This window comes from Rhamphochromis sp. 'chilingali', assembly GCF_963969265.1.
Source record: "Rhamphochromis sp. 'chilingali' genome assembly, chromosome: 1".
Taxonomy (NCBI): domain Eukaryota; kingdom Metazoa; phylum Chordata; class Actinopteri; order Cichliformes; family Cichlidae; genus Rhamphochromis; species Rhamphochromis sp. 'chilingali'.
Genome location: NC_137929.1, coordinates 71,154,771 through 71,298,949, shown reverse-complemented (window position 1 = coordinate 71,298,949; position 144,179 = coordinate 71,154,771). Strand labels below are relative to the sequence as shown.

Genomic DNA, 144,179 nt, shown 5'->3' with positions numbered 1-144,179 from the left:
CTCTCTGTGAATGGTACTCATGGCCATTGATCAGTGGTCCTTGATCAGTGGGTTTTGGTCAGTGGTTGTTGATCAATGGTCATGAGAATTTACATAATTACGATTAAGGAACTGACCCCCCAGCCCACTGTTCCTTCCTGACTGCACTCCATGAGCATCTGGCAGCATAAATTAACCAGCTGTTAGTTGACGAGAGACACCCAGAATGGCTAACTGTAGGGCGGACAATCCTGAAGGGAACGGTCCCATCCAACTAGGCCAGACAGTCTTGAAGGGATCGGTCCCATCGGTCCCATCCAACTACTGACCAATAACCTGCCTCAGTACCACATGGAAGCTCCTGTCAGGCATCATAGTGGCTAAGATGAACAGACACATGTTCCTGTGCCCCACTCGTTGGCAAGAATACCAGAGGTGCAAAACACCAGCTACTTGTAACAATCAGCCGAGACTGCCTGGATTGATTACAAGAGGGTCTAGGACTTAATGCCCCACAGCTGAATCCTGGAATGCCTAGACCTGTACAAGATCAACAGGACTTTAAGAGCCTTCATCAAGAACTCAATGGGAATGTGGCATACAACACTAGAGGCCAACTTCAAGCCCATAGCACAATCACCATTTACCAAGGAGATGCTCTGTCCCTACGGATACTGACTACGGAATAAAGCAGTTGTCAGCCATCTCCTGTACGTGGATGACATCAAGCTGTATGCCAAGAGTGAACGAGACATCGATTCACTGATCCACACCACCAGGATATACAGCAACGGCATTGGAATATCGTTCGGACTGGAGAAGTGTAGTCGGATGGTAACAAAGAGTCAGAACTGAGGGAATCGAACTACTAGAAGGCAACATTGCAGACATAGAGGACAGCTACAAATACTCCAACAAGCAAATAGGAACCCCAAAGAGGCTGCTGGGAAAGCTGCAACCACCAAGTACCTGCAGAGGGTCAGGCAAATCCTGAGGAGTCAGCTGAATGTTAGAACAGGATCCGGCCTATCAAAACCTACACCCTGCCCGTCATCAGGTACCCTGCTGGAATAATAAGCTGGCAAAAGGAGGAGATAGAAGCCACTGACATCAAGACAAGAAAGTTCCTAACCATGCATGGAGGGTTTCACCCCAAGTCCAGCATGCTAAATGGAAGGAAGGAGGCCAGGGACTGGTGAGTGTCAGCACCACATTCCAAGATGAAACAACGAATATTCACGAGTACGAGGAAGATGGCCCCAACTGACCGCATGCTCAGTGAATACCTCAGGCAGCAGAAACTCAAGAAAGAGGAGGAAGGCGAGGAACCATCATGGAAGGACAGGCCCCTGCACAGTATGTTACCACCGGCAGATAGAGGAAGTAGATGATACCCAGAAATCCTACCAGTGGCTGGAAAAAGCTGGACTGAAAGACAGCACAGAGGCACTAATCATGGCAGCACAAGAACAAGCTCTGAGCACAAGATCCATAGAGGCTGGGGTCTATCACACCAGGCAAGACCCCAGGTGCAGGCTGTGTAAAGATGCTGAGACAATCCAGCACATACCAGCAGGGTGCTAGACTGCTGGTTAAACCTAACTCCATGGCTCAGCAGCTCAAACTCTACTCCTTTTTTTGTTGAATACCTTGATATTCTTTGACTCTACTCACATGTTGGGATGTATTCATTTCCAAGAAGGCAGCAGTAACGTACGCACTGAGAGTCACTTCATCAGATACACCACCCTGTCAACAGAAGACATCATAGACACTTTATCATCAGTGCACCAACATTCAGGGATATGAAGTCATGAAAATGATTTTCAGCTGCATGTGGTTTTAGTATCATCAATGTCTTCATGCATGTTCAAACATCCAGCTAAAGAGATGAACAGGAAGTTGATTTTGTTCATCTGGACATTGTATTTCCAGTGAGATGGATGTTTCTTCACCTCAGGTTTCCCCAACCTTATAAACAGTTTGTGTAGTCATCTACTAATCAGAAGGTTGGTGGTTTGATTCCCCGCTGCTCCAGCCTGCATGCCAAATATTTGTGGGCAATATACTAATCCCAAGTTGGTCTCTAGTGCATACTTTGTATTTAGTATAAATATGTGTGAATGCTACATAGAAAGCAGTGCTGCTGTGAATGGAACAAGATGTATGGAAATTATTTCTTGAATAAAATAATAGAATATACTGGTGTGAGCTATTACAGTATGTAGTACAGTGTTTTCCATGTATGCATGACATTATTAATAAAATTTGTTAAATCCACACTGGAGGCTGTTTCCACAGTCTAACAGCGAAGAACTGCAGGTTACCTTCATTCCGTTGTGGAAGAGTTTCCCAGACTTTTCAAAACAGCCATTTTCTTGTTGTTTATGTTGCAGCCAGGTCTTAGACTCTTCGATCTTTCTGGGATCAATAAAGATGAAAGACTGAGCTTTGGCAAAACTTCTTACCACAAACGCAGTCAGCCTGACAGAAAGAAAACAACACTTACACGTCTTACAACGATGGAAATGTTTGGCTGTGAGGTCACATTAAGAGAAAGAAATACTGATCATTTTGAAAATAAACTTGAAATTTCAAGGTTAAATTTGAAAATGTATTTTGAGACAAAAGCAGAAATGTGGATATCACAGTTATTTCAGGACAAACTGCCACGGTTGCTTTACCCTCTGAATTAGTGAAATCGTACTTCAGACTCAGTTTTAGTAACAAGGAAGGAACTGATGTCACTTGTAGCAATAAAAACAGCGTGGCAGTAAGTATAAGTACACTGAAAAGCAGAAAGTGGTGCAGAAAGCTGCATGTGGTTAGATTTGTATAAAAGGAAATGGCTGCTAATGTACAGATGCAAGGATACCGATGGTTCCACGCTCGTGAAATAAAGAGGATCTATGCTGTATCACAAGACCACTGATTTATTTCACTACATCTACTCAAGGCATTTTATACAGGGTATAGCAGTCGTTTGAAACAACAATCATTTCAACTGTTTTCTTAGATTTGAATTTGACTTTTTTCACAAAACAGTATTAAAACTTTATTATTGAAATAGTATTTAGACTTTTTCTTAAAGTAAAATAACTTTAAGCTTTAAAATTCGACTTTATTCTAATAATGATCAATAACATTTTTATGTGGCTCTAATGCTCCTTCCTACCTACTAAATTACACAGTATTAACCAAAAGGTATTGTTAATGTTGGCTTAGTCAAAGGATTAAATGGAGAATTATTTAAAGTATTAGAGGTAGACATGTTTATGTTATTAATGGGTAGTCAAACTTAAAGAAACGTCTTCTGTTTGGTGGGATATTTAAAAACCAGTGTAACCTCTCTGGTTTGTGACATGTTTGATCAGTGATGTTCTCACCAAGTGTTTCCTGGTCCTGTTCCAAATGTGGTGTAAGCACCGTCAGCACTTTTGTAGTTGAGCTGTCTTTGGTATCCTGTAACAACAGGGACACCATGATCGAGACATTGTTGCTATGGTGATGATTGGACTCCATTTGTTTATGGATCTGCATGTGTACATCGAGATTTGGGAAATTCAATGACTCTTGCTGACAGATGAGGAAAATTACACATTTGACCAAAAGCTGTGGCTAATGTTCTGCCTCCTGTCGGCTTGTTTCTTGAACCGTGTGTGTTGAAGTGATTCAAATGATTTCCTTCTTAGAGGAAACAATAAAAACTTGCCACTGGTGAGGAAGTTAGTAGCTTTTTCCATGATGGCTGCAGTGAGCTGCTGTGTGCCTTTCAGGTAGTGGAGGATGTAGATGTTGGGGGCCAGGAGAGCCATGTTCTGCTCCCCACATCCATACGGCATCTGCAGCAATCCATCCAGGTTCTTCAGAGCCCGGCCGAGGATGTCACCTGATCAAAAACATTGATTCACTAAAACTAACGTAAAACAACTTTGTATTATTGGGCAGAGATAACCTGAATACTTCAATATGCAATTTTAAATGATGATTTCATTTGCTGAGCGAAAAAACATCCAAACTGAAAATCGTAGATTGACTGAGATTAACCAAATATTTCTGGGAAGACTGAGTTTCATTTCACCAACCAGACCCAGGCCTGATTAAGGCCAGACCTGCTGGATCAAGAAATCACTCAAGTACAATCTGTTTGACAAAGGGAAGCAGGCTAAAAGACGTCCAGAAGAAACACGTCGTTGCCATGACCAAAAGAAATTCAAAAATAGGCGAGAAGTCTTGAGATCTATCAGTTTGGACAGGATTAAAAACAATTTCTACAGCTTTGGAGCGCCAGTGCACCATGTTGGAACCCATTATCCACCAACTGAGAAAACTAGAAAAGATGTGGCCGAAATTACTCCATAAGCACATCGACGACTCACCGAAAAAGTCAAGCGAATCCCAACAACACCCAGAACTGAAGGCCTTGCCTTCCTCTGTAAAGGTCAGAGTTTACGATTCAACAATACAAAGGAGACGGGGCAAAAACAGCATTCATGGACAAAACCACTGCTGACCAAAAAGAACACAAAAGCTTATCTCACATTTGCCAAAAAACATCTCCATGCGCCACAAGATATTTGGGAGAATATTTTATGGACTGAAGAGAAAACGTTTTGAGTTTTGTTGCATTTGGCTTAAAAGTGACGCATCATTTCATAGAAAGAACATCATACCAACTGTGTGATGCTCTGGGGCTGTGTGGCGTAGGTTTGCAGTGTTTTGTGTTGTTTCACTTTAAATTTGTTTAAAAGGAAAAAGCTGAAAATGTAAATAGTTAAAAGTTGAAATGTGATTCTGTATTTATTTATTTATTACATTTTATGTGGAGTGAATAAATAAAAGTATATTTATTGTAGCCCCTAGAGACAAAAAAGAGTACAAAGTCCAAAACACTTAAAAACTCAGAAACACGTAAAAACACAACAGAAGGGCTCCAGGATGCTGGGCGCAGTGTTGAGCTTTTGTTACCTACACAAGCCAGCAAGTACCAACAACCGGATTTGGTGTGTGGTAGTAACAGGTAAAAGAACATTTTTTTTAAATTATTTGAATATATATGAGTGCTTGTGTATAAATACACGAACAATACATATATGATTTCAATTGTGTAATTTAAGTGATCTAGGTAGCTCTGTTTTGAAGGTCAGTTAACGCTAGAAATGTGTTTTGGACTTTGTTCATTGTCTCTAGGGGCCACAAAGCACGCAATATATAAACATATAAATAAATCCGTGTTTTTTTTTTTCACATTAGTAATTTCTTTTGTGCATGATTTTATTTTGCTGTTGATAATAAATTAATTAAAGCAACAAAACAACCTGAAGAGCCGGTTGGGAGCTGAAAGTCCCGGCTCTTTTTAATGCGCCGAGCCGAAAGAGCCGGTTCTCCAACAAGAGAAAGAAATCCCATCACTATCTTGTAGCTGTGTCGTCTTAAATTGGTCATGTGATTTTGACGTGTCGGCGCATACGTCGACCCCAGAGGGTTAAGATGGAAAATGATCCAGGACACCAGAAAGTGGTCGAGTTAAAATCTGGACTTAAATCCTACTGACATGATTCTGCATGACCAGAACGATTGCGCTGGAAAACCCTCTGGTGTGACTGGGCCAAAACTCAGCGTTTCAAACAACACTTATGACTAAAGCTAGACTGCAGTTCTTCCTGCACAGAATGGCACAAACAGCCTTTTTGGGGTCCATTTCTGTTTCACACAAGGCCAGGAAGACGTGGGTCTATCTATAAATGAAATCATCTTTTAAAAGCTGAATACGGTTTTTACTTTTACTTGAACATGACGTCTCTTTTATTTTCTGTTGTTTTCGTAATTTGCCTTTTTAACAAAGCTTTAACCTGCCATATTTTTATTTGGCTGAATCAAAATTGAGATGAAATGATGAGGTTTACCCAGGACTGATACAGAAGTGCGGGCAGATCCTTCTATCACATTCTCAGGCAGCTGTATCTCTGCTTCCTCCGTCAGCGGGCTTCCTGTGTACAGACACAACAAACGTCCAATCAGGAAGTCACGACTACAACAGAGTTACTGTCCAAAGTCACCAGGTGGCCTGATCTTCAGCACATATCGTTACATTTTGTGAAAGTAAAAGATGAAAATTTGGCACATTTTATGTACACAGTGCACTCCACTGCTAACTTTGAGCATTTAGGTCATTTCTTTATTTAAACTTTGTAACTGATGGACATCACACTGACCTTTTGGACAAAGAAGCCAGTTGTACGTCTTTGTCGTCTCAGTTCCCTCGGCCTGAAGAAAAGTATCTTTAAAATGAGTAACAATTTAAATTTTATGAGTAAAAATGTTTTTCTCGTCTCGTATTTATGACACTGACCTTCACTATGAGAGATTTGGTGACCACGTCGATGCGACCTCTGTCTGGTACGCTCACAACCTCATTATCGCATGACACATGGGACGCTACGGCCTCAGCAGACACAGTCACATTCACAGCCCCTAAAAGCAGCAGCACAGGTCACCTTCTTCGTCTCTCCATTAAAATAAAGGTTACCGAGGTTATTTTACAGATTTTGTAGAAACTAGAAGGAAATGTGTTGGGACAAAAGGAGGCAGTTAACTGTGATTTAACTAGATCTAAAGCTAGATCTGTGGATTTAATGTTGGTTCTAAATCAAAGATAACGTCTAACTGAAAAATTTACTGCATCAGGTGTGAGAAACATGAGCTAGAAAATAAATAGTCCAAAATAATTTCAGGGTCCTGCTGGAGGCTGAGGTAATGTAAATCATAAAAAGTATCTCGTCAGAGACGATGCTTCTGACACTTTTAGGGCCACATACAATAATGTCAATTTGGCTGAATTTAGAAAACTGCAGGTCATCCTTAACACATGCCTGTAGCTAAATTCAATTTTATTTATACAGCGCTAAATCACAACAACATTCTTCTCGAGGTGCTTTATATTGTATTGTAGGCTGCCGGGGATTCCCATGATGCATTGAGTTTTTCCTTTCCAGTCACCTTTCTCACTCACTATGTATTAACAGACCTCTCTGCTTTGAATCATATCTGTTATTAACCTCTGTCTCTCTTCCACAGCATGTCTTTATCCTGTCTTCCTTCTCTCACCCCAACCGGTCGCAGCAGATGGCCCCGCCCCTCCCTGAGCCTGGTTCTGCCGGAGGTTTCTTCCTGTTAAAAGGGAGTTTTTCCTTCCCACTGTCGCCAAAGTGCTGCTCATAGGGGGTCATATGATTGTTGGGTTTTTCTCTGTATCTATGAAGCGCCTTGAGGCGACTTTTGTTGTGATTTGGCGCTATAGAAATAAAATTGAATTGAATTGAATTGTAAGGTAGACCCTACAATAATACATAATTTGTTGCGTCTGACTTCACTAACTGATTAAGATATAAATAATTTGGATGGCAATGAAACTGCAAGCAGTCTTTTGTATTATATATCATTATATATACTGTCCAAGGGAAGCATACATAATGGAAATAATTGATGAGAATTGAAAGGCAGGTTACAGAATGATTTATAATTAGTTAAGACAGCTGCATTGAGTAAACCATGAGGATGGAGGCAGCTTCTACTCTCAGAGTGGAAGGATAGAAGTGGGAAATCTAGGCCTTGTAGACCCAATAGCTGTGTCCCAATTCAGGGGCCACATCCTCCTGAGGCCACATTTGAAGGCCGATTACATCACAGCTACACGCTGAAGGCTGTCCAAATTCAAAGGCTGCTCCAAATGCGGCGAAAAATGTATCCTTCATTTCCCAAGATTTGAAGGATGGGTGGCCCAAACTATCCCAGAATTCATAGCGCATTCCAGTTTCCAACAATGGCGGCCGCTACTACGTTTTTTTTATATTATTCTTATTACTCTTTTTGGGTCACAAAATAAACTTTTAACATATTTTCAGGAGAGAATGTAGCTATGTAAACTTCAAATATCTGCTGGGTTTATCAAGATATCACATATTTGCAAAAGTGCTTCGATGTTTTCGGACCCACCTGCTCGATAGCTGACCGGGAGGTCAAGCCTCACTAGAGCCTGGTAAGAGATCACCGCTGTCTTTGGCTATAAGTCATTTAGATAACTTAAAACTGTTATTGTTTGGCTTTTTTCAGTGTTTTATTTGTTCCTGAGTAAATCGGTTTGGCTGAGATTAAAGTTACAGTTTTCACACAGCTGAATAAGCGTCAGACAGAAAACTGATTAATCAGAAACGTGAGATGGTCGAGAATTTACTCCAGTGTCCTGTTATATTTTAGATAGCAAGGAGAAGACAGCTGAGTTTATTAAACTCCACCGAGACGGCAGTGATGCGAATCTGAAGGCTAGACCGTCCAATTTCACAACCTGGCACTTCCGGTCTACCCGACCTTCTAAAGACCCGACCCACGTAGACCGCGAAGGCCGGGTCCTCTGAAGGATGCAGCCTAGGAATTGAGACACAGCTAATAATTCTTTCTGCCCCACTCCCAACACAGGGGTTTATAGTCTTGCTTTACCTCGATTTTCAACTGTGCTCGCTGGCACACAAACAGGATGTGTACTCAGCCTGCCACACAGCGGTTTCCTGGCAGTGTGGAGGACCAAAGCCTGATTCTCACCTAAGGCTGTTAGGATCATGGTCCACCTGAGGGTCTTGCGCTCGTTGGCACACAAACAGGATGTGTACAGATCACCAGAGAGAGGCGTGAGGGTGTAATCTGAGGACGGCCCAGGAGTGACAGTAACCTGTACGAGGAACACAGACATGGCTACATTTAAACCTGAGTTCAAATGTGAACACATTTTTAAGCATCTAAACAAATGCACAGGTTTGATGTTATGAACTCATGATCAAAGTAGACCTTCATTTTACTTGGATACTTTAATCACTCCCTTCCTAATCGTTTCCCTCCATCTGTTTTCTTACAGCCTCCACACTAAACTCTGTTCTACAAGGTGCATGAGCGCACAAAGAAAGCTAGAGGAGGGCTGGTAGTGTAAAGACATGTGATTGGGCAATCCTGGTGTCAGTGCTTGCAGGTGAGCTTGCAGGTGTTGGTGAGCAGGGGCCCTTCAAGAACGGCCTGCATCCTGCATGGTTATATTGCCAAAGAAAAGATATTTTCTATTGTATTTTAATAACTATGATATAAATTTTGCTTAGAAAGTCATGTTTTCAGTATGGCTTTCCTTGGCTATGAACAGACATGTATCTAAACACTTTAATCATTCATTACCATGATGCAGCTGGTCAGGTAGTTAAAGACAGTCGCCCTCAGTTCAAAGTGCTCCCCCCGGATGATGGAGTAGGGCATGGTGAGTTCAAGGAAGAAAGGTTGGAAGACTTTCATTTCTTTACGAGGAGCCAAACCAAAACCCTGAGAGGACAAACAGAAAGCCTCCGTCTCCCAGGTGGTGATGGTGTCTGGGACAGTCAGGGACACGCCCCTTTTTCCATCGTCTCTGAAGCAGCAGATACACACAAACATATTCTGTAACATAATCAAACATGTTTTTATGTCTGTAAATTACTTGTATAACAGTGTAGTTACATCCTGCAGTGTGAATGACTTGTATATGTTGCATTGACAAAGTAAAAGAGCTCCACGTTGCTGATGACAGTGAAATAATATATCCCACAAAACTTTAAATATGACAAAACATCAGCCTGAAGCATCAAAACATGCTCAAGAAAAAACTCACAATTATTCTATTTTCATCTTTTTCATGTGTGCAAAGACACAGCAGAAAGTTCACATGGGTTTCTAAATGTGATCGTATAAACTTTTTAAAATGGAATATGCACCAGATCTCTTCACAACAGATACTTACCCAACTTCCACCAGATCCCAGATCCACGTCTCAGGGAAGAAAGAGCGAGCTGTCTCTATTGGAGCAGCTTCAGGAGGAAGCTGCCCAGCAGATCCCACAACAGGACTACTTAGTTGAATAGAATATTGTCTAGACAGGGGAACCATACCTAAATAAAAAGAGAAAAATAATTACCAGTTTACTTTTTGGTGAATAAAAAGAAAATTTGTATCAAAAACACAACACAAACAAGTGAATGATTCACCGGAGGAGACAAGATAGCTATCACGGTAGACTTTTCCTTTGAACTTGAGGCATGAAGGCAATCGAAAAAGCAAGTTTGTCGCCATCTTCAGTCCGACTTTCTAGATATTTCAGCAGCACACAAAGATCAGCAAAAACTGGTGCAACAACAGAAACTATTGTATTTACGTTATGTTTGACGGACTCACAGGTATACATGTATGTTACCTGGAAAACTGCATAGGCGTCATTTTGCTCTTGACTGGGGTACGGCAAAACATATCTTTTTGGTCTCACATTAAGGCATTCTGTAGCATCATCAACCTCATACGGGATACCTGAGGATTTCTTGAGTGGGAGCAAGTCAAATATCTGAAAAGAAAAGTGCAGATCAGCAAAACCTCCAAACATTTATTGCCTGCCTGCCTGGTCACATTTGATCCACATGTGTTTTTTAACTCTTACATGTAAATATGAGTACAGATTAGGTTCAAATGAATTGCTAGATTATCTAAGAAGAATTCTGAAAAAAAAAAGATTAAGTCAGCAGTAAGTGTCCGCAGATATGAGGTGTTATAGTTGAAGTATCTGTTTACCAAATCTTACAGAAGTTCTACAATTTTACTATAAACACCACATCGTTCTTAGTGACTTATATGGTAAGTGTTCTCCATTTGAAGCTGTCTCTGTAGCTCCTTAAACTCACTAAGTCTCACTTTTTCCAGGTTTTGCTGTATGTTTAACATCAACAAATACTCGTGTATTTGAGCAGTTTTGATGCAAAGTTAAATTCTTCTCAAGTAAAGCAGACAGTGACTGGCAGGTGATACACTTGTTTGCATGGTTGAATTATTTGCTAAAAAAAAGTCATGATCCTGGATTTATCTCCATGCTGAAATATTAATTTGCTCAAAAGGAATTAATTTTATAAGATTAAAATATTGTTGTCTGCAACCACATGAGCAACAAGCATGGTACTTACTTCAAGGTTCAAGGTTCAAGGTTCTTTATTTGTCACATGCATAGTTATACAAGTATAACACACAGTGAAATGTGGCCTGACACGCTCCTCGACATGTGCAAAAAAATTTGGGGGGGGGGGGGTATAGAGGAAGAACATTATAAATATATATATATAGTACCGTAATTGTCGGGCTATAAGCCGCTACTTTTTGCACAAGCTTTGAACCCTGCGGCTTTTAGTCAGGTGCGGCTTTTCTATGGATTTTCCATGATTTTTGTCATATCATAAGACGATTTGTTTTGTTTGTTCCGCTGTTGTACGGCACTACGTTGCCTGGCGGAAGGATCGGGGTTCAAGAGTGGTATGTTAGTCACATGTCCGTCCGCCAGGCAACGTAGTGCCGTACGAAGTAGCGCGAAAAACAATCTTCAAAGTAGCGCTACGCATTCAGCGGGAGTCGTGGATGACGAGCGGCGATAAACTTGCGAAAAGCAAGTTATGCTCAACTCCACCGGTGGATTCTGACAGCGTGGAAAAGTGCGAAAACATCCACGATCACCAACGGATTTTGAAGGGCTGGACTGCTGCATGATGGAGAGGAGGACACCGCCACGGCCCTTCTGAGGGTGTTCGACTCCGACACTGACAACGAGGATTTCTTTGGTTTTGAAAGTGACAACGAAGGAGAGAAGCGGAGAGTGGATGACGAAGCCATCCTGAGCCTGTTCGTTTCCGACATTGGAGAAGAGGACTTTGGTGGTTTTAGAGCGCAGGAAGAAGAGAAAGATGGTGAATGACTGACTTTTCTTCTTGTTAAAGCCGTGTCACTGCACCTGAGCCTAAAAGGTAGGCCGAATCTATTTTCTGGTGTGCTGTAGGCTACTGTTATGTACTACATGTGCAAATATGTACCCATAACTTGTTTTTCAAAATATTAATAAAAGGGGTGTGTCTCCAAACAGCCATCTCTTTCCTGACAATTCCCTTTGTGCATATTCTCTTACATATGATAAGTCAACATTGAAACACCTGCGGCTTTTAGTCAGGTGCGGCTAATGTATGTACAAAACAGGATTTTCCCCTGATTTTAGCTTGTGCGGCTAATATTCAGGTGCGCTTTGTAGTCCGGGAAATACGGTATATACACTGGGTGAATGTGCAGTAGTAGCAGCAAGCAGGTGAATTCTGTACATTAATATGAATAGACATCTGACTATTTTACAGGATAGACAATATAAACATATTTAAAATTAAAGGAATTTGGAATGTACATTGTGCCTTGGTTTAGTGTCTGGAAGAGTCCTGTCTCAGTCAATTATAGATGATGTGAGAGGGCGGGTGTGTGTGTTTAAGGCACGGATGGCTTGGGGATAGAAGCTCCTCTTGAGTCTCTCTATCCTTGCCCGGAAGATGCGGAACCTTCTACCAGATTGCAGAAGTTGGAACAGTTTGTTGCCAGGATGGGACGGGTCCTTCAGTATCTGCGCTGCTCTAGTCCGGCATCTCCTGGTGTAGGTGTCCTGAAGCGGGGGGAGAGCAATCCTGCAGCAGCGTTCTGCTGTATGGATCACTCTCTGGAGAGCTTTTTGGTTCTTCACACAGCTGTTCCCAAACCACGATGTCATGTTCTGTGTGAGGATGCTCTCCACAGCGCCTCTATAGAAAATCCTGAGGATCTTTGGAGAGACCCTGAACTTCCTCAGTTGTCGAAGGTGATACAGGCGCTGCCTAGCCTTTTTGGTCTGGACCTGAATGTGGGCAGCCCATGTCAGGTCTGAGGAGATGTGGACACCAAGATACTTGAAGGACTGCACCCTCTCCACTGGAGCTCCATTGATGATAATGGGCTTGTAGTCTCTGTGCTGACTCCTTCTGAAGTCCACCACCAGCTCCTTGGTCTTGCTGACGTTCAGCTGGAGGTGGTTGTCCTGGCACCACGATGCCAGATTCTTCACTTCATCCATGTAGGCCGCCTCATCGTTGTTGGAGATGGCACCCAACACCACTGTGTCGTCAGCAAACTTCACAATGGTGTTGGAGCCATGGGTGGCCACACAGTCTGAAGTGTAGAGGGAGTAGAGCAGTGGCGAGAGGACACATCCCTGAGGTGCTCCTGTGTTGATGGTGATGCTGTTGGAGAAGCACCTGCCCACCCTCACCACCTGAGTTCTGCCAGTGAGGAAGTCCAACACCCATGCACACAGACTGCTGTTAAGTCCCAGATCCCTGAGCTTTGTGAACAGTCTGCAGGGCACTATTGTGTTAAACGCTGAACTGTAATCAACAAACAGCATTCGCACATAGTTACCCTGTTTCTTGTCCACGTGGCTGAGAGTGGTGTGTAGGACGTGGGCGATGGCATCCTCTGTGGATCTGTTGGATCTGTAGGCAAACTGCAGCGGATCTGTGGTGTCTGGGATGGAGGAGGAGATGATGTTCTTCAGCAGCCTCTCAAACACCTTCATTACTACTGAGGTCAGTGCAACTGGCCGGTAATCGTTCAGGGATGAGGGTTTGCTGTTCTTGGGCACAGGGATGATGGTGGATCTTTTGAAGCATGTGGGGACCACAGACTTCGCCAGGGACTCGTTGAAGATGTAAGTGAACACACCTGCTAGCTGGTCAGCACAGCAGCGCAGCAGACGGCCGGTGATGCCATCTGGCCCCGCCGCTTTCCTTGTGTTTACTCTCCTCAGTGCCGCTCGGACGTCATGCTCCGCGATGCTGGTCACCGGTCTCTCGCTGATGACGTCACTGTCCTCGGTAGCCAGGCGGTAGATAGCATTAGCCGCCTGGTTAACCTCGAAACGGGCGTAGAACCGATTCAGCTCGTTGGTGAATGCAGAGTCGGCGTTGATCGGCGCAGTGTCCCTGGCTTTGTAGTCCGTAATGGTGCGTAGTCCGTGCCACATACTCCGTGTGTCGCCCTGGTGGAAGCGGGACTCCACACGTTCCCGGTACCTGCGTTTGGCATCTCTCACCGCGCGCCGCACGCCGTATGAGGCCGCTTTGTAGGCGCTCATATCGCCAGTGGCGAGACCCGCGTTGTAGGAGGCGGTCCTGGCGTTTACTGCAGTGCGGATCGATCTGTCCATCCACGGTTACTTACTCGCTAGAAAGACTGTCATCACAGACACATGCATATGTAACCTTGTATTTTTTATACCAGTTTGCTTTAAGACAAACTCAGCATTTGACTGTTTAAAACAGTTCAATGTACGACTGCCCAAAGAATACTTATCAGGACACAAGTACCGGAGCGAAGGCCTGAGCTGCTGGTAACTCACGGCACTACGGGCTCTGGAAATAAGGGATGTGTCCACCTCACTGGTGTTAATATCAGCAGTTACCTTATCTGCATCCAGAGTCTTCCCAGGCTCCTTGATGAGAACGCTCTTGTCGATGGCGCTCACACCACACAGAGAACGTGGCAGGGCCGTCACCTGCATGTTGGTCTCTTCACCTGGGACGGCTGAAGACGGTGAAAACTCCACTGACACCTGACACACACAAAACACCCGTAGAAGTTTAGTGACTGTGATAACTCCCCACGCACTGCTGGCTAAATGAGCTGCTTCACTGTGGTGAGTGACAAATCATGAGTCCCATGTGATGGCTGTAGCCCACGTTGGACACTGTATGAACACTGTGTCAGTGTTAGATAGGTAGGACTTGCATCATCATTGAAAAAGTGCTTGTATAAATGGGAGTGAGCGGGTCATGAGGTCATATAAAGAAGCAATTTGAGTCCTCAGGTAGAGTAGAAACAGCTGTGCAACAACCAGTCCATTTACTGATGCTAGAAATCCTCAGGTGATTTAGCCAACTGGAGATGACTTTGATTTGAACGACATGGCATGACTGCAGACACCAAACACACAGCACACCTCTAGAATTACACTCACCTTGTTGCTGAAGCATTTGTCAGTAGAGAAGTCAGCACTGTGGGCAATTACATCCTCACTTGGCAGGACGGCATAAGCCACAACCTGGAACTCTGGAGCCATCTCAGGAGACACTCTGACTTTAAAGGACACCTGGCCCTCATTCACTGAAACACAGGTCCAAACATGCATCCACAGATCAACAAAACAGACCAACGTCAATGCTTGGCTGTGGCATTTGTGAAAATATGGAAATTTTACCTGATCTATCTTGCACTTCAACCTGTCTTTGTCCTTGCATGGTGACTGCTCCTCTGGACAACACCTGGAAGACAGAAATCATTTAAAAACAAGAATGAACTAGCACTGATATCTGTGGACATCACTACCAGTGAAAGGTTTTGACACACCTTCTCATTCAGTGTTTTTTTTTTTATTGTAATGCTTTCTACATTGTAGATGCACACTGAAGCAAAGAAAAATATATAAATAACTCTAAATATGTTTTATGTTTTAGAGTCATGAAAATATGGAAAAACCATAAAATAAGTATGTGTCCAAACTTTTGAACGTAAATTGGTGCAGTTTTGTGGCTGAAATTCTGATATCTTATGAATTTTAAAAGTTGCTTGTAGAAAATTGTCTTCAGACCTTAAAAGCATCGGAGCACCTTAAAAGCAAAGGAGTGAAATAACAGCTCTTAGTAATTAAACTGTTTAAAGATAAGTTACAGACCCAATTTTTATAGCTGTTCGAAGGGTTTCGAAAAGTATTTTTGTATTTTGGTATTTTGTCTTTACTCTGATTACAATGCTAAGTTAGCTTACTCCACCCATCTCCTAATAATACAGTTAAATTACAATTCAAAATACCCAAAAGGTCTTTTCTTAACATGCAGTTTGTCTCATATGTTTTTAAAAGATCCTGCGGGTGCCCACAACTTACACCAACATTATTATTTTTTTCTACTTTTTTAATTTTTAATTTCCTGTGATTATATGCTAAAAATCTGAACAATTTTATGTTGAGTCCTGGAAAAATGTTATTATAAAATGGTACATATCATTGCTTCTTTCTGCATGGTTATTTATTGAACATGCCAATCTTGTTTATTATCTTGACAAACTTGGGTGTGACCACTATCTGGTAATTGAACATTTGGAATTCTACACTGAAAAAAATGTTTTTTTGGCCCTGTAATTATTATTTCAATTAGCTATATAAATTTTACAAAAAATTACAAATTCAGTGCTATTACTTTAAAATAGCAGTTTTTCTTGTAGTGCATTACTTGAGGATTGTTTGTAATTATGTGTCCTCAGTTTTGTATGTAAATTGAATCATTCGATCCAAGTAATATTCACTAAACCAATTCATTGGCTTAATTAGTTGATATTTCCAAGTAAAATGTAATGGAGTGACATCAGTGAATATGGCCACCTTCTCTGCATTCGGAGCATGACGTCAAAGCCCCTCCCCACATTTGAGCGGTCTTTCTTCAGACATACCATGGTCCACATTTCGACGGTTGGCAGACTTGACGGAAACGGGAAGAAGTAGAACCATGAATGTAAGTTTTAAGCGGAACAAACTTTGTACGTTCCTGTTGGCTCACCTACTTAAGTCAGTTTCTCCGCACTGAAAGAAGCTGCGCTAGCAAATAGTGTATTTTCCTGCTAGACTTGCTGACTAACTTTCCTGGCAGGAGGTATGTCCAGAATTTCCCACAGCACTTTACAGCTTAGATGGCCACCTAAACAACACACGCCTGCTGCCTTAACTAACGTCTTTGTGAATAAAACGACCACGGTCCAGTTTAAAATAATTGCTGCACAGCTGCCATGAGGTGTATTTTGAAAAATAACAAAACAAAAAACGATATACGCACTCGATTTCACTCAAGTCTTCATATTGACCTGTTTTAAATTTGCCACCGAACTAACATATGTAAAAAAAATAATAATAATATCAGTGTGCATCCTTGAGTTAGTAGAAATTAGTTGAAAAGCATATAGATAACCTTTTTTCTTTTTTTTTTTCTTTTTTCTTTTTTTTTTTTTACAGAACATAGGACCTTCTGACTGCTAATTTGAACTCCACAAGGTAAGATCAAATTAGTAATGATTAGGTTTAACTTGTCACATAATTTGTCTGTTTAAGGTGCCACAACATGAGATGGATGTGTAAGATATGTAGCTTTGAGTCAGAGAAGAGGTTGGGATTGTTAAAACACTACAGACTAAAGCATGGAAATGGTGGTCGCAGCCAGTCAGTCCCTTGTCTTCACACTGATTGCCCTTGCTCGTTTAAAACATTTAATGCCCTTAAGACCCATTTGTCTCGACACCATGTGAAGCTGGTCACACAAAGTGGACCTCTTTCATTTACTTGTCTACTTTGCTGCTCTGTTTTTTTTAATTCAGAGAAGCAGTATTTTGAGCATCTTAACAACCACTTAAGGAAGTTTGAAGTAGTTGCATGTGTCTTCAAAGACTGCAACTTCAGTACAAATATTTATTCCACCTTTGCTACACATAGACACAGAAAACACCAGTCACACACCCTTGAGGATTTTAAAACTGAAGTATTAAAAAGCAAACCTAATGAACCCATGTTTGCTCAGGATGAGACCTATGTGGAAGAGAGCTTAGAGCTTTGGGATGGGGAACCACAGGAGTTGTCTCAAGATATAAAAGAGAAATTTGGCCATCTATTTTTAAAGTTAGAAAGCATGTTCAATGTCCCAAACAGATGCATTGATGAAATAGTAGATGAGCTTCAGTTTATATCCACCTCTGCATCTGGTCCACTTTTAAGAGATGTGGTGGTGTCCACCTTGAAAAGCCATAACTGTGATCTGGATCCAGCCATTATCTCAGATTTAGTGAAAAATCTTTGTGAAACACACCCTATAAGTACTGCCTTGGGGACAGGTGGCCCTTTCACAACTTATTACAAGAGAAGAGAATTTATGAAGAAGCATTTTTCAGTTGTTGAACCAGAAGAACACATACTTGATAAAAAAAAGGGCAAAACCTTCCAGTATGTCCCAATATTGCCCTCCTTGGTGCAGGTCCTAAGTAAGTCTTTTCAAGAAAACACATTTGAAGGTGAAAAAAAAACTGAAAATGACTTTAAGTACCAGACATTTCGTGATGGATCTCACTATCAAAACAACAAGTTTTTCTCTGTAGAGGAGAACAGAGTGAGTCTCATCCTGTACATTGATGACTTTGAGGTATGTAATCCTCTTGGGACATCTCGAAAAAAGCACAAAGTCACAGCTGTCTATTGGGTGTTGGGAAACATTCCGTTGCAATTACGTTCCACATTGACATCAATCTACCTTGCAATTCTGTGTAAGGCTGAAGACACCAAGCAGTTTGGATTCCAGCGAGTTTTAGAGCCACTGTTAACAGATATCCAAAGCTTGGAGAAAGATGGTCTTTTTGTTCCAGCGTTAGGGAAAGCCATTAAAGGGACTGTGGTCAGTGTGGTGGCAGATAATTTGGGGGCGCACTCTGTGGCAGGATTTGTCGAAAGCTTTGCAGGGTCATACATCTGCCGGTTTTGTGTTGGGGAGCGATCCAAGTTTCAGTCCAATGAAGTGAGATCTGGGTCTTTTCATCAAAGAACCAAAGATCAACATACACTGCATGTACAGACAGCTGTGTCTAGTCCAGATCACCCTCATTGTTATGGTGTAAAAAAACAGTGTGCATTGTCAGAAAAACTTGAGCATTTTCATGTTACATCTGGTTACCCTCCAGATGTTTTACATGATCTGCTGGAGGGTATTGTTCCAGTGGAACTGGCTTTGGCATTTGATAACTTGATCAAGAAAAAATATTTTTCTCTCATGGAACTGAATGATGCCATTTCCAATTTCCCATACAAGTGGAGTGATAAAACAAATCGCCCTCATCTCATTCCTGCTAACTTTTCGACTCGAAAATCAGTAGGGGGCAACGCACATGAAAATTGGTGCTTATTACGTCTTTTGCCTCTGATTATAGGTTTAAAAGTACCCCAACAAGAGCCTGTATGGCAGATGCTGATGACACTGAAAGACATTGTGGACCTTGTCATGTCTCGAGCCCATACTGAAGAAAGCATTTGCTATCTTGACAGCATCATTTCAGAACACCGAAGCAGATTCCTTGATGTTTTCCCCCAACATAAGCTCATTCCCAAGCACCATTTCCTTGAGCACTATCCTCAGCTCATTCGGGAATTTGGCCCCCTAGCTGCCCTCTGGACAATGAGATTCGAGGCCAAACACAGCTTTTTCAAGAAGGTGGTAAGACACACTGGTTGTTTCAGGAATATTTTGCTGTCTCTTGCAAATAAGCACCAGCTCATGGTTGCATATCATCAATCACATTCTGTCAAACCATCACTTGCGGTCACAAAAACAACAGAGGTCTCTTTAGATGTGCTTAAGGATGATCTAAAAGACCTGGTGAAATGCAGATTCCCTGCTGTTACAGCTGTGCATGTTGCCAATAATGTGTGCAGTTTAGGCACCAACTATGCAGTGGGAATGTTGTTGTGTTGTGGTTCCACTGCAGGACTGCCTGACTTTTCTGAAGTGTTACAGATAATGGTGATTTGTAACAAACTGACTTTTTTCGTGAGACAACAAAATACATGGTACAATGAACACCTGAGGAGTTATGAGCTGGAGAACACAGGGAGTGTGCAGTTACTTGAGCAAAGAGAGCTTAAAGATTTTTATCCTTTGGCTTCATACACCCTTGCAGGAAGACGCCTGACAACTTTAAAGCACCACATTTGCCTATCTTTTTGAAATGTGAGGAGAGAAGCTTGTGAATAAATGTCTGTATTTCTCTTCTGTTGTTGCAGCTTCTTCCTGTTGATATGGCACCCTCAGCGAAACTGCGGATAATTTTTGGGGAGGATGATGTCCACAAACTACTTTTACCTGCAGGCATCCCAAGCACACTTCAGGACCTCAATGATGTTCTTCGAGAGACATTTGATATTACAGGACCATTCACTGTTATGTACCAGGACATGGATTTCGATGGTCAGTTCTTCACTTTGACCTCGATTGAGGAAGTACAAGATAAAGCTAACCTCAAAGTAGTAAAAACTGAACCAGTAATCTTAAGTCTCACTACTGTGGACATGTCAGAAGTCGAATCTCCAGTTCCACTATCTACAGAAGCAAGCTCCTCCTCATCTGTATGCGACACAATCCTGTTGTCCTCCCCAGATGAGAGTGGACCATCCTACAGGTCTAAGCCATGGCCATTTAAGTTTGAAATACCAGACTTCTCTTATGATATAGACCTTGCACTGGAAGCAGGAAAGCAAGCTTATGAAAATGATGGCACACTTTTGAACAACCCAAGCGTAACTAGTAGCATTCTTGAGAAGCTTGCAGAGACTATATTTGGCTTCACAGCATATCCAACTGGTGTCCAGATTTTAGCTGTTGCTGAAGCCTTGGTAGCAAAATACCCATGCCTCAAAGAGCCAGGTTCTTTTAATGGCCTATATGGTTGGCAACAGAGGATAAAGTATAAAATGGGCAACTACAGGGCAAAGTTAAGAGGTCGCCAATTAGCCATTCCAGAGCTCGAGGTGAACACACTGAAGAGACGATGCTCCAGTGAAGAGGGTTCACTTAAAGGCTTTAAAAGGGCCAAAAAAGCTGAAGTCAACTATCTGCCACCACTGCCATTCGGTGAGACTGAGGAAACCTTAGAGATGGATAGACTAGATTTGCTGAAGGAAATGAAGAAGAAGAACAATGAGAGGGCAATTAATGAGAAAATGGAGAAGTCTTTCGCTATGAGAAGAAAAGAGGTTGTCAAGGATTGCCCCGCAATCCAAGACCTCTTAGAGAGGTGGCCTTCTCTGTTCTGTGAAAATCAGGTAAATCCAGTTCTTGTTCATGCAGCAACTAAGTGTATGTGAGATCTCATGAGTCATCTTTGACATGATTTTGTGTTTTATCTCTCATTTCAGATCAAAGAGGAGTTTAAGCGAATAACCACAATTCATCTGGAGCGAACGTTTTTGTCCAGATTGGACAGGTACACCACCAAACTCCTGGAGATATTTCGAAGGAAGGGCGGGACTGCAGGGACCAAAATAAAACCAATGTTGGACTCACTCAATAAGGTAAAATTTTAAATTATTTTAATTACATAATCTAATGGAAAAGATGAGGTCATACACACTGAGAATGTATCACTCTTATTTAAAGGACAAGTTGACAAGTTTGTTATTTTAAACTTAAAGCTTTGTTTTCAGATTGTTTATGATGAAATCGAACGATTTTGATTGAAATTTGGACACATGCTGCTGGCCGGAGCTTTTTTGGTTTCTGTGGTAGCACACCCCCACCTCCACAATGGCTTCATACAAAGACGTGAAACTCACCGAGTGGTCAGGGGTGTTCACTGATATGTTCACACACAAATCGTTGCAAAAATGCTTTCCAACAGGTGTTTTACCATTTGTTGTAAAACTGGACCTATTTTTTCAAACGCCTTACACCTGTACATTCTTCCGCCGAGAGCTTGAATAATAGAATGGAATAGTGGCGGACTAATACCGTACATCACAGCACATCTAATACAAGTCAATGGAGTTGGACAAAAACTACAATAAAAACCAGTTGGAAAGTATCTTTTGCAGCGATTTTTGTGTGAACATATCAGTGAACACTCCTGACCACTCGGTGAGTTTCACGTCTTTGTAAACGACAGTTTTATGCATTTTAGGAAGGATTGTTCCAGTGCACCTATGAAGCCATTGTGGAGGTGGGGATGTGCTACCACAGAAACCAAAAAAGCTCGGGCCAGCAGCATGTGTCCAAATTTCAATCAAAATCGTTCGATTTCATCATAAACTGAAAACAGGGCTTTAAGTGTAAAATACTGAACTTGTCCTTTATTCTGATCAGTGTCTGTGTTGGCTGAAACTGTTCTCCTGATCCTGACACTGTGGCCACAATTAACAATTTATGCACATGATTGTCTCTACAAGTGTATACAAACCTGTCATCTCTCCCTTAATATGCGCTCAAAAGCAGAGAAATTTACAGAATTTTCAAAGTGACCCTCTGAGTGCAGCGAGATCCCTTCCTGCTGCCCATAGACTCCAATACAATTATTTCCCAAAATATTACTCTTGTGTGTGGGAATTCCTGTCCTTGACTGGTTAATATTGTGATAGGAGGTACTGATATGTTGCAAAAAATTCATTTGCATGTCCAGTGATGAGGCAGAAAACTTTCCTCACTGGGCAGAGACAGTTTCTGGACCCACAGATTATGACATGCACTGGACTCTTGTCTTAACACACATCGTTGAGAAATTCATGTTAAGTTGTACACTTCACAACGTTAGAATGTAGCTGCAGGCTTACATTCTCCATGGGTAACTTTCTGTTTACATCTGTATGTGCTGTTATGTATGTATGTTACATATGTTATGTTGTGTATTTTCTGCAATAAATTTTCTTTTTGGGTTTAATAGCATCATGTCGATGGCAGAAGGGACATTATCATTCGTTGCTTAGTTGAGTATCTTGGAGAGAGTGGAGAGGAGCTGATCAAAGACCATCAGGTATCTGATGATCATAATGACTGTATTAAAATTGTCTAACCTTATAATCTGGTCTTCACTTGTGATGATATATTGAAGGTCAAAGATTCTCTACACTCGTGATGTTTTTTAAAAAAGACTCAAGATTAATATTTTCAATCAGGCTTTTAACTAATTTCTTAAATCTTTATGCTCTTACCCTTTATTTTTTAAATCATATTTAATCTTTATCTTATCTGCCTTAAACTTTAACTTGCCTTTTGTCTGGTTTTTTTCTGACTATTTAACGATCACTTATTAACTTTATTTTATGAGCAAAAGAGTATTTAATTTGATTATACCTTTATAACCTATTTTAATGATTTAATGGTTCTGGTCTACCAACACGCGTGCCGTCCCATGGACAGCTCCAGGCTGGATGGCCCCCAAAAGTGATTTTCTTTGTCTCAGGGTCAGCCTCTGTGAAGCACGTTCTGTAACTTTACGTATGAAAAGTGCCATATGAATATTGTTTGATTTGGGTATACTAAATTGGTTATACCTCTTTTTTATTTTTACATTTTTTTTTCTCTTAACCTTTTCTTTTACTTGGAATCTATTCTAGTTATTTCTAATTGTGGTTTGTTTGTTTTCACAGGAGGACGTCAGCCAAGAAGCATTGAAAGAGGACTGCAGTAATCACATGATGAAGATCATCGTAATCCATCCCAATGTGGCACAGGAAAACCAAGATCCTGTGAACGTGTCGGTCATCATTGAGGGGACAGAAATTCTGGAGGACTGCGGAAGTGTGACAAACGCTTGCCTCCTGCTCATGGGTGTCATCTATGCTGTCAACTTAAGTTACCCACTGAAACTGAAATATACGTTTGAGGTATTTCAGAAGCTGTTTCTTGAGCTTGACATCCTTAAAATGTCACCAAAGGTCCAGTCTCTCCACAAGAAACTTTTAGTGTGAGTGTTCCAGTGTTATTTGTGCTTTTGTCCAGCACAATTAATTTGTTTGCATTTTGTCTGTTTTCTGACAGTAATTTCAAATGTTGCTCAGTTTTATACAAGTTCTTTCTGTCCTGAACGTTCTGAGAATGTCTGCAAAGGTAGTGATTGCAACTGTTAATGGACAGAGTTGATGTATGTGTTCTGAAAGTTGATTAGAAGAAAGGGGACAGTGCACACTGAGTTTTTGAATAGCATGTTGTTGTTTTTTTGTATATGTGTATATGCTCTGTTTTGAAATTTGCGATCAAGAAGTTCTATGGCCATGTTTTTTTTGGTTATAATGTTATGTAGATATTTTAAATATATCTATGCCATTTCAACTGTGAAATAAAAGTGTCTCTTAAGCTGCAAATATTTGTTTTAGAAAATATTGATTTATTATTTAATAGAATAATAAGAATATTTATTCAATTCGATTAATATTAACTAGTACATTCATAATAAATATTACTTAATAATTACATAGAATATAACAAAGAAAAGATGAGTAAGAAACACAAAGAAATATCAGCAATGTTCACTTGGGTTTTGTAATTGGATGCAATGGTATTCTGAGTAAAAGTTACAACCTGTAGATGAGTATTGCCAGTGCAATTTACTTGTGTATTTCACATAAAAAATAGATGGTTCTAGTAAGTAAATATTACTTAGAAATAGCCCGAGTAAAGATTACAAGCACTTTCTGTGTGGAAAAAGTTGCCTAGCTTTTTTTAAGTAAATGTCACTCCAATTTTTTTTCAGTGTACCAACGCGGGAGACCACGTCCTATTGTGGCCACATTCGGCCACTTTAAACAAAAGCAGGGAATTAAAAGGAACGGACTTCAGCGTGAACGACCAGTTCCCCAAAGAGATCCTGGAACGACGCAGGGTCCTTTTCCCAATCCGACGCGGCTTCATCCAGAAGGGCTCCCGCGCTGTCATCGCTGTGGACCGGCTGTACGTGGATGGACAGCTCCACCGCGACCCCAACATCACTCCGTGGCTGTATTAACCTCACACCAGATAAGAATCCACTACACCCTTTCCCTATCCACTCACACTAACTTGCATTAACTTAACATTAACATCTGTTTAACTTACCAGTATCAAATTGCATCTTAAGTGTGATATGATAGCAGAATTAACACCGTCACTCTCCGTCAACGGTTTGATTGGAATGTTTTCGGGGTTTGTTTTTTTTTTCTTCTCTCTTTTTCCCCCTCTTGTTTTTATGCTGCTCACCCTTGTCCTTGGTTTCTTTCTTTATTTCTTTCACTGCTTCGATTACCTGCTTCCACACTAGGGCTGGGTATCGTCACTGATTTCTAGAATCGATTCAATTCCGATTCACAAGGTCCCGAATCGATTTGATCCACGATTCGATTTAATTCGATTCTATTCAATTTGAATCTGGGAAATTTTGACAGAAATATTATAATTCAGATCAGTACATTTACATATTTTTGTATCTATAAAAAGGAAGCTGACACACGCAAGACTTTATCACAGGTGTGAGCGTCACAGCAGATGCCTTTGTGTCAAAGTAGCTGAGGATAAAACATAGAAAAACATGAAGGTGATTTTCCTGTTCTGGGATTTTATAAAAATATTCTGCAGTACATCAAAAACGAAAGAAAACCATTAATCAACATATGAACATCACCTCTGATGTTACAGCGGTTTTATTAGAGACACGGTTAAGCGTTTTGCATTTTGAATAATTTTAAAAAGTTTAAATTTGTTCAGTATTGAACAGCAGAAATTAGGTTTTCTTTTCGGAAGTATATAAAACGAAAAGAAAAAAAAACAGCGGCCGACAGCGCTGTAAACAACGGTAGTCTTGTGCGTAACAAGTAAGTGAATAATGAAGATGGGAAACTGTTCTTGAAGTACAGAGAGAGAGAGAGAGAGCTGTGCATCTTGGACGAAGCAAAACAGTAAAAGTCAGAGTGAATTCATGACGATGTTTATGTGAAGCATAGTTTGGATCTTCTTTTGCTGCTGGTTCGGTCAATATTGTTTGGAGAGACATCAAGCTAACAGCTTTAGAATCAGCGCATAAAGGGCATGAACACAAAGCGCCGACCCGCCGACAGATCAGAATCAGCGAGCTGTCGGCTTTCAGCCCCGACCGTGAGAAAGGCGACATCTAACTGATTCTGATCCGCAGGTCGTGCTGTGTGTTTAAGTCTTTGTGCAGAATCCCTGTACCTGCTCTCATTTACTGTCTTAGCTGTTTGGTGGTTGTTGAAATTTTGTGAGGTTTCACCAGAGATTCTGGCATTTCGGGCAAAATAAATTTATATTAAAAAATCGATTCAGGATTTTAATGAATCGATTTTACGTTATCCAAGCCAGAATCGATTTTAATCGATGAAGCGATTATAAAAACCCACCCCTATTCCACACTCATCCACAAACAACATCCTTTATTTCCACACATACGCACCATGCGCTCAACGGCAGCACATTCACTTCAGTCAGACAGCGCACACAGTCGTTTAGGATACACACACTTAAGCCAAGCCTACATATTAGTAAATATGCAAACACAAGTCAGACTCAGGGAGCATCTCGCCACACATTTTTTCTCTCTCTCCTTCGTGTGTGTTTAGTTAGTTTGTTTGTTTGCTTGTTTTAATCAATTTTAAATCATGCTTTTTATTTGTTTTTGTTTCTAATGTCTCTGTAAAGCACTTTGAATCACCTTGTTGTTGAATTATGCTATACAAATAAATTTGCCTTGCCTTTATTTATGAACAAGTGACATATTCTCTCCACCTGTCTAAGCGACGCACACAGCATACACCCCTAGTTATACACAGACATCTATGGGTACACTGAGGTTCATTACATGGAATATAAATGGAGCTGGCTCCAGAGAAAAGAGATTAAAAATATTTAACCAACTCAAAAAACTACAGGCGGATGTTGTCCTATTACAAGAGACCCACAGACCTCTTAGAGGTTCGAATGGACTTAAAACACCTGAGTTTCCTAATGTGTTCTCAGCTTGTTATAATTCTAGACAAAGGGGAGCAGCAATTTTAATACATAAAAATATTAATTTCACAGTACTCGATACAGTTATAGATCCAGAGGGTAGATTCTTAATCATTAAACTATCTATACGTGATAAAAAGCTATGTATTGCAAGTGTATATGGTCCAGATGTTGATGATCCCTCATTCTTTCACGGTTTTTTCAGTGCACTCTCTGAACACTTAGATGGCACACTTGTTCTTGGAGGCGACCTCAACCTTGGACTAAATGAAGACATGGATAGGCTCAATACAGCGGGAACTCAGCGTAATTGGCAGTCCACAAATATAATCAAACAGTATATGAGCGACTTTGGTCTTTGCGATGCATGGCGCTCCCTTCACCCCACCAGTAAGGCATATTCTTTTTTCTCACATGTCCATCACTCCTACTCTCGTCTGGATTATTTTTTGGTCAGCAGCTCACTGCTGAACGACATTTCAGACACTGAGATTCACCCTATAGCTGTCAGCGATCATGGTCCTGTATCTTTAACACTAATGCACAAGAATAATACTACGCCAAGAAAAAACTGGAGATTTAATATATCACTACTTAAAGATGAAGACTTTATTAAATATTTTAAAAAAGAGTGGACTTCATATTTGGACTATAATGACACTCCCGAAACATCAGCTTCTGTTCTATGGGAAGCAGGGAAAGCTGTGATGAGAGGTAAAATAATTTCTTTCTCATCACATAAAAAGAAAAAAGAAAACAAAAATACTCAGGAATTAGAAAAAACATCAAATCCATAGAAGAAGCCTACGCGTCCCACCAAGATCAGGAAACATTGAAGAAAATACGCAAAACAAAACTAGAATTACACTCAACAAAAATATAAGCGCAACACCTTTGTTACTGCTCCCATTCCCCATGGGATGGACGTAGAGACCTAAAATTCATTCCAGATACACAATATAACCATCCCTCCCAAACAGTGGTCACAAATCAGTCCAAATGTGTGGTAGTGGGCACATCTGCCATATTGAGATAATCCATCCCACCTCACAGGTGTGCCACATCAGGATGCTGATCTGACATCATGAGTAGTGCACAGGTGTACCTCAGACTGCCCACAACAAAAGGCCACCCTGGAATGTGCAGTTTTGTCTCACAGCAAAATGCCACAGATGCCACAAGCAATGAGGGAGCGTGCAATTGGCATGCTGACAGCAGGAATGTCAACCAGATCTGTCGCCCGTGCATTGAATGTTCATTTCTCAACCATAAGCCGTCTCCACAGGCGTTTCAGAGAATATGGCAGCACATCCAACCGGCCTCACAACCGCAGACCTCGTGTAACCAAACCAGCCCAGGACCTCCACATCCAGCAGGTTCACCTCCAAGATCGTCTGAGACCAGCCACCCAGACAGCTGCTGGAACAATTGGTTTGCACAACCAAACAATTTCTGCACAAACTGTCAGAAACCGTCTCAGGGACGCTCAACTGCATGCCCGTCGTCCTCATCGGGGTCTTGACCTGACTCCAGCTCGTCGCCGTAACAGACTTGTGTGGGCAAATGCTCACATTCGATGGCGTCTGGCACGTTGGAGAGGTGTGCGCTTCACGGATGAATCATGGTTCACATTGTTCAGGGCAGATGGCAGCTGAGAATGTCCCAGTTCTTGCATGGCCAGCATACTCACCGGACATGTCACCCATTGAGCAGGTTCGGGATGTGCTTGACCGGCGTATACGACAGCGTGTACCAGTTCCCACGAATATCCAACAACCTCGCACAGCCATTGAAGTGGAGTGGACCAACATTCCACAGGCCACAATTGACAATCTGATAGACTCCATGCGACGATGTGTTGCACTGCATGAGGCAAATGGTGGTCACACCAGATACTGACCGGTTCTGGGTCCCCAGACCCCCAATAGCGCAAAAAACTGCACATTCCAGGGTGGCCTTTTGTTGTGGGCAGTCTGAGGTACACCTGTGCACTACTCATGATGTCAGATCAGCATCCTGATGTGGCACACCTGTGAGGTGGGATGGATTATCTCAATATGGCAGATGTGCCCACTACCACACATTTGGACTGATTTGTGACCACTGTTTTGGAGGGATGGTTATATTGTGTATCTGGAATGAGTTTTAGGTCTCTACGTCCATTCCATGGGGAATGGGAGCAGTAACAAAGGTGTTGCGTTTATATTTTTGTTGAGTGTAAATGAGATATTTGGTAAAAAAACAAAATTCTTAGTACAAAGACTACGCTTACAAAATTATGAACATGGTAATAAATCCAGTCAATTTCTAGCAAACCAGCTAAAAATAAATAAAGAAAAAACAACTATATGTGCTGCTAAAGATTTATCTGGGAACACAATATATGAACCGATACAAATAAACAACATTTTCAGGTATTTCTATAAAACGTTGTATTCACCACAAATAAACCCATCTAAAAAAGAAATTGATCAGTTTTTGGACAACATAACTCTTCCAAAATTATTAGACACTCAAGCAATGGCACTGGATTCACCACTGACACCAGGTGAACTCCAGGAAGCCCTGATAAGTATGCCCAATAATAAGGCTCCAGGTCCAGATGGCTTTCCTGCAGAATTCTACAAAGAATTAGACCTTAAAAATAATCTGCAAAGCTCTCTCAAAGAGACTAAAGAAAATAACCCCCTTCTTAATTCCTCCTGACCAAACTGGTTTCATAAAAGGTAGGCACTCATCAACAAATACACGTAGATTACTTAATTTGATAGACTACTCATACAGTAAAAACACCGAAACTACAATATTTTCTTTAGATGCAGAAAAAGCATTTGACAGAGTTAACTGGAAATTTCTATTTGCAACTTTACTTTTTGGATCCTCTTTCATAAACTGGTTAAAAATATTATATAATTCCCCAACAGCTTGTGTCAGAACAAATGACCAGACATCCTCCAGCTTCTGTCTCTTGAGGGGCACCAGGTAGGGATGCCCACTCTCCCCTTCACTGTTTGCAATTTTTATTGAACCACTAGCAGCAGCAATCAGACAGAATTCAGTAATTAAGGGCATAAAATGCAAGAACGTGGAACATAAAATCAGCCTTTTTGCGGATGATGTCTTACTCTTTCTCCAAAATTCACAAACCAATATCTCTGGGGTGATTGAATTGATAAACTCTTTTGCAAGAATATCAGATTACTCAATTAACTGGTCTAAATCTACAGTCCTACCGATTAATTGCTCCCTCCATAATTCCTCTTCTACACCATTGCAATCGAGAAATATAAAATATTTAGGTATTAATGTTTCTCCCAAGCTTGCAGATCTAACTAAATTAAACCATATCCCACTTTTAAAGAAGGTAGAAGGTGATCTGGCTAGGTGGAAATGTCTACCCATATCACTCATGGGAAGGGTTGCCGCTATAAAAATGATAGTCTTACCAAAAATAAATTATTTATTCTCAATGATCCCAACTAAACCGCCACAAGATTGGTTCAGATCTCTAGATTCATGTATGTCCAAATTCCTTTGGAAAAATAAACCCCCACGTATAAGCTTAAAAACACTACAAAAGACCAAGGATAAAGGAGGATTAGAACTGCCTAACTTTCAGCACTACTTCTTAGCCAACAGGCTTCAGTTTATCTCAGGATGGCTAAAACATACCCTCTTAGATGAACCTTGGCTAGATGTAGAACAAGCACTTTGCAATAATCTAGAGATCTCAGACCTACCATTTATCAGCTCAAACATCCAACGACATGAATGCTTCAAAAGCGTCAGCATCAGCTCTTCTCTGACAGCATGGTGGGAGTTTCTAAAATTGACGGAGTCTTCATTAATCCCATGCAAACGTACACCTATCTGGAACAACCCTGACATATTGCAAAACAATAATATGATAAACTTTCCAGATTGGAGTGGTAAAGGAATCAAATATTTAGAACATATATTAGCAGGAACAGAATTTATTTCATTTGACAGACTAGTTACACAATATGGGATCAACAAGAAAAGATTTTTAGAATATCAACAAATTAAATTCATAGTAAAAAAGAAATTTAAACCGGGTCAAGTTGAACTACAAACACCACCAAATGTGGTTCAATTTCTTACTCTTAAAACCCCCAAATTACTATCCAAAATATACAGAATGCTTTCTAAAACAGATGAATCAATATAACTTCCTATTGCAAAATGGGAAGCGGATTTATCAGTTAACTTAGACCTAAACTTCTGGTCTCAGATTTGCTTAAAAAACTTTCATTTAATTAGAAATCCCAGTCTTCAATTAATTCAATACAAAATATTACATAGAGTGCACTATACAGGTCATCGGATGTTCAAGATGGGCTTTACGTCTACCAACAACTGCTCACACTGCCAAACCAATTCACCGGACAATTATATCCACGATCTTTGGTTCTGTCCACCAGTTCAGAAGTTTTGGCGCGAGATATGTGAAGACTTATCAAAGTGTCTGAAATGTAACATTCCAACTTCCCCCTTAGTGTGTTTGTTGGGCAGCTTAGATAATGTCACTTCAGAAAAGAATATAGCCCATATGGTTTTCACTGCCCTATGCATAGCCAAGAAAACAGTCCTCATGAACTGGAAAAATAAAAATTATCTTAATTCTAACCAATATAGAAATTATCTATTAGATTACATTAGTCATGATACAGCCTCTGCCACCACATCAGATCAATTGCTCTGGGCTCCTTTTATCAGCTCCATCACCTAGTGGGGGGGTCATAGTTTGGTCCCACCTTCGCTGTTTTTATTGGTTGTGGTTGTGATTGGTGTGGGGGTAGGGACAGGCTTAGGGCGTCGGGGGGTTCCCCGGGAGCATCTTCCTTGAGGGGCTCAACCCGGGGTAGCGGTCATGTCCGGTTAGGGGCTCTGTTGGCTCTCAGGTGACTGTTTCCTCATGGCTGCGTGCAGCGGGGCTAGGGGAGGGTCTGTGCTGATGGACGTGGGTTACTGACCTAGTAGCCTGGCTGCCCCTGGGTGGGTTCGGGACAGGCGTGAGGTTCTGGGGGCGCTCCGTCTCTGGGCTGGGGCCCTGGCTGGGCCTTGGGGGCTTGGGTCCTGGTTGGTATGTTGCTGGGGTTGTGGGCGGGTGGGTGTATGGGGGCCCGGCCCTGGAGCAGGGTGCCGCCAGTGCATCGAGCCACCTGGGGGGTCTTCAACTGGTGGGGGAGGTTGATAGACCTTGCAGGAGCTCTCCTCTCTTCAGGAACTCACTCTGCAGGAGGGGGAGATACAGGAGGGGTGGAGGAAGATCTCAGCCTGGGCGTCTATTGTCTTGTGTAGTCTGGAAGATGAGTGGATGACGGGGTGGGTGCAGTTTTCTCTGTGGTGGGGTCGGGTGGGCTGTCCCGGGCGGTGCTGCTGTTCTGAGCCCCAGTCCGGATGGGCCTAGGCCCCCTTTCCCTGGCGGGTTGAGGAGTATGGGGGTGCCTACTGGGGTCAGCGGGGGAGCTGGCCCCAGGGAGGGGTCACTTGCCCCTCCCTTCCTTCCCTCCCCATCTCCAGCTGCCTCCCTCTTCCCGCTCCACCACAACCACCCACACGTGCAGGGCCTTGGAGTAGGGGTATGTCACCAGGGTGCAGGGGGGGCTACCCCCCCTCTGTCCCCTTCTGGCTGCCTCTGCCTCAATTTTATCTCACAACTTAGACATTCACATTACTCACACTCTCATTACACATACATATAGGATCTTGGGGGTGGGCACGCTACATGGAATCCAAATTACCATCAGGGTGTACACCTCACCCCTGGCGTCGTTGCCCACCTCTCAATTTTAAATACACGTAGACATTGAGGGCTAGCAGGAGGGACTATGCGCTTACCTGCTGCTCTCTGGCAGGTAGCTCCATGCCCTCCTGGGTTTTAAAGGCACCTTAGAACACACATGCATCAACACTACAATGAGCGGGTGGAGGGAGGTTTGGAGTCTTCTCACACCCCCGTTCTCTGCGACCTGCTGGAGCGGGGGGCGTTGGTGGTTCTTTGTGTCCGGGGATGGGCGCCCAGGTACACACCGGCTCACTCCTTGGCGGCCGCTTATCGGGGCCTGGAGCCTGGGGCTCGCTCGGGCCACTTCGGGGGTGGGGTGCCCTCGGTTTCTCAGTCTGGGGCTCGGTCACTCTGGCACAGCTGGCTGCCGGCGGAGCTCACGGGCGCGTCACTGCAACCCCCCTGGCTTCTGCTCCGCGGCTGCTGAGTGAGCCCTCATCTGGGACTCTCCTCAGCTCTTTCTGGGACAGTGGCGCGGCTGCCCCTCTGTTGGTCTTCCTTGGTCTCTTGTGTTCTGAGGGCCTCTGGATGTCTGGAGTTTTGATCTCCTCCATACCTGCTTCATGCCCTGGAGGACGGGGCTGTGGCCCCCCCACACCCTCTAGCAGATCATTACATGAAGGAACCTTTTAAAAAAACAAGCGCATCCATGCTCACAGGTGTACACACGGGTGATCACACCCACAAACTACACCCTTTTTGGCTCCTACCTCAAAGCACACTGTGTTCTGTTGATCTTATGTGCTGCACAATAATGTTTAATATTTAGTATTTACTGTCATATTCCCATAGATCATTGTGATGTTGTTTATTCTATTACTCTTGTTCTCTTCTGCTTGTTTTCTTTTTTCTTTCTCAACAGGTGATCCAGGTGATTGATATATGCATTTTCTTTTTTTTGTCTGCTTTCTTAGTTGGTTTTTGTTTTTTGCCCTTTATCCCCGTCCCTCTTCTCTGCTGTTTTTCTTTCCCTCTTCCTTTCTCCCTTTTCTTTTCCTCATTCAAGTCTGTCCCGTATCTAGCAAGTGAAAATAAAAAATAAATAAAATAAACAATAAAAGGTGAATCAAATGGACCATTATGGCAAGGCCGGGATGGTCAATTTGGTAAAGTAAATCCGTTGGGCATCTTTCTTCGCCTTTAGACAATAATTCTGATGCAAAAGAGCCAAACGGGACAGGCAAAAAATAAATTGAAAAAAAAAAAAAAAAGGAATTTTACCAACGACAGAAGAATGTACTATAAATCTGTTCTTCCATGTTGTATTATTGCCGCCTACTGGAGGAGCTGAGTATTGTGCTTTGGACGGATGTTCAATTAAGGCGCACATGTATGGGCTCAAATTTTGGTCATTATTTTGTACTTGTAAATCAGTTTTGTAAGTGTAAAAAGAATTTGTATGTCTGTAAAAAAGATTTGTATATGTGTAAATTTCACACGTATTTATAACCAAAAAATACGTGTGAAACTCTGCACTCAAGTTTCAAGGTCCAAGAACGAATTTTGAACCAATTTTTCTTCCTTTCAGCCGATTGGTCAATGTCATGTCAATCACAAATTTAAATATCTATATCCAAATATACAATACACAGAACAGAGAGAAAACACCTGTGGAACACTAACTAAATGTGGAGTCACTAAAAGACAAGACTTGAAAAGTGCAGGGGAAACACAGGGAAAGCATGATTAACTAGAGCAGAACCCAGATGACTAAATCTACGAAGGCCTAAGAATATAAATACTTAACAGAGAGAGAAAACTAAGGATATCATGAACAAAGGACTAAACACTGAGGCTAATTACTAAGCTGACAGAAAATGATGAGGGACAAAACAGAGGAACCAGACATGAAGTCTGTGATTCACGAGACAGACGCCCTCCCTAGTTTTAAGTTTAGGCTTTTTCCTTTTTTCTAAAGCATATAGTTTGGGCTGGATCAGTATTTAGGCTGAAATAGATCGAAGCTGCTGGATTCTCATGATGGACTGAAAGTTTCTTCTTCAGTCATGATGGGCATTACAACAGTACTTTTTTAGCAAACACACAAAAGGTCTGGCCATGGTAAACTTTGTAGTAAACCCAGAGATAACTCACCAGATAAATGACATCCACAGACCCCGGAGACTCTCCCACTATAGTGTAGTTGACTGATACGTCTTCTTCTGCATCACAGGGAAGTGATTTATCCTTCTTCTGTACCTCTAGAGAGCTGATTGTTTTAATATCAGGAGAAGACGGCTGGGACATGGATAATGTGTGAAATCCCCTGTCATAGTATGCAGTTTTGTATTGTTGGTTGCCCACTGTTGGTGTCAGGCTTGCCTAGTTGGGGATAGGAAACAAAAATTTAAAAACTTGATCTACAAATAACATTGGTCAACGAGGCTTTATAAGCAAGGCAAAGGTGGAGGAAGATGAGTCATAAACTGTTTCAGGATTGCAGCTTATTACTGTGGGAGGTATTTGGACATTTGCAGCCTATCAGAAACCAATTGTGGCTTCATGCTGCTGTCATGGCTGCATTAAATTACACATTGTTTCCGTGTGTCAGCTCACATGGAGTTGGATATCCTGGTCAAAGTTATCAGTGCTGAAAGAAAATGAGGCCACACCATTGCTGTCAGTTGTCAGATTTTGTAGTGAGCGTGGTTGCCACATTTGTCCCGTGAACAGGTAGACCGGTGCATCACAAACTGGTGTATTATTGTGGTACACTGCTCTGACCTGTTGAAGAACACAATGCTCTATCAATGGAAAATACAAACAATTTAAATGTGCTTTGTACGACAAACTGAGCTGAAAACAACATGTTAGGCTTACTTTTCCTTCCACATTAGATCCCCGTTCCCAAACCTTGGGCACGTTAATAAAAGACACTTTTCCAAGGACGTAAGAAATCGTGACTCTCTTCTCTTGAGGGAGTGAAACACCTGAATGTAAAAACGTTCATGTTACAATCCTGTGAATGCCTTTTTGGTTAAATACACATCGATGTGTCATTTTAAAGGAATAACACAACTTGCCTGTTCCCTCTTCTTCCACTTTGGCCCTGATATCCAGAACATCATGAAGCCTCCTTTGGTCTATTTTAGTAAAAATTGACATGTTGAAGGAAAAAGTTGCACAGCCAGTCTTGTCTGCCTGGAAAGAACAATAAAGAAAGAAAATCACTGCTGTGTGCGATACAAGAATAAACCAAAATTAGAATCAAATCTCATTCACAATCGAATCTATAAAATATATTAAATGTTCAAACTATGAGATTTTATAGAGTCATGAAAAACGTGAGCTCATTTAGCATTTGATGAATTCTACATGCATGAAAGCTGGTGCAACAACGGGACCAGAGGAGAACGCTCTACAGGGTGGGCCATTTATATGGATACACCGTAATAACATGGGAATGGTTGGTGATATTAAAGTCCTGTTTGTGGCACATTAGTATATGTGAGGGGGCAAACTCCTCAAGATGGGTGGTGACCATGGTGGCCATTTAGAAGTCGGCCATCTTGGATACAACTTTTGTTTTTTCATTAGGGAGAGGGCCATGTGACACATCAAACTTATTGGTAATGTCACAAGAACAACAATGGTTTGCTTGGTTTCAACGTAACTTTATACATAAAAACATATATTTATAAAATAATAGAATATAATTTTATATTTATATTTCAATATCACAATAATCTTCCAATTTAGAACTACAAGTTAAAAAAGAACTAACATACAGTGGGGCAAAAAAGTATTTAGTCAGCCACCGATTGTGCAAGTTCCCCCACTTAAAATGATGACAGAGGTCAGTAATTTGCACCAGAGGTACACGTCAACTGTGAGAGACAGAATGTGAAAAAGAAATCCATGAATTCACATGGTAGGATTTGTAAAGAATTTATTCGTAAATCAGGGTGGAAAATAAGTATTTGGTCAATAACAAAAATACAACTCAATACTTTGTAACATAACCTTTGTTGGCAATAACAGAGAGCCCCAGATCGAGGGAGATTATCAGTGGTCTTGGTCTTGTATGTCTTCCATTTTCTGATGATTGCTCCCACAGTTGATTTTTTCACACCAAGCTGCTTGCCTATTGTAGATTCACTCTTCCCAGTCTGGTGCAGGTCTACAATACTTTTCCTGGTGTCCTTCGAAAGCTCTTTGGTCTTGGCCATGGCGGAGTTTGGAGTCTGACTGTTTGAGGCTGTGGACAGGTGTCTTTTATACAGATGATGAGTTCAAACAGGTGCCATTCATACAGGTAACGAGTGGGGGACAGAAAAGCGTCTTACAGAAGACGTTACAGGTCTGTGAGAGCCAGAGATTTTCCTTGTTTGAGGTGACCAAATACTTATTTTCCACCCTGATTTACGAATAAATTCTTTACTAATCCTACCATGTGGATTCATGGATTTTTTTTTCACATTCTGTCTCTCACAGTTGAAGTGTACCTCTGGTGCAAATTACTGACCTCTGTCATCATTTTAAGTGGGGGAACTTGCACAATGGGTGGCTGACTAAATACTTTTTTGCCCCACTGTAAATAAAATACACTTCAGCTAAATACTTCTCATTTATTTTCCCAAACCACACGGAGCTGCACTATAAGGACTAAAGAGCCGCACGCGGCCCCGGAGCCACAGGTTGCCGACCCCTGCTCTAGATCATGTTTACTCAAACATCAAACATGCATATAGAGATATACCCCTCCCCAACCTCCACCAGTCCGACCACACCTTTTGGTTCCTTGGTGTCCTCGTCTCTGCTGACATCTCCTGGACAGAGCGAGACTTTAGAGTGTAGTCAAGGCAGCACAGCCCTCTCCCATCCCTGATGGACATTTATTCCTCCCACTGCTTCAGCAGAGCAGCAAACATCACCAAGGACAGCTCCCACCCTGGTTTCAACATGTTCAGCCTGTTTCCCTCAGGGAAGTTCTACAGGTGCATCAGCACAAAGACCCATAGACTCAAATATAGTTTTCCTCTCAAAGGCCTGCAGTCAGTTCTCTCCTAGCCCTCTTGAGTTTCTGTGCATCACCAGACCTGAAGACGGCGTCCCTGACTTTCAGCAGGGAATGGATTTCTGCATTCAGCCAGGGCTTCTGGTTTGGATACCACATCACAGACTTGGTGGTGGTAACATCCTCCACACACTTACTAATGTAGCTGAGGACAGCCAATGTATACTCCTCTAAATCCAGCTTCCCCTTATACACAGCAGCATCCCTGAAGACCAGTCTGTGCATTTAAAGCAGTGCTGCAGTGCAGAGTCACCGTTGTGGTGCCACACAGTGATGGTTTTCTGTGTGGGTTTGGAGCATCCTAGTTCAGAATACAGTTACTTTGTTGAAATAAATGGATTACACGGCGGTGTTTCCTGTTTCATATATATTAGACTCAACTGTACACCGTGTTCGTGTTTTCCTCTGAAACAATAAGCTCCGTTGCAGCAGCCTTTCAACGCCTCTCTCTGTCTCTCGCAAGCAAAGTTGACCCACACAACAAAGCAAAGCTAGTTTTCGGCTACAAGCCCGATACGGAACCAATGTATTAGCCAGAGGTCCCTTTACTACGGTTCGGAGCCGCTGACCTGTTTTATATACGCGCGAAATAGTTTTCTACACGAGATCACTGCAAAAAGTGCAGCTTTACCTAATGTCCACCTACTGTTACTCATTTATATTAAGATCTAAAAATCTAGTTGGTGTTGATATGGAGAGTAACCTTCAGTAATCACACATCAATAGTACATTCACGTTGTTGTAAAAAGCAGGATAATATATTAAGTAATCCAAAGTATTCAGAATACGTTACTCTCATTGAGTAACGTAACGGAATACGTTACAAAATACATTTTGGGCATGTAATCTGTAGTTGAATACATTTTAAAAGTAACCTTCCCAACACTGGGCACATTGTTAAGCAGCCTGTAGCTAAAACACATCCTTTATTCCCATTTTGTTCTTTGAATCTAAAACAAACGCCAACAACAACAAATCATGAAAGCTTGCCAGAGCGAGTGCAGTCTGCATTTCCATTTGTGTTCGCATGTTTCATTAAACCACTGTAGCTATTTTCCATGTACATGCAACACATAAACAAATGAGGAGTGGCTCAATATTTTTTTAACTGTACCGCATCATGATGCCATAATGTGGCTTGACAACTACTAAAATACTGTATATATAGCTGTATGTACCAGTAACTTAGTAAATCAGTCAAAATTGTTAAAACTTTTAACAGAAGCTGAATCTTTTGATATCATCATATTATATTGTCAGCAATGTTCCCTCTAAGCTGTGCGCGTGCGCAATTGTGCACTGTTGGCACGGTCTCTGCGCACAGAAAATCTGAGTTGCGCACAAAGAAAACATCTAACCTGAATTGAAATTAAAATTAAAACTTCAACAATTCTGTTCTGCAGTGTCAGTCAGTCAGTGACTGGCTGCTCCTGTATGGGATCAGAACGATGCCACCTTATCCCATAATCCAGCCAATGATGCGATTCACATTGGTATATACGCAGCTAATCAACGTGGTTGATGACAGCGTCCTTATGTGCCGACGCCGGTGTTTTAGCGAGCAAAGCGGCTGATGTGGAGTGAAGCCACGTTAATGACAACGTGTACAACCATTGGAGATGTGAGCAGGACAGACGGAACAACTGACGGACAAAGTGTGGACTTTATACCAGTTTTTAAATTGTGTTGAACGGCCACGTAAAACCAGAGTTATGATAAAAATATCTGCAATGTTTGTTTTTCCTGAATACTGTCGTTGTTTATATTTACTGCGGGAAGAAACGTTTTATAAGAAGAAAGGCTCGAAAGCACTCTCCGCCTGTGAAAAACAAACCCCCCCACCCTTTCTTTCAAGATGGCGGCGCACGTAGTTGCAGCAGCTCAGTGTTCTACCGATCGATGCTATGTTTGGATAATTTTGTACGCCTTATGTTTGTTTTTGTGTTCTACCAGCCAAGCGAATAACATCTATAGCCGACATGATCTCCTCAAGATTGGAGTAAGCTACCGCGAGAGCGTGACTAGCAAATTTGTCCGCTTACACAAGATACCGGTGGAAATAGCGAGGAGTCCGGGCTCCCCATGGATTGTTATCCCTTCGGGGTGGAGGCGCAGGCGGCGTCGAGAGAGAAGGAGACGGCGAGGCTGCAGGGCCGGCGCGCTAGCCAGGCTACGGAGGCAGCCACTCAAACCACCGCTCCCCAGCCTATTCATCACAAATGCCAGATCCCTCGCGAACAAGTTGGACAAATTGAGATTGCAAATAGCAGCGAATAACTTCATCAAAGACTCATGCATCCTTCTTATCACTGAATCCTGGCTACATCAATCCATTCCAGACTCTGCTATTGAGCTAGCAGGCTATACCACACAGCGACATGACCGAACAGTGGACTCCGGTAAGCGCAAAGGAGGGGGGCTCTGTATGTATGTGAACAACAGCTGGTGTACCAACACAGTGATAATAGACCGTCACTGTTCACCGGACATTGAATATCTGACTGTTAAATGCAGGCCCATCTACCTACCTAGGGAGTTCACCGTTGTCATAATAACAGCTGTTTACATACCACCAGATGCTAATGCTAACTCTGCGATCGCACTCCTGCATACAAACATCAATAATAAACAGAGCACTTACCCTGACGCTGTACATATCATAGCAGGGGACTTCAATCACGCAGACTTAAAAAAAGCAATCCCCAAATTCCACCAGCACGTCAAGTGTGCCACTGGGGGTGACAAGATTCTGGACAAAGTTTATTCCAACATCAAAATGGGCTACAGGGCCAGACCTTTGCCACATCTGGGTCAGTCTGACCACTTGTCACTGTTTCTAATCCCTGCATATGCCCCCCTCAAGAAAACTGCTCTTACCATCACAAAGAATATTACCATATGGCCAGAGGGTGCCTCTCAGCAGCTGCAGGACTGTTTTGACAGGACTAACTGGGATATCTTTGAACATCAGGACTTGGAAATGTTCACAGACGGTGTCCTCTGCTATATAAAACACTGCATAGACACTGTTACAGCAGTCAAACGGATCCAGGCTTATCCCAACCAAAAGCCCTGGATGACCCGGGAGGTCAGGCAGCTGCTGAAGGAGAGGAACATTGCGTTCAGGTCTGGCAACAGGGATTACTACACCACAGCCCGATCCAACCTGAAGAGAGGCATCAGAGAGGCAAAGGGGGACTATAGGAGGAGGATCGAGGACCATTTGAAGAGTAATACCAGCCGGCAGGTGTGGCAAGGCATCCAGCACCTAACCAACTATAAGATCAATCTCGGAGCTGCGGACGGTGACCTGGAGCTGGCAGAGGAGCTGAATATCTTCTTTGCCCGCTTTGAGACCAGGGTACCGGAGGTATTGGAGCCACAGCAGCAACACGCCACCCATAGCAGCACCACCCTCACCCTGGAAGAGCACGAGGTGAGGCGCATGCTGCAGGCTGTTAACCCGAGGAAGGCGGCGGGTCCTGATGGTGTGCCAGGTCGAATATTGAGGGATTGTGCAGGACAGCTGGCTGGGATCTCCACCATAGTCCCCTTGCCTAAGAAGCCCCACATCACCGGCCTGAATGACTACAGACCGGTGGCACTCACCCCAGTGGTAATGAAATGCTTTGAGAAGCTGGTCCGCAGACACATCACAGCAGCCCTGCCCCGCAGCCTGGATCCACACCAGTTTGCCTACAGAGCAAACCGATCCACGGAAGACGCTGTAGCCACAGCACTCCATGCTGCATTAACTCACCTGGAAGAGCATGGTAGCTATGTGCGGATGCTCTTCGTGGATTACTGCTCAGCTTTTAACACCATCCTTCCACACAAACTGGTGGCCAAGCTACAAGACCTGGGGCTTCCATACAGCACCTGCATGTGGATCAACAGCTTCCTCTCGGGCCGTAGACAGAGAGTCAGAGTTGGCCATCACACATCCTCAGCCCTGAGTCTCAGCACTGGCTCACCCCAGGGCTGTGTGCTCAGTCCACTGCTCTACTCTCTCTACACACACGACTGCACTCCTCGCCACCACAGCAACATCTTTGTGAAATTTGCAGATGACACCACAGTGGTGGGGCTCATTTCCAAGGGAGACGAGTCTACGTACAGAGACGAGGTGGAGCAGCTGACGTCATGGTGTAAGGCCAATAACCTCCTCCTCAACACTTCAAAAACCAAAGAACTCATAATAGACTTCAGAAGGAAAAAGGCAGAGATCCAACCACTATTCATAAATGGGGACTGTGTAGAAAGGGTGGCAAGCTTCCGCTTCCTGGGAGTCAATATAGAGGAGAACCTTTCCTGGAGTGTGAACACCTCCGAGCTGCTGAAAAAGGCCCAACAGAGACTGTACTTCCTGAGAATTCTCAGGAGGAATAACATCACACAGAGACTGCTGGTGTCCTTCGACATAGCCACCATTGAGAGTGTTCTAACTTACTGCATATGCATCTGGTACACTAGCTGCACAGGGGCTCAGAGGAAAGCACTCCAAGGGATCATTAACACCGCCCAAAAGATCACTGGCTGCCCTCTCCCCACACTGGAAGTTCTACACAACGCCCACTGTTTTAAAAAGGCCCAAAACATCATAAAAGACACCTCACATCCTGGCCACTCCCTGTTCGAACTGTTGCCCTCAGGCAGATGGTACAGGGCAATCAGAGCAAGGACTAATAGACTCAAACACAGCTGTTATCCAACTGCAATAACACATCTGAATACTACAAAAAAATGTCCATCACGCCACTCTTGTGTTAATCTATGCACGGTCTGAAGCATGTGTGTGGGAACGTATGTGAATGTTTTACTGTTATATCTTATTAGTATTTTAAGTATTCTATCTATTTTATTTATTGAATTTTATTGTTTTATTTATATTTTGATATTGCTAGGGATGATGCAATGATCGGGGACCATTCTTCATTTCGTTGTTCTCATGACAATGACAATAAAGTTTCTGATTCTGATTCCTATTGGTTGAAAAATGTACCATGTCGACCAATCAAAAAATGATATGGCAAGTTGTTAAGAAACGGGGGAAGTTTTAGGAGTGACTGCGGTGTTTTGAGATGTGAGAGATTTGTGACGTTTAGCGCAAATCTTGTGTAGTTAGTGTGTAGTGTTGTCAGTAGTTTTGTTGTGTGTGTCAGAACAATGGTTTACAGGTGTTACAGCAGTGACACATCTGCTGCTGTCAGGCCTGCAGGTATCAGGCTGTTGTTCTCCTTCATCTCATAGTGGACAGAAATGATTTTTGGAGCGGCACAAATAATTTGTGTGGCATCAGATGTGATGCAGAACAGCTGATTGTTCTGTAAATAGTTTGAAATTTTATTTAAAAAAACACCTTGGCTGTATTTTTAGGTAAACAGCTGCAAAACACTTTGTTTATCAAAACTCAGTAACTTTTTTGGGGTGATCGTGGCTCAAGAGTTGGGAGTTCGCCTTGTAATCGGAAGGTTGTCGGTTCGAGCCCCGGCTTGGACCGTCTCGGTCGTTGTGTCCTTGGGCAAGACACTTCACCCGTTGCCTACTGGTGGTGGTCAGAGGGCCCGGTGGCGCCAGTGTCCGGCAGCCTCGCCTCTGTCAGTGCGCCCCAGGGTGGCTGTGGCTACATTGTCGCTTGCCACCAGTGTGTGAATGTGTGTGTGGATGACTGGATATGTAAAGCGCTTTGGGGTCCTTAGGGACTAGTAAAGCGCTATATAAATACAGGCCATTTTTTGAAGAAGTAACTTTATAATTAACTGCCCAACATTGGTCATTATTTACTGTATTCTGCAGACAGAGTTACAGACTCTCTCCCAGACCACAGACTCAGAATACAGTCAGAGCTTTATTAATTAAAAAGAAAGTTGTGTTTTCAAAATTGGAGTTCAAGTTATTTTTACTTCCAACAGTGTTAACATGCTGCACAGGCCAATGACTACATTTTTGTTTTACATTTTCATTGTAAGTGGGCTGAAGCAGTTAATTAAAAGTCGTGTAACATAAATGTAAAAGCTGTAATTTGATTATTTTAATGACCACAGTGCACACGTCTGCTGTTGCTCACAGTGGTCCAAGGGATACTCAGGGAGTTTGTGTATTCGCTCAGACACATGAAAATTAGAGGGGACATGTATGTGTATATTCATTGAGCTTGTTTAGGTGTCCCAGTCAGATCAGAGTATTTTTGAAGTTCTTAGATTTCCCACAGAAGTTGTATTCTTTTGTGTGACAGACATAATGAGACGCACCACTTGCTTTAGCCCTACCAGTAAAGCTAATCATCTAGCAGATATTAGAAACACCAACACAACCTATGCAGCCTTTTAGGCACAACAATAACCACTTCACTCCTTTGGAGCTGACACGTCCGTCCAAGAAACAGGAGATATCACTAACAATTCAAATTCGTGGATGAAAGTATGAGATGATGAAAACAGTAAAGAGGACACACGGCGCCAGTTCAGCTGGGTAGAGCCGGCAACCCGTTTGCTGTAATGCTAATGCAGGGGCCTAAATGTACCCAAAGTATCAGGGAAAAAAGAGAAATGAAGCCATAACTGTACCTGCTTTGTCTCTGTGTGGCAGGGCGCACTTATCTGCAATAGGGCCAAAAGATCGTACGTCGATATACCAAAGCTATACACATTAGTAGGTCTGCACACATTGACTGTAACACGTCCTGGTACAGGCTGTCCATACGTGTACCTGTATAAAGAAAAATAAGTAAACATTATGAGTCATTTGCTCTCCAAACTCCAGATTTTACAACACATAATTTGTCCTGAAAGAACTTTTCCTTACTTTGCACACACTTTAGCTTCAACGTCTTCCTGCCCAATACTCACTTCTTCAGATATATTTACTGTCACATCAAATTTGGGTAAAACTGGGGGAAATATGAATGTCAGCATTTGCACTCCATTACAACAAAGAATTTAAGAATAAATAAGACTGACTTACCATATTTCTCCACTTTGAAGTTGTGAGATATTTTCCTCTCACCCACTGACACAATGATCTGGTACGGTCCCTCAGGGGCCTCAGCGTCCAAGGAGTAAGAAAGCTGCAGTATTCTGCTATTGGATGTTTCATTTAGCCACTGTCCAATCCTGTTACTGTGAGGATCCTGTTAAATCAAGTGACAGTGACAGCTACTACACAGGTGTAAGTACAGTACCAACTAGATTCTTTATTTTCCTTTTCAACAACATTAGAGCTAAAACTGGACAATATAAATTTAGGGGGACATAAAGATGTCCTGTCTTCATCTGTAGCCAGCTTTGTCCTCTTCTAGATGTGAAGCACTTGTTTATAGATGTTTAAAAGTTAAGTGATATAAAGAAACCTAAGCTGTAATGACAGGGAAGCTGTGGCTGTGTTTGTGGAGTAATTAAATCAAAATTATTAATTTGATTTAATCACTGTCATTTTATTTTCACATGTGGGGCATCAAGTGACAGAACAGACCCCTGCACGGTGTGTATTACATACATGCAACCCACTTTGTCCAGTTTTTAAAGCTTGCACTGTCAGTAACTTGGAGTAATACTGCAGAAGCAGTGTGTATGCAAGCAGTGAGCAGGGAACCTTCAAGTCTGTCTGACTGCATGTGTTCAGTGTTGTGTTGATGCATTTGCAAGAGAAGGAAAAGCCTTTTCTAGAGGCGCCCTCTTACCTGAAGTTCAATGACATCATACTGAAAGAAAAAGGAAGAAAGACAGGTGGAGTTAAGAAACTGTTGTGTAAATCACTGCATCCAAATTGCAAACAGCATTATTAATAATACTGTTCAAAAACTCACCAGCTGATTGGCAGGTCGCATTTTATTATCCATCGCAACGACTCTGAAATTCACTTTGAGAAGAATTGAGAGGTTACCTCTGTTTCTCTCTTTGTACTTTAAAACAGAGGTCCATTAACTAATTAAAATTGAAATAATTAATTAAATATCTAAACAATTTTATTATTAATAAATTATGTATTTTGAGTTTCAATTTTTAATGAAATATTTCATGGTTGCTGTGCTGCAGTGCATCGTGATCTGTCACTGCAGCTTATCAACGGACACAACATCTGATTTTTACCCTACACAGCAAGTCAATACAGATCTCAGATAAGGGACTGATATGAATTGGTGGTTATGACCAAATGCTTGAAGGTTGCACTACATAAAAATAATAAAATCATATTTGGTGACACGGCAAGTATTTTAAAATATTGCTTATGGTGTAGCTCCATCAGGTCCGAATGGCTGTGTGCATTAAGCAGGGCACAATAAATAAACAGACATCCGGGCAAAGCATTAAATTGTCTGTGTCCCTGAGTTTGATGGGTGACAGATAAAACTGATTAATGAACACCGAAGAAGAGGAAACACAAAATAATTAATTAAATTGAAAACCAATAATTGGACAGTGAAATAATTAAATATCCTTGTAAATAATCAAAATGAGAAAAAATGAATTGAATATATAAAAAGATCATTAAATATGTGCTGGAAACTGGAAATCAGAAATAAAAACCTAAATATGTGTTGGTGTACGCTCAATTGTCCAGGTAAGTAAATCTCCAAAAGTTGATTCTGTTCATCTGGACGTTTTCAGTGGAGAAACGTTGCGTCACTGATCCAGGTGACGTCTTCAGTCTCAGCTGACTGCAGGTTTCAATCTTATAAACAGTACATTTGCATAATGACTGAAACCAGCCCACTGAAGGAACAATCTGCCGTTCGCTACATGGAAGAAATGCAAAGCAGAGCTCTGGTATCGCACCCTGGCTGGAACAAAACAAAGTCACTGGTTCAGGGTTTCCCCACTGAAAACATCCAGATGAACAGAAACCTTTTCAGATCATTCAATACTTTTTTACATTTTTTAAATGAAATTACTGATATTTGATTAATGTGTATTTTATATATATAGAATTTATTTAAATTTAAATGATATCACTAATTTATATTTTATTTAACGAGACATTTAATATATTTTCTAATTATGTGTTTCATACATTTTGGCACCCATGGCCCTCCATATACTTCCCTCATGATTTTTGGTGCTTTGAATTCCATGTTTGAACATAATTTAATTTTGAACAATAAAACTATTAAAGATAAAACCATTAAACTTTCACATAAAATGAATTTGACTCTGTAATCGGGGACAGATGGTACAAAAAAAAATCATGTCTGAGTAATGCCTCTTAGTTTATTTCAAAGTTAAGCTCAATTACTGTCTAATTCTCCATCACAGCAGCAGGTCTCAAAATAGAAAATATAATATGGCCTTTGTCCTTTGGGGGGAGCTGTGCACTCTGAGTATTCTGCATGTTTTATTTTGCATTACTGTGAATTTTTAAAATAGTTATATTCAAAGATGGAGTCGGATTTCAAAGTGCGACCGAAAATCCTGGTCGATCGACCGTATTAAATATTATATTAAATATCTTCAAAAAATTTTGCTATTTGAAGCAAACATTTCACATCAATCACTGTATGTGTGTCCAAATTTTGGACAATAAAACTTGTTACACAAATTGGAGATGGTGGAGCAGCTGGCTCATGATGTTGGAATTTGAATGAACTACATGTCTTATATAACATAACAGCACATTGTTACCTTTTTGTCCAGGGAGGTAGATGGGTTTATCTGTTTGGATGAATGTGACGGGATCAGACGCTCGGATCATCACTTTTCTGACTTGTTTGGAGTAAAATGTGTCTCCTCGTACCTCCACCTGAAAATGTTGCACCTCCTTTCGTACCAAAGGAGCCTGAGACAGTGGGATATTTAGATAGTTATTAAAGCCTATAATGCTTACGATAACAACTAACAAACGCATTTTGTGTGTGAAAGTGCTGGTTGCCAACCTCAAACTGAACACAGGTTTGAAAGGCCTCATTTGACGTATGCGTGAATAATGTTGTGTTCTTCTCTCGGGACATCAAAGTGACAGTCATGACCAGAGTCCCACTGGGCTGTCGGAGAGTTGCACAGAATTTGGCCTCAGCTCCAGCTTCAATAACTGCAGGAATGGCCACCAGGTACTGGCTGCATACAGCATCACACATACAGCAGTTACTGCAGTGAACAACTCACACAGACAAAAACACGCTGAAGACAAACTCACGGTTCAGCCACCGCTTGATCCACATGCATCCAGCTCAGGAGGACACACAGAGTGCAGCTCAGGATCCAGAGACGGTCCATGACTGGTTGTGATCGTTCTCAGTGTCAGCTTCGGCTAAATATCGGCTGATCGTCCCCACCCACATAACAGCCACGTGTTTGAAACGCACTCATGTACTCTGATCTCCACAAAGTCTATCACTTACACATTTACAAAATCCCAATCCTGCTTTCAGCACTGAACACTAAACTATAGACAACAGTAAAGCTTGTTGTTCAGTGTAAAACATTACAGTAACATACAGTGCTCCGAGGTGATGTTTCTAAATCAGCTCAGAGTTTAATTCGGCTGTTACAAAATATTATTTCTGTTCTGTATGTGTCCATGTTTGTCTTAACACCAGTGCTGGGATATCCCACTGTAGTCTGTAACTACTGATATTCTCTAAAATCACAGGGAGCTACAGTAGGTGTAACTCCCTGTAGCCAGCGTGGGATGTCTGACTGCCATGTTTGTGACGTTATTTCTCAGGAAAGACTAAACAAACGTTTGTGTAGTGATAACAGGCTCAAACACAACGGATGGATTCATCAGTGATGTCACAGACTGCTATATTTGCTTAAAAGACAAAAATCACAATGTTTCTGTAAGAATTCAAAATGAAACATGTTAAACAGCTTTTGTTGCACTTTAGTAAACAACACAGATCAAACTGCTGAAATAACAGCAGTGACAGTCACACTGCTGAGTGTGGAGGGATTTCTGGTCTGGTTTTTAAACTGTAACATTGCTGAGAATGAGTCATTATCTCTGACCCTCTGGACCCAGCAGTATTACCCCATGATTGCCTTGTTTGATTTGCCTTTACGGGAAAAGGGTTTTTGTTTGTTCCGTCTTACTAATGTGCTGTGGGGGGGGGGGGGGGGGCATGCTTTACACACATACAGATGTGTTAATCCATGAATGTTAATACAGTTTGTTAATACTTGTTAACAAATGCAGAAAATAAAGTTTGTTTAAAAACAGTTAACAGCACTGAACCCATGAAAGACTGAAGTATAGGGCTTTGGAGCGTGATGTCACGGGGGTGGGCGTGGAAAGGATTTTGGCCCGATCCGCCATTTTGGGGGTCTAAGTAAGGAGCAAAAGCATAGCCATGGTTCGTACTTGCTGTGTTGTCGGCTGCAATGTTCGATTTTACGACCGGCACGGGAATAAGTTTGGATTGTCTTTTTATGCTTTCCCAACCTGGAAGCAACATGAAGGAGCTCATGTATCGGATGTTACCAAACGAAGGCGTCTAGCCTGGATAGCAGCCGTGAGATGAGCTGATATCAAGTTCTGTTACGTCTCCAGATATCAGCTGGTGTGCTCAAGACATTTTCATTCCGGTAAGTTCTAAATATGTTCACATCACACTTTATAGCTGAATAATATCATCGTTGGTGGTCTCGGAAGTTATAGAAATTGCGATCAAACATCGAATGGAGTGACTTGATTGGTTGATGTAAAGACAATAAATGAAATGAGACAGGAAGGACACAAATTGGCGTTAATAATTTGCCCGATTATCAAAGTGTTAATTTGCATGTACTTTACAATTATGGGCATATAATATGATAACGATATTTTAGCAGTTCAATGATAAATGTATAACATTAATTATGGTGGGGGTGGAAAATGGCTATTTCACTCGATGCACTGCAGCTGACTTACTTTGACGACGTACTCAGAGTTTGGCGGCTTGAAAATAGCCAAATCTTGCACCCAGCCATTTGTAAATTGGATGTGCGCCTCCAGTGACTTGTAATTACGAAACTGGTTCGCTGTGTAAGCGCTTACTCCACAAACAAGATACGTGAAGATATCGGGGTAGGACAGTGGCGGTAAGTCGTCTGGGTCTTTACTCCACTGCCGTATTTCATATGGGTCCAGATTTGCGATGCACTCTATTTTTTTCAAGTACTGCTGCTTCGCCTCTGGACGCAATCGGTCTCTATACCGTCCGTTTTCTTTTGAGCTGCTTTTAAGCATGTATCTTGTCGTCGTCGGTCCAACACAGTGTGTTTGTTTTGACCCCGAAAATGGAGCTGCGCTCCCACAATGCATTGCGGCGTGACGTCAACTCCAAAGCCCTATTGCGGGTGAGCGTAACCGTGTTCCCCTGGCTATAGGAGGCGCTACCCCCCCTGATTTCTGATTACCTCCGCACCATCCTCCAACCCAGTCCTCGGGAGCAGGCGCCCAGCGCTGTGTCACCACCGTTCACCACTGTCACTTAACTTCCCCATCACCGCCTCCACCATCTTGCGGCTCCGGGGTGATTCAGGTTGGCTCACTGAGACTCGGGCGCTGCCCGGGGTCGCTACCATCCATTCCTTCGTACACGAGCCGCTCACCCTCGCCATTTCGTTCGGACTTCGCTTCTCCAGCCTCCTTTCTGGCGCGGATGTGGTCGGAGGATGAGGAGCCAGCCGTCACAGCTATCAATGTTGTGTCAACAGCCGCTGCTAGGAGGAAGCGGCGCCCTCGTCGCCGCCGCACGTCAGCGCAGCCAGAGTCCGGGGTGTCGTCAGAGCAGTCGCCTGGGCCGGAACCGCTGGCCGAAGCCGCCTCCGAGTCCGTGTCAGCAGTGATTTTCGGCTCTGAGGAGATGTCCCCACAAATCACTGCCCAGGACATTGCTGAACGGGAGCAGGTGGTTCTCGCGGAGCTGGAGGAGAAGCTCCGGTGGAAGCCGTGGCTGACCCCCGACTATGAGCAAGTCTTTCGGGGAACGCGCCTGGCTCTTGGGGGCCCGCGGAGCTGCCAGGGCCTGCCCCCTTTCACTTCCCCTGCAACCGGAGCTTCCGTCACTGCGTCGCCTTCAGGGAAGAGGCGACGGCGACGTCACCGTGGCGCCGCGCGGCAGCTGGAGGTTGGGGAGGGTCTCGTTTCATCTCGTGCCCCTTCCGAAATGGAGGTGAGTGACTGTACTTTTGCCCCACGTGTCTTTTCCGTGGGCGAGATTATGGCCATTATTGAACTGCTGCCTGGCGGGCTCAGCCATGAGAAAGACGATCGTGTTAAAGAGTCAGAGTCCGGGCAAATGCCTGTTTTACCGGCCAAGGTGTCAATGGAAAATTGTATTTAGTAGTCAGTATAATCTTTTAGTGATATAAGTTTGCATATGGTAGAATACTGCATGTAGTTATTTGTATTAGGAAATGTTTAACCATGTATGCTTAGAGGCATATAATCAATTGTGTAGTGACAGGATGTGTGATTTTCAGCAGGCTTGGTTCACCCCCACATCCTGGGAGCATGGGAAAGAGCTCGTACCTTGTTTTATTGTTTTACGGTAGGATTAACGTAGCTATGTCTGTTTTAGTTTAAGTGCTTCTTTACATTTAGATGAACTGCAGGACTTCCTCACTGTGTTATCCAGGGTGAGGGGGGGGGGGGGGGGTCACCCTTCTCCTGACCAAGGATGTACCTTTTGTGCTTTATGACCCTTTGATCAGCAACACACACACACACACACACACACACACACACACACACACACACACACACACACACACACATTGGAACTATAAAATAAAGACCGGGGCAGTCTCTGAGCGCGAGTCCCTGAGCCCTCACTCTCGTGCGAGAGCTCAGAGCTGCCCTTGCTAAGCAACAAGTAAAACTGTCTGTGTTTCTCTTCTCTGAAGTCTTTACTGAAGAAGTGTTTTATAATATTTTCCCTAACACAAGGTTACAGAGACTGCAAATGGACCAGCTAACAGTAATGCTACGAGCAGCGAGGCTGTAATTAAACAGCAAGGGATGCCCCCCAAGGGTTGCAGAGTGTCGCAACATAACTGTTTAGCGTTCCCAGGTGTTACCGGTGTTAATCACCACTCTATCAGTGATGATGAGTCGGGGGGCATTCTTGTTGCAGGACATGCGAGCAACACAGAGCATGAACCGTTAAGTGGGGTTCCCAGGACTTGTGGTGTAGAAGCTCCTCATGTGGCCGTACAAGCGCCAACAGAAACCCTGTCAATGTCATGTAGCAAGGATGACAGGGCTGTGCCTAACTGTTCTGAGGGAGCAGATAAGGAGATTTGGTACCATGTTCATGATTTAGAGAGGCCAGAGACTGTTTCCTGTGTTGCTTGTATAACCGAGCCCTTTGACTCCCTGTTAAACACGCCTGAGAACTGTGACCATGAACCCACTCTAGTTGGCGAACCGATGAACAGTGAGTACAGGGACACGTTAGCTAAGAATGTGCATTGTGTGTCTGAACATGCTCGGCCTGAAACAGTCATGGACCATGATAGAAGGTCTATGGGTAACCTGGACTGTTTTCTGGATGCTGTGAGTGTTGAGCAACCCGTGTTAGCTGACCTGGCCTTTTTTATGAGTGACTCTCTGTCGCAGTCATGTTATGAGTCGGAAGAAACCGTGTTTAGCTCCACAGCGGGGGCAGCCAAGGACAGCAGAAGCCACATTAATGGCTTAAAAGGACAGGGTTCTGTTTCAGGTGTTACTCCCTCAGCCACACTCCATGAAGCTCATGTTCCCAAGGCGGAGATTGCAGTTCAGTCTACTTTGGCTTTCTGTGACATGACGAATAACATTGTGTGTGTTACTGATCTTGACACTGGAAATGTACCCCTAGGCAATATTTCCACTATCAGCCATGTGAATGCCGTCCATGTGACCGAGTTTTCTCACATTAAGCCTGAGACAGTGAACTCTGTGTTTGAAGATCCCAAGACCGTTGGCTCAGGAGTCATTGTGTCCTCTGGGTCTAACTCCGGTACGGTGACTGTTAAAAGCGTTCGCTTACTTGACACCTGTTTGGAGTTTGTGGGCACTAAGGACAGTTCTTCACCTGCCCTCTCAGAGCGTGGTGTTACGTCCCAGCGGTCTGTTTCACCACAGGCTTCAGCCCGGCTACCTGCTCAGCTGCCAGGTCGGTGTCCCGCTCAGAGGTTTGCTCAGCCACTTGTGCAGGCTCTGGCACAAATCCCTCCATGTCCACTACAGCCATCTGTCCAGTTAGCGGCTCAGCTCCCTGTCCAGCCAGGGGCCTCCTTAACTGTTCGTCCTGCGCCTGCTGCTGGATGCCCGGGTGTGCCTATCTGGCACCCTGCAGCGTCCGCACCACTTCCTGTCATGCCAGCTGGAGGGCCCGAGGAGCCTGTCCGGCCTCAAGCCACGTCAGCTGGAGGGCCCGAGGAGCCCGTCCGGCCGCCTGTCTCCGCTGGAGGGCCCGAGGAGCCCGTCCGGCCCCTTCGCCGCCGCCGTTGCCTTCCGCACGGCTGGCCTCCTGACCGGCTCTGTCACCTGTGGCGCCCGCCTGGTCGGCCCCCGACCGTGTGACCCTTGAACTCTTGTGCCCGCGGGCTCCGGATCGGCCTCCTGATGGAAGATGGCGTGGCCTGTTGGGTTGCCGACCCCCGGGTCGGCCGCCTGAACTCATAAACTGTGGGCTGGTGTGTTGCCGCCCTCCGGGCCGACCCCCTGAACTATGTTTGGACTATTGTCACGTGCTCCAGTGTTTTCTGTTGGCTGTTTTTCTTTCTTGTTCTGGTCCCTCCGTCCTGGTCCCCCGCCGCCCGCCCGGGCTCGGTGGTCTGTTTTTTTTTTTTGGTTTAGGGCTGTCTGGAGCCAGCCCTTGGTGGGGGGGTGGTGTCATGGTCCTGGGTCGTGCGACCCAGTGTTTTGTGCTTAGCCTATTTTGATGTTTATTGTTTGTTTAGGTTCACTAAGGTAGTCCAGCCATTTGTATATATTCCCCTTGCATTAAGTCTCCCTTGCCCTTCTGTGTGTCTTGTACCGTCAAGTTCATGCTGTCAGTTATGTCATCTCCCCTGTACTAAGTTTCCCTGGGTCATGAGTCCTGTCTGCGTGGTTATGTTTAGTTCTTGTCATGTCTAATTTCCATGTTTCCTGTTTTACTTTGTAAATCTGTATTCATTGTCAGTGTATTCAGTTTCACTCCTCCTGTCCTGTCGTTAGGTTCATGTGTGTCAGCTGTGATCCCATGTGTGGCCACTTCCCCTGATTATCCCTCATGTGTATTTAGTCTCTGTGTTTCATGTAGTCTGCGTCGCCTGTGTTATCTCCCCTACCGCTTGTCATAGTTTCCCAGCCTTAACTAGTCCTAGTTTGTACTTTGTTTAGCCATAGTTTTCCCAGTCTATGTTCAGGTTTTCCCTCAGTTGCTTTGCTGCCTTGTTCCTTAAGTTTTCGGCCCTAAATAAAGGCTCGCTTTCTGTTAAGTCCGGTTTTGTGTCCTCACCTCTGTTTGCTCTTGGGTCCTCCACTCACTCCACACGGTCTGCCCCGGCGGTCCGTGTCAATAACTGCTACAGTATCATTGTTTAGAAATCTTTTGAAACTCTGAGATTAAATAATGTACATTTCCAGCAAATGCACCAAGAGTATGCATTTATTCACATAAATATAATGGCACATCAGTGGGTCTTATACCCAGTAATATCCAAAAAAAATCTATAATGTCATTAATGCTCCAACATTCAAGATTCTTTATTTATTCTTTATTCTTTATTTGTCATGTGCATAGTTATACAAGTACAACACGCAGTGAAATGTGTCCTGATACGCTACCCGACTGTGCAAAAAGAGAGAGAGTATTATAAACCGTTAGTGAATATATACAAAGAGAACATTATGTGCAGTAAATCAGTGAATTGCATACATTATATAAATAAAATAAAACAATCTGGAAATTTACAGTTTGAAATCTGAGAATGTACATTGTGTGAGCGAGGTGTTAAAGTGCCTTGTGCCGTGGTGTAGCCAGAATCAATCACTTATGGATGATTGGGGGGGGTTTGTGTCGATTGTGAGTTGACAGGAATCTGATGGAGAGAACAAACACAATCCAGCTGCAGTTATTGATGCATCATCTGTTCATTGATTGACACCTTGATGATGACTCCTGACATCAGAGATGTGAATGATGAAGATGGTTGAATGTGTGCTGCTTTGTTTTCATGAATCCCATTAAAAACACACTTACACTTCCTCAGACCTGGTCTCAACCATCGGACTCCAGCAGGCTCCACCCTGAAAGGAGGAGGGGGGTCAGAGCAGCACAGTCAGCACGCACACATGGACATTACATGGCTCTCATACACACACTGTTACACACTGATAAAGGAACAGTCCAACATTTTCGCAAAGACACTTCAATCGATGGATCAAACTGCTGATGATTTGGACTGATCCTGGATCTGTCAGTACACCACTGTACTGAATGCAGAAGCTGGAACAGTTTATTGCTGGGACGGATTGAAGTCCTTCAATATCTGAGCAGCTCTTGACCAGCATCTCCTGCTGTAAATGTTCTGTAGGAGGGGAGAGCAGTCCTGCAGCCACGTTCTGCCATACAGATCACTCTCTGAAGAGCTTTTTTATCCTTAACACAGCTGTTCCCATACCAGGATGAAATGTTCTGTGTGAGGATGCTCTCCACAGCGCCTGTATAGAAAATCCTGAGGATCTTTGGAGAGACCCTGAACTTCCTCAGTTGTCGTAGGTGATACAGGCGCTGCCTAGCCTTTTTGGACTGGACCTGAATGTGGGCAGCCCATGTCAGGTCAGAGGAGATGTGGACACCAAGATACTTGAAGGACTGCACCCTCTCCACTGGAGCTTCATTGATGATAATGGGCTTGTAGTCTCTGTGCTTACTCCTTCTGAAGTCCACCACCACCTCCTTGGTCTTGCCAACGTTCAGCTGGAGATGGTTATCCTGGCATCACAATGCCAGATTCTTCAGTTCATCCATGTTGGCTGCCTCATCGTTGTTGGAGATGTCGTCAGCAAACTTCACAATGGTGTTGGAGCCATGAGTAGCCACATAGTCTGAAATTTAGAAGGAGTAGAGCAGTGGTGAGAGTACACACCTCTGTGGTGCTCCCGTGTTGATGGTGATGCTGTCGGAGATGCACCTACCCCCCTCACCACCTGAGTTCTACCAGTGAGGAAGTCCAACACCCATGCAAACAGACTGCTGTTGAATCCTAGATCCCTGAGCTTTGTGAACAGTCTACCGGGCACTATTGTGTTGAACGCGGAACTGTAATCAACAAACAGCAGTCTCGCATAGTTACCCTGTTTCTTGTCCACGTGGCTGAGGGTGGTGTGCAGGACGTGGGTGATGGCATCCTCAGTGGATCTGTTGGGTCAGTAGGTGAACTGGAGCGGATCTGTGGTGTTTGGAATGGGAGGAGATGATGTTCTTCAACAGCCTCTTGAACACCTTCATTATCACCAAAGTCAGTGCAACTGGCAGGTAGTCCTTCAGGCATGAAGGCTTGGGCAGAGGGATGATGGTGGATCTCTTGAAGCATATGGGGACCACAGACTTAGCCAGGGACTCGTTGAAAAAGGAAGTGAGCACACCTGCTAGCTGGTCAGCACAGCAACGCAGCAGATGACCAGTGATGCCATCTGGCCCCGGTGCTTTCCTTGTGCTCACTCTCCTCATTGCCGCTCAGACGTCATGCTCCACGATGTTGATCGCTGGTCCCTCGCTGATTATGTCACCGTCCTCAGTTATCAGGCAGTAGTTAGCATTAGCCGCCTGGCTAACCTCGAAACAGGCGTAGAACGCATTCAGCTCATTGGTGAATGCAGAGTCAGCGTTGATTGGCGCAGTGTCCCTGGCTTTATAATCCATGATTGTGCATAGTCCATGGCAAGATGGGCGTTGAAGGTGGCAGTCCTGGCGTTCACTGCACAGCGCGACTCTCGCAGTGGGGATGATCCCCTCCGCTAGCATGTTAACGAAGCTTACTGCTACTTCCGTAAACTTGTTGATGTCGACTGTGCATGCCCTGAACATGTCCCAGTCTACGTCATTGGGCGGGTCGTGTAGTGTAGCTTCTGATTAGACAGACCAGCGTTTCACCTGACTACCTCATCCCTACGTATGTTTTGTTATACTGAAGAATAAGTAAGATGGCGTTGTGGTCAGACTTTCCAAAACCTGGTTGTGAAACAGTTTTGTAGCCCTGCTTGTATGGCGTGTAGGTCCAAGATTCTGTCTGGCCACTGGGCATTGCCATTATGTGTTGCATCCTTCTCCCATGTGCTCTTGTGCTGTCCTCATACTGTTCCCTTGCCACTGAGAGTACATTCACCATCTTACAATGCTGTGATTGCAGCCATTCCCCAACTCTCTGTCACAATCAGTGACCATGAGTGCCATTCACAATTTGCATATTAATGATCCTAAACTGAGCTCACAGTCCATTGTTTATTCAGTGGTGCTAGTTTCAGTCATTATGCAAATGTACTCTTTATAAGACTGGGGAAACCTGCAGTCAGCTGAGACTGAAGAACTCACTTGGATGAGTGATGAAACTTTTCTCCCACTGAAAACGTTCAGATGAACAGAATCAACCTTTTGGGATTTTCTTACCTGAATGATTAAGCATGCTTTAAAATGTTTCTGTTAAAAAACATGTGTGAACACATCTTTCTCCCAGCAGAATTATTGAAGTGAAACTTTAGCGTTCTGCTGGTGCTACACATCACAAAACATGTTCTCTCATTAACAGATGTCTGTGCTGTCACTTATTATGAAAATGGACATAACCTGGGTTCAAGTGTCCTCTTTTTCCTTCATCTTTGTTAATTACCATAGATCGTAGTGACCACAAAAGATGTGTCATATAATCCCCATAAAAACAGCATTTTTTTATAGAAATGATTATAATACAGATAATTGTCATGTTGAAGAAAAGAAGGAGAGTAGCTCACAAACCCTAAAGGTGGTGGTAATAAACAAATGTTTATTGATAAAAAGACCACACTGTGAAAACAAGTGAAAAAGCTGATTTATGAAGTTTCACACTCTATTTTTACCAAGATGTTTGTGTAGGTTGTCAGTCAGCCAGGTCATGATAATCTAAGGAATTTAAAAAGAAAGCGACCCTTTAATTTACATGGAGACATGGAGCTGCTATTTTTATAATCATCATCACCATTCCATTAATTATTACTCTGTTCAAAGTTAAAAATCCAACAGAGCTGCTCCTAACGCTTAAATTTACCATTCAGATCACAGTCTGAAAAACAAGTAGGTCAAATAGTAATATCCCTAATGGGTCCGACATGTAATTAATTCCAGTTTGTATGAATTCCGACCGAATACCAGAATTCATACTTGATAAAAAAGATGAAATATTAATACCTAATTAAAAAATACGCACTAGGGGGAGACGGGGACGGAATGAGCAAAGCTGCCAGTTATGGAGGGTTTTTCACAAACACATGCACATGTACAAACACACGTAGACATACAATTGTCTTCTTAAGTAAGCTGCTAGTCATATTCTTTTTAGGCTTCTTGGGCAGTTCATTGATCTCCGATCCTCTGTATACACAAGACCCAGAATTAATTTTTGGATTAACTGAAGGATTTTCAGGGAGATATTGCACAACTGCAAAAATTAAATTGAGCCTGATCAAAGAATTGAACTCTTTAAAAAAAAAAAGGGGGAAACTGTAAATGTTAAAAACAAATCATGACCTGGAGGACTGAAAATCCACACAGAGCAGCCTGTTGTAGATGTATCAGTCAGTCAGCTGTGATTGAACTCTGTCTGCAGTCACTCCATCCATCTCTCTGTCTTCAGGTCCTGAGGATGTTGACTATGGTCACGTGGTCAACAAAAGCAAGAAAAAAGCTGGCAAGAGAACCATAGTAATCACTACACTGACACAGCATGGCACTCACTTAATTAAATTAAGTTTTATTTATACAGCGCCAAATCACAACAGCAGTCACCTCAAGGTGCTTTATATTGTAAGGTAGATCCTACAATAATACATACAGAGAAAAACCCAACAATCAAATGACCCCCTATGAGCAGCACTTTGGCGATAGTGGGAAGGAAAAACTCCCTTCTAACAGGAAGAAACCTTCAGTAGAACCAGGCTCAGGGAGGGGCGGGGCCATCTGCTGTGATTGGTTGGGTGAGGGTTAAGGTTACTTTATTTATAGCTGAAGGTAAATTTGCGTTACAGAAAAATGATAGCATCTGGTATTGCTTCACAAACACAGACATGGTAAAACCTGACAAACACATATTCAGTAATTAAACAAAATAAATCAAATCAAATTTTTACAGACCAATTTGCAATTCTCATCAAAGTTCAGTTTTTCATTGATTATGGTCCCAAGTTATTTATATGATTGCACTTATTCTATTTTCTGAATGATAATAAGGGTGATAAACACACCCTTGGGGAGAACCTGTGGAGGAGAAGACTGGGTCAGACAGAACCCCATTTATTCTCACTCTTTGTGACCTGTCAGTTAAAAAATCTAAAATCCAGCCCACCAGATTGTTCTTGATTTCAAACTGTGCTAAAAGTCTTTGAATTAAAATATGGGGCTGTATTGTATTAAAAACAGAAGAAAAATTGATAGATGAAAAGAAGTCTTGCAAAAGTCCCTTTGCTCTCTAGATGTTTGAGAATCAGATTAAGTAGAGTCAAAAGCACATCCTCCACTCCTCTGTTGGGCGTGTATGCAAATTGCATTGTTGTTTTCTCAGGTGTCCTTTGGCCTGTACCAACATAGAGCAGAGCAGCTATCTGAACGCTACCCCAACAGAGGTTGATTATCTTGCTAATAATTTACCTTCTAACTTCATCTGACTCTGGATACTTTGAAAAATAGTGCCTCAAATCAGAAGTACTTGACTCCCTGGTATAATTCTCAATCACATGTAACAGTCAGAGTGGTGTGGTGTCTCTTTAATGCAACCTAAGTCAAGGGTTTATGATGTCATTAGTATGCGCCACTGCCCTCTATGTGATTACGGGAACAATGTGCTTGCACACAAGTGCATGGAGAGAGACGGACTTTATATGTTTTACCTCTCCAGAAACTTTTGCATGAACACTGTGTGTCATGTTTGATAAGCAGCAGTCGTTCAACCGGGCCTTGTATGGTTGTTGAAGAGAATGTGCATTAAAGGATACGCTGTGGAATTCCCAGTACCAGTGTGATTGTGTGTTCTTCCTACTATCCTGCTAAGTTCTCTACCACCTCCTCTCAACCACTGAACACAACCCAACATTACAAAAGGTACATCTTCTCTTGGACCTCAGTGTGCAGTCTCTTTGAGCAGCTGATGATTTATACATTAAAAGGTACATCGCGGCAAAGTGGATGTCTGCCATACTTCATGGAAACAGACCACGCTGGCCTAGACGCAGACGTCGGGCGGATCACTGGATCATTATTATAGTGTATATTTCAAACTAATTCATTATTGATTCTCGCTGGCTTAACAGTTCTCATTAGGAAGCTGTTTTTAAGTGAATTTGACTTGAAAAGGTGATACTCATACACAGTTATTCATAAGTTTAGATGTATTTTGCAGCTAAACATTTTTGGTTTGGGGTGTTTACTTCTTCTACCTCCGTGTTTCAAAGCGAGATGAAACATTTACTGCTAAAATTAAGAATTCACATGCTTTGGATATTTTTGTGTGATCAGAACTAAATTTGATTTCAGCACAACTGTTACCTTATATAGATTTGGGTCTTAATAAGTGTGTATTATGCCTACTCATCCTGACTTGACTGACGTGTGTGATGATATAGATTTTATGTTACACCCAAACCGACTTACTGCCAGACATAGTACTGCTGACCTTGGGCATAAAGTGCAAAGTCTACAAGCAGAGGTTGATATGCTTCAGCAGTGCCTTCATGAGTCTTTGGACCTCCAGAGGAATATTTTGGAGCAGTGGACTCAACAAAAAAGACCAGTCCCAAAAGTACCAGCTGCCCAGATTACTCACCCTTTTCCTCGGGCACCTGGCCCCACGCAGCCCACCAGGGACCTGTCCCAATCCCAGTCAGATTATCTGGAGCTAAATAATACAATCAGAGTCCTTGCTGCAGCATTTCACCAAGCTAAATTAGAGCCCACTGTGTTCGCTAATGATGGCAGTCTTCACCCAGAAGAATGGCTACAATCAGTTAATGCTTAAAAACCTCGTTAGACCGAGCAAATGCCCAAATCCTCAGAGAACTACCACACTTCCTAGCTAAGGAACCAAGGAAGTGGTTTAGTGTGCTCGGTCCTCATATATCGACTTACGCTAAGTTTTGTGAACTTATCAAGACTATGTTTTTGCCTGCTGACAACCAGGAGCACATTTTGAAAGGCATCATGAACCGTTTCCAGCATCCCGAAGAGCCTCTGCCAACGTTTGTTGCCCATATGCCCAGTGAATTCAGGAGACTGAGGAGCCCACCATCTGAACAGGAGCAAAGCTCATCTGTAAACATGCAGTGGAGAAGTACAGAGTAGCGCTGTACAGGATGCCTGTAAGGTCAGTAATTGACCTAGTGTTGTGTGCCCATGAGCTGCATTCTGTTCTCGGCACCAGCCTTTCACAGCCTTCCCGATTTCAGCTGAAAAACGGAGCTGAGGGAGTTGTTTTAAATGTTCCATGCCTGGTGTTACATCTCGCACATACACTAACTGTTCCACTGATTTTCAGGGAGCTCGACATTCTCCCAGGTCGGCTCCGGAGCTTCCCCAAATGCTGCCTCCTGATCACCATCCAGTAGCTCAGCCTGCAGATCCAGATGGAACTGACCCTGTCAGGGAGACAAAACCAGCTGGCAGGAGGCAGGGGAACTTCAGGGGGGGGAGAGTGTTTCACAGGGGCAACCCTCCCCCCAGCCAATAAGTCAGCTCTCATTGCCTATGTCACACCCAAGTGTGACACCTGTGCTCAATCACGTTGAAGATGGAGCTTCGCAATCATCGTGGAACACCCCTCTCAGAGTTAAAGTAAACTTTAATGGGCAGCTCTGGATGCCACACTAGATAAAGGTGCATCTCTCTCAGCAGTAAATGCAGACCTGTTACCTGAAAAAAAACAAAATCAGTCATTAAAGAATCCGTGGGATTCTCCACCCATAAGACTGGCCAGTGGCACTAACTGCAGTCCATTAGGAATAACCTGGTTAACCATTGGATTCATGGGCAAGCGAGTCTATCAGCAGTTTGTGATAGTGCAGGACCTGTCATCCCCCTTTGTTCTTGGGATGGACTTTATGAGTCGCACTTCACTAACAATACATGTCCCAACAAGAACTGTAATTATGGATGATAAGCCCCCATGTCATGATGAACTCTGTGAAAATGGCTTTGTGGAAGCTGATTTTGATTGTGGAACAATGACTCTGCAGGACACTCAGCAGCTCTCTGTCCATGACAAGGCTGCAGAAGCTAACTTGGATTCTGTGGAGAGAGAAAGACTGTTAGAGTTGTTAGAAAGTTACAGCGACCTGTTTGATGGCCACCTTGGTTGCACTTCTCTGTCAGAACATGTCATTGTAACTGGGGATGCAAAGCCTGTTAACTTGCCACCATACCGCACCTCACCAGCTAAAAAGCAAATCGTAGAAGAGCAAGTACAAAAAATGCTACAGGATAACATCATCGAACCTGCATCAGGACTATGGGCAGCTCCCGTGGTGATTGTGAACAAACCCCCAGCAAACCACGGTTCTGTGTTGACTTCCGTCGAATAAAAAAAGCTGACCGTGATAGATTCTTACCCACTCCTACGAGTGGATGAATCACTGGACTCTTTGTCGAGAGGGAAGATTCTCACAACACTAGACCTCGCTCGAGGTTACTGGCAGGTCCCCATTGCTGAAGAAGCTAAACCAAAGACTGCTTTTATCACGCACTGTGGCCTGTTTCAGTTCAGAGTCCTTACTTTTGGCCTGTGTAACGCCCCTGCAACTTTTCAGCGGCTTATGAACAATGTTCTAGCTGGCCTGATTTATAAGTCCTACGCGGTGTATCTAGATGATATTGTTGTCGCATCACCAACCTTTGAGCAACACCTGCTTGACCTAAAACAGGTCATTGGTAGGCTTAAGTCAGGCTTAAGTTAGGCTTAAACATGATAAATAAGTCAGTTAGATAACTTCAAAATGTTATTATTTGACTTTTTCCAGTGTTTTATTTGTTCCTGAGTAAATCGGTTTGCCTGAGATTAAAGTTATAGTTTTACACAGCTGAATAAACGTCAAACAGAAAACTGATTAAAAAGAAGTGTGAGATGGTAGAGAATTTACGCCAGTGTACTGTTATATTTTAGATAGTAAGGAGCAGACGGTTGAGTTTATCAAACTCCACCAAGACAGCGGTGATGCAAATATGAAGGCTAGACCGTCCAATTTCACAGCCTCGCACTTCCGGCCTTCTCAGTCTTCGGAGGACCCGGCCCACGTAGACCATGAAGGCCGGTCTACGTGGGCAGCTGCTTTTACTTTGGGATACATAATAATCAGCACTGACTCAGAGGTGTGTGTATCCACGAATCCCTCTGTGTGTGTGTGTGTGTATATGTGTGTGTTGTACACCGTAATTTCTGCAGAGGCCTGTAAGTGGAGCGAGGAGCACCACTGAGCTAACCTGGAAGATATAAACATGTGAAACACACATACAGGTGTGCGATACTCTAATCCTGTGTGTGTATGTTTGTTACAGAGCAGTCAGCTGATCCATGTGCTGTGTACTCATCAGTGAGAGCAGGTAACATTTACATACAGGAGTATTTAAATAAAGGTCAGAGGTGAACAGCTGACATCAGTGATGTTTGTCTCTGAACAGGAAGCTGAGGACACACTCGGTCTGATGGACGACCTTCATCCTTCACTCTGCTCCTCTTTCAGAGCCTGCTGAGGCATCATCAGTTATTCCTGAATCTTCATTAGACAGTGGTGATCATGGAGGAGAAAGGTTCTACTTTAAGTATTAGTTTTGCTCTTTTCATTCTTCTGCAAACATGTGAATGACTTTAAAGGACCCATATATATGTATTAAAGGAAGGACCTGCGTTTAATAAAAGTTTGTTTAAAACATCCCAGATGTGACTGTGTCTGTTAAATCTGACTGCCTGAATGATTTGATAATCATTTGATTGTTGGGTTTTTACCTGTATGTATTATTGTAGGGTCTACCTTACAATATAAAGAACCTTTAGGCAACTGTTGTTGTGATTTGGTGCTATATAAATAAAATTGAATTGAATTGAGTACTCGAGCATGCTGGTTGATATTGTAACAGTTGGTGAAATGTTAGTATTTGACCACTAGGTGGAGCTCTTGTAATGATAATGTAATTAACGCATTTTATTTTGAATGTTTTATTTTTATGTTGAGTATGTTAACATTTTCCTATTTGCATACCGGATTGGTGTACAGTTAATTTGACACATGGAAAATAACCGGTTAATTTTGTAAGTGTAAGGTAAGGGCAGAGGTCACTTCCTGTTTTGGGAAGTAAGGTCAGAGAAGCTGCTCATAGTGACGGTCTGGCCGTGGGAATGTCAAAGAAGAAATAACAAGTCCTAAGTTCTAAAAACACCGGTTTGTCTACTTGCAGGCCAAAGTGGTATGTTTGTTTATATTTTGTGAATTTTATATTGCAATATGTTTTAATGCTGAAATATAATTTCCTTGTACACCTGTATTTACCAGTTCCATAGTGTACCTGTGTACGTTAAGAGAAGCACAGTAAACATCAGTAAAGAAGAACTCTCGTGTCTCTCGTGTCATGATTCGGCTGTGTGCAGGCTGGATGAGGACCCAATCGCAAACTCACAGAGGCAGGAATGAACTCAAAATTCACAGCTTTATTGCTGGAGAGCAGAACCATACAAATTAAACCAGGAAACTATAACGTGGATCATTTTCCATCTTAACCCTCTGCGGTCGACGGATGCGCCGACACGTCAAAATCACATGACCAATTTAAGACGACACAGCCACAAGATAGTGATGGGATTTCTGCCTCTTTTTGGAGAACTGGCTCTTTCGGCTCGGCTCATTATAAAGAGCCGGCTCTTTCAGCTCCCAACCGGCTCTTCAGGTTGTTTTGTTGGTCGAAAGTAACGGACTTCAGACTATATACCAGTTCTTGAATTGTGTCGATGGGCCACGTAAAACCAGAGTTATGATAAAAAATACACATAATGTTTTTTTCTGAACAAAACAGCGGCGTTTACAGCAGGAAGAACGGTAAAAACTGCGTTTTCTACAGACAGCGCTAGCAACCACTCTCCGCTTGCGCGTGAAAAAATGAAAAAGAAAAAACCCTCCTTCCCCATTGGTGTTAGAGTTTACCATGTCAGCCAATCAAAAAATGTTTTGTTGCTTTAATTAATTTATTATCAACAACAACATAAAATCATGCACAAAAGAAATTACTAATGTAAAAAAACAAAGTGGATTTATTTATATGTTTACATATAAATATATGTGGTGGCCCCTAGAGACAAAGCAGTGGAAGAGTAAAACTAAACACGATGAACACAGGAACACCAGACCTCTTCAACATAAAACAGGAAACATAAGACGCAGACATGAAACACATGAAGGGGAAGGGAGACTTGACATGGGCGGAAGACACAAGGGGAATCTAATAACGAAGAACTAGAACAACCTAGGCATGATAAAAAATGAACTTAGAAAACCTGAAGGGCTTAAACATAAACTAAAACTCAAAATGCTGGGTCAAAAGACCTGGATCGTGACATCGCGTGTATGTGTACAAGCCTGCCCTAAACACATCAGGGTTACTAAATGGACAATCAGTGACTTCCTGACCCCATCTTTTTTTTACAGAGCCGGATCTTTCGGCTCCCAACAGGCTGTTTTGTTCCTTTAATTAATTTATTATTAACAACAATATATAATATATAATATAAAATTATGCACAGAAGGAATAACTAATGTAAAAAAAGTGGTTTTATTTATATACCTTTATATATAAATATATGCGGTGGCCCCTAGAGACAAAGCACGTACAAACTCCAAAACACATTTCTAACGTTAACTGAACTTCCAAAACAGAGCTACCTCGATCACTTAAATTACACAATTGAAAGCATGTGTGTATTGTTTGTGTATTTATACACAAGCACTCATATGTATTCAAATAATTCAAAGAAAATGTTCATTTACCTGTTACTACCACACACCAAAACCGGTCGTTGGTACTTCCTTGCTTGTGTAGCCACTAGGTAACAAAAGCTCAACACTGCCCCCTAGCATCCTGGAGCACTTCTGTTGTCTTTTGTACGTGTTTTGAGTTTTTATGTGCTTCTGAGTTTTTAAGTGTTTTGGAGTTTTTATGTGTTTTGGAGTTTGTACGTGTTTTTTGTCTCTAGGGTACTGTAAATATACTTTTATTTATTCACTCCACATAAAATGTAATAAATAAATCATATAATACAAAAACCAACTATTTAAATTTCAACTTTTAACTATTTAAATTTTCAACTTTTTCCTTTTAAACAAATTTAAAGTGAAACAACACAAAACACTGCAAACCACAACACAATTAAATATAAATTAAACTATGAAAACAAAAAGAAGATGCACATTCTCTGCATGAATAAACTTTCTGAATCCTTTATCATCTGCAACTGAAAATAGTTGTGGATGATTACTATACCTTTCTAATGTGACGTTGTTGTCTCTCTTTCTCTCTCTCTCCCTCCCGCTCTGTTCCTGTGCTACTGGGAGTGTAACTACCGCCCCTCCCCCCTCTGCCCAGCGCAAAGCACACGGCTCGAGAAAGAAAAAAAAACCTACACTGGTGTCGTTCACTTCAAAGAACCGGCTCTAAGAGCCGTTTCGTTCGCAACCGACACATCACTAGTGTGCGCTGCGTGTGGTGTAGGCGTGTGCATGTGTGCCCCGGTCACAGCTCCTTTCAGCATGGCCGGAGGTAAGTCACTTGCCACATTGCTGTCAGCTGATTAAAGTTTGTTCAGACCCCTAGCTGCAATGTGAAGATAGTCACACCGCCATGTAATTATATAATATATATAATATATATAATAATGATTATTTGGTAATTTGGGATACATGATTTTTGTTCCACTTCTCACGTGTGCACCACTTTGTGTTGGTCTTTCATGTGGAATTCCAATAAAATTGATTCATGTTTGTGACTGTAATGTGACAAAATGTGGGAAAGTTCAAGGGGGCCGAATACTTTTGCAATCCACTGTATGAATGATAAATGGTCCTCATGAGGAGACGAGGACATGGAGGAGGCAGCAGCTCTTAGAGCTGAAAGAACAACAGCAGCTTAGTGAATGAAACAGCAGCTGGAGATTCAAGGTTCTTTATTTGTCACATGCATAGTTATACAAGTATAACACACAGTGAAATGTAGCCTGACACGCTCCTCGACATGTGCAAAAAAAAAAAAAATATATATATATATATAGAGTATATACACTTGGTGAATGTGCAGTAGTAGCAGCAAGCAGGTGAATTCTGTACATTAATATGAATAGACATCTGACTATTTTACAGGATAGACAATATAAACATATTTAAAATTAAAGGAATTTGGAATGTACATTGTGCCTGGGTTTAGAGTGTCTGGAAGAGAGTCCTGTCTCAGTCAGTTATAGATGATGTGAGAGCTTTGTCATAAACAGGACGAGCTGTTAATGTCATAGAATTGTCAGCTGTATGAAAAAGGCTTATAGTTACTTAATGGCAAACGTTCAAACTGAACTAAACAGTCACAGATTCATGTAGTGACTGTGTGCACAACGTTACAATTAATAATGATACATTTGTTCCAACAGCCTCTATGAAACGGATCTTTGTATTTTTCCATGTAACACAGTGGAGTATGAAACATGTACACTAGGGCTGTGCGATATGACCAAAATCTCATATCCCGATATAAGAATTCTATCGTCCGGTAACGATATAAATCACAAAAATGTAACATTTTCTGTAAATTCTGTGAATCTCGGGCAGCTCGACTTGCGTGAAGTGTTTCCAGCTGCGCGTCATGTACCTGGAGTCGAGTGTTTTAACCGATGCTGAAACGATACATTTTAGACATAAGTTGTAACGGCCGCCGTTTTCTTTGTGAGTATTTATTACACGGCGTGCTGCGCTGAAAAGCCTGTTCTAACTTTTGAGTCTAAGGTTTATTTTTCAGCACCTGGCGGCTCTTTTTTACTTCTCATGCGTAAGTAATCTGCTCTTTCACGTGATTCAGTTTATTTTGAAAAGTCTCAAAAGGATCTTGAGCTTTATTGTGAAAGGTTTATGTGGAACATAAACAAGCGGACTGGCGATGGTGTTACCGTCGTTGTTGCTAACCACAACGCATAAAAACAGGCGCTTGTCCGTCGGTAGTGTGGTTACATTAAATATAAGCGAAAGAGAGAACTTCTAGAAATTAATAACTACAGTGACATCAAAACCATGAACAAATATTGCCGTAAACTGTTTATTTTGCGACACCACGAAACAAACGATAGCGTGAAATGAAACGATAGATGTTTTTATATCGTCATCAGATATATATCGTTATATTGAACAGCCCTAATGCCCACAGTTTAATAAAACTGTAAAATGATAAAAATGTTTTACAAACAGACTAATTTGTTAGCACAGCCTTTTAGGAGCAGCCATTTACTTGTAGTGCTGAGTATAAATGTACTTGTACCATTAGATGTTATTTGAATGACATCATTGTGTACTTTTAGTTTCATGTACAGTTAGCATTTATGGTTGGCTTTTGTATCCTGTACACTGTTAAAGGTGTCCAGTCTTTGGGGAGGAAACAGCTGTGATGTTGTTCCACTGTCACAAACACACCTACATGAAGTACACAAGTGAAAGAGCTTTGTTGGATTCCACAGACACACTCTGTATGTTAAAGGCTCTCACACACACACACAGACACACACACACGCACACACACACACACGCACACACACACACAGACACACACACACACACGCACACACACACGCACACGCACACACACGCACACAGACACACGCACACATATGCACAGACACACACACACACACACACGCACACACACGCACACGCACACGCACGCACACGCACACACACACACACGCACACATACGCACACGCACGCACACGCACACATACGCACACGCACGCACACACACACACACACACGCACACGCACACACACGTTTCTGTCTGTATTTCCGTGGACGTCACTTGCCAGCTGTCACTGAATGTCTCCCACGAGCACGTTTAGCTTTTTTAATGTTTTGCCCACTTGTTGCCCACTTGTTGCCCACTTGTTGCCCACTTGTTGCCCACTTGCACCTTTTTGTTTTTGTCTGTTTTTGCACAAAGACAGAAATGCAGCATGAGGCCAGTCTCAGCGGTGCATTCACAGCACTATATTTTCCATTCTGCCGATTATTAATAATGAAGCCTGTTATTAAAGAAGCACTAATAATACTGGAGCTGTTAACACACACGCTTACACACATGTGAGCAGGAAAAGTATCTTTATTCAAATGCAGGTTTAAACCTCAGGACCAGCCACACCTTCTTCAAACTGTGAGACGAAGAATACAAGTTAGTAAAAGCTCAAAGTTCTTTGCATTGATGCTGTGAACATGAACGTGTGTGAAAGGTGTGTGTTGTTACAGCTTCGTACCTGCAGCTCACGAGACAAACATGTATTGGGTCTCAGCCTGGTCACCTGACAGAAACATGGTAGAAAAACATGAACGTGTCATTTCTCTGAGTCACTGATGGAAACATCAGCTTGTATGAACTGTTCAGTCTGATGGATCCTCTGAAGTGTGTCAGTGTGCTGTTGGAGTAAAGCTTAGTTAGACTTGGACCTGGTTGGTAGTAGTCATAGATCTTGACCACGGCTGGCTTCAGGTTGTCCACTGGGAGCTCCTGGATGATCTCTAAGCTGTGGTTGATGGGTGTGTCCTTTGATAACTGGACGAGACAGAAACAATCGCAGACACAGTTTGTACCAAAGATCATCATCTGGTGTCCCCACGGTGACTTTCACTTACCTGCTCTAAGTACACCAGAACGTGATCCTCCTTTTGCTCAACACGACTCACCAGGAGGCCACGTTTGAGCTGTGAGGAGATGACATCATTTTATTATTATCCTCACAATTATCACATGAGATGCACTCGTTGGTAGAATCTGTCTAATTACTCACACTCTTCAAAGACTCGGGGTCTGGGGAAAATCCAGAGAGCATTTTGATGTCCAGGATCACCATGTTTGTAGTTTCCTCCTTTCCACTGTACCTGTGTTTGAACAGTGTGATTATACTGACCTGTGTGCACACTTGCTTTTCATCTACCAGCAGTTCCTCCACACGGGTAAAGAGCGCTCCTCTCACCTGTCACATACTTACAGTGATTGTATTTGCACAGTGAATTTGGGTCTAGCAGATTCACTGGTGTTGACCTCTAGATGGACTTTCACACTGAGAGTGGTGACATCAGCAGGTGTTGGGATGTTGTAGGTGGCAGAAATCTGGGAAACACACTTGGGTCACGTGTGGAACAGAACTAATCACACCTCAATGCACCCTGCTGTCACTGTTCTACACCATGACACATATTAGCACACATACTTTTATAGTCATACCTATATGTCTATATTCATCTTAATATGAGCATCTCTGTTATATCTACACTCATTTTATACGAGTGCTTGATGTTTGTTGTATATTTGCTGCTATGACAACTCAGTTTCCCTCTGGGATTAATAGTTTCCCTGATTCTGATACAGACAGAAAGTTCATTTATTTTTGCTCAGTTCTCCAATTTAGTTTAAAATAGCATTGTACTCTCTACAGTTATTACTGCCAGGTCTAATGTCTTTATTGTGTATGACAATACATGTGCAAGATGAGCTTTATTACATGTGACAATGCTAATGCTCTCTGAAGTTGTATAAGGAAAAAGAAAAAGAAGAAACCCTTTCTCTGACATCAACCAGGAGCTTCTCACGTGATGCTGTCACTGACCTGCACTGAAGCACATGCAGTGCCCTTCACCTCCAGGCTGTATTTTCCTGACACGTCCTGCAGCGCCTCCTCCTGGTAGAGCAGTTTGTTGCCCTGATTTACATCAAACGTCAGCTGACTGCTGGGAGCCTGAACTGTCACTGTGCTCCAACCTTCAGCACTGAACACCAGAGTGGAGTAGAGAGCCAGAGCCTGAAGAGCCACCACCGTGTCCTACAGTATGGATTCATTGTGGTTAACACACACAGCATGTGTCTCCATATTTCATGGGCTTAAGTGGAATAGACATTAAGTTAAAACGGCCTGTGTCACTTTGAGACCCTCTCACAAAAGAGATCCTTAATCTCAAGTTTTCCAAAGTTCACTTCCTGGTTAAATAAACGTTAAACAGGTTAAAATATCTTTAACTGAGAATTATCAAAGTATAGAAATTACAGGTATAAACTCGCAGGTGATCTGTTATTTACAGGCTGTTACGTGTAGTTGGTGTACAGAAGTCTGAGGTAACATTGCTATTCTGTAAAAACAATGAATTTTTAGACAAAACTTGTCATGTTCTAACTAAAGAATAAAAACTTCTCTGCCTGGCTAAAACAAATCTGTTTTACATATCTGATAGAAAACTGAAAGCTTCAGTATTATTTCTTCTGTCCCTGGTTTTGTCTAAGACTGTACTCAAAGATGAGCTTCATACTGTTCGGGTGGTGTCGTACCTGAGTGGAGGAGAAGCCTCCGTAATAGTTCTGCTGCCCAGTCAGCCACCTGATAATACCAGAGGCATATCCCAGATCCTCAGCAGTCGGGGAGGCGCTGAGTTTGGCCAACAGCACATAAGAACTGATCTCCACTGACAGGGAGGCTGATGTTTCTGCTGCTGTCTGAGACCAGTAGAGGAAACCTCCTACAAACACAATAACAGTCACAGTGATGCTAATGAAGCCTGAATGATGTCCTGCTAAAGGATAACTCACCTTCCCTCACTGCAACTGTGTCTAAGTGCTGCAGAAGGTGAGCTCGGGTCTCCACGTCTCCTGCCAGAGTGAACACATAGGCCAGCAGAGCTGTAGTGTAGGTGTTGCTCAGGTCACTGAGAGACTCCTTGAGACAAGCCAGGCTCTGGATCATCACAGGATCCTTTAAAAGATCACAACAAAGAACTTTAATGGACAAACAGAAACCTTCTTTCATTAAACCCAGTGTGAGAAGAATAGGAGGCAGAGTTCCTGATTCAGTCACTCAAAACATCAGCGTGATAATAGAAAACACAGCAATTAGAGGAAAGTACAGATCAAGCAAAGACTGGAGCAATCTTCTAGTAGTATTTACAATATAAAGAACATATTGAAAAAACACTGTACAGGTTGGGTGGTGATACCAGTCCTTGCTGGTGAGAGTTCAGGTATGTGGATGACCTGGGTGAAAATCAATTCTCAGGACGTTCCACAATTCACAGATCACATTAACTCGGTGGAACGACACATCAAATTCACCAGGGAGGATATGAAAAGTGTCAGGTTAGTCTTCTTAGACTGTGAGATTTCCATCAGTAATGGAGGACATTTAAAAGCTGATGTGTACCGTAAACCTAAGCTCCAGCCGATCCAGGAGAGAAGGACAACTGCTGCCTAAGTGAAAACCTGTAGTGATCCCGTATGTGTCAGGAGTATCAGAACAGCTGAGGCACATTTTTTTCTAAACACTGTGTCTCTGTGGCTTTTAAACCCCAAAACACGCTGCGCCAAAAATTGGTCCACCCCGACACAAACAGAGTAACATAGTGTACGGTGTTAAGTTCCAGGAGGATTGCAAGGATCTATACATCGGGGAAATCGAACAACCTCTGGCTAAGAGGATAGCACAACACAGAGGAGCAACCTCGTCAGGCCAGGACTCTGCAGTCTATTCACACCTGTAGGCCAGTGGACACTCTTTCAATGATGCTGGTTTGAGTGTAGGGTCAAGGAGGCCATTTACGTGAAAAAGGAAAGACCATCTCTGAATCGAGGAGGGGCCTAAGGGTACATCTTTTGCTATCTTACAATGCTGTGATTGCAGCTATTCCCCAACTCTCTGTGAATGGTACTGATGGCCATTGATCAGTGGTCTTTGATCAGTGGGTTTTGGTCAGTGGTTGTTGATCAATGGTCATGAGAATTTGCATAATTATGATTAAGGAACTGACCTCCCAGCCACTGGTTCCTTCAGTGGGCTGGTTTCAGTCATTATGCAAATGTACTGTTTATAAGATTGAAACCTGCAGTCAGCTGAGACTGAAGACGTCACCTGGATGAGTGACGAAACGTTTCTCCCACTGAAAACATCCAGATGAACAGAATCAACTTTTTGGGGTATATGTAATATATATATTAGATTGTATATTATATTGTTGGTTTATACACTTTTGTGTATGTATTTATATATGCATACCAGCTCAGACGTCGCCCGGATCAACTACTGGAACAAGAAGGCATTGGTGGGCAAGAGATGAAAATAAGGCGTTGTTGGAATGCTACTATACAAGTAACCCTGGCAGAAGGGGTTACATGAATAGGATGAGGGACCTATGGAATTCCCAGCACCCACACTGACAGCGAAACAACTAATAGCTCAGTGTTCCAACATTCGAAAGAAGGGTATTGCTCTCACAGCTAGAGATTGTCGAAGTGCAACACAAATGCTACGGCAAGGGGGAGCCAGGACGCCAGGCCAGGGGGGGAGATGTCATCACCGCCACCCGAGATTTGTACCAAGCCCCAAGTGCTATAGTGCAAGAGGAAGTGACCTGAAAGATAGGATCATGGCAAAACTTGAAAACTGGAATCCCCGTAGCTGGTTACCAAGATGTGAAGATCTGCTAGATGATGTAAATGCGATACATACAGCCACGATTATCGAAACTAACAAGCTGATCTACAGTACAGCAGCAGTGATCAGAAAGATGCTTGGCAACAGGTTGAACAGCCACAAGGAGAAGGAGACTAGAGGCTAAGATCAAAGAGGGAGGTTAACCAACTTTCGGAGCTGCAGAAAGGTGTGACAAAGACGGTGCCCAAGAAGAAGTTTAGCAAGCTGTCCATGGAAACTGCCAAACAACGACTAACAGCCTTGGCCAGCACCTTGCCATACACTAGTATGGCTCACGTCTACTGGTGGAAGAAGCTGACTGCACTCCATGAGTGTCTGGCAGCACAAATGAACCAGCTGTTAGTTGACGAGAGACACCCAGAATGGCTAACTGTAGGGCGGACAGTCCTGAAGGGATCGGTCCCATCGGTCCAATCCAACTACTGACCAATAACCTGCCTCAGTACCACATGGAAGCTCCTGTCAGGCATCATAGTGGCTAAGATGAACAGACACATGTTCCTGTGCCCCACTCATTGGCAAGAATACCAGAGGTGCAAAACACCAGCTACTTGTAACAATCAGCCGAGACTGCCTGGATTGATTACAAGAGGGTCTATGACTTAATGCCCCACAGCTGTATCTTGGAATGCCTAGACCTGTACAAGATCAACAGGACTTTAAGAACCTTCATCAAGAACTCAATGGGAATGTGGCATACAACACTAGAGGCCAACTTCAAGCCCATAGCACAATCATCATCTATCAAGGAGATGCTCTGTCCCTACGGATACTGACTACGGGATGAAGCAGCTGTCAGCCATCTCCTGTATGACATCATACGTGGATACGTGGATATGTGGATGACATCAAGCTGTATGCCAAGAGTGAACGAGACATCGATTCACTGATCCACACCACCAGGATATACAGCAACGGCATTGGAATATCGTTCGGACTGGAGAAATGTAGTCGGATGACAACAAAGAGAGGAAACGTAGGCGGAACTTAGGGAATCTAACTAAGGCAACATTGCAGACATAGAGGACAGCTACAACTACTTGGAGATCCAACAGGAAAATGGAAACCACAAAGAGGCTGCTGGGAAAGCTGCTACCACCAAGTACCTGCAGAGGGTCAGGCAAATCCTGAGGAGTCCGCTGAATGTTAGAACAGGATCCGGCCTATCAAAACCTACGCCCTGCCCGTCATCAGGTACCCTGCTGGAATAATAAGCTGGCAAAAGGAGGAGATAGACACTGACATCAAGACAAGAAAGTTCCTAACCATGCATGGAGGGTTTCACCCCAAGTCCCGCATGCTAAATGGCAGGAAGGAGGCCAGGGACTGGTGAGTGTCAGCACCACATTCCAAGATGAAACAACGAATATCCACGAGTACGAGGAAGATGGCCCCAACTGACGGAGTGCTCAGTGAATACCTCAGGCAGCAGAAACCCAAGAAAGAGGAGGAAGGCGAGGAACCATCATGGAAGGACAGGCCCCTGCACAGTATGTTACCACCGGCAGATAGAGGAAGTAGATGATACCCAGAAATCCTACCAGTGGCTGAAAAAAGCTGGACTGAAAGACAGCACAGAGGTACTAATCATAGCAGCACAGCAACAAGCTCTGAGTACAAGATCCATAGAGGCTGGGGTCTATCACACCAGGCAAGACCCCAGGTGCAGGCTGTGTAAAGATGCTGAGACAATCCAGCACATACCAGCAGGGTGCTAGACTGCTGGTTAAACCTAACTCCATGGCTCAGCAGCTCAAACTCTACTCCTTTTTTTGTTGAATACCTTGATATTCTTTGACTCTACTCACATGTTGGGATGTATTCATTTCCAAGAAGGCAGCAGTAACGTACGCACTGAGAGTCACTTCATCAGATACACCACCCTGTCAACAGAAGACATCATAGACACTTTATCATCAGTGCACCAACATTCAGGGATATGAAGTCATGAAAATGATTTTCAGCTGCATGTGGTTTTAGTATCATCAATGTCTTCATGCATGTTCAAACATCCAGCTAAAGAGATGAACAGGAAGTTGATTTTGTTCATCTGGACATTGTATTTCCAGTGAGATGGATGTTTCTTCACCTCAGGTTTCCCCAACCTTATAAACAGTTTGTGTAGTCATCTACTAATCAGAAGGTTGGTGGTTTGATTCCCAGCTGCTCCAGCCTGCATGCCAAATATTTGTGGGCAATATACTAATCCCAAGTTGGTCTCTAGTGCATACTTTGTATTTAGTATAAATATGTGTGAATGCTACATAGAAAGCAGTGCTGGTGTGAATGGAACAAGATGAATGGAAATTATTTCTTAAATAAAATAATAGAATATACTGATGTGAGCTATTACAGTATGTAGTACAGTGTTTTCCATGTATGCATGACATTATTAATAAAATTTGTTAAATCCACACTGGAGGCTGTTTCCACAGTCTAACAGCGAAGAACTGCAGGTTACCTTCATTCCGTTATGGAAGAGTTTCCCAGACTTTTCAAAACAGCCATTTTCTTGTTGTTTATGTTGCAGCCAGGTCTTAGACTCTTCGATCTTTCTGGGATCAATAAAGATGAAAGACTGAGCTTTGGCAAAACTTCTTACCACAAACGCAGTCAGCCTGACAAAAAGACAACAACACTTACACGTCTTACAATGATGGAAATGTTTGGCTGTGAGGTCACATTAAGAGAAAGAAATACTGATCATTTTGAAAATAAACTTGAAATTTCAAGGTTAAATTTGAAAATGTATTTTGAGACAAAAGCAGAAATGTGGATATCACAGTTATTTCAGGACAAACTGCCACGGTTGCTTTCCCCTCTGAATTAGTGAAATCGTACTTCAGACTCAGTTTTAGTAACAAGGAAGGAACTGATGTCACTTGTAGCAATAAAAACAGCGTGGCAGTAAGTATAAGTACACTGAAAAGCAGAAAGTGGTGCAGAAAGCTGCATGTGGTTAAATTTGTATAAAAGGAAATGGCTGCTAATGTACAGATGCAAGGATACCGATGGTTCCACGCTCGTGGAATAAAGAGGATCTATGCTGTATCACAAGACCACTGATTTATTTCACTACATCTACTCAAGGCATTTTATACAGGGTATAGCAATCGTTTGAAGCAACAACTGTAATCATTTCAACTGTTTTCTTAGATTTGAATTTGACTTTTTTCACAAAACAGTATTAAGACTTTATTATTGAAATAGTATTTAGACTTTTTCTTAAAGTAAAATAACTTTAAGCTTTAAAATTTGACTTTATTCTAATAATGATCAATAACATTTTCATGTGGCTCTAATGCTCCTTCCTACCTACTAAATTACACAGTATTAACCAAAAGGTATTGTTAATGTTGGCTTAGTCAAAGGATTAAATGGAGAATTATTTTAAGTATTAGAGGTAGACATGTTTATGTTATTAATGGGTAGTCAAACTTCAAGAAACGTCTTCTGTTTGGTGGGATATTTAAAAACCAGTGTAACCTCTCTGGTTTGTGACATGTTTGATCAGTGATGTTCTCACCAAGTGTTTCCTGGTCCTGTTCCAAATGTGGTGTAAGCACCGTCAGCACTTTTGTAGTTGAGCTGTCTTTGGTATCCTGTAACAACAGGGACACCATGATCGAGACATTGTTGCTATGGTGATGATTGGACTCCATTTGTTTATGGATCTGCATGTGTACATCGAGATTTAGGAAATTCAATGACTCTTGCTGACAGATGAGGAAAATTACGCATTTGACCAAAAGCTGTGACTAATGTTCTGCCTCCTGTCGGCTTGTTTCTTGAACCGTGTGTGTTGAAGTGATTCAAATGATTTCCTTCTTAGAGGAAACAATAAAAACTTGCCACTGGTGAGGAAGTTAGTAGCTTTTTCCATGATGGCTGCGGTGAGCTGCTGTGTGCCTTTCAGGTAGTGGAGGATGTAGATGTTGGGGGCCAGGAGAGCCATGTTCTGCTCCCCACATCCATACGGCATCTGCAGCAATCCATCCAGGTTCTTCAGAGCCCGGCCGAGGATGTCACCTGATCAAAAACACTGATTCACTAAAACTAACAAAACTAGCGTAAAACAACTTTGTATTATTGGGCAGAGATAACCTGAATACTTCAATATGCAATTTTAAATGATGATTTCATTTAGTGAGCGAAAAAACATCCAAACTGAAAATCGTAGATTGACTGTGATTAACCAAATATTTCTGGGAAGACTGAGTTTCATTTCACCAACCAGACCCAGGCCTGATTAAGGCCAGACCTTCTGGATCAAGAAATCACTCAAGTACAATCTGTTTGACAAAGGGAAGCAGGCTAAAAGACGTCCAGAAGAAACACGTCGTTGCCATGACCAAAAGAAATTCAAAAATAGGCGAGAAGTCTTGAGATCTATCAGTTTGGACAGGATTAAAAACAATTTCTACAGCTTTGGAGCGCCAGTGCACCATGTTGGAACCCATTATCCACAAACTGAGAAAACTAGAAAAGATGTGGCCGAAATTACTCCATTAGCACATCGACGACTCACCGAAAAAGTCAAGCGAATCCCAACAACACCCAGAACTGAAGGCCTTGCCTTCCTCTGTAAAGGTCAGAGTTTACGATTCAACAATACAAAGGAGACGGGGCAAAAACAGCATTCATGGACAAAACCACTGCTGACCAAGAAGAACACAAAAGCTTATCTCACATTTGCCAAAAAACATCTCCATGCTCCACAAGATATTTGGGAGAATATTTTATGGACTGAAGAGAAAACGTTTTGAGTTTTGTTGCATTTGGCTTAAAAGTGACGCATCATTTCATAGAAAGAACATCATACCAACTGTGTGATCACTGTTGGGGAGGGTCTTCCCACCCTCCCCAACAGTGAGGGTGGGAAGACAAGTCTTCCCCTCCATCTCACTCAGCACTGGAGTGCCTCAGGGCTGTGTTTTAAGCCCCCTGCTGTACTCACTGTACACTTATGACTGTGTAGCCACATCAGACACCACCTCCATTGTCAAGTTTGCTGACGACACTGCTGTTGTGGGCCTGATCTCCGACAACATCGAGACGGCCTACCTGGAGGAGATTAGGAACCTGGAGACCTGGTGCCAGGAGAATAACCTCCTCCTAAACATCAGCAAGACTAAGGAGCTGATCGTGGACTTCACTACAAAGCAGGCGAGGAATTACAAACCCCTCATCATCAGTGGCACGCCAGGTATCGGACAGTTTCCGATACCTGGGTGTCCACATCACTCAGGACCTGTCATGGTCCTGCCACATCAACTCCCTGGTTAAGAAAGCTCGTCAGCATCTCTTCTTCCTCAGAAGACTTAGAGACTTCCATCTGCCACTGAAGGTGCTCAAGAACTTCTACTCCTGCACCATCGAGAGCATCCTGACGGCAAACATCTGCACCTGGTTTGGGAACAGCACCAAGCAGGACAGACGAGATCTGCAAAGAGTGGTGCGCTCAGCCAAACGCATCATTCAATCAGAGCTCCCTGACCTGCTGTCCATCTACACCAAGCGGTGCAAGTCCAAAGCTAGGAAGATTATGATGGACCTCTCCCATCCCAACAATGGACTCTTCTCACTGTTGAGGTCTGGGAAGCGCTTCCGCTCCCTTAAGGCCAAAACAGAGAGAATGAGGAGGAGCTTCTTCCCCCAGGCTATTCGGGCCCTGAACCAGGTGTAGGACTGGACTCTCCCACACACGTCACTATAAGACTGGACTCTCACACACATCAAATCACCACACGCACCACCACACATTTCCTATAATCCTATAATTCCTGTAATTTATAATCTTTATAACCTTTATAATCTCTTCTGCTATTTGCACATTCTTTACTGTAAATTCCTAAGTTAATTTGTAAATTCTGTAGTAAACTGTAAATTGTAAATATTGTAAAACTTTTCTTCTGTCATTTAATGGTCGGGCATTGTACAGCTACAAGCATTTCACCCCCCAATGTCATACTGTGTATGGTTGTGTGTGTGTGACAAATAAAATTTGAATTTGAATTTGAATTTGATGCTCTGGGGCTGTGTGGCGTAGGTTTGTCTGCAGCTCAGCTGCAGGGGAGGGGTGGGGCATTGGGTTCAGGTGGTTAGTGACGGAGGAGTCTGGTTAAGGCAGCTGGTGCCCAGTGTTAAATCATGCCTTTGCGGTTTCACTAGCTCGCCATGACCTGGAGGGAAGAACTCTCTACCAGGAGAATGTCCAGTTATCAGTTTGTGCCTTAAATCTAAAACTTGGGCATTTAACCTTCTGGGGTCAGGGTATAATTGGCCGTTTTTGACTACTTCTGATTTTACCTCTATATCTCACCTTTAAAAACTGTTTATCTTGCCTTGTTTGGCATCGTTACTTTCAGCACAGCTTTAAATATCTGAAACTTGAGTTATTTTTTCATTTTGGTATACTATATTAGCACAGTTGATCTAAATTCAGACAAAAATGTCAAAATCCGAGTAGAAAAAAGTTAAATTTTTTACTGTAAAACCCACAAACATGTTTGACGAATCATTTTCATAACTTGAAATGCAAATACTCATTCTTGGCGGTGACCTCAACCTTGGACTAAATGAAGAAATGGATAGGCTCAACACAACAGGAACTCAGCGCAATTGGCAATCCACAAATATAATCAAACAGTATATGAGCGACTTTGGCCTTCGCGATGCATGGCGCTCCCTTCACCCCAACAGTAAGGAATATACTTTTTTCTCGCATGTTCATCACTCTTACTCTCGTCTGGATTATTTTTTGGTCAGCAGCTCACTGCTGAGTGACATTTCAGACACTGAGATTCATCCTATAGCTGTCAGTGATCATGCTCCTGTATCTTTAAAACTAATGCACAAGAATAATACTACGCCAAGTAAAAACTGGAGATTTAATACATCACTGCTTAAAGATGAAGACTTTATTAAATACTTTAAAAAGGAATGGACTTCATATTTAGACTTTAATGACACTCCCGGAATATCTGCTTCTGTTCTATGGGAAGCAGGGAAAGCTGTGATGAGAGGTAAAATAATTTCTTTCTCATCACACAAAAAGAAAGAAGAAAACAAAAACATTCAGGAATTAGAAAAAACCATCAAATCACTAGAAGAAGCCTACGCGTCCCACCAAGATCAGGAAACATTGAACAAAATATGCAAAACAAAACTAGAATTAAATGAAACTATTAATAAAAAAACACAATTCCTTATACAAAGACTTCGCTTGCAGAATTTTGAACACAGTAACAAATCAGGTCGATATCTAGCTAACCAGTTAAAAATAAATAAAGAAAAAACAACTATATTTGCTGCTAAAGATTTATCGGGGAACACAATATATGACCCTGGAAGAATAAACATTTTTAGGGATTTCTATGAAACTTTATACTTACCACAAATAAACCCATCTAAAAAAGAAATTGATCGGTTTCTTGACAACGTAAATCTCCCAAAATTACTAGACAGTCAAGCAATGGAACTGGATTCGCCACTGACACCAAGTGAATTCCAGGAAGCCCTGATAAGTATGCCCAATAATAAGGCTCCAGGTCCAGACGGCTTCCCTGCAGAATTCTACAAAGAATTCTGGACAATTCTGGCACCAGTATTCCACGGCATGTTGCAGGAAATCGAGGAAAATGGCAGACTACCACCAAATATGAACTCTGCCAACATTAGTCTCCTGCTAAAACCAGGCAAAGACCCTTTATTTCCCTCAAGCTATCGTCCAATTTCTCTTTTAAATGTAGACCTTAAAATAATCTGCAAAGCTCTCTCAAAGAGATTAGAGAAAATAACCCCCCTCTTAATTCATCCTGACCAAACTGGTTTCATAAAAGGTCGGCACTCCTCAACAAACACTCGTAGATTACTTAATTTAATAGACTACTCATACAATAAAAACATTGAAACCATAATATTATCTCTAGATGCAGAAAAAGCATTTGACAGAGTTAACTGGAAATTTTTATTCGCAACTTCACACAAATTTGGTTTCGGAAACTCTTTTATAAACTGGATAAGAATATTATACAATTCCCCAACAGCTCGTATCAGAACAAATGACCAGACATCCTCCAGCTTCTGTCTCCTGAGGGGCACCAGGCAGGGATGCCCACTCTCCCCTTCACTTTTTGCAATTTTTATCGAACCTCTAGCAGCAGCATTTAGACAGGCTACAACAATTAAGGGCATAAAATGTAAGAACATAGAACATAAAATCAGTCTCTATGCGGATGATGTGTTGCTTTTTCTGCAAAACACACAAACCAACCTCTCTGAGGTAATTACTCTAATAAACTGGTTTTCAAGAGTTTCAGATTATTCAATTAACTGGCCAAAATCTACAGTTCTCCCCATTAACTGCTCCTTCCATAATTCTTCCTCTGCCCCACTGCAATCAGGAAATATTAAATATTTAGGTATTAATGTCTCTCCTAAGCTTTCAGACTTAACTAAATTAAATCACATCCCACTTCTAAAGAAAGTAGAAGGCGATCTGACTAGATGGAAATCTTTACCCATATCACTCATGGGAAGGGTCGCCACTATAAAAATGATGATCTTGCCAAAAATAAATTACTTATTTTTGATGATCCCTAACAAACCATCACAAGATTGGTTCAGATCTCTGGATTCATATATTTCCAAATTCCTTTGGAAAGATAAACCCCCGCATATTAGCTTAAAAACGCTACAAAGAACCAAGGATAGAGGAGGATTAGATCTGCCTAATTTTCACCAATACTTCTTAGCCAACAGGCTTCAGTTCATCTCAGAATGGTTAAAACATACCTTCTTAGTTGAGCCCTGGCTAGATGTTGAACAGGCACTATGCAAGGATCTAGAGATTTCAGACCTACCATTTATTAGCTCAAACATCAAAAGACATGAATGCTTTAAAAGTATCAACATCAGCTCCTCTCTGACAGCATGGTGGGAGTTTCTAAAAATAACGGAGTCTTCACTAATCCCATGCAAACGTACTCCTATCTGGAATAACCCTGACATATTACAAAACAATAATATGATTAACTTCCCAGAATGGAGTTGTAAAGGAATTAAATACTTAGAACATATATTGGAGGGAACAGAATTGATCCCATTTGACAGACTAGTTGCACAATATGGGATCAACAAGAAAATTTTTTTAGAATATCAACAAATTAAATCCATTATAAAAAAGAAATTTAACCTCAGTCAAGTTGAATTACAAACACCACCAAGTGCGGCACATTTCCTTACTCTTAAATCCCCCAAATTATTATCTAAAATATATAGAACATTCTCTAAATTAGATGAATCAATATCCCTTCCTATTGCAAAGTGGGAAGCAGATTTATCAGTCAGTTTAGACCAAAACTTCTGGTCTCAGGTATGCTTAAAAACTTTTAAATTGATTAAAAATCCCAGTCTGCAATTAATACAATACAAAATACTACATAGAGTGCACTATACAGGTCATCGGATGTTCAAGATGGGCTTTACATCTTCCAACAACTGCTCACACTGTCAAAACAATACACCAGACAATTACATTCACGCTCTTTGGTTCTGTCCACCAGTGCAGAAGTTTTGGCACGAGATATGTGAAGACTTATCAAAGTGTCTGAAATGTAACATTCCAACTTCCCCCTTAGTGTGTTTGTTGGGCAGCTTAGATAATGTCACTTCAGAAAACAATATAGCCCATATGGTTTTCACTGCCCTATGCATAGCCAAGAAAACAGTCCTCATGAACTGGAAAAATAAAAATAATCTTAATTCTAACCAATATAGAAATTATCTATTAGATTACATTAGTCTTGATACAGCCTCTGCCACCACATCAGATCAATTGCTCTGGGCTCCTTTGATCGGCTCCATCACCTAGTGGGGGTGGGGGGTCATAGTTTGGTCCCGCCTTCAATGTTGTGATTGGTGTGGGGGCAGGGACAGGCTTAGGGCGTCGGGGGGTTCCCCGGAGGCATCTTCCTTGGGGGGCTCAACCTGGGGTAGCGGTCATGTCCGGTTGGGGGCTCTTTTCTGACCATTTCCTCATGGCTGCGTGCAGCGGGGCTAGGGGAGGGTCTGTGATGATGGACGTGGGTTACTGACCTGGTAGCCTGTCTGCCCCTGGGTGGGTCCGGGATGGGCGTGAGTATCTGGGGGCGCTCCATCTCTGGGCCGGGGCCCTGGCTGGGCCTCGAGGCCTTGGGTCCTGGTTTGTGTGTTGCCGGGGTTGTGGGCGGGTGGGTGCATGGGAGTCCATCCCTGGCGCAGGTTGCCGCCGGTGTGTCGAGTCGCCTGTGGGGCTCTTCAACCGGTGGGGGAGATTGTTACACCTTGCAGGAGCTTTCCTCCCCTCAGGAACTCTCTGCAGGAGGGGGAGATACAGGAGAGGTGGAGGAAGATCTCAGCCTGGGCGTCTATTGTCTCATGTAGTCTAGAAGACGAGTGGATGGTGGGGTGGGTGCAGTTTTCTCTGTGGTGGGGTTGGGTGGACTGTCCCGGGCTCTGTGGCGCCGGGGGGCGCAGCTGCGCTGGGCCCCGGTCTGGATGGGTCTGGGCCCCCTTTTCCCTGGCGGGTCGCGGAGTGTGGGAGTGCCTACTGGGGTCAGCGGGGGAGCTGGCCCCAGGGAGGGGTCACTGCCCCTCCCTTCCTTCCCTCCCCATCTCCAGCTGCCTCCCTCCTCCCGCTCCACCACAACCACCCACACATGCAGGGCCTTGGAGTAGGGGTATGTCACCAGGATGCAGAGGAGGCTACCCCCCCCCCCCCCCCCCCCCCTGTCCCCTTCTGGTTGCCTCTGCCTCAATTTTATCCCACAACTTAGACATTCACATTACTCACACTCTCATTACACATACATATAGGATCTTGGGGGTGGGCACAATACACGGAGTCCAAGTTACCATCAGGGTGTACACCTCACCCCTGGCATCGTTGCCCACCTCTCAATTTTAAATACACGTAGACATTGAGGGCTAACAGGAGGGACTATGCGCTTACCTGCTGCTCTCTGGCAGGTAGCTCCATGCCCTCCTGGGTTTTAATTGCACCTTAGAACACACATGCATCAACACTACAATGAGCGGGTGGAGGGAGGTTTGGAGTCTTCTCTCACCCCCGTTCTCTGCGGCCTGCTGGAGCAGGGGGGCTAGGAGGAGGAGTTGGCCGTCCGGCTGCGGTCTGGAGTGTGGGGCCTCCCTGCTGCTGCGGAGTCGGGGCGGTCTGCCTCTCCCCACCGCAGGGAAAAGGGTAACACCACCTGGGTCTGGGTGCAGTTCCCCCCTCCAGGGGCAGGGGTACCTAGACCCGGTTTGTAGAGTACGCTTGGGGAGTGTGATCGCGTGTACAGCATCTCTTTATATTTGTCTCCACGTTGGTTGAGTGTGGAGTAAGTGCATATGAGAGCATGAGGGTGGGAATGGATGTTTGTGTCTGTGTGTGCCTGTATGTCTGTGTCTATATGTCAGGTTGGGTATCAGACGCCACCTCTCTGGGGACATCTCGGGCCTTCCAAGGTTTGGAGGCCTATCTCCACCCACCACCACTTCCCCTGCCGGTGGCGGACTCCCTCAGGTGTCGGTGCGTTGGTGGTTCTTTGTATCTGGGGGTGGGCGTCCGGGTACACACCAGCTCACTCCTTGGCGGCCGCTTATTGGGGCTCGCTCGGGCCATTTCGGAGGTGGGGTGCCCCCGGCCTCTCGGCCTGGGGCTCGGTCACTCAGGCACAGCTGGCTGCCGGCGGAGCCCACGGGCGCATCACTGCAACTCCCCCTGGCTTCTGCTCCGCGGCTGCTGAATGAGCCCTCATCTGGGACTCTCCTTAGCTCTTACTGGGACAGTGGCGCAGCTGCCCCTCTGTGGGTCTTCCTTGGTCTCTTGTGTTCTGGGGGCCTCTGGATGTCTGGAGTTTTGATCTCCTCCATACCCGCTTGATACCATAAAGGACAGGGCTGTGGCTCCCCACACTCCCTAGCAGATCATTACATGGAGAAACCTTTGGAATACAAGCATGCTGATCCACACAGGTATGCACACAGGTGTACACATGGGTATTCACAGACGCGGACTACAGCTTTCTTGGCTGCTGCCTCAAAGCACACTGTGCGCTGTCTATCTTGCGTGCTGAACAATATCGTCTATTATTTAGTAACTATTGATATCTACTGCTAGCTAGTTTATTGTGATGGTGCTTTTTTTTTTCTATTATTATGTTGCTCTTTGTTGTTTGCTGTCTCCTCTGTTTGTTTTTGTTTTTTTTTCTCCATACAGGTGACCCAGGAGTTTTTTTTTTTTGTTGTTTGTTTTTTTTTCTCTCTTCCCCCCCTTCTCACCGTCTCTTCTCCCCTTTGGTTTTCTTTCTTTCTCTCCCCCTCTTTCTTTCATTCTTTCCCCCTGTCCTATTAAAAAAAAAAAAAATGACAAAGGATGAACTGAAGCTCCGCCATCACGTGATGTCACATGCTGCTGTCTCTGATGTCACTTAAAAAAAAAGAAAAAAAAAAGAGAAATGCAAATAGATAGAATAAAATTATGCACAAATTTTGCACACAACAAAGTTATATGGTACTATTTACCTAAAAATGCAGCCCAGGCCTCAGGCGTTTTTTACATAACCATTTAAATCTATTTACAGAACAATCAGGTGTACTGCATCAAATAAGAAGGCACACAAATGATTTGTGTTCAGTATAAGACAGAGGAGAACAGCACAGGCCTAAACCAGGTCTGACAGCAGGAGGAGCATATGTCCAGTTTTCCATGTGGGAACAGCGTTTACACTGGACTCTGCCTTTGACGGCGTTTTTGGAGCAAATGTGACATTCAGCAGTATAACTGACACACAATACAACACAATAACTACACAACACACTAACTACAGCCTCCAAACACGCTAAACGTCACTAATGTGTGACATATGAAAACTCGCTCTCTCTCTCTTTTGCTCGCTTTCCGTCACTACTAAAAATGCCGTTCTCCCTAAATAACCAAGCGTCACATGTTGCCATATCATTTTTTGATTGGCTGACATGGTAAACTCTAACACCAATAGGGAAGGGGTGTTTTTTATTTTTATTTTTTCACGCGCAAGCGGAGAGTGGTTGCTAGCGCTGTCTGTAGAAAACGCCGTTTTTACCGTTCTTCCTGCTGTAAACGCCGCTGTTTTGTTCAGAAAAAAACATTATGTGTATTTTTTATCATAACTCTGGTTTTACGTGGCCCATCAACACAATTCAAGAACTGGTATATAGTCTGAAGTCCGTTACTTTCGACCAACAAAACAACCTGAAGAGTCGGTTGGGAGCTGAAAGAGCCGGCTCTTTTTAATGCGCCGAGCCGAAAGAGCCGGTTCTCCAACAAGAGAAAGAAATCCCATCACTATCTTGTGGCTGTGTCGTCTTAAATTGGTCATGTGATTTTGACGTGTCGGCGCGTACGTCGACCGCAGAGGGTTAACATGGAAAATGATCCAGGACACCAGAAAGTGGCCGAGTCAAAATCTGGACTTAAATCCTACTGACATGATTCTGCATGACCAGAACGATTGCGCTGGAAAACTCTCTGGTGTGACTGGGCCAAAACTCAGCGTTTCAAACACACTTATGACTAAAGCTAGACTGCAGTTCTTCCTGCACAGAATGGCACAAACAGCCTTTTTGGGGTCCATTTCTTTTTCACACAAGGCCAGGAAGACGTGGGTCTATCTATAAATGAAATCATCTTTTAAAAGCTGAATACGGTTTTTACTTTTACTTGAAGGTGACGTCTCTTTTATTTTCTGTTGTTTTAGTAATTTGCCTTTTTAACAAAGCTTTGACCTGCCATATTTTTATTTGGCTGAATCAAAATTGAGATGAAATGATGAGGTTTACCCAGGACTGATACAGAAGTGCGGGCAGATCCTTCTATTACATTCTCAGGCAGATGTATCTCTGCTTCCTCCGTCAGCGGGCTTCCTGTGTACAGACACAACAAACGTCCAATCAGGAAGTCACGACTACAACAGTTACTGTTCAAAGTCACCAGGTGGCCTGATCTTCAGCACATATCGTTACATTTTGTGAAAGTAAAAGATGAAAATTTGGCACATTTTATGTACACAGTGCACTCCACTGCTAACTTTGAGCATTTAGGTCATTTCTTTATTTAAACTTTGTGACTGATGGACATCACACTGACCTTTTGGACAAAGAAGCCAGTTGTACGTCTTTGTCGTCTCACTTCCCTCAGCCTGAGGAAAAGTATCTTTAAAATGAGTAACAATTTAAATTTTATGAGTAAAAATGTTTTTCTCGTCTCGTATTTATGACACTGACCTTCACTATGAGAGATTTGGTGACCACGTCGATGCGACCTCTGTCTGGTACGCTCACAACCTCATTATCGCATGACACATGGGACGCTACGGCCTCAGCAGACACAGTCACATTCACAGCCCCTAAAAGCAGCAGCACAGGTCACCTTCTTCGTCTCTCCATTAAAATAAAGGTTACCGAGGTTGTTTTACAGATTTTGTAGAAACCAGATGGAAATGTGTTGGGACAAAAGGAGGCGGTTAACTGTGATCACACTAGATCTACATCTAGATCTAAAGCTAGATTTAATGTTGGTTCTAAATCGAAGGTAAGATCAATTACAATTGGAAATTTTACTGCATCAGGCATGAAAAACATGAGCTGAAAAAAAAAACAGTCCAAAATGATGTCAGGGTTGCTGCTGAGTCCTGCTGGAGGCCAAAGTACTGCAAATCATAAGATCCATTTAAGATTAAGAAGAAATCATTTGCATGGTAATGCAACTGCAAACAGTCTGTTCTAATGATACTGACCAAGGGAAGCATGCATAATGAATTGAAAGAAAGGTTTCAAAATGACTTGTAATTGGCTAAGACAGCTGCATTAAGTAAAGCATGAGGATGGAGGCAGCTGCTGCCCTCAGACTGGAGGTATAGACGTTCTGCCCCACTCCCTACAACCCCCACGTTTAGCCTTCCAAACACAGGGGTTATATTCTTGGTTTACCTGGATTTGCAGCTGCATTTGACTGTCTACATGTCCTAGCTCTACACTGCACACTCACTGTGGTCTAATGCACACACAGCTTTCTAAATTCCATGAATATAGCTTATTGGGGCTCAGATTCTCTCATTTCATTATGATAACTTATATTTCAGCAGTATTTCTCACATAGTGTTTTTATAATTGCTCTTTATTGTTTTAATCTCATTTATTCTATTTAGCCATCTTATGTGGATTCTTTTTAAGTCACTTCCTGAGAGTTCACTTCCTGCTTCTGGGTGCTGCACTTGGGTCGTACTCAGCCTGCCACACAGCGGTTTCCTGGCAGTGTGGAGGACCAAAGCCTGATCCTCACCTAAGGCTGTTGGGATCATGGTCCACCTGAGGGTCTTGCGCTCGTTGGCACACAAACAGGATGTGTACAGATCACCAGAGAGAGGCGTGAGGGTGTAATCTGAGGACGGCCCAGGAGTGACAGTAACCTGTACGAGGAACACAGACATGGCTACATTTAAACCTGAGTTCAAATGTGAACACATTTCTAAGCATCTAAACAAATGCACAAGTTTGATGTTATGAACTCATGATCAAAGTAGACCTTCATTTTACTTGGATACTTTAATCACTCCCTTCCTAATTGTTTCCCTCCATCTGTTTTCTTACAGCCTCCACACTAAACTCTGTTCTACAAGGTGCATGAGCGCACAAAGAAAGCTAGAGGAGGGCTGGTAGTGTAAAGACATGTGATTGGGCAATCCTGGTGTCTGTGCTTGCAGGTGAGCTTGCAGGTGTTGGTGAGCAGGGGCCCTTCAAGAACGGCCTGCATCCTGCATGGTTATATTGCCAAAGAAAAGATATTTTCTATTGTATTTTAATAACTATGATATAAATTTTGCTTAGAAAGTCATGTTTTCAGTATGGCTTTCCTTGGCTATGAACAGACATGTATCTAAACACTTTAATCATTCATTACCATGATGCAGCTGGTCAGGTAGTTAAAGACAGTCGCCCTCAGTTCAAAGTGCTCCCCCCGGATGATGGAGTAGGGCATGGTGAGTTCAAGGAAGAAAGGTTGGAAGACTTTCATTTCTTTACGAGGAGCCAAACCAAAACCCTGAGAGGACAAACAGAAAGCCTCCGTCTCCCAGGTGGTGATGGTGTCTGGGACAGTCAGGGACACGCCCCTTTTTCCATCGTCTCTGAAGCAGCAGATACACACAAACATATTCTGTAACATAATCAAACATGTTTTTATGTCTGTAAATTACTTGTATAACAGTGTAGTTACATCCTGCAGTGTGAATTACTTGTATATGTTGCATTGACAAAGCAAAAGAGCTCCATGTTGCTGATGACAGTGAAATAATGTATCCCACAAAACTTTAAATATGACAAAACATCAGCCTGAAGCATCAAAACATGCTCAAGAAAAAACTCACAATTATTCTATTTTCATGTTTTTCATGTGTGCAAAGACACAGCAGAAAGTTCACATGGGTTTCTAAATGTGATCGTATAAACTTTTTAAAATGTAAAATGCACCAGATCTCTTCACAACAGATACTTACCCAACTTCCACCAGATCCCAGATCCACGTCTCAGGGAAGAAAGAGCGAGCTGTCACTATTGGCCCAGCAGATCCCAGACCACGACCAGAAGAATCACTACGATCAGGAACCATATCTAAAGAAAAAAAAGGAAAATAATTACCGGTTTTCTTTTTGTTGAATACAAAGAAAATTTGTATCAAAAACACAACGCAAACAAGAAAATGATTCACCATAGTAGTACATGGAATAGATTTCAGTTGAGCCATCATGGTATACTTTTCCTTTTAACTTGAGGCATGAAGGCAATCGAAAAAGCAAGTTTGTCGCCATCTTCAGTCCGACTTTCTAGATATTTCAGCAGCACACAAAGATCAGCAAAAACTGGTGCAACAACAAAAACTATTGTATTTACGTTATGTTTGACGGACTCACAGGTATACTTGTATTTTACCTGGAAAACTGCATAGGCGTCATTTTGCTCTTGACTGGGGTACGGCAAAACATATCTTTTTGGTGTCACATTAAGGCATTCTGTAGCATCATCAACCTCATACGGGATACCTGAGGATTTCTTGAGTGGGAGCAAGTCAAATATCTGAAAAGAAAAGTGCAGTTCAGCAAAACCTCCAAACATTTTTAGTCCTATGAAGTTTTGACTGATCTATCATGATCATGGTCACATTTGGTCCACATAATTGTAAACTCTTAAATGAAGTACTGGTGTAAATATTAGAACCAATTAGGTTCAAATGAACTGCTAGATTATCTAAGAAGGGTTCTTAAAAAATAAATAAATAAAAATGATGAAGTCAGCAGTAAGCCTCCACAGATATGAGGTGTTGTAGTTGAGGGATCTTACAGAAGTTGTACAATTTCTCTATAAACTGTTCGTTCTTAGTGACTTATATGGTAAGTGTTCTCCATTTGAAGCTGTCTCTGTAGCTCCTTTAACTCACCAAGTCTCACTTTTTCCAGGTTTTGCTGTATGTATAACATTAACAAATACTTGTGTATTTGAGCAGTTTTCATGTAAAGTTAAAGTCTTCTCAATAAAGTACAGGGAGTGCAGAATTATTAGGCAAGTTGTATTTTTGAGGAATAATGTTATTATTGAACAACAACCATGTTCTCAATGAACCCAAAAAACTCATTAATATCAAAGCTGAATGTTTTTGGAAGTAGTTTTTAGTTTGTTTTTAGTTTTAGCTATTTTAGGGGGATATCTGTGTGTGCAGGTGACTATTACTGTGCATAATTATTAGGCAACTTAACAAAAAACAAATATATACCCATTTCAATTATTTATTTTTACCAGTGAAACCAATATAACATCTCCACATTCACAAATATACATTTCTGACATTCAAAAACAAAACAAAAACAAATCAGCGACCAATATAGCCACCTTTCTTTGCAAGGACACTCAAAAGCCTGCCATCCATGGATTCTGTCAGTGTTTTGATCTGTTCACCATCAACATTGCGTGCAGCAGCAACCACAGCCTCCCAGACACTGTTCAGAGAGGTGTACTGTTTTCCCTCCTTGTAAATCTCACATTTGATGATGGACCACAGGTTCTCAATGGGGTTCAGATCAGGTCAACGAGGAGGCCATGTCATTAGTTTTTCTTCTTTTATACCCTTTCTTGCAGCCACGCTGTGGAGTACTTGGACGCGTGTGATGGAGCATTGTCCTGCATGAAAATCATGTTTTTCTTGAAGGATGCAGACTTCTTCCTGTACCACTGCTTGAAGAAGGTGTCTTCCAGAAACTGGCAGTAGGACTGGGAGTTGAGCTTGACTGCATCCTCAACCCGAAAAGGCCCCACAAGCTCATCTTTGATGATACCAGCCCAAACCAGTACTCCACCTCCACCTTGCTGGCGTCTGAGTGGGACTGGAGCTCTCTGCCCTTTACCAATCCAGCCACGGGCCCATCCATCTGGCCCATCAAGACTCACTCTCATTTCATCAGTCCATAAAACCTTAGAAAAATCAGTCTTGAGATATTTCTTGGCCCAGTCTTGACGTTTCAGCTTGTGTGTCTTGTTCAGTGGTGGTCGTCTTTCAGCCTTTCTTACCTTGGCCATGTCTCTGAGTATTGCACACCTTGTGCTTTTGGGCACTGCAGTGATGTTGCAGCTCTGAAATATGGCCAAACTGGTGGCAAGTGGCATCTTGGCAGCTGCACGCTTGACTTTTCTCAGTTCATGGGCAGTTATTTTGCGCCTTGGTTTTTCCACACGCTTCTTGCGACCCTGTTGACTATTTTGAATGAAACGCTTGATTGTTCGATGATCACGCTTCAGAAGCTTTGCAATTTTGAGACTGCTGCATCCCTCTGCAAGATATCTCACTATTTTTGACTTTTCTGAGCCTGTCAAGTCCTTCTTGACATCTAATCAACTCTTGGTGGCACTGTCACTTGGTGTCCGCTCGCTCTGCGGTAGAGTATCACTTCCTGTTCCTGCTCGAACACAGTGGTGTTTCTGAGTAGCTTATTTGCTTAGCAATTTAATTAACAACTTTTAAATACATTCTTTTTCATAGTATAATCTTCACGTGCTTCATCCGAAGCACACTTTCTGTGTACTCACTACCTAATTTATAGCCAAAGTATTCACTCACTGTCTCTGTACTGTTTTGCTAGCTTAGCTTAGCTCGTAGCCGACTGGTTAGCACCATGGCTACTTCACCTGTCCCTCCTGCACTTTCTTGCTCATTGTGTCAGATGTTTAGTTACTCCTTGGCCTCCTTTAGCAGTAATGATATCTGTAACAAATGTAGCATATTTGCAGCTCTGGAGGCCAGGATTACTGAATTGGAGACTCGGCTTCGCACCCTTCATTCACCCATCGCTAGCCAGGCCCCTGTAGCTGGTGCAGCCGAAGATAGCGTAGGCCCCGCTAGCTGTTCCCCGGCAGACCCCAAGCAGCTGGGGAAAGAGGGTGGCTGGGTGACGGTGAGGAGGAAGCATAGTCCTAAACAGAAGCCCCAGGTACACCACCAACCCGTTCATGTGTCTAACCGTTTTTCCCCACTCGGCGACACACCCGCCGGGGGTTAAACTCTGGTAATTGGTGATTCTGTTCTCAGACATGTGAAGCTAGAGACACCGGCAACCATAGTCAATTGTCTTCCAGGGGCCAGAGCAGGCGACATTGAAGGAAATTTAAAACTGCTGGCTAAGGGTAAACGTAAATTCAGTAAGATCATAATTCACGTCGGCAGTAATGACACCCGGTTACGCCAATCGGAGGTCACTAAAATCAATATTGAATCAGTGTGCAACTTGTCGGACTCTGTAGTTTTCTTTGGTCCCCTCCCCAATCAGACCAGGAGTGACATGTTTAGCCGCATGTTCTCCTTAAATTGCTGGCTGTCTGAGTGGTGTCCCACAAACGATGTGGGCTTCATAGATAATTGGCAAACCTTCTGGAGGAAACCTGGTCTTGTTAGGAGAGACGGCATCCATCCCACTTTGGATGGAGCAGCTCTCATTTCTAGAAATATGGACAAATTTATTAAACCCCCCAAAATATGACTATCCAGAGTTGGGACCAGGAAGCAGAGTTGCAGTCTTACACGCCTCTCTGCAGCTTCTCTCCTCCTGCTACCCCCCCAAAAACCCATCTCCATAGAGACTGTGTCAGCTTCCAAAAAGACAAAAAACAAACTAAAAACCAGCAACAAACAACTTAAACATAAACAATCACAAAGAAAGAACAATACAGTATCCACATCTGAACCAAAGAGTAAAACAGTGAAATGTGGATTATTAAATATTAGGTCTCTCTCCTCCAAGTCTCTGTTAGTACTGTGATATTATTCTGTTATCATATGTTACCTTATATATGTAATCAAAGTAGTTGAATTATGATAACAGCTGTAGGACGTATATTATCCTTTAGTTTAGATGGTGTGCTGTGTATGTAGTCTAGTTCTCATTATACTTTTGAGTTAACAGAACATATTCACAGATTAGTTCATTACATAAGTGTGCATCACTCTGTATCTTTGATCTGCTGTGAATGTGTTACACTGTTTTCTTGACATGCTTTACAGTTGAATCATAAAAAGAAAGATTGTTCAGGAGACTCTGCGTCTAGGGCAGAAGAGATAAACTACATTCCATACCCCCACCTTTGTAGGAAGACAGGGAGCCGAGGTTATAACTTAGGCACCGTAAGAGAGAAAGCATGTGAATGTTTGGGCTTTTACGACTAGGTGGGGGCCATTAGCGGCTATAAGAAGCTGAGTAACACGTCACCATTTTGAGACTGCTGTGACCCTCTTCATGCATGTCTCCCCATCATGATGGTTCTAAATGCTCTTTGTGTTGAATTGTATGGAAATAAATGATTGTTGATTGAGCATTTATGCACCGAGTATTGTCCTTCCTTCAGCCCAAAGATTAAAAGAATTGGGAGATTTCAACAACTTGGTGCCGTGTGACCCGGATCTTTGGTGTGCTGAGGAGGTGCAGATTTGGCCTTTGGTGAGATCGTGAGGCAAGGTGAACAGAGGACCGGTCCAAAAATAAAAAGGTAAGCACAGCCTGTTGTATTATAAATACCAAATGTGCATATTGGGCTTTCCAAATTAATCTGTTCACTGAGTTACACGTATTTTCACATTAAATTTGTCGGTGTCTGGTTTTTGGTGCAAGATACTAACAACATAAGTTGAGGCTGAATTCCAGTGTGTAAGATAAACTGCTTCTACCGAGAAACTAATAATACACTACGTTGAGCTAGTTGCAGTAAACTGCTTCTACCGAGATACTAATAAGACACTACGTTGAGCTAGTTGCAGCCCACTTTACCTTCCACATTTAATTTTGTCGAAGACTGGCTTCTGTAGCAATAATGCATTAGAATCTCTTGGAGACGCGGCCATCAGTCCAGTACATTGAATAGAGGTTTTGAAGTGGTTTATGGTGTCGGTTAAGTCCTCGTTCATGCGGCCATGAAATTAGTATAGAATTGAGGAAAAGCAGATGCTGACTCACGGTGCAGTTGAACGCTGGCAACGTGTAAAAGCGAAACACGTCCGTAGGTTTGGTTTATGATACGGCCGTGTTCCGGTGGTGCGGCCGTGAGTACAGCAGTGATTGGTGCTGGTTTCAGTACATTGAATAGAGGTTTGACGGTGGTTTATGGTATCAGTTGAGCCTCGAGGGCTGCGGTCATAAAATAATAAGTAAAATTTTACTTGCCATGAAATAAAGATAAAGCAGAACCTGGCCTATGGTATCAGTAATAACTTCAGGGGACGTATGCATCACCTTTACGATGCGATTTTGCCCCGTTGTGGCGGCCATAAGCGCAGAGAAAGGGGTATTTTGGTCTATGGTGCAGTGTGCTTTAAAGAATTCTAACAGTTGAGCTCAGAGGTTTCTGTGTAAAACTCCCGCTGAGGAAAAGTGCTGTGTGTGTGTGTGTGTGTAAGGCGCTCTGGGTGTGTGTAAGGCGCGCTCTGGGTATGTTGTCTGTGTGTGAAGCGTGGAACACAGTGACAGTGACGGTTGATGTGTCTGAATAGGAGGACATTAGTGCGAAGAGAATGCTTTAAGATCAAAGGTTGACGCCTAGTGTACCTGTGGAAACTAATTTTGTTCATGGTGTGGCGCCCCTCCTGGTCGTGGACGCGTGGCCAGGCCCAGCGGCGTCTGGATGCTAAGGTGGCAACTTGGGAACTGAGGACTCCCGTATAGCTACAGAAATAACCCTGGGACCGCCGTGTAACCACGGGTTCACATTTATTCTGGACTAGAACAAGAGAATGCTTTCACATCTAAGGTTGAGTTCTATCATAGGTGAAATATAAAAAGGTTGAATTCCTCGTCTCAGTGGTTGAAATTGTTGTGTGCCTGTCCCCTGACGAGTGTGAAATTAAATAAAGAGGGAATTTGGAGCCACATAGAGATAGACGGGCATAATTGGGTGTATTACTCTGTGGTGTAAGCATTTAAAAATAAAAATAAAAAGGAGAGATAGTAAGAGGTGTGTAGTGGAGAATTATGGAGGAGTAGAGAGAGGAATGTGTTGGGAGACTGGCGTGCAGTTTACGCTGTCGAGGTAGGCGGGTTGCCTGCTCATCTGTTTAACAGTGATGAAAATGAAATTAAATAAATCTCTTAGTGTGTTAATACAGGAAGCTGCGGACCTGGACCAACTGCCCCCACAAGCACAGCGGCCGAAGCAAAATTATAGGTAATGGGAACCACACCCAGCACGAATCAGCAGCTGTGAAAAAGACAGCAGCGAGGAGAGAATTAGAGGAGAAATGAAGGTTTTAAGAGCACATGACATTGGGTTGAATTTTGGGGCCAACGGACTTGTGGAGGTTGGGAAGGCGTCCGGAGCATCACAACAAAAGGTGAAACAAAAACACACACAAGCAGAGAAATGTGAGAGAGAGGCTCCTTTTAAGATAACGCCTAGTTTGAGAAAAGATAAAATTAACCTGCCTGCCTACAAATGCACACACATGCAATGAAGAAACAGCTTACACTCATGAACATGTGAAGATGTTCCAGCAAGGTTAAAGCAGCGAAACTTAACATACACCTGTTGTTAAAGGATAAATACATTACTGACAAATAAACTCTCTGGGTTGCACGACAACAATTTAACTTAAAAAAAAAAGACACTGGTCTGACCCACCAGTGAAGACACGACAAATTTAGTGGTTAAAAGATTCAAATTGTGACATGTTTTCTGCTGATTGATTAATACAAGTGATTACTGAATGAAAGAAAAGTCCATTTTTGGGCTTTTAAACATGATCTTAAGAATTTTAACATGTACCTATGTTGTCCTGTCAGCTTGGTGGGTTATGAGTGGATTATATGGTGAGAAAAAACAAAAAAAGGGGGAGAGAAGGCTGACACAGGGCCTGGTCCCGGTGTTTCTCCCCTTTCTGAATAACACAGCCAACACAACATCATTTTCCTGTTCGTTTGTTTTTGTTTTTTGTTTGTTTTTTGTTTTTTCTCTTTATGCTTAATTACAGGCTGCTTTGCCGGCCCTGAAAGCCGAGGCTGACCTGGACTCCTGCCCTCCCCTCTACGTGACCCTGACCAAATGCTGTAACAGCTGGACCCACAACAACGACCTGAAAAAGTCAACAGTGCTGCAGGAAAACGATCTCATGCAGCAGAGACGGAGAGCACTAAACCTAAGGCCCGTTTCACTACACGCCTCTGTCAGTGCGCCCCAGGGTGGCTGTGGCTACAATGTAGCTTACCATCACCAGTGTGTGACTGTGTGTGTGAATGGGTGGATGACTGGATATGTAAAGCGCTTTGGGGTCCTTAGGGACTAGAAAAGCGCTATATAAATACAGGCCATTTACCATTTACCATTTACACGGGGGAAATTCCCAGACTGCGTCAGCTGACAGAGCTGTGACGAGACGCCCGCCAAGCCCGAAGGAAAAGTAAGGCCGAGCGAAAGAATGCTGACCTTGATAACTTTGCATTCACACTGTGCAGGACAGTGATGGACCAACACGGATGATCGGGCGGCGAAAAGGGCGTGACCGAGACAGGAGGAGTAACTGAGGTCAGAAGGCACCTCAGAATGGACAAAAAACACAGAAGAAGATGCAGGTTTCACCTGCGGTGAGCATCGACACTGGAGAAAGGACTGCCCCGATTGGGGTCAGAACCAGGACGGACTGAATTTTGAGCAGCAGCAGCAGCAATGGTCGCAAACAGACTGAAAAGGAGGAGGGCAGGACCCCAGGGCATGCTTCAGGCCGTGGTTTACCCAGAACAGCAGAACAGGGAAGTGATGAACACACACACACACACACACACACACACACGCACACACACACACACGGGAATGCTGATTCACTGAGAAGTGATGCACACACATACACATGCACACGCTTGTGCAATGAAGAGTGATCCACACGCACACACACATATACACACGCACACACACATACACGCTGATGCAATGAAGAATGCTTTGCTTATGCTGATATGCAAAATGCTGCACACAAACATCCCAATACATAATTTTATGAGGAGCCATTGATTACCATTGATTACGTAGAATGTGTTATATGTCACCCAGAGGGCATTTATGTAGATTTTAGGAATAAGGTCTAAAACGGTTTGGTTATGAAAACAATGTCTGTGCGTGATGTCTGTTTATGGCTCAAGGCCTTGACTGAATTCTTTGCTGTGCTTCACACAGCCCTGATGAGGAACAGTGGCACAGAGTGAGGATGATGAATTAATAGTGTTAGGTTTAGGTCGGAGTACGGCATTTTCTGTGATTGAGTTTTAATTCAAGGAGGAACAAAAGGTGTTACGGCACCTGAGGTTCCTATTCCCACACAATATTGTCCCGGCAGGAAGCAAAAGTTCCTGTGAATTTCTGGTTGATTGTTTGGTTTTGCTTAGCGCTAGCTTGATTTTATCAGTGAGCTTTGGCTTGTGTTCTTTCTCGTAAGCGAGAGAGGGATAGTTTTATGCTTGGACATGTCTGCAATGGGCCCTAGTTTGTGTTATTTTAGTAGTATTTTGTTGGTTATGTCTGTTTTCGTTTTTGTTACAATGCACTGAGATAAGAAAATCTGAGAGGTGTGATCCACCGGTGGTGATATGTTGATATTTTGTGAGTCCATGATTTAACAATCAGCTCTTTAAACCAGGCCTGAAAGATTGAAATTTAAAGCGCTATGAAATATTCTTACAAAAACAGTTGCAAAGTGTGTTTCTCCATGATTGTAATTGGCTTGAGAGAAATTCACTTATATGGGACACTGATCACATGAGAAGTCCTGAGTCTAAAAGGATTGCAGCGAGTCAATCCAGAATAAAAGAACAAAGAATTGTTTTCCTTTTAAAATGATGACGTCATCTTGCTGGGGATGGATGCTCGAATAGGTTGCGCGTGAGACTCCATTATCAGCAAAATCTGGTATGAATGTGTGTGGATGAATGCATGTGACTGGACTGTGATGGACTGACGACTAAAACTAACTGACTTGAGACTGAGACAAAGACTGCACCAACTTGAGGATTAGTAAATGCCGACAAACAATTCACCCAGCCGACAAGAGAAGGGTGGATGCTTCGTTTTGTTTTGTTTTGTTTTGCTTTTGCAGGAGCAGGAGGATAAGAGAGACTGGAGGAGGAGACTCTAGCTTCACATAAGTATGAACTGCAGACTTAACACTTTGGTTGCTGATTCTGAGTTACTGATGTTTGCATTAAGAAAACTGTGCTATATTAGCTGTGTTTTGATTAAGGTATCATGTTATATTATTGGGAATGCCAAATGCTACAGTGGAGAAAACTTTTGATGTCACTCATGACTGGAATATGTTACTATTAACTTAGGCCACTGTAAAAAAGTCAATTAAATTTTATAGAGGAAAATCGCCAAAACCTTAACAATATCTATGAATGACTTGCCATATTCGAAATAGAGATATGCAATAACAAACATTGGTCCACGTGATTTAGGTTCTCGCTTGAAATAGTAAGTTATTAAAAGTAGAATATAACCGACAGGAACATTTGATAGGATGTGGTACTGAAAAAGAACAAGAGCAAAGTAAATAAAGAAAATATTGTGTTTAGTTTGGATAAATTCAAATTAAAATGTACCATTACACTCAGAGGATCAATATGAAATAAAACATATGCAAAATTTGTATGAAGTACATGACTGATAACTGTTCTGTCCTGAGCTTTTGTTTCTATAGTACCCACTTGACCACACCAACAGTTTTCACACCAAAGGAGGGTAATTGCGAATATTTGTGGGAGGAATATTACTAAAAGTGGGAAAGCTAAGCCCTGAGGGGGATGATAACGCCATAACTTTTACTTATGATAAAAATTCTTCAAATTTTGACAACAAGCATAAAATTTTCCAAAACATAGAGACAGAACAGAGTTCTTAATTTTCTAGCTCCAATGAATTGACACATGGGAGTGTGTCAAAAAAGGGGGGAATTGAGTCCGAACATCAAACAATGGTTTTATGAACATCTTATGACTTTATTTGTGTGTTTAATAATTTAGCTATGGTAAAACTTAAGCATATAATGTGTTAGACTTAGAAATGGTTCATTAATTTTTGATTTCTTTTACACACACATAGATTATGATTAGAATAAGTCCCTGGGTCAGAGAGTCCTGAACATAATATTTTAAACCAAATTTGAATCATTAGAACAACAATGGATAACAACATTAGATTATCAAGGCTAGGGAGAGAGGTGTTTTGGTTTTATGTCTCTTGCAGAGAAAGGAACAGACACCAGACGGGGACACGGAGATGCGGATCCTTTACAGCAGAGACAGATGTAGGGACTGCCGAGACAGGAACTGAGGTCAAGTGTCATGGCGTTTGGGCTCCTGGAGAAGATGGATCCCATAAACACAGCAATAACCATGAAGGGGTTGGCGAAAACCAGGAACACCAGACCAACGAGGTTCGAGAGACTCTTGGTAAAAAGGGGGACACGGTGGTGAACCCAAAACACACAGATCTTTGTTTGAAATCGGGGCAGAATAATCCCCAGAACTGTGCAATGACTAAAGAGTGGTCGAACCCCGGAGGTCGAAGAAAGAAGCTGAGAATCACCCAACTGGAAGACACTGGTAGCTGCAGCAATACAAATAAAGGTTAAAAGCTCCTTAGACAGAGGTTCTAGTCTAAGTACATTTGAAAGGTATAAGGTGGTATTAAATGACTTAATAATTGATCAACAAATTGATTTACTCTGCCTTACAGAAACCTGGTTGCAGCAGGATGATTATGTTAGTTTAAATGAATCAACACCCCTGAGTCATTCTAACTACCAGAAATCTCGAAGCACAGGCCGAGGGGGAGGTGTGGCAGCAATTTTTCACACCAGCCTATTAATTAATGAAAGACCCAGACAGACTTTTAATTCATTTGAAAGCCTGATGCTTAACATTGTCCACCCCAGCTGTGAAACTCAGAAACCAGTCTTACTTGTTATCATCTATCGCCCACCTGGGCCTTACACAGAGTTTCTGTCTGATTTCTCAGACTTTATATCTAATTTAGTTCTGAGCTCAGATAAAATAATTATGGTGGGTGATTTTAACATCCATGTAGATGCTAAAATGACAGCCTCAACATGGCGTTTAATCTGTTATTAGACTCAATTGGTTTCTCTCAAAATGTAAAAGAACCCACCCACCACTTTAATCACACTCTAGATCTTGTTTTAACATATGGCATAGAACCTGAACATTTAACACTGTTTCCTGAAAACCCTCAGGAAACAGTTTCAGTCAGGTTTCAGAGCTCAGCACAGCACAGAAACAGCTTTAGTGAAGGTTACAAATGATCTTCTTATGGCCTCTGACAGTGGACTCATCTCTGTGCTTGTCCTGCTAGACCTTAGTGCAGCATTCGATACTGTTGACCATAATATCCTATTAGAGCAATTAGAACATGCTGTAGGTATTACAGGTACTGCACTGCAGTGGTTTGTATCATAGCTATCTAATAGACTCCAATTTGTGCATGTAAATGGAGAGTCCTCTTCACACACTGAGGTTAATTATGGAGTTCCACAGGGTTCAGTGCTAGGACCAATTCTGTGTACTAGGGCTGGGCCATATTATACCGTTCACGGTAATACCGGTATAATGTTAGGCAATGATAGGAAAATGAAATATCGTGATAGAATATGAGTAAAACGCGCATGCGCAGTGCCTTTGTTTTCATACGCACATGGCCGATTGTTGAGTGAAACAGATGAACCGGAATTGGTTTGTAAAAATGGTGCAACTTCAGTGATGTGGAACTGGTTTGGTGTTTGTCCGTCAGATACACGACAAAGCACATTTTTTTGCAGAAAATGCAAGCGGCCGTCGTTATTGTCGTATTTGTCGGACTAAGATGCTCTTAAGTCTTGGAGTAATCTGGGTCCTAAACTCTGTATGCTTCTGGTCAAACAAACACTGCAGCATCACTGAGAGTTAAAAACTGTCTAAATTCTTTCATCTTTAATAAAACGAACAGCGTTGCTGCTTTACCAGGTGTAACTATGAAGTTTAACTTCCAGGCATCCATGAAAACAAAATTTATTACATTTAACGGAGTTAGAAGTTAGCAGGAAGCTAGCGGAAGTTAGCTTGCTAGTTTAGCTAGTTACCTAAGCATGACATAGCATGTTCTGACTGAGAGATTTCTGAAAAAATTAAAACGTACAGCTCTGCTATCACTTCCAACATAAATGAAAACAGGAAACTAATCAGCAGTGACGTTTGTAGGGTTACTGAAGTTGGGCTAGCTGGTATATAATGATGTGCTACGTGATCGCTAGCGACACAGCTATGTTAGCATAACATAAACAGTGAAGCTGGAGGACGAACACTAACACTTTTCCACTTATAAAAGTTAACGTGAAGGTTCTTCATGGTTAGAGACAAATGCAATCGCATGGCAGGATGCTGTAAACGGACCAAACTTCAGTCAGGAGAACAACTGAGATAATCCATCCACAATACGAGGTTAGTCATTAATATATGATCGGGGCAATCGTGGCTCAAGAGTTGGGAGTTCGCCTTGTAATCGGAAGGTTGCCGGTTCGAGCCCCGGCTTGGACAGTCGGTTGTTGTGTCCTTGGGCAAGACACTTCACCCGTTGCCTACTGGTGGTGGTCAGAGGGCCCGGTGGCGCCAGTGTCCGGCAGCCTCGCCTCTGTCAGTGCGCCCCAGGATGGCTGTGGCTACAATGTAGCTTGCCACCAGTGTGTGAATGTGTGCGTGAATGGGTGGATGACTGGATATGTAAAGCGCTTTGGGGTCCTTAGGGACTAGTAAAGCGGTATATAAATACAGGCCATTTACCATTTACTGCAACAACATGGGAATAGAATAGAGCAGCTGCCAGAGAATTCAACATTAATGAATCAATGGTACAGAAGTGGAGGAAGCAAGAAGAATGAGTTTAATAAAGTTTGATTTATCTGGCTGCTTTGTTTCGCTTAATGTGCGTTATAATCCCGTGCACCGAAAACTACGTACTGTACACTGCAGTTTAATGTTGCAAAGCACCTCTTTTTAACTTCAGTGGATATTATACATGGTTACCCAGATAGCAAGGAGACATTGAACAGATGTTGATTTTCCATCTGAACCATCAGAATCGTCAGGATTGAAATGTCAACACAAAACCAATGTTGAAACAACATTGAAATACTGATGAAACCTGACACTGACATTGAAATAACATTGATTCACTGTTGTTCTGTCATCATTGATTGTTGATCTATTTATAGTTGACAAGGTGACAACAATCACGTTGAAAAACCATCGATTTATGGTTGAGCGGGAAATTAAAGCTGCTACCACTTGGACTATTCCGCAGCACCCCTATCACATTGGTACATCCCTCCAGGTAACCATTGTCTTGTACAGTAGAGCGGGACATTAGATTTACTCTCAGCGGAATTGACCGGAGAAGGCATCAGTTCATGCACTGCACTGGCCTGCGCCACGATTAGTATAAGGTAAGAATGAATGACTTTTGTTCTATTCGTTATTTCCACGGTTGCATTTGAATAACAGTAAAAAAAAAAAAAACTTGTTAATGTAAAGTTTCGGATAAAATGTGGGAGCCCGAAATTGTGTCTACTTTCATCTTACAATCCGGCAACAAATAAATTGCACTGCAAACAAAGTCTATCAACAAAGAAAACATTTTCGTTTCATACTTTTCCGTTATATTCCCTTATAAAGCTAGCTTTAACGCTTCGAGGGTTCCTTTGTTCTTGCCGTCGCCTCGGCGCTTGACCCAGACTTTCGCTCTGTAGTTGCTTTTTAGCATAGTACTACAAAAAATTGTAAATCTGTGATATATGATTGATAAACGTAAAGGTAACTGTATAAATGTGTTCAATGACTTTGTTACTTTTAATGATTGGAGAGCACCCGCTTCGATTCGCACTCAATTCAAACTTTACGCTGCACGCTCACCTAACTTGCGTTTGCACCTTTTGTCCACACGTAAACTGCGTTTAGCATTTACGTGTGGACGAGGAAGACGGAGAAAACGCAGCGTCAAAGGTGTGCGCCTATTTTGACGCCACACTGTGCGCCAAGTTTTTGTCTCGGTGCCATGAATTCCTACAATGGCAGACTTAGACAAAATACTGCTAATTTTATTATCTTCAGTGTTTAAATGCTTACATATACGGGTTTGCTTGTAATTGTTGCCTATATACATTTTAAGCTATTATTTATTATTTAGTTCAATCAATAGATCAAGTTTTGTAGTGACTATGAAATATATTGTAATTATCTGTTTCCTGTTTATCCTAGACAGGGCAAAAAAGGACTCCAAATTAAAAAAAGATAAAAATGAAAGACTGGTGCATTGTGCAGTTTAGCACTGGTGGTACAGAAATAGTCCCTAGATCATGGATAAATGGGGAGAAATTGTCATGGCCTCCATATCCTCCGTGAGACACATTCAGGATCCACGACGCAGTAAAGAGGAGAGTTCATCCTGGTGCAACATGGCTCACCTATGCACCAGTCCGACTTCTAATAAGCCATGGTGGGTATCATCTGGATTGGTGTTGTATAAATGTAACAATAACAAGTTTTTCGTGTCCTAATTTATGTCTGGCCATACATTGTGTTTGTACTTCCAGACACATTTCACGAAGCAGAACGCAGTCTTCAGAAATATCTAAGTGAACACTGTGATACGTCTGACCTTCAGTCCGAAGCTGAAACTCAGACCAGTCATAAAAGAAAGCACAAGTAAAACTTTTTTTATTTCACAAACATATCTTTGATTGCTAAGAATTTATGATCTTGTCTTTTGTACATATCTGTGGTGCTTGCATACTGCAATATCACCACATAATATAGTCCAAAAAGTGGAAGCTTGTAAACTTTTTATAAATGCAAAGCCGTGTACACTTGTGCAATTCAAAAATTCCTTGTATACTGTACCTTCTTGCACATCTCCGTTTCCTGTGTGTGTTGTTATAAATCAAACTGTAACTTTAGGAAAAAATATTCCAAAAGCACATTTGTAATTACTTATGACCGTTTTCAACTTTTTTTCTTTAGACCAAATCCCCTGTACACATATAGTGACTCAGAGGATGAGCAGCCCACAAAAAAAATGGTTTCCCCAGGCCCCTCGAGTGAAAATACCAGGTAATAAAATACTGTCTAGTGTCTTTGTACATATCTGTGTGTGACACAAGGAAACGTTTGACAAGTTGTCTGTATTCTTAAATACTTTAAAAAAAAGCATATTTTTCTGTCAGACCTGACGAGAGCTGTTAACGAACTCCGTGAGGAGGTCAGAGCCATCCGCAATACCGGCTGCAATGAATCGGTAGATGCTGGGGTACTGGCTCTGGATTTGCCCTTGCACAACATTGAGGAGCTAAACAATGCAGAGCCAGCTCTTCAATCACAAGAGGCAAATAAGGCAATGGTAAGTATATAAAGGTTATGTACACTTTGTAACTATAAAGTGTAATAGCTGTCAGATGTGATTTAAATACATAACAACGGCCTGTTGATTAAACACACAAGCACTTGCATACACATTTAAGACATGAGACACGCTAATTCCATCTCTTAAAATGTGTCTATAGGTGAGACGCTTTGCCTTGATTGGAGCCTGACGCAGCAGTTAGGGGCAAACTCTATGTCCGAGTTAGTCTTTGCACAAGCAGTGCAGAAATGGCTCCGATATGCCCCAGATCGTTTGGGTGGTGCAGGACGCACATCATGCAAAAAATTACAAACTTCTGTGAATCATATAAACGTAAATCGGAAACTGTCTTTTAATAAAGTATTTAGCAAACGAAACATGCCTATTGACCTTTTTTTGTTTATTTTTTTTCTCTGTTACATCACATGCAATGCTTTCTTATTTTAGGATATTAATATTGACATGATACATTGTGAGACATTTGGGGTTTTTTTTATAAAGGGTGTCCAATTTAAGGAATAAGTACAATTATGTGTTTAGGTGGTTGAAGTATTGATGGAAACATGCAGTAGTTTAGTATTGGTTAAAATACCTATAAAGAAAGGTAGATTTCCAGTCATGATTTAACTGTTTTAATAAAAAGCAACTGTGCGAAAGAGGCGGAAAATGAACACCATAGCTCAACAGTGTTTCAATATCAGAATCTGACATTGTTTCAATGTCAGCAGTATTAGAAAATATAACGTTGAATCAACGTCAGGTTTCAACATTGATTCAACATCAAAACCTGACGTTGTTTCAACATTAAAAAAGGGTGCAAGAGTGACGTTAGGTCAACGTCACACTTCAACGTTGGTTCAATGACACAGCCTGATATTGACTCAACATTGTTTCAATGTTTCCTTGCTATCTGGGTATGCTATACATGGTTATGCTCAGGATATGTCAGCCCATTTCTACTGGAAATGCCTTTTGGTTAAACTTTCAGCAAGGAATTTGCATTTGCACTGTTACATTTTTATAAAGCTTTAATGTACATAAAAACCAGCTTCTTGTTTAAGTGAAAATAAATGGAAGGTTGTCTTTTTGCGCTAGTAATGTTGTGGAGTTGTATTTTGTCTCGCATCAATTATATCGTCAGTTATATCGTTATCGCAAATTTTCAAATATATGTCGTGATAAATATTTTTGGCCATATCGCCCTGCTCGACTGTGTACATTATACATGGTTCCCTTAGGCAGCATCATTAGAAGACATAGCATACATTTACACTGCTATGCAGATGACACCCAGCTCTATCTGTCCATGAAGCCAGATAACACACACCAATGAGTTAAACTGCAGGAATGTCTTAAAGACATAAAGACTAGGATGGCCGCTAACTTTCTGCTTCTTAATTCAGATCAAACTGAGGTTATTGTACTCGGCCCTGAAAATCTTAGAAATATGGTATCTAACCAGATTCTTACTCTGGATGGCATTACCTTGGCCTCCAGTAACACTGTGAGGAACCTTGGAGTCATGTTTGACCAGGACATGTCCTTCAACGCACATATTAAACAAATATGTAAGACTGCGTTCTTCCATTTGCGCAACATCTCTAAAATTAGAAATATCCTGTCTCAGAGTGACACTGAAAAACTAGTTCATGCATTTATTACTTCCAGGCTGGACGACTGTAATTCATTATTATCAGGATGTCCAAAAAACTTGCTGAAAAGCCTTCAGCTAATCCAAAATGCTGCAGCAAGAGTCCTGACAGGGACTAGAAAGAGAGAGCATATTTCTCCTGTTTTGGCTTCCCTTCATTGGCTTCCTGTTAAGTCCAGAATTGAATTCAAAATCCTGCTCCTCACATACAAGGTCTTAAATAATCAGGCCCCATCTTATCTTAATGACCTTGTAGTACCATATCACCCTATCAGAGCACTTCGCTCTCGCTCTGCAGGCCTACCGTATTTTCACGACCATAAGGCACACTTAAAAGTCTTAGATTTTCTTCAAAAAGTACGGCGCGCCCTATAGCGCAGTGCGCCCTGTGTGTTGTAAGGAGGACGTAGTAGAGAACACCATGAGAACGCTAAAGGGTGAAGTGTGGGCATTGATCGTATATACCGGACAATCGCACATACCTGTATAAAAGGACAGGTATGTGCATTATGTGGAACATCGTTGTTTTAACAACCCTGAAAATGGCAAAGAGACACGCTTATGGAGCACAGTTTAAACTGAAGGCCATCAGCTATGCGGAGGAACATGGAAATCAAGCAGCGGGGAGAGAATTTAAGATTAACGAATCGATGGTTCGCAAATGGAGGAAGCTAGAAAACAAGCTCCGGCAGGTCAAGAAAACGCAGCTGAGTTTCCGCGGACATAAGGCGAGGTGGCCCGAGTTGGAGGAAAGACTCGAGCGGTGGATCATCGAGCAAAGAACGAGCGGGAGAAGCGTTTCGACAGTCACCATTCGGCTAAAAGCAGTTTCACTAGCTGAAGAGATGAACATTGAACATTTCCAAGGAGGTCCGTCTTGGTGCTTTCGTTTTATGAAACGGTGCCATTTTTCCATCCGGACCAGGACTACGGTAGCGCAGCAACTTCCAGCGGATTATAAGGAAAAGCTGGCCATCTTCCGCTCCTACTGCAGCAAACACATCCAGCCCAGCCACATCACTGACATGGACGAGGTCCCGCTCACTTTTGACATCCCGGTGAGTCACACTGTGGAGAAGAAGGGGACCAGCACGGTAGCGATACGCACAACGGGGTATGAAAAGTCTTCTTTTACTGTTGTGCTTGGCTGCCATGCTAATGGACAGAAACTGCCGCCTATGGTGATTTTTAAGCGAAATACTTTGCCTAAAGAGAAGTTTCCAGCAGAAATCATCATTAAGGCAAATGAAAAGGGCTGGATGGATGAGGAAATGATGAAAGAGTGGCTGAGGGAGGTGTATGTAAGGAGACCAGGTGGTTTTTTCCACGCATCACCATCGCTCTTAATCTGTGACTCTATGCGTGCCCACCTCACAGCCGATGTGAAAAAACTAGTGAAACAAATGAACTGTGAGCTTGCTGTCATTCCGGGAGGCCTGACAAAGGAACTCCAACCGCTGGACATCGGTGTGAACCGCCCGTTCAAAGTAAGGCTGCGAGCGGCCTGGGAGTGAACCTGGAATGTTTGATGGAGATTTAGCGCAGCTGTTCAATTCAGACACAGAGGATGAGGACTTCGATGGGTTTGATTGATGATAAAAATGTGAGTACCAAACTTTGTTTTGCTCCTGCTTTATTTTTAAATATGCATACTTGTATGCTTGTGTGTTGTTGATGATGACGATTACCGGTAATAGAAATGTAAGTAAGGTACCGAACTCAGGTTTGCTCCCGCTTTATTTTTAAATACGCATACGGTACTTGTATGCGCCCTATAATCCAGTGCGCCTTATGTGTGTGTTAAATACAGTAATGGCACACATAACAAAGACTGCGCCTTTTAGTACAGTGCGTCTTATGGTCGTGAAAATACAGTACTTGTTGTTCCTAGAGTATTAAAAAGTAGAATGGGAGGCAGAGCCTTCAGTTTTCAGGCCCCTCTTCTGTGGAACCAGCTTCCAGTTTGGATTCAGGAGACAGACACTATCTTTATGCTGCAATAGATGTAGGCTGCCGGGGGATTCCCATGATGCATTGAGTTTTTCCTTTCCAGTCACCTTTCTCACTCACTATGTATTAATAGACCTCTCTGCATTGAATCATATCTGTTATTAACCTCTGTCTCTCTTCCACAGCATGTCTTTATCCTGTCTTCCTTCTCTCACCCCAACCGGTCGCAGCAGATGGCCCCGCCCCTCCCTGAGCCTGGTTCTGCCGGAGGTTTCTTCCTGTTAAAAGGGAGTTTTTCCTTCCCACTGTCGCCAAAGTGCTGCTCATAGGGGGTCATATGATTGTTGGGTTTTTCTCTGTATCTATGAAGCGCCTTGAGGCGACTTTTGTTGTGATTTGGCGCTATATAAATAAAATTGAATTGAATTGAATTGAATTGAATTCTTTTGACCCATTTTGCCACAGGAAAGGACGTTGCCTAATAATTATGCACACCTGATATAGGGTGTTGATGTCATTAGACCACACCCCTTCTCATTAAAGAGATGCACATCACCTAATATGCTTAAGTGGTAGTAGGCTTTCGAGCCTATACAGCTTGGAGTAAGACAACATGCATGAAGAGGATGATGTGGACAAAATACTCATTTGCCTAATAATTCTGCACTCCCTGTAGACACTGACTGGCAGGTGATGCATTTACCTGACTATCATCACAGACACATGCATTTGTAACCTTGTATTTTTTATACCAGTTTGTTTTTAGACAAACTCAGCATTTGACTGTTTAAAACAGTTCAATGTACGACTGCCCAGATGTGAGCTGCTGGTAACTCACGACACTACGGGCTCTGGAAATAAGGGATGTGTCCACCTCACTGGTGTTAATATCAGCAGTTACCTTATCTGCATCCAGAGTCTTCCCAGGCTCCTTGATGAGAACGCTCTTGTCGATGGCGCTCACACCACACAGAGAACGTGGCAGGGCCGTCACCTGCATGTTGGTCTCTTCACCTGGGACGGCTGAAGACGGTGAAAACTCCACTGACACCTGACACACACAAAACACCCGTAGAAGTTTAGTGACTGTGAAAACTCCCCACTCACTGCTGGCTAAATGAGCTGCTTCACTGTGGTGAGTGACAAATCATGAGTCCCATGTGATGGCTGTAGCCCACGTTGGACACTGTATGAACACTGTGTCAGTGTTAGATAGGTAGGACTTGCATCATCATTGAAAAAGTGCTTGTATAAATGGGAGTGAGCGGGTCATGAGGTCATATAAAGAAGCAATTTGAGTCCTCAGGTAGAGTAGAAACAGCTGTGCAACAACCAGTCCACAACAACCAGTATATGCTAGAAATCCTCAGGTGATTTAGCCACCTGGAGATGACTTTGATTTGAACGACATGGCATGACTGCAGACACCAAACACACAGCACACCTCTAGAATTACACTCACCTTGTTGCTGAAGCATTTGTCAGTAGAGAAGTCAGCACTGTGGGCAATTACATCCTCACTTGGCAGGACGGCATAAGCCACAACCTGGAACTCTGGAGCCATCTCAGGAGACACTCTGACTTTAAAGGACACCTGGCCCTCATTCACTGAAACACAGGTCCAAACATGCATCCACAGATCAACAAAACAGACCAACGTCAATGCTTGGCTGTGGCATTTGTGGAAATATGGGAATATTACCTGATCTGTCTCGCACTTCAACCTGTTTTTGTCCTTGCATGGTGACAGCTCCTCTGGACAACACCTGGAAGACAGAAATCATTTAAAAACAAGAATGAACTAGCACTGATATCTGTGGACATCAATGTGTTTGAATTAAAAGGTTAAGAGACATCCAGATTCAAGGGAAGCAAATTTGGATGTCATCAGCATAACAATGAAAGGGAATGTTGTATTTCCTAAATATAGGAATAAAAATAATAATAATTTTAAAAAAATTAAATGAATGAGAGGTAAAACTTGAGGGGGTAGGGACAAATAAGTAAATACTTCTGCCTACTCCTTTTCAAACAAATAGTGGAATGATATTTTGTAATGGTTGTGAAGGCACATGTTTGAAATGTTTGAAATAAAAATGAACTGAAATGAACTGAAAATAAAAAAGGCAGCATGTATGAGGAGAACAGAGCTGGACCCCAAACAGAGCCCTGTGGCACACCACAACACACAGGGGCAGAGGAAGAGGGGCATAACCCAAGAGTTCTCTGACAGGTATGATTTAAACCATGATAAAACTGAGCCTTTAAGACCAACAACGTGCTTGAGTCTCCATAAGAGAATGTTGTGATCAACTGTGTCAAAGGCAGCAGTCAGATCTAAAAGGACTAAAACAACAGAACAACCTGAGTCTACAGTTATAAGAAGATCATTAAAAACTCGTAAAAGTGCAGTCTCAGGACAAGATTTAAAACCAGACTGGAATGCTTCACAAATGCCACAAACATCTAAAAAGGTCGGACGTTGCTTGAGAACAACTTTTGCCAAAATTGCGGACATAAAAGCGAGTTTAGAAACTGGCCTGAAGTTAGAAAGAACATTAGGATCAAGACTTTTCTTCTTAATGATGCCTCTGATGTCTTTTTTGTTGTGAGATTTGAAGATTCGTGTGCTGAGGTGTTTTTTCTGTTCTCAAACCGATCTCCCTTTAAGGGCTCAGTCTGGGTGGGTCTTTTTTCTCCTCGTCTTTCCTCGTGTATTGGGTATTTCCACTGTTCTACCTCTTCTGACCTGTTGTCCCCATGTGATGTTTGTGCAATGTATGTATGGCTGGAAGGGTAAGATGGCGCTGGAGTGCTGGCAGCCTTTAACCCAATTTCCTTCTGGATCAATAAAGGTCATCAGTCAATCAGTCAAAAGTGCAGGGGACACAGGAAAAGCACAATAACTATAATGAGGGCTAAAATACAAACAACTTTAACTGAGAGCAGAACCCAGATGACTAAAACTAAGAAGGCCTAAGAATTTAAATACTTAACAGAGAGAGAAAACTAAGGATATCATGACCAAAGGACTAAACACTGAGGCTAATTACTAAGCTGACAGAAAATGATGAGGGACAAAGCACAGGGACCAGACCTGAAGTCTGTGGAACCAGCTTCCACTTTGGATTCAGGAGACAGGCGCCCTCCCTAGTTTTCCTTTTTGCTAAAGCATATAGTTTGGGCTCGATCAGTATTTATGCTGAAATAGATCGAAGCTGCTGGATTCTCATGATGGACTGAAAGTTTCTTCTTCAGTCATGATGGGCATTACAACAGTACTTTTTTAGCAAACACACAAAAAGTCTGGTCATGTTCAACTTTGTAGTAAACCCAGAGATAACTCACCAGATAAATGACATCCACAGACCCCGGAGACTCTCCCACTATAGTGTAGTTGACTGATACGTCTTCTTCTGCATCACAGGGAGCTGGTTTATCCTTCGTCTGTACCTCTAGAGAGCTGATTGTTTTAATATCAGGAGAAGACGGCTGGGACATGAATAATGTGTGAAATCCCCTGTCATAGTATGCAGTTCTATATCCTGGGTAGCCCAGTGTTGGTGTCAGGCTTGCCTAGTTGGGGATAGGAAACAAAAATTTAAAAACTTGATCTACAAATAACATTGGACAACGAGGCTTTATAAGCAAGGCAAAGGTGGAGGAAGATGAGTCATAAACTGTTTCAGGATTGCAGCTTCCTACTGTGGGAGGTATTTGGACATTTGCAGCCTATCAGAAACCAATTGTGGCTTCATGCTGCTGTCATGGCTGCATTAAATTACACATTGTTTCAGTGTGTCAGCTCACATGGAGTTGGATATCCTGGTCAAAGTTATCAGTGCTGAAAGAAAATGAGGCCACACCGTTGCTGTCAGTTGTCAGATTTTGTAGTGAGCGTGTTTGCCACATTTCTCCCGTGAACAGGTAGACCGGTGCATCACAAACTGGTGTATTATTGTGGTACACTGCTCTGACCTGTTGAAGAACACAATGCTCTATCAATGGAAAATACAAACAATTTAAATGTGCTTTGTACGACAAACTGAGCTGAAAACAACATGTTAGGCTTACTTTTCCTTCCACATTAGATCCCCGTTCCCAAACCTTGGGCACGTTAATAAAAGACACTTTTCCAAGGACGTAAGAAATCGTGACTCTCTTCTCTTGAGGGAGTGAAACACCTGAATGTAAAAACGTTCATGTTACAATCCTGTGAATGCCTTTTTGGTTAAATACACATTAATGTGTCATTATAAAGAAATAAAAAACCTTACCTGTTCCCTCTTCTTCAACTTTGGCCCTGATATCCAGAACATCTTCAAGCACCTTTTGGTCTATTTTAGTAAAAATTGACATGTTGAAGGAAACAGTTGCACAGCCAGTCTTGTCTGCCTGGAAAGAGCAATAAAGAAAGAAAATCACTGATACAAGAATAAACCAAAATTAGAATCAAATCTCATTCACAATCGAATCTATAAAATATATTAAATGTTCAAACTAGAGATAGCACGATACCACTTTTTTATGTCCGATACCGATATCATAAATTTGGATATCTGCCGATACCGATATGAATCCGATATAGTGTTTTTAATCAATAAAACTTTTTTTAATGTGTTGCTGCATTTTGTATAAGTTCATACTCAAGTTTAAATAAACAACAACACTAAAGCTATTCTGTTATACCTGTATGTAAAAAATACACTGCACCCAAAATATTTCATAGTTCAGCAAAACTGATCCTCAACAACATCCTCCCTATTCTGGTATTTTAAAGAGTACTTTAAAATAACACCTCATGATGCTTAATCGACGTAATCAACCTTAATTTGATGCAGTGTGAAAGAAAATGCACAGAAATCAATTATTTTTCAAGAATAATTAAATAGATTCAACATCTTTCTTCAACAGAACTGCAGACTGCACAGATGGTACCTTCCCAAAGGAAAAAGTACTACAGCTTACTAGGGTATATTAGACTTAACAGTTACTATATACAGTAATGGACTTCTATACATTTTACATCAAATTAAAACTTTGGGTGTCAGATAATTATTTATTAAAAGCTAGACATTTTAAATGAGAATAAGAAAGAAAAATATGTCTTTGTGCCCCCTTTTCCCTGTTAATGCCCTATCGGCCCCCCTGGCTAAACTTTGCTAGATCCGCCCCTGCACAGTTACAGCCGTCAGCTACGTAGAAAAAGATCCTGGTGTAGAAAGTAATATTAAATAAATTCTAACAACAGCTGATCAAGCTTAAATGTGCTGCTGTTGTTCAGCCGCTGGTTTCCTCTTTCTGGTGCAAAGTGGGCCAAAAACAAACAAGAGAGACGGACTCGCGACAGAAAAGCCGATCAGCTGATCATTAAGCAGTTTCATGATTGAAGTAGCAGCAGGAGAGAGAGAGAGAGAGAGAGAGAGAGAGAGAGTCGCTCCATATATCGGTTGTTAAGCTTAACGCGGGAATGCTTTACAAACATTCAGAGATGAACTTACACACTTGCTTTACTTCTCTCTGGGAAAACTTCCCCGGAGATAAAATGCTGGTGAGGCTACAAATACACACAGCCGCTCTATCACGTGAGCACACTGCTCCAACGTGCTTCGGTTATGAGCCGAGTTACGCCGTGTCGCAAGTTTTGTGAGGTGCTTTTTTGATATTTAATGGATCGGATTACATTTTTTATTTCTCACTGATATCCGATCCAGTAATTTAGGTCAGTATCGGACCGATACCGATACGTAATATCGGATCGGTCCATCTCTAGTTCAAACTATGATGAGTCATTTAGAATTTGATGCAAGCAATATAGTATGCAGGGTGGGGGGACAAAAGTCTGGAGGGGTCAGTTGTACTAAACATAAACAGCTGAAGGAACATTTTGCAACTGATTATGTTACCTGGCAACAGATCATTCAGATAAATGTGTATACTACTTCCGGCGCCCCCCGTGTGCGGCAGCCTGTTACAGCAGCTCTGCTCATTCTGAGTTTCTTTCTTTCTTATCTTTTTTCTCGTAATTTTTTTTTATAACTAACGTATTAGTAATTAGACTCTGCAACCATGTTCTACCGTTTTGTACTAGTCCTGGTCGTTTTTCTCAGTTTATTTCTACTTTTTTCACCCGTGTCTGGGGACCCAGAGCAGAGATCCTTTGTTTACAGTAAGGATCAGCTGTTAGCGCTGCGTCCTGCAGCGGTACTGCCGGCGGACAGACCCGATATTCCCAGCGAGCTGAGGAGGAAAAGACGGGGGTGTCGTGCTGGGAAGGAGCGCCGTCGCCCGAGGAGGAGACGTTATCGACCATCTCTTCCTTCTGTAATTATTGGAAACGTAAGATCTTTGCCCAATAAGATGGATGAGCTCACGTCGCTAACCTGGTCACAGAGGGAGTACCGGCAATGTAGCATCATGATGCTAACGGAGTCGTGGCTAACATCGCTAACTCCGGACACAAGCGTGACACTACCGGGATTCCAGCTGCTGCGAGCGGACAGGACCAGAGACAGCGGTAAGAGGAAAGGAGGGGGACTGGCAGTTTTTGTGAACGACAGATGGTGTAACCCTGGGCACATCACTGTAAAAGAGCAACTCTGCAGCAGAGACATTGAGCTGTTAGCCGTTAGCATGCGTCCGTACTACCTGCCCCGGGAGTTCTCGCATGTTATCGCGATAACAGCGTATGTCCCCCCCTCGGCCAACGCGGATGCAGCCTGTGACTCTCTCCACTCTGTGGTCAGCAGACTGCAAACACAATCACCGAGAGCCCTTCTCATAATATCAGGGGACTTCAATCATGCCTCACTGGACTCCACACTGCCTACCTTCACCCAGTATGTGACCTGCCCAACCAGAGTCAATAAAACACTGGACTTACTGTATGCCAATGCAGAAGAGGCATACAGTTCATCACCTCTCCCTCCCCTGGGCAGATCTGATCACAACCTGGTGCACCTTGTCCCTGTGTATGAGCCCTTAGTGCGCAGGGAGCCACCAGCCACCTGCACAGTACAGAGATACAGAGTACAGAGTCAGAGGAGAGCGAGGAGGCTCTTAAGGATTGTTTTGAGTCGACTGTGTGGGAGGTGATTTGTGATGACCACGGAGAGGACATCGACAGCCTTACTACATGCATTACTGACTATATAAACTTCTGTGTGGATAACACCGTACCTACCAGGACTGTACGGTGTTTCTCCAACAACAAACCTTGGATTACCCCAGAAATTAAAACCGTCCTCAAGCAGAAGAGGAGGGCCTTCAAATCCAGAGACAAAGAGGAGTTGAAAAGGGTGCAGAGAGAGCTGAGGGGACTGATAAGGAATGGGAAGGAGAGCTACAGGCAGAAGATGGAGAACCAGCTTCAACAAAACAACGTTGGTGAAGTCTGGAGAGGCCTCAGAACCATCTCGGGCCACAAACAGCAGAACTCTCTGCCTGGGAGGGATGTGACGTGGGCAAATGAACTGAATCATTTCTTCAACAGATTTGATTCAGCCATGAGGCAGTCTACAACATCGGCTGCAGGCTCACCCACCCCCACTGCTGCTGTTCCACCTCAGACACTTCACACCTCCTCTATTCACCCTGCTCACTCCCCCCCACCCCCAACTGCAGCATCCAATACACACTCAACACAAGGCTCCAGCCTGTCTCTCTCAACCACCCAGGTTAGGAGGGAACTGAGGAGGATTAATGGCAAGAAGGCAGCGGGTCCAGATGGCATCAGCTCGAGGGTCGTCAGGTCCTGCGCGGACCAACTGTGTGGGGTGATGGAGCACCTCTTCAACCTGAGCCTGAGGTTGGGAAGAGTCCCACAGCTCTGGAAAACCTCCTGTGTTGTACCAGTGCCAAAGACTTCACGCCCCAAGGACCTCAACAGCTACAGGCCGGTGGCTCTGACATCCCACCTGATGAAGACCCTGGAGCGGTTGGTCCTGGCTCAGCTTCGGCGCCTAATAAGCTCATCACTGGACCCACTTCAGTTTGCCTACCAGCCTGGCATTGGAGCGGATGATGCCGTCATTCACCTCCTACATCGTTCCCTCGCTCACCTGGAGACCGCTGGAAGCACTGTGAGAATCATGTTCTTTGATTTCTCCAGTGCCTTCAACACCATTCTTCCCTTGGTTCTAAAGGACAAGCTGGTGAACTCTGGAGTGGACCATCACCTCACTACCTGGATTTTGGACTACCTCACCGACCGACCACAGTATGTGAGAACTCAGGGCTGTGTGTCGGACAGGGTCGTCTGCAGTACGGGGGCCCCACAGGGAACGGTTCTGGCTCCGTTCCTCTTCACCATCTACACTGCAGACTTCTCCCACAATTCCACCCAGTGCTTCCTGCAGAAGTTCTCTGATGACTCTGCAATAGTCGGCCTCATCACTGATGGGGACGACAAGGAGTACAGAGGTCTGACCCAAGACTTTGTGGACTGGTGCCAGCTGAACTACCTCCAGATCAACGCCAGTAAAACCAAGGAGCTGGTGGTAGACTTCCGCAGGCACAAGCATTCTCCACTGCAACCACTGAACATCCAAGGTATGGACATTGAGGCTGTGGACAGCTACAGGTACCTTGGTGTTCATCTGAACAATAGACTGGACTGGACTCATAACTCAGACGCCCTCTACAGGAAAGGGCAGAGCAGGCTGTACCTGCTGCGGAGACTCAGGTCGTTTGGAGTGGAGGGCCCACTCCTGAAGACCTTCTATGACTCTGTTGTGGCTTCTGCTATCTTTTATGGTGTGGTCTGCTGGGGCGGCAGCATCTCTGCTGGGGACAGGAAGAGACTGAACAGGGTGATCCGAAGGGCCAGCTCTGTTCTAGGATGCCCTCTGGACCCAGTGGAGGTGGTGAGTGACAGGAGAACGGCGGCTAAGCTGTCATCCCTGTTGGACAACGTCTCCCACCCCATGCAGCAGACTGTGACAGCACTGAGCAGCTCCTTCAGTGGGAGACTGCGGCACCCACGGTGTGGGACGGAGAGATTTCACAGGTCTTCCCTCCCCACTGCTGTCAGACTCCATAATAAAGACTTTAACTGATCAAGCACACACATCCATACATATGCAATAATGCTAAGTGCAATAATCCTTTCTGTCATCGTTGTATTTTTACTCAGTTGTATATAGTATTTGTATTCTATTTTTATCTTATTGTATATTTATTTTTATTTTATTCTACTGTATATAGTATTTTATTTTATTCTATTCTGTACAGTTGTGTACTGTATTTATTCTTATTGTATTCTAATTTTTGCCTCATAACTTTTGCACTGTCCACTTCCTGCTGTGACGAAACAAATTTCCCACGTGTGGGACTAATAAAGGTTATCTTATCTTATCTTATTAAAAGATCATCATAGAGAGACAGAGTTTCTCATTTTCTCAGAGTTTCTCAGAGTTTCTATATTAAATGCCCGACCAGAGAGGAGAGGACATTAGACCACTGTTACAGCACGATCAGCGGGGTCTATCGCGCGGTGCCCCGCGCTTCACTCGGACTTTCTTACCACGCCATGATCCACCTGATCCCCGCGTACAGAGAGAGGCTGAAGCTCTCCAAACCTGTCGTGAGGACGAAAAAACTGTGGAGCAACGAGGCTGTGGAGGAGCTTCGCACGTGTTTGGAGTATACAGACTGGGACACAATGAAGGCTGCTTCTAACAGCTTGGACGAGTTTACGGACACTGTCACCTCCTATATCCACTTCTGTGAGGACAGCATTGTGCCATCACGCACCAGGGTGAGTTATAACAATGACAAACCCCGGTTTACTCCTAAACTCAAAAAGCTGTGGCTGGAAAAGAGAAAGGCGTTCAGAAGCAGAGACAGGGACTGCTACAGAGAGGCCAAGTACAGGTTCACTAAAGAAGTGGACATTGCTAAACATCAGCACTCTGAGAAGATGCAGCAGCAGATCTCAGAGAATGACTCGGCCTCTGTGTGGAAAGGTTTTAGGAATATCACCAACTACAAGCCTAAAACCCCCCACTCCACTGACGACTTGCTCTTAGCCAACACCCTTAACGACTTCTACTGTCGTTTTGACGAGCCATCAGGCAGCCTTCACACCTCCAACGGCCCCAACAATAGAGACACTTTGGACACTCATCCCCCCACCTCTCCCCCCTCCATAGAGCCATCACCACCTTCAAACTGTTCACCTGCAACACCCGCCCCCTCACCCCACACAAAAGAGGATTTCACACCACCTCCTCCGACCACAACTCTTCATATTCATGAAGCAGATGTGAGGAAGCAGTTTAGGAGTCTGAATGCTCGAAAAGCTCCCGGCCCAGACGGTGTGTCTCCTGCCACCCTCAGACACTGTGCAAACGAGCTGGCCCCAGTGTTTTCTGGCATTTTCAACTCCTCACTGCAGGCCATGTGCCTGCCAGCTTCAAGTCCTCTACCATAATCCCTGTCCCCAAGAAACCTAGGATCACTGGACTAAATGACTACAGACCCGTGGCTCTGACATCTGTGGTCATGAAGTCATTTGAGCGCCTGGTTCTCTCCTATCTCAAGACCTTCACGGCCCCCCTCCTGGACCCCCTGCAGTTTGCATACAGAGCCAACAGGTCTGTAGATGACGCCATCAACATGGCCCTACACTTCATCCTGCAGCATCTGGACTCCCCAGGAACCTACGCCAGGATCCTGTTTGTGGACTTCAGCTCTGCCTTCAACACCATCCTTCCAGACCATCTCCGAGGCAAGCTTTCCCAGATGAATGTGCCTGATCCCATCTGCCGGTGGATCACTGACTTCCTGACGGACAGGAAGCAGCATGTGAAGCTGGGAAAGAATGTCTCGGACTCCCGGACCATCAGCACCGGCTCCCCTCAGGGCTGTGTTCTTTCTCCTCTGCTCTTCTCCCTGTACACCAACTGCTGCACCTCCACCCACCAGTCTGTCAAGCTAATCAAGTTTGCAGATGACACCACCGTTATTGGGCTCATCTCGGACGGGGATGAGTCTGCCTACAGGAGGGAGGTTGAACGTCTGGTGTCCTGGTGCAGCCACAACAACCTGGTGCTGAATGCCCAGAAGACAGTGGAGATTATTGTGGACTTCAGGAAGCACACAGCTCCACTCCCCCCCATCATCCTGACTGACACCCCCATCACCTCTGTGGACTCATTCCGCTTCCTGGGTACCACCATCACCCAGGACCTGAAGTGGGAGCCCACCATCACCTCCGTCATCAAGAAAGCCCAGCAGAGGATGTACTTCCTGAGGCAGCTGAAGAAATTCAACCTGCCAACACGGACGATGATGCAATTCTACACTGCAATCATCGAGTCCATCCTCACCTCCTCCATCACCGTGTGGTACGCTGGAGCCACTATCAGGGACAAACAGAGACTGCAGCGTGTTGTGCGCTCTGCTGAGAAGGTGATTGGCTGCAGACTCCCATCTCTGCAGGACCTGTACACCTCCAGGACACTGGGGCGTGCAGCTCGGATCTCAGCTGACCCTTCTCACCCTGGACACAGTCTGTTTGACCTGCTCCCCTCAGGCAGGAGGCTCCGGTCCATTCGCACCAGAACCTCTCGCCATAAGAACAGTTTCTTCCCCTCTGCTGTTGGACACATGAACAATAACCACATGACTGTCCCCGCCACTAACACATGACCCTACGCTGTGTCACTGCATCATTCCATGTTTGGCACTGATCACCACCTGCACTCATGTATATATCATGTATATATCTGTCTACTTAGCACTTTTAATTCTTATTCTTATTTTTATTTTCATGTCTATTTAAGCGTAATTTATGACAGTATGTTTGCACTGAAGCACCGCAGCAATTTCCTAATGTTGTAAACCTGCTCAACATTTGGCAATAAAACCCTTTCTGATTCTGATTCTGATTCTCACAAATACAGATGGGCGGAGGTTTACAAATCTGCAATGGACTGTGTCTACAAATTGTAGAACAATGACAGAATAATTTCATTAATGTAAAATTATCAAGACGGGGAATATTTCATCATCTGCAGCGCATAATGTCATCAAAACATGCAAAGGATAAGGCTAAAATCCACTATCAGATGGCTGCAGTCTCCAGGTCCTCGGGCAGCAATGCATGAAAAACTGTCATCATTCTGCCACTCAGATCACTGCATGGCCTCAGGAACACTTCCACAAATCAATATCTGCACACAAAGTTCACCATGCCACCCACAAACGCAGGTTAAAGCTCCATTGTGCAGAAGAAGTCAAATGCGAATGCGAACTGGAAACGCTGCATTCTTTTCTGGGCAAAAGCTCATTTAAAACGACAAACAATGCTCTGTGCTCAGATGATTCGAAATCTGAAATTCTTTTTGGAAAACACAGACGCCGTATCCTCCACAACATCCCAAACATCCTGTCGAGCTGGGACTGTATAGCAGTATGATGGCATCACCTCACAAAACCACTGTATCATTTAAATTTCCCAGCAGCATCTCATTTACATCCTCAAAATCTCAGTACTACCATATATATGTTATACAGTACTGTGAAAAAAATCTTCACCCACTACCTTTTTGTGTGTTTGTTTGTTGGCCTCCAAATAAACAAACTTTCTTGGGAATTTTTAAAATGGGCTTGAGCAGTTTGTGTTGAGACTTTGGCAGCTTTTACATTCATTTCCAGTTCAGTTCGATCAGGCACTTTATGTTGACCTATGAACCATCCAAGCACAACAAGGACACCTGCCTCAAGGGATTATTGTTTCTACACATAACAGACAACTTAGCAAAGAACCAGTTTGAACTTTTATCCCATTGTCGATCCATCCAGGGGAGTTATTTTTTTCTCCTTATCTTTCCTCATGTGGTGCATTTTCCATTGTTATACCTCTCTGACCTGTCTTCCCCATGTGATGTTTGGTGTCATGTATGTATGGTCGGAAGGTAAGATGGCGCCGCCATTGCGTGCAATAGGTCGGCAGCCTTATGAAATTTCCCCTTGTGGGACTAATAAAGGTATATCAAATCAAATCAAATCAAATCTTTTACTCCCATTTCCTTCTTTGAATCTAAAACAAACGCCAACAACAGCGGGGCTTGAACTCATGGAAGCTTGCCTGAGAGAGTTCAGGTTGCATTTCCATTTGTGTTTGCATGTTTCAGTAAACCACTGTAGCTATGTCCCCCACTTTCCAGTTATTTATTTGTAACAAATGTTTGTAATCATGTATGATTTTTGTTCCACTTCTCACATGTCCACCACTTTGTGTTGGTCTTTCACGTGGAATTCCAATCAAATTGTTTCATGTTTGTGGCTGTAATGTGACAAAATGTGGGAAAGTTCAAGGGGGCCGAATACTTTTGAAAGCCACTGTATTGAGACTCGACTACACTGTGTTCGTGTTTTCCTCCGAAACAATAAGCTCCGTTGGAGCAGCCTTTCAACGCCTCTCTCTGTCTCTCAAAAAGTTGACCCAGACAACAAAGTAAAGCTATCGGAGCCGCGGACCTGTTTTATATACGCGCGGAATAGTTTTCTATACGAGATCACTGCAAAAAGTGTAGCCTTACCTAATGTCCACCTACTGTTACTCATTTATATTAAGATTTAAACATCCAGTTGGTGTTGGTGTGGAGAGTAGCCTTCAGTAATAGTAATAAAATACACAGAAATAGTTCATTCATGTAGTAGTAAAAAGAATGATAATGTATTAAGTAATCCAAAGTATTCAGAATATGTTACTCTCATTGAGTAACGTAACGGAATAAAATACATTTTGAGGCATGTATTCTGTAATCTGTAGTGGAATACACTTTAACCTTCCCAACACTGAGCAGTAACTCAGTAAATTGTTCAAACTTTTAACAGGAGCTGAATCTTTGGATTTGTGTATATTTGTTCAGTTTGTTTAGGTGTCCCAGTCAGATCAGAGTATTTTTGAAGTTCTTAGATTTCCCACAGAAGTTGTATTCTTTTGTGTGACAGACATGATGAGACACACCACTTGCTTTAGCCCTACCAGTAAAGCTAATCATCTAGCAGATATTAGAAACACCAACACAACCTATGCAGCCTTTTAGGCACAACAATAACCACTTCACTCCTTTGGAGCTGACACGTCCGTCCAAGAAAGATGAGATATCACTAACAATTCAAATCCGTGGATGAAAGTATGAGACGATGAACTGTAGGGAAATAAAGTAAAGAGGACACACAGTTCAGCTGGGTAGAGCAGGCAACCCGTTTGCTGTAATGCTAATGCAGGGGCCTGAATGTACCCAAAGTATCAGGGAAAAAAGAGAAATGAAGCCATAACTGTACCTGCTTTGTCTCTGTGTGGCAGGGCGCACTTATCTGCAATAGGGCCAAATCATCCTCACTGTGCACCGATATACCCTGGAAAAAGTACCTAGTAGGTCTGCACACATTGACTGTAACACGTCCTGGTACAGGCTGTCCATACGTGTACCTGTTTAAGAAAAATAAGTAAACATTATGAGTCATTTGCTCTCCAAACTCCAGAATTTACAACACATAATTTGTCCTGAAAGAACTTTTCCTTACTTTGCACACACTTTAGCTTCAATGTCTTCCTGCCCAATACTCACTTCTTCAGATATATTTACTGTCACATCAAATTTGGGTAAAACTGGGGGAAATATGAATGTCAGCATTTGCACTCCATTACAACAAAGAATTTAAGAATAAATAAGACTGACTTACCATATTTCTCCACTTTGAAGTTGTGAGATATTTTCCTCTCACCCACTGACACAATGATCTGGTACGGTCCCTCAGGGGCCTCAGCGTCCAAGGAGTAAGAAAGCTGCAGTATTCTGCTATTGGATGTTTCATTTAGCCACTGTCCAATCCTGTTACTGTGAGGATCCTGTTAAATCAAGTGACAGTGACAGCTACTACACAGGTGTAAGTACAGTACCAACTAGATTCTTTATTTTCCTTTTCAACAACATTAGAGCTAAAACTGGACAATATAAATTTAGGGGGACATAAAGATGTCCTGTCTTCATCTGTAGCCAGCTTTGTCCTCTTCTAGATGTGAAGCACTTGTTTATAAATGTTTAAAAACTAAGTGATATAAAGAAACCTAAGCTGTAATGACAGGGAAGCTGTGGCTGTGTTTGTGGAGTAATTAAATCAAAATTATTAATTTGATTTAATCACTGTCATTTTATTTTCACATGTGGGGCATCAAGTGACAGAACAGACCCCTGCACGGTGTGTATTACATACATGCAACCCACTTTGTCCAGTTTTTAAAGCTTGCACTGTCAGTAACTTGGAGTAATACTGCAGAAGCAGTGTGTATGCAAGCAGTGAGCAGGGAACCTTCAAGTCTGTCTGACTGCATGTGTTCAGTGTTGTGTTGATGCATTTGCAAGAGAAGGAAAAGCCTTTTCTAGAGGCGCCCTCTTACCTGAAGTTCAATGACATCATACTGAAAGAAAAAGGAAGAAAGACAGGTGGAGTTAAGAAACTGTTGTGTAAATCACTGCATCCAAATTGCAAACAGCATTATTAATAATACTGTTCAAAAACTCACCAGCTGATTGGCAGGTCGCATTTTATTATCCATCGCAACGACTCTGAAATTCACTTTGAGAAGAATTGAGAGGTTACCTCTGTTTCTCTCTTTGTACTTTAAAACAAAGTCACTGCAACTTATCAAACATGGATCTGATTGGTTACCCTGCACAGCAAGCCTAGACAGATCTCAGATAATGGACTGACATGTATGAGACATATGTATAGAATTTATTGAAATTGAACTGATATTGCTAATTTATATTTTAGTTAATGACACATTTAATTTATTATTTAATTATGTATTTAATACATTTGGGCACCCGAGGCCCTCCATATTCTTCCCTCACGATTTTTTTGTACTTTGAATTCCAAAGCCATGTTTAAACATATTTATTTTATTGTGAAGTTTTAAAAATTAAAACCGTTAAACTTTCACATAAAAAGAATTTGACTCTGAAATAAACTAAGAGGCATTACTCAGACATGATTCATTTTGTGCTATCTGTCCCCGATTACAAAGTTAAGCTGAAAACGCACCGGAAACGTGCTCGTCATCTCCGAGCATGAAGTAAGGAGAGCCTTCAAGAGAGTGAACACCAGGAAAGCAGCAGGACCAGACGGCATCCCAGGTCGTATCCTAAGAGACTGCGCATACCAGCTAGCTCCTGTGTTCACTGAGATATTCAACATCTCTTTATCTCAGTCGGTGATCCCCACATGCTTCAAAGAGTCCATCATTGTTCCTGTCCCGAAGAAACCCCACCCTGCTTCTCTCAATGACTATCGCCCTGTAGCCCTCACCTCAGTAGTGATGAAGTGCTTTGAACGCCTGGTCAGAGACTTCATCATTTCTTCACTACCAGACACACTGGACCCACTACAGTTTGCTTACCGTCCAAATCGTTCCACAGACGATGCCATCTCTCATCTCCTCCACACATCACTCACTCACTTGGACACTAGAAGGGGGAATTATGTTAAAATGCTCTTCATAGACTACAGCTCTGCATTTAACACCATAATTCCCTCCACACTCACCACCAAGCTGGAGCATCTGGGACTCAGCTCATCTATGTGTCAGTGGATCTCCAACTTCCTAACTGGCAGACCACAGGCAGTAAGGATGGGCGGACATGTCTCAGCCTCCACCACTCTCAGCACTGGAGCCCCCCAGGGGTGTGTTCTGAGCCCCCTGCTGTACTCTTTGTACACATATGACTGTGTGGCCACTACCAGCTCCACCACCATCATCAAGTTTGCTGACGACACCGTCGTGGTGGGCCTGATCTCTGATAACAACGAGACGGCCTACCTGAAGGAGATTAGGAATCTGGAGAACTGGTGCCAGAGGAACAACCTCCTTCTAAACGTCAGTAAGACAAAGGAGCTGATAGTGGACTTCAGCACTAAGCAGGAGAGGAACTACCAGACCCCCGTCATCAACGAGTGCCCAGTGGAGAGAGTGGACAGCTTCAAATACCTCGGAGTTCACATCACGCAGGACCTGTCATGGTCCTGTCACATCAACACCGTGGTGAAAAGGCCCGACAGCGTCTCTACCACCTCAGACGCTTGAGAGACTTCCAACTGCCCTCCAAGGTGCTCAGGAACTTTTACTCGTGCACCATAGAGAGCATCCTGGCGGGAAACATCTTAACCTGGTTCGGGAACAGCACCATGCAGGACAGACGAGCTCTACAGAGGGTTGTGCGGTCAGCTGAGCGCACCATCCGCTCCGAGCTCCCTGACCTGCACTCAATCTACAGCAGGCGGTGCTGGACCAAGGCCAGGAAGATCGTGAAGGACCTCAGCCATCCCAACAACAGACTGTTCTCTCTGCTGAGGTCAGGAAAGCGATTCCGCTCCCTGAAGACCAACACAGATAGACTGAGGAGGAGCTTCTTCCCGCAGGCGATACGGTCTCTCAATCACAATCACACCACCACACAGTACTGACCCACACATATAGTTCTTACACACACACTGGACATTCTGGACATTGTTTTCACTTCATCACTTAAATCACGCTGCTGTTATTGTGTATATATTTATTTATACTTCTTGTGTATTTTGTTCATACATTCTTATATAGTTCTATATTGTGTATTGTGTATTTTGTTATACAGTTATTTTATTTTCAATTTAATTTATATATTTTATCTTATTCTTTCCCAGTGTGTTGTACAGTTATTTTATTTTCAACTTTAATTTATATATTTATCTTTATCTTATTCTTCCCAGTTAAATTTACCCTTCATTCTAATTTGTGTTGTACAGTTATTTCATTTTTAACCTTAATTTATATTTTATTCCTTCCTAGTTAAATTTACCCTTTTTAATTTTTCATATTTATTTCCTATCGTATTCATAGCCTTTTCCTTTTTTGTTTTCTTTAGGTCACGAGCAGTTGTCCAAGCATTTCACTACATATCGTACTGTGTATGACTGTGTACGTGACAAATAAAATTTGAATTTGAATTTGAATTTGAATTACTGTCTAATTCTCCATCACAGCAGCAGGTCTCAAAATGGAAAATATAATATGGCCTTTGCCCTTTGGGGGAAGTTGTGCACTCTGAGTATTCTGCATGTTTTATTTCTCATCACTGTGAAATAACTGCATACCATTCGTTGTCAGTAGCTGTCTTTTGCAATGTGAAGTTCGTCATTAGTGTGAGCTCAAATATGAAACTTGTGGGATTTTTTTTCCTTTTGTTGTTTTTTAAAATACCATATTTTTCGGACCATAAGGCGCACTGACGATGAACGTGTCTGAAACGGGTCTGTTTTTATACATAAGGCGTACTGGAATATAGGCCGCATTAACCCTTTAAGACCTACCATAGAACCAAGCACACCAGAGCTTATATTATATTTTTACATGTTGTAGAGCCATTTTTGGGAGCATTTCAAGTTGCTATACATCAATACAACCATTATAGCCCAAATTATTAATAATATGTCTGCATTAAGTGCATAGTAATTACATAAATTGCAAAAAAGTGCAATAAACTACAAAAAAATTGAAAATCTAGTCAAAATGCCGATATTTTGTCCCAGTCCAGCCCTGCTGAATTTGAAGTTATTTTTAACTTTTTGTATGATACCTGATTTATATTGAATAAGGCTGAAGTAAACTAAAGTCTAAAATACTTTTGTAATTCAATTGTAATTTTTAATGATTTAAAAGCATGTAGAATAGCATAGACCCTAAAAAATTATTCAGGGGCTTAGTAAATATCATTATAATTCTAAGTTAGATGACTTAAATTAAATGACTTAATGACTTAACTTAAATTAAATCTTTGAAAATCACAAAAGTGTTATCTTGAGTTGAAAATACTGAAAAGAATGCTTAAATTTTCAACACCAGTTTTTGAGTTGAACTGAGCTCTTTTGTTCAAGTTTATTTAAAAGAAAAAATTCTGTATTTGAAACACAGGGTGCATTATTTAAATCTACTCAATATATCTCATAGAAAGTACTCAAAATAACTGAGACACTGGTATTCATACTTATCATTGTCTTTAACTTTAATTATTAATGGTTCAAAATCAATATAATTTTGTCCCCCAATACTAACTTAAAACTTTGAGTAAGACTAATGACCTTTGGCATGTACCGCGCGCGAGGAGCATGGCCTCATGGGAGATTTTCTGCACGTTGAACGAGACAGACACACATCCACTGCAGACTTGGTAACGTTTTCAGGTAAGTGACCAATTCTTACATTAGCTGTCTTTATCCACACCGTTCTTTTATAACATGTTCTGAAGAAAGCGTTTGTCATGGTGGCTCACTTGGTGGCGTGTTTGTGCACGTTAATTTAAGTTTTCAACCCGTCTTCCAGTCAAGGCGGCGGGAAACCGCGCCCTTTTATCCTTTTACGTTCTGAGTCGCTATCTGCGTTCCGGGTAATTTGACCGGAATGTCCCGGTACCAGCGACCTCACCGTTTAATCGGGGGCATTTTAGGAACCACGTGAAAGCAGGTGTGCTCAGACATTTCTAGAAAATGGCCCTGTTGAGTCGCGGTGCGGGAGCTGCGGTAGTCACGCGGCCTGACTCACTCTGTCAGGTTGTTCAGGAGGAGATGAACAGACGTCATCAATGGCTTTGGTAACTAAGAAGACCTGCCCGCGGAACAGTTCATAGCAGCAACCATGCTGCTTAGCTTTCTTGTTCTATGTGGGGTCTTTCAGAGCATATAAGACGCTGCTTTCAGCTTTGTCCCGAACAGGGCCAGTTTTTGAGAGAACGCTGAGAGGACCGCCCGGGTCAGCAGATTACCTCATCCAGGGCCGGTCCAAAGTACTATGGGGCCTTAAGTAAATTTAGACTCGGGGCCCTACTTCCTTTCAGATCCCAGAAAATAATGAAAAAAAAAAAAGCTTTGGTCCTTTTGGTCAAGCCAAAAGTGCCATCATTTCCAGTATAGTTAGTATATAGTTAGTTAGTATAGTTCCAGAAACACTCAGTTTATTTAAATCCAGGTTGAAGACTCGCCTATTCTCATCTGCATTTGAATAAAGCACCAAATCCACACTTTTAAGCTTAAATTTCAAAACTTACACTAACTACTGATTTTATCTATCGTTCTGATTTTATATACTGTTTTGTTTGTTTGTTTGCTTGCTTTAATCAATTTTAAATCATGCTTTTTATTTGTTTTTGTTTCTAATGTCTCTGTAAAGCACTTTGAATCACCTTGTTGTTGAATTGTGCTATACAAATAAACTTGCCTTGCCTAGTTACTCCCAATTTACATAAATAAATGTTTATTTCAATCCAAGCTAAACTTTCTTATAAGAGATTGATGTTATGGCAGATTACTCAGTGACATGTTTTGTAATGATAAAGTTTTGATTTGTATTTTTTCAGCACCATCTTCACCACCAGGAAAAAAATCTGCATCAACTACAAAGTAAAGCAGGTAATTTTACTCAGAGGACTTGATGTGTTAAATTTGTTGATGTGATGAATATGATATTGTTTTATACAGGCTGAGTAGTGGATGGTGATACCACCTAAATATTTATACTGGTTTTGTGGTGGGTTATTTGCCAAATCTAAATTTTGAGAATTTTTCAGTTCAGTAAATATATTGATGAGTTCATGGTCTGTCATCCAGTGTCACCATGAGTATAGGCGCAGCCCTTTAAGTGGGTATTCCCCTTGTGCGCGCAGCACTGAAGTATTTTAGTCCACGCCCACCTGCTGTGTGGGCCTCACCCTGGTCTAGTATAAGTTACGGTGAGACCAGGAAATCGGCTCTACCGTTTTTCTTCAGCCAGCCAGAAGATGTCCAGCGAGACGATCCGTCTGTGTCCATCCTGCCAGACCGGCTACATCATGTCGTATGACCGACATGCCGTCTGCGTGGGCTGCCTCGGTCCTCACCATGCGGACCTCGCCCTCACACCTTAATCCTATTGCCGCCCCTGTTAGATCCTCCCGCCAGAGGAAAAGCAGCGGAGGTCAGCCTTTTTCAAGGCTGATGCTGAGGAGGCGTTCCCGCTAAGAGAGGTACTCGCTGGAAGAAGCCATCGAGTTCTTCGATGGTGGGCCGGAATTGGATGATTCCACCCACCGTGAGGAAAACAGCAGTGGTGGCAGCTCCACTGCCTCCCAGCTGGGCAGCCTGGTGACAGAAGGGTGGATGAGCCGACGCTCATCCACCACTGGCCTTCACATGTCGGCAAGGACGCCGCTCCCAGTTGTTGGTGCGCTGCTCCTGGATCTGCCTGGCATCATCCAGGAGGCAGCTGGTGAGAAGGGACTTCCCGTCCCTCAGCCGGCTCCACCCCCATCTGATGATCTGGCGGGAAGGTATGGCTCCGCTCACTCTCGTTGCCCAGATCCCATCTGGCCTCAATTCCCAGGGATGATGACCAACCTCTCTGAGGCAGCAGCAGAGCCAGCGAAGATTAGAGCGCCGGTCTCTACCTAGGGCTTCACAGAGGGCTTCACAGACCGGAGTTTTCCGCCTGTTCCCCCTCTGGAGCCGAGCCTCGCTTCAGTTTTCGGCACCAAAATGACCAAGGTCGTTGGACAGCGACCGGCCCATCCCGCCAAACTTGACCAGCTGATCGCAAGGTTCACTGATCAAGCAACATCAATGCACTGTTCAGTCAGCTGCAGTGACTAACAACACTGCCTTGCTAGCATTTGTCATCTCCAGGAAGGTGGAGGAAGCAGAGCTGCCAGAGGAGCTGAAAGGCTTTCTCTGTAAAGCCGCTGACGCGATTCTGAATATGTGCGCCACTTCAGAGGTGTGTTCCTCTCGCATCGCTGCCAGGCAGACGATGGTTCAGAGGGCAACCTGGCTCCGCCTCTTCCCTCTAAGATTATACAATCTCACAGGGAAATAGTGCAAGCAATTCATAACATAAAATTTAGAAGCTTAGTGGAAGATAATACTTTATGTTAAGGGTTTAGTCTGCATACTGAACAAATCCACTTATATGGATTTATGTCTGGATGCGTAAATTAATCTTTTGCATTTTAGAAAATAAAGTCCAGGTTGCAAAAAATGGTAGATTTTTTTTTTTTTTTGATTGAATCAGAATTTTGGCCTTCAGATTTTTTGTCCTCTCCCATCCAGGTCAGTGCAGCGTTTCATAGGATCACGACCCTGAACCTTGAACCAAAGTTCATGTCATCGTTGGACTTGTATTCATCCAAACTCCTGTCCTTGTTTCAAGCCAAGAAAGGTGCTGCTGGACAACGCCACAGGGCACAGTTAAACCTTCTGCTTCAGGTAAGGAAGATTGCATTTTCTAACCACAAAAATGTTCCAACACAGCATTGAAGAGGCCCTTCCACTAAAAACGGCTTTTCTTAGGTTTCTGTTCAATATTTTAGCTCCATAGGTGTTCTTACCTTGATGGTGGGTGTGAAAACAGGTCAACAACAGAAAAAAAATAGTTATGTTTAAGCTAGAAATGGTAAGTCATGTTTTAAATGTGCAAATTTTGCCTCAGTTGAGACTTCCTGTTTTACAGAGTGGAAATTCCATCGAGAAGTCATCATCAGATGTTTCATTGACCATCTGGGAGAGGATCCAAGTGCCTTAATCAAAACCTTTGAGGTTGGTGCAATAAATCTGTTTTAGGAATATTAGTAGTTTATTTTAGCTTGTGAGATCATAGAAAAGTTTTAAGATACTGTTCTAAAGAAAAAAAGCAAACACTTCAAAGCATACAAAAGAATAGCATTTGCTCAAAGATTTTGGAGCAGTGTCCACATATTATCAGTACCGGTGATGTCATACAAATGAAACTTTTTGTTTCAATGTTTGGAAATATGTGAGCTTAAAACAGTTGTTTCTCTTTTTAAAGGACGGTGCTGATGCTGTCTTCGTTGAAGAGGCTTTGGCTGAGGAGGTGATGAAGATTTACCTGCTGCAGAATCAAGACAGGTCAGGCGAACCTACTGATGTGGGTATTGTTATTGAAGGCGTTACTGTTCTGGGCAAACTTGGGAATCTGAGCAAAGCCTGTTGCTATCTTTTGGGACTGTGCTATGCTCTGGATCTGAAATACCCCAAGAATTTCAAATGCACATTTGAAGCATTTCGAAAAGTGTTCATGGAGCTGGATCCAGGAAACCTTTCTGTCAAGGTTCAAAGACTGAAAAATGACCTCTGTTCATTGTAGACAAAATTTCACAGGGCTGTTCTTAAAGTGTTAGACTTGTTAAGTGACATGTAATGCTCACCAAAAGGTTCAGTTGCGACATTACATTGTTTTGACATTCCTGTTCATAAATAATGTTTGTACCATAAACTGTGTTTTTGTATTAACTTTCCAGATTCACATTAAGATGTAAATGGGAGAGTATCATTATGGATGTTTTTTGGTCACTCTTTAGTTATAATCTTCCCAATTTTTTGGAATCAAAATAAGATGTTCAAAAACTATGTCACAGTGCAAATGTTTTTTTTTTTTTTTCAGGATTTATATTTTTTTGGGATCTTAATTTTATTTTTGTCATTTGACCTTTTCTGAAAAGGTAAAGCACTGCGTTCACTTGAGCCACTTTTATTCTTTGTATGGCAGGTACATTTTTCTTGTTGTTAGCATCAATATGCCAGTTTTACAGAGTTTTATCAAGCATGCCAATTTGGATGCAATTTTATTATATAAGGCTGTTGTGACTGAAATTTTATCCAAGTTTTATCCACTGAATGTAGAACAGATTTCAGCTCACTGTGTTCAGAGAAGGAATCTGCTAAATGTGTGATTCACAAAAAAGCTGTTTAAAATAAATCATTGTGAACAATGTTGAATTGACGTGGTTCTTTTTTCCTCTGTGTGTGTGTGTGTGTGTGTGTGTGTATAAATAAAATAAACACTTAATTGTAATTAACGTTTTTGCTTAAGTTAACTTAAAAATATTAAGTAAATTGAACCATTATTTAAAAACAAATAATTGTAATGGTGTAGGTTAAATGTGCCAAGCATTTCAGCATTTCCTAATTAAAATTTTATGTAGTTTGAACTTTTGGTTACTGTTGTTTTAACTTACATTTTCAATTGTATTTACTCAATTTTGTATGTTACTGTAACATCTTTAATTGTTCATAACAACTTATTCCATTTTAGTTGGATTTACTCAATTAATAAGCTGTATTTAAGAGATGTGATTGTTGTTGCATTTACTCATTATTTTTGAGTGTAAAAGTGTTGCACCAAAATATTTAAGTAATTATCAGTTTTAGTTCTTAGAGTGTATGTAGGCAAGTACATTTCTCCTTTTTTATCAAGAAGCAAAGACAAAAAGGAAAAAAAATCTGAATCATTCGTCCCCACCAATGCCAAAACGAAATCTACGCCCTTCCCTAGAGGGTAATTTTCAGTGCATTTCTCTCTCATGAATAGGCCTATAGTGTGGAGAAATTAAGCACACTGCTTTAAGCGCCTTATAATTTTTGTTATGTAACTTTGCACTGTCCACTTTCTGCTGTAACAAAACCAATTTCCGACGTGTGGGACTAATAAACGTGATCTTATCTTATAATAATGACTAACCTGGTATTGTGGATGGATTATCTCAGTTGTTCTCCTGACTGAAGTTTGGTCCATTTAAAGCATTTTTCCATGCGATTGCATTTGTCAAAAACCATCGGAAACTTTTATTGAGTGGAAAAAAGTTAGCGTTCATCCTCCAGCTTCACTGTGTTTATGTTACGCTAACATAGCTGTGTCGCTAGCGATCACGTAGCACAACATTGTATACCAGGTAGTCCAACTTCTGTAATGTTGGAAGTGATAGCAGAGCTTTACATTTTATTTTTATCCAGAAATCTCTCAGTCACAACATGCTATATCATGCTTAGGTAGCTAGCAAAACCAGCGAGCTAACTTCCTGCTAACTTCTAACTCTGTTACATTTAATAAATTCTGTTTGCATGGATGCCTGGATGTTAAACTTAATTGTTACACCTGGTAAAGCAGCAAGGCTGATCATTTTATTACAGATGAAAGAATTTAGACAGTTTTTAACTCTCAGTGATGCTGCAGTGTTCGTTTGACTTTAGGACCTGAAGCAGACGGCGTTTAGGATCCAGATTAGGCCGAGTCCGCGAGGCTTCTGACTCTTCTAGCTGTAATGCTCCGACAATCCATCATACTAAAACATTTTTTCACACATTTTTGAGCACTGTGTACCACATAAAATCTGTTTGTGGTCAGTAAACACAACCAGAATTCATACATAAGGCACACTATTGATTTTTGAGAAAAAGAAAGGATTTTAAGTGTGCCTTGTAATCCGGAAAATACGGTAGTTATGTTCAAAGATGGAGTCAGATTTCAAAGCGCGAACAAACATCTCGGTCGATCGACCGTATTGATATCTTGAAAAAATTTTGCTATTTGAAGCAAACATTTCACATCAATCACTGTATGTGTGTCCAAATTTTGGACAATAAAACTTGTTACACAAATTGGAGATGGTGGAGCAGCTTGCTCATGATGTTGGAATTTGAATGAACTACATGTCTTATATAACATAACAGCACATTGTTACCTTTTTGTCCAGGGAGGTAGATGGGTTTGTCTGTTTGGATGAATGTGACGGGATCAGACGCTCGGATCATCACTTTTCTGACTTGTTTGGAGTAAAATGTGTCTCCTCGTACCTCCACCTGAAAATTTTGCACCTCCTTTTGTACCAAAGGAGCCTGAGACAGTGGGATATTTAGATAGTCATTAAAGCCTATAATGCTTACGATAACAACTAACACACACTTTGTGTGTGAAAGTGCTGGTTGCCAACCTCAAACTGAACACAGGTTTGAAAGGCCTCATTTGACGTATGCGTGAATAAGGTTGTGTTCTTCTCTCGGGACATCAAAGTGACAGTCATGACCAGAGTCCCACTGGGCTGTCGGAGAGTTGCACAGAATTTGGCCTCAGCTCCAGCTTCAATAACAGCAGGAATGGCCACCAGGTACTGGCTGCATACAGCATCACACATACAGCAGTTACTGCAGTGAACAACTCACACAGACAAAAACACGCTGAAGACAAACTCACGGTTCAGCCACCGCTTGATCCACATGCATCCAGCTCAGGAGGACACACAGAGTGCAGCTCAGGATCCAGAGACGGTCCATGACTGGTTGTGATAATCCTCAGTGTCAGCTTCGGCTAAATATCGGCTGATCGTCCCTACCCACATAACAGCCACGTGTTTGAAACGCACTCATGTACTCTGATCTCCACAAAGTCAATCACTTACACATTTACAAAATCCCAATCCTGCTTTCAGCACTGAACACTAAACTATAGACAACAGTAAAGTTTGTCATTCAGTGTAAAACATTACAGTAACATACAGTGCTCCGAGGTGATGTTTCTAAATCAGCTCAGAGTTTAATTCGGCTGTTACAAGAAGTTATTTCTGTTTCGAATGTGCCTGTTTTACTTAATAATGTGCATTTTCTTACCGTCAGTGGTGGGATATCCCACTGTAGTGTGTAACTACTGATATTCTCTAAAATCACTGGGCGTTACAGTAAGTGTAGCCACCAACAGCGCCCTTTACCCAGCGTGGGATGTCTGACTGCCATGTTTTTGACCTTATTTTTCGGGAAAGACTAAACAAACGTTTGTGTAGTGATAACAGGCTCAAACACAACGGATGGATTCATCAGTGATGTCACAGACTGCTACATTTGCTTAAAAGACAAATATAACAATATTTCTGTAAGGATTCAAAATGAAACATGTTTAACAGCTTTTCTTGCACTTTGGTAAACACCACAGATCAAACTTCAGCCCACTGAAATAACAGCAGTGACAGTCACACTGCTGAGTGTGGATGGATATGTTTTCTCATTTTTAAACTGAGATGTAAAACTGCTGCGAATGAGTCATATTCTGGACCCAGCAGTATTACCCCATGTCATTCTATTTGTCTTCTTTGATTTGCCTTTACGGGAAAAGGGTTTTTGTTTGTTCCGTCTTACTAATGTGCTGCAGTGGGGCATGTTTAAACACACATGTGTTCATCCTTATTAACAAATCCAGAAAATAACAGAAAAAACAGTTAAGAGCACTGAACCTATGAGGGACTGAATTCTACTGATATACTGAATATCTGCTGCTGTTAGGATATTATTAGATATTATTAGATATTTATTATGATACATGTATTTATGATATGAGCTCACTCATGGTTAATGTGCTGATACCTGTGGTCAAGGACCACATGTTCATTTATGTCAATATTTAAATGTCTTAAATCGTGACAAACTTCATAAATCTGGGTGGAACATTCTGTTGGATTGTCTCCCATTTTAACAGCTCAACAATTTTCTCTTATAAATTTGACTACACTAAGGAATTCTGCAGTAAAGTCCGTTATGCCAAATGAAGTTAAATACTTTCATGAAATCAATTTCAAAACAGTAAATACCAATTTTATTTCGAGCACATTGGTTAATTAAAACACGAAGGGTGTTGCTAGGCAGAAGAGCAGCTCTAGCACCCACCTTACTGGCATCCACCTGCAACTGTATTACCTCACTTATTTGAGGAGCTGGAGCATTTCTTAGGCATGTATGAGTAACTCTGGACTAAAACAATGACATACTTATGTGCAGAGATGGGCAGTAACATGTTACAAGTAATCCGATTACTTTTTTCCAGTAATTAGTATTGTAAGGGATTATTAAAAAGTAATTAGATTACTGTTACTTTTCCGTAAGCACACTGCGTTAACTGTGATTTAATTTGTAAGAGTGTCTTGTGACAATGACGTACGAGTGTGCGACGTCGGTGGGGACAGACTTGTGTAGATCAACAATGGATAACATGGAGTGCCGGAGAGAGTCCGACCACGCAGCGTTTAAATCTTGGAAATGCTGACATTACTTTGAGTTTGATTCTGTAAAAAGTGACAAAAACATTAGCATCTGCTGTACACTCTGCATGGGAAGAAAACTTCTTTCTACAGCGAAAAATTAAATTCACAGAGAAACCCCCGGATCCCCCCACTGACATGACCGCTGTGGCACCAGGCAAACCTCCACCAGCCCCACTCCTGCTACACAGGTGACAATAAATTTAAGAGTTGCTGAATCTTTGACTTTATTTATTTTTTACTGTGTTTTTACTCACAATAGTGAGTGTAAACACAAAAAATTATTTCATTTGATATGCTGGAATATGCAGAAAATAGGTTTAAATGTTAAACACATTTCTACCAGTCAGACTGTTGCATATAATTTTATTTTTGCTTGACGCATAAAGTTAAAAGACTAAAACTAATAAAACAAGTTTAAAAAAAACTTTTTCATTTGATTACATTTTATATTTATATTACACAGAAAAAAATAGAATTGTGCTGAAAGGTCTATTGCTTTATTACATATTCTGGTTGTTACGGCCTCTGGCCTCCAGGTGGCCCCGCCTTCCTCTATGGAAATCAAAGTGCTCCAGGACTCACGGGGGATTGGCTGGCCCGGACCTATGCCCGCCCCGACTTCATGCAGATCAGAGCGTGTCAGACCACTCACACCATTGGCTGCTGCAGGAGCCTTGAGTACGACAGACCAATGACACAGCTGCCTGCAATTACCTGAGAGTATAAAAGGCTGAGGATTCTTCATTCATTGAAGGACTTGCCTAGTGAGTTGTTTCACTAACGGTTTTCAGTTGTGTTAATAAACCTTATGTTTTTCTTCTTATCTAACCCCCTGGTCTCTGAGCTCATTTATGTTATGTCCGCTGTCGCCTAGCAGAGCCGGGTCGTAACATAAGTGGGGGCTCGTCCGGGATCCCTCATAGGGGGGTCTTTGTTCCTGGGAGGGGGGTTAAATTAAAAAAAATAAAATAAAATGTCGGCTGCGTTTTGTTTACAGCACTTTATAGCTGCCCCATCTCTTGAGATTATCAATAGCCGTCGCAAAACTGATTTGCTGCAAATTGTGGATCACTTTCAGCTGCAGGTTTCAAAAACCCTCCGTAAGTGTGATATAAAAGCTTTAGTGGTGGACAAGTTGGTGGGAGCTGGTGTGCTTCAAGCGCCTGTTTTGCCTGTGGTCTCTGGTGTGCCAAGCCAAGCTGCCGTAGTGGAAGAGGGCCAAAATGGTTCTGGTGGGGATGGTGAGGGGGATGAGCGGGGAAAAACGCCGCGCACGCTTCCTCGCTATGACCCACTCTCTTCTGGGAGTTCAGAAGGCAGAGAAGGAGCTCGGCTGAAGGTGCGGCTGGCACGTCTCCAATTGGAGGCTGAGGAGAAGGCCCAGAACAGGCGGGTTCAGCTCGAAATAAGATGGCTGGAGATAGAGGCAGACAAAGCCGTTAGGCTCCGAAAGCTTGAGCTGGAGTCTCAGTCTCAAGCCTCATCTGTCTCTGCTGACAATTCCGGTCCCGCCTCCTCGTCCACTTCTGCTTTTAAAATCAATAAGTGCATTTCTTTAGTGCCCACGTTTAGAGAAACTGAGGTTGATACATACTTTGCAGCATTTGAACGTATCGCTGGCACGTTGCAGTGGCCTAGTGAGATTTGGCCTCTTTTGCTAATGTGCAAACTGTCCGGCAAAGCCCAAGAGGTGGTGGCGGCGCTTTCTTTAACCTTCCTGCCTTCTTGGGACCTTTTTGTGCCACTGCTATGTGTTAAATGGCTGCCATTTCCACTGTGTTCAGTGGAATATAACCAAACTTGCCACAGGATAGTTTTTACCTGTCAATGTTAATATTCCAGTGTGAATCCCTTAAATCAGCCTAAAATGGCTGAGCAGCAGAAATCCCCACACCCATCACCCTGGGGACCATTTTCTGCCCATTGACTTCCATTATAAACGCTATTTTTCAACCCCAAATTATCATCATATGATTTTATTTTTTCTTCTTTTCTTGGATGTCAATGAAGACTCAGGGCCTTGAAGTTTTAATTTTTAAATTGCAAAAAAAATGCAAAAAAAATAATGGCAGGTCAAAATGTATGTTGGTGCCAATCTTTGGTCCATCTAAAGGCCTACTTATAATGACAATCACATATTACTTCAACTGGTTTTTTGTGGAAATATTTAGTTTCGTTTTTTGGTTTTTGGGGCTTATAACACAGGGCGCTCATGTAATAACACTGGGATTTGAAGGGTTAAAACAACGAAAATATAATTAAAACTTTACATGAATATTTCAGGGAGAAGTAGTTTTACAAGGTTGGCTAATTTAAAGTGGAATAAAATATGGATATATGGTCTTTTTATGGCGTGGCTGAGAATGGTCCCTAGGGTGATGGGTGTGAGTTTTTTAAAGGATGGCAGGAGGGTTAAGGGACTTTTAGATTACTCGTGCATTAAAACGGCTGTTTTGCAGGCGTACGAGCTAGTCCCCGAGGCCTATAGGCAGAGGTTTCGCCAGCAAAAGAAGTTGCCAGCCCAAACTTATGTGGAGTTTGCAAGGGAAAAGGGGGTTCTCTTTGATAAGTGGTGTGTTGCTTCGAAAGCGAGTAACTATGACGCTCTGCGCGAATTAGTTTTGTTAAAGGATTTTAAGAAATGTGTCCCTGAGCGTATTGTGCTATATTTAAATGAACAGAAAGTGACGTCACTCGCATCTGCTGCTGTTCTTGCTGATGAGTTTGTGCTCACTCATAAAGCCTCGTTTACTGGCAGTGAGAAGCCACGGGTTAGCCCTGTGCAACAGCCCCACACAGCTAAAGTGTCTGGGTCCAGGGAAAACCGTGAATGTTTTACTGTCATAAAACTGGACATGTCATTGCTGACTGTTTAGCCTTAAAACGCAAAACATCAAATGCTCAGCAACCCAAAGGGGTGGGTTTTGTAAAAGCTGAGGCCCGTCATGAGGTCCACGGTTGTGGTGGTAGGGTGCCAGACCCCTGTTTCGAACCATTCATTTTTGATGGCTCAGTATCGCTAACTGACAATCCATCTGAGTTAAAACCTGTGCGTATTTTAAGGGACACCGGAGGTTCTCAAAACTGTCATCCTCGCAAGTGTCTTACCGTTTTCTGCTGAAAGTGAATGTGGTTTTAATTCTGTTCTACGGGGGATAGAGATGGGTTACGCTCCCAGACCAGTTCACAGAGTTTTTATCAAATCAACCATTGCTACAGGATTTTTCCCTGTTGCTGTTTGCCCGGCCTTGCCAATAGAGGGCGTGGCCATGTTGTTGGGCAATGATATTGCAGGAGGGGTAGTGCTCCCTCGTCTGGAGGTTTTAGACAACCCCCTGAATCAGAAAACCTCTGATGTTTCTATGCACCCTGGGCTGTATCCAGCCTGTGCAATTACTCGAGCACAAGCTCGTAAAAATACTGATATTGCCCTCTCTGATTCTGTGTTGATGTCCTCATTTTCCGAGGAGAATGATGTACCCACTAACAGAAACAATGTTCTGTCACCCCCAGACTCAGTGAAACCTGAGGAGCCTGATCCATTTCCTAAGGTCTCTTTGCTGCCCTTGACTAGAGACCAGCTATCAGCAGCTCAATTAACTGATGAAACACTACAGAGCTGTTTCTAACGTACGGTAAGTGCTGAGCAAGTCGAGAAAGAGCAACAAGCCTTTTTTGTAGAACGGGATGTTCTGATGCGTCAGTGGTCTCCACCAGGTGCAGAAGGTGCAGAATGGAGTAAGGTCAAGCAGATTGCCGTGCCCTCTGTGTACCGACAGAAAATCCTGGCCCTTGCCCATGAAAGCCAGTGGTCGGGACACTTGGGCATCACGAAAACATACCAGCTACTATTAAGACATTTCTTTTGGCCTGGTATGAAGCGTGATGTTTCTAAATTTTGCAACAGTTGCCATGTATGTCAGATTGCAGGTAAACCTAATCAGGTCATAGCCCCAGCTCCGTTGTGTCCCATTCCTGTAGTGGATCAGCCTTTTCAAGGTTCAAGGTTCAAGGTTCTTTATTTGACACATGCATAGTTAAACAAGTATAACACACAGTGAAATGTAGCCTGACACGCTCCTCGACATGTGCAAAAAAATTGGGGGGGGGGGGGGGGGGTGTAGAGGAAGAACATTATATATATATATATATATATATATATATATATATATATATATATATATATATATATATATACAGTGGGGCAAAAAGGTATTTAGTCAGCCACCGATTGTGCAAGTTCCCCCACTTAAAATGATGACAGAGGTCAGTAATTTGCACCAGAGGTACACTTCAACTGTGAGAGACAGAATGTGAAAAAAAAATCCATGAATTCACATGGTAGGATTTGTAAAGAATTTATACGTAAATTAGGGTGGAAAATAAGTATTTGGTCACCTCAAACATGGAAAATCTCTGGCTCTCACAGACCTGTAACGTCTTCTGTAAGAAGCTTTTCTGTCCCCCACTCGTTACCTGTATGAATGGCACCTGTTTGAACTCATCAGATGTATAAAAGACACCTGTCCACAGCCTCAAACAGTCAGACTCCAAACTCCGCCATGGCCAAGACCAAAGAGCTTTCGAAGGACACCAGGAAAAGTATTGTAGACCTGCACCAGACTGGGAAGAGTGAATCTACAATAGGCAAGCAGCTTGGTGTGAAAAAATCAACTGTGGGAGCAATCATCAGAAAATGGAAGACATACAAGACCACTGATAATCTCCCTCGATCTGGGGCTCCACGCAAGATCTCATCCCGTGGGGTAAAATGATCATGAGAACGGTGAGCAAAGATCCCAGAACCACACGGGGGGACCTGGTGAATGACCTGCAGAGAGCTGGGACCAAAGTAACAAAGGTCACCATCAGTAACACACTACAACGGCAGGGAATCAAATCCCGCAGTGCCAGACGTGTTCCTGCTGAAGCCAGTGCATGTCCAGGCCCGTCTGAAGTTTGCCAGAGAGCACATGGATGATACAGCAGAGGATTGGGAGAATGTCATGTGGTCAGATGAAACCAAAGTAGAACTTTTTGGTATAAACTCAACTCGTCGTGTTTGGAGGAAGAAGAATACTGAGTTGCATCCCAAGAACACCATACCTACTGTGAAGCATGGGGGTGGAAACATCATGCTATGGGGCTGTTTTTCTGCCAAGGGGACAGGACGACTGATCCGTGTTAAGGACAGAATGAATGGGGCCATGTATCGTGAGATTTTGAGCCAAAACCTCCTTCCATCAGTGAGAACTTTGAAGATGAAACGAGGCTGGGTCTTCCAACATGACAATGATCCAAAACACACCGCCCGGGCAACAAAGGAGTGGCTCCGTAAGAAGCATTTGAAAGTCCTGGAGTGGCCTAGCCAGTCTCCAGACCTCAACCCCATAGAAAATCTGTGGCGGGAGTTGAAAGTCCGTGTTGCTCAGCGACAGCCCCAAAACATCACTGCTCTCGAGAAGATCTGCATGGAGGAATGGGCCAAAATACCAGCTACTGTGTGTGCAAACCTGGTAAAGACCTATAGTAAACGTTTGACCTCTGTTATTGCCAACAAAGGTTATGTTACAAAGTATTGAGTTGTATTTTTGTTATTGACCAAATACTTATTTTCCACCCTGATTTACGAATAAATTCTTTACAAATCCTACCATGTGGATTCATGGATTTTTTTTTCACATTCTGTCTCTCACAGTTGAAGTGTACCTCTGGTGCAAATTACTGACCTCTGTCATCATTTTAGGTGGGGGAACTTGCACAATCGGTGGCTGACTAAATACCTTTTTGCCCCACTGTACATTGGGTGAATGTGCAGTAGTAGCAGCAAGCAGGTGAATTCTGTACATTAATATGAATAGACATCTGACTATTTTACAGGATAGACAATATAAACATATTTAAAATTAAAGGAATGGAAATGTACATTAATCCTTGGTTTAGTGTCTGGAAGAGTCCTGTCTCAGTCAATTATAGTGCTTTTCTCCTCTCCTCCTCACCCTTATCTTCCCTGCTTAGCCTCTATGTCCTTGTCTTGTCTTGTGTGCATTACTTTCCCTGGAATAGCCTCCCACTGTCGTTCTCTAAAACCTAAAAGAGAATTATGGATTTGGTCAACTGGTCTCTGAATGCTATTGACACCCTTTTCTCAACGAGAAGCCTGGGTTCGGGAGATCCCGAGTGCCCTGCAGGGACTTTCACTGCCGGATACACGACGGACGGGTGGCAGAACTGGAGGATCATGTGCCTGGCGGGACTGTCGATCGAGGACGCTGAAGATATCTATCTATTCGGAACCGTGATAACAGGGTTCGTGCTGATCGGAGTTGGCTTAGCCCTGGTTTATCGGACAAATAAGAGAGCGGAACTGGCTGTTCAAACCCCCCCAAGGCCGCCCGCTGGAATCGCAATGGAACGAGGCGCAACCTCTCACAACGAACGTAATATAGTCAACACCTTGGAGACGCTTGCAGCTGCTGTGAAGGCTCAAAACAACACCGTTGAGCGTATGGGGGGATACATCAGAGAGAGGCCTGCTCAAAATGAGACCCTTGAGCGACAGTTGGAACACATCGCGGAACGGATCACTGCAGTTGTGAGATCTCAGAATCAAAAGAATGATAACACCATGGAACAGAAGTTTGATACCATCATGGGGAGGCTCGCGACTCTCCAACGGGAGATTGAGAGACCAGTGTCGGAGTGTTAAAGGGCAGCCTGAAAATTCTCCTGGGCTGCTCGCATGGAAATTTACAAAATCAACATTGAGATTGCGGACCCCCATCACGGCGCAAGCTGCAGGCCCAAGGCTGGAGCCGAACAATCACTCCCTGATAACGACTGTGTTACGGCTATTCTTTCCATCCCATGCAAGGACACCTGGATTGGCTGGAGGACTGTTTACTTAGCCTGATAGGCCGAAGGACACTGTATTTTCGTTGTTTTTTCTTATCAGCCTACCTTTCTGACATGTCTGCCCAATGTGATGTTTGTGTAAAGTTGGTCAGAAGGTTCCTTTGTAAGTGCGCATGCGCCATTAGGGTGCTGCCTGCTGTAACCCTAATTTCCCTCGGGATGAATAAAGTATTCTGATTCTGATGTGAGAGGGCGGGTGTGTGTGTTTAGGGCACGGATGGCTTGGGGATAGAAGCTCCTCTTGAGTCTCTCTGTCCTTGCCCGGATGATGCAGAACCTTCTACCAGATTGCAGAAGTTGGAACAGTTTGTTGCCAGGATGGGACGGGTCCTTCAGTATCTGCTCTAGTCCGGCATCTCCTGGTGTAGGTGTCCTGAAGCAGGGGGAGAGTAATCCTGCAGCAGCGTTCTGCTGTACGGATCACTCTCTGGAGAGCTTTTTGGTCCTTCACACAGCTGTTCCCAAACCACGATGTCATGTTCTGTGTGAGGATGCTCTCCACAGCGCCTGTATAGAAAATCCTGAGGATCTCTGGAGAGACCCTGAACTTCCTCAGTTGTCGTAGGTGATACAGGCGCTGCCTAGCCTTTTTGG

General features: G+C 42.7%; 4 protein-coding genes and 3 long non-coding RNA genes across 8 annotated transcripts in view; 4 read left to right on the top strand and 3 right to left on the bottom strand.

Moving 5' to 3' along the window:
* The window catches only part of LOC308396860 (alpha-2-macroglobulin-like), a gene marked incomplete at its 3' end in the record, with an annotated part of 40,650 nt that extends 3,387 nt beyond the window's left edge, over positions 1 to 37,263 (bottom strand). Inside the window, exons 1-20 of the mRNA XM_080882487.1 lie at positions 36,966 to 37,263; positions 35,259 to 35,376; positions 35,056 to 35,165; positions 34,792 to 34,959; positions 34,330 to 34,557; positions 15,122 to 15,185; positions 14,882 to 15,027; positions 14,327 to 14,476; positions 10,241 to 10,384; positions 10,035 to 10,134; positions 9,791 to 9,938; positions 9,196 to 9,421; positions 8,578 to 8,704; positions 6,332 to 6,453; positions 6,195 to 6,246; positions 5,886 to 5,969; positions 3,692 to 3,868; positions 3,366 to 3,441; positions 2,307 to 2,463; positions 1,654 to 1,728 (exon numbers count right to left, since the gene is read on the bottom strand). Coding sequence (XP_080738613.1) covers positions 1,654 to 1,728; positions 2,307 to 2,463; positions 3,366 to 3,441; positions 3,692 to 3,868; positions 5,886 to 5,969; positions 6,195 to 6,246; positions 6,332 to 6,453; positions 8,578 to 8,704; positions 9,196 to 9,421; positions 9,791 to 9,938; positions 10,035 to 10,134; positions 10,241 to 10,384; positions 14,327 to 14,476; positions 14,882 to 15,027; positions 15,122 to 15,185; positions 34,330 to 34,557; positions 34,792 to 34,959; positions 35,056 to 35,165; positions 35,259 to 35,376; positions 36,966 to 37,070 — 2,577 coding nt within the window. The 5' untranslated portion in view covers positions 37,071 to 37,263. The remainder of the gene's footprint in view (positions 1 to 1,653; positions 1,729 to 2,306; positions 2,464 to 3,365; positions 3,442 to 3,691; positions 3,869 to 5,885; positions 5,970 to 6,194; positions 6,247 to 6,331; positions 6,454 to 8,577; positions 8,705 to 9,195; positions 9,422 to 9,790; positions 9,939 to 10,034; positions 10,135 to 10,240; positions 10,385 to 14,326; positions 14,477 to 14,881; positions 15,028 to 15,121; positions 15,186 to 34,329; positions 34,558 to 34,791; positions 34,960 to 35,055; positions 35,166 to 35,258; positions 35,377 to 36,965) is intronic.
* Positions 16,924 to 23,595, top strand: LOC308396403 (uncharacterized protein). Its single transcript, XM_080881676.1, has 5 exons — positions 16,924 to 16,963; positions 19,727 to 20,764; positions 20,858 to 21,013; positions 22,375 to 22,464; positions 23,081 to 23,595. The coding sequence occupies exons 2-5, from the start codon at positions 19,742 to 19,744 to the stop codon at positions 23,399 to 23,401; spliced, it is 1,590 nt and encodes a 529-aa protein (XP_080737802.1). The 5' UTR covers positions 16,924 to 16,963; positions 19,727 to 19,741; the 3' UTR covers positions 23,402 to 23,595.
* Positions 37,264 to 43,979: 6,716 nt separating the features above from the next.
* LOC308396810 (ovostatin) lies at positions 43,980 to 45,090 on the bottom strand. The gene is made up of 4 exons (XM_080882396.1): positions 45,057 to 45,090; positions 44,931 to 44,951; positions 44,216 to 44,381; positions 43,980 to 44,141 (listed from the first exon to the last, which is right to left on the bottom strand). Exons 1-4 carry the CDS (start codon positions 45,087 to 45,089, stop codon positions 44,053 to 44,055), a joined length of 309 nt encoding a protein of 102 aa, XP_080738522.1. The 5' UTR covers position 45,090; the 3' UTR covers positions 43,980 to 44,052.
* A 2,101-nt stretch (positions 45,091 to 47,191) lies between these two features.
* Positions 47,192 to 63,869, top strand: LOC308396964. Its single transcript, XR_013971672.1, has 3 exons — positions 47,192 to 47,294; positions 62,934 to 62,978; positions 63,057 to 63,869. It is a non-coding gene; the product is annotated as an uncharacterized lncRNA (long non-coding RNA).
* A 4,886-nt stretch (positions 63,870 to 68,755) lies between these two features.
* Positions 68,756 to 134,916, bottom strand: LOC308395886 (alpha-2-macroglobulin-like; the record flags this gene model as incomplete). The annotated part of the gene is made up of 36 exons (XM_080880925.1): positions 68,756 to 68,816; positions 68,919 to 68,963; positions 69,109 to 69,214; positions 69,295 to 69,363; positions 69,450 to 69,540; positions 69,651 to 69,772; positions 70,269 to 70,481; positions 70,982 to 71,169; positions 71,240 to 71,402; positions 74,942 to 75,016; positions 75,595 to 75,751; positions 76,660 to 76,735; positions 76,986 to 77,162; positions 86,997 to 87,080; positions 87,304 to 87,355; positions 87,441 to 87,562; positions 88,498 to 88,624; positions 89,116 to 89,341; positions 89,711 to 89,825; positions 89,923 to 90,037; positions 90,144 to 90,287; positions 109,673 to 109,822; positions 110,234 to 110,379; positions 110,474 to 110,537; positions 112,120 to 112,347; positions 112,582 to 112,749; positions 112,846 to 112,955; positions 113,049 to 113,166; positions 123,070 to 123,217; positions 123,313 to 123,397; positions 123,472 to 123,637; positions 124,187 to 124,207; positions 124,313 to 124,365; positions 134,328 to 134,481; positions 134,577 to 134,757; positions 134,837 to 134,916. 35 exons carry the CDS (start codon positions 134,914 to 134,916, stop codon positions 68,926 to 68,928), a joined length of 4,332 nt encoding a protein of 1,443 aa, XP_080737051.1. The 3' UTR covers positions 68,756 to 68,816; positions 68,919 to 68,925.
* LOC308396888 lies at positions 103,204 to 105,442 on the top strand. 2 transcript variants are annotated; one of them, XR_013971639.1, is made up of 6 exons: positions 103,204 to 103,218; positions 104,030 to 104,267; positions 104,365 to 104,476; positions 104,792 to 104,881; positions 104,995 to 105,167; positions 105,331 to 105,442. It is a non-coding gene; the product is annotated as an uncharacterized lncRNA (long non-coding RNA). The 2 variants fall into 2 exon arrangements; XR_013971640.1 differs by lacking the exon at positions 103,204 to 103,218 and having other exon boundaries at positions 103,902 to 104,267.
* On the top strand, positions 127,928 to 132,044 carry LOC308396910. Its single transcript, XR_013971653.1, has 5 exons — positions 127,928 to 128,007; positions 129,177 to 129,228; positions 130,900 to 131,055; positions 131,300 to 131,385; positions 131,636 to 132,044. It is a non-coding gene; the product is annotated as an uncharacterized lncRNA (long non-coding RNA).
* Positions 134,917 to 144,179: the final 9,263 nt, after the last annotated feature.

What these genes read in the sequence shown, in the direction of transcription:
- LOC308396403 (XM_080881676.1), top strand. Translation starts at nt 19,742, where the DNA reads ATGGCACCCTCAGCGAAACTGCGGATAATTTTTGGGGAGGATGATGTC. An exon ending in TGTTGGACTCACTCAATAAG is followed by an intron (nt 21,014 to 22,374) that starts GTAAAATTTTAA and finishes TGGGTTTAATAG; the next exon opens with CATCATGTCGATGGCAGAAG. An exon ending in AGCTGATCAAAGACCATCAG is followed by an intron (nt 22,465 to 23,080) that starts GTATCTGATGAT and finishes TTGTTTTCACAG; the next exon opens with GAGGACGTCAGCCAAGAAGC.
- LOC308396810 (XM_080882396.1), bottom strand. Translation starts at nt 45,089, where the DNA reads ATGGATAATAAAATGCGACCTGCCAATCAGCTG. An exon ending in ATGATGTCATTGAACTTCAG is followed by an intron (nt 44,382 to 44,930) that starts GTAAGAGGGCGC and finishes TTGATTTAACAG; the next exon opens with GATCCTCACAGTAACAGGAT. An exon ending in CTTCAAAGTGGAGAAATATG is followed by an intron (nt 44,142 to 44,215) that starts GTAAGTCAGTCT and finishes TATTTCCCCCAG; the next exon opens with TTTTACCCAAATTTGATGTG.